Raw genomic sequence first — 121,896 nt, forward strand, 5'->3', positions numbered from 1 at the left:
GATACGTCACAATTAATCTTATAATCAACTTTCCATTTAGATAAGTTGTGTTTTTTTTATATAATTTACTATAATTACAATATTTAATCCAATTTAAAAATTCAAAAATACACATATTATCTCTACAAATTACATATCTAATATAATTTCATTATCGCTATCCAAATTGTTAAGAATTCAAGGATCGATCACGACTTTAACCTCTACACGATTATCCAATCACGAAGTAAAGAACATCAATAGACACAACACGAGAAATTACGTGGTTCGGTCAATCGACCTACATCCACGGGAGGAACCAGGGGCGTAGCTTCCTTAGGGGCTAGGGTGGGCTTTAGCCCAGCCTAGTCTCGGGATTAATGTATATATATAGTTATATATTTTAAAAATTTTAGTCACTGAGTAAAATTTTTATACATGGATTCTATAAGTTTTAAATAATATAGCATTTGAGCTTATTCTGTACGGGAAATCGGCCTTCAGTCTCCAACCGTCGATTTTTTTTGTGTTCAGTCCCTGGGTATTTTTTTAGTACCACATTTCCACATGAAGTGTACCACATTTTGTATGACATAGTACCACAATTTTGTGGATAGAGAGTGAACCCAAAGAAATGTTTTGATTGGAGATTTTTCACCAACTTTCCCTATTCTGTATCTATGTTGTTATCTTAATTTATATATTTACTCATTTTAATTCTACATTTTATATATATATATATATTTGTGTTATTCTGATTATAAATATATATTTACATAAATATATTTATGTTATTCTTTATCTATGAGACGAGTCAATCCCATCGATATTCACAATAAAAAGTAATACTCTTAGCATAAAAAGTAATATTTTTTCATAGATGACTCAAATAAGTGATCCTTCTCACAAATACGACCCGTGAGACCGTCTCACACAAATTTTTGTCTTAATTTTTTTACTTACTTTACATTGAATTTATTTTAAAAATTCATTATTATAAATGATATTTATCATGTATCTTGATATATTAAATTTTTAAGATGATTTTTAAAATTTATCTAGTTCATATTATACAAAATATAACAAAAAAAATTTAAAAATACATTAAATAATATTTATATTTTCAATGTCTAGCCCACTCTATTTTAAAATCTTGGCTACGCCCCTGGGAGGAACTAATCAATGCTTTTATTCACAACACTTGCATGTACAGAATACGAGAGCTCTTTCTTATGGAATGATAACCTTCTTCCTATCACTCAAGAACACACACTCTCCTCTCTATCCTTTACTACACTCGAGTATTGTATTTCTGGAGACTCAGCTTGATCCCTTCTGTGTGGAATTCCTTTCTTTCTTATATGCGTAGCTGCTGTCTTCCAGATAAGCTTTTGAGCTGGCCAACTGCTCCCTTAACTGTCTTCCAACTTCCAGTAGCTGTACATACTTTCCTTCAAACCACTTCTCACGTGTTTTGGTGACACACGCTTTCATCACAAATAATAATTAAAAGTATAACAAAATTTTATGAATCAATTCGATATACAAATGATCATGATTCATATACGTTACTGGTACATCGTTTCCTAGTAAATTAATAATTAAGTGCCTAATCGATGCAATTGTACGATGGTCTTCAGTTCCCGACATTTTTATTTTCAAAATTAATTTTAAACTTATTGGATGTTGACTAGGAAAGTTGATAGCATCAAAATTAAATTTAATATGGGCCAAGGTAGATTCAAATCTGATATATATAATCTATTGATTAGTCGCTAAACGGTGAGTTCCCGTACGTCAAGACTCAAGACAATAACACAAAAAAATTATTTATATTAACAATTCCTTGTCAAATAAATGAACCGTCGATTTGTTAAGAAAACAACATTAACTTTAATGGTTACTTTTTTATTAGCTGATAATATTGTAGAGTTAGCCCGTTACATATTATAGTTGCTAGAACATTATATATCCAATATATCCATCTATTTTAATCACTTCTGAAAATAAAGATTAGTTATTTTTAGTCAAATCTTACAAGTTGAACAATAATAAATCTGGGTATTTCTAATATATATATATATATATAGAAGAGAATTGGTTGATGCAATGTTTTCAAAACCGGACCGGACCGGCCGGTTGGACCGGTTCAACCGTGAACCGGCCTCCAGACCGGTCCGGACATAAATAAAAACCCGAAAAACAGGTTTAACCGAAAAACCGGAAACCGGCCGGTCTTCAGGAACCGGCCGGGTCTGTGAAATTATAAAAAAAATTGCCCAGAGATCGGCGACGGTTATTTCAAAAACCGTCGCTATATAGCGACGGTTAAAGAATAACCGTCGCTATTTAGCGACGGTTATTTTAAAACCGTCGCTAAATAGCGACGGTCTAGAAACTTTTTCATAAGACACTTGATGTTTGCTACTTTTTTTATAATTAATCTTGATGTTTACTTGGGCACTTAAACTTCGTCATCACTATTTGGTTACATGTCATGTGTAATTTGGATTTTGAATTTGAAAAATGATTTTTATTTTGATATTTGTTGTAATTTTCATCTTAAAAATTAAATAAAAACTATAAAAACATAAATAATCAATATTTTACTATTTTATTTATTATATAAAATAAATAAAATATTAATTTTATTAACCCGGTTCGACCGTCCGGTCGAACCGGTTGAACCGGTTGAACCATTTTTTAAGGCTTGACCGGTTCGATTAACGGTCCGGTTATAAAAACACTGGGTTGATGAGACATCATGTTAAACCTTAAACATATATAAATCTCAAAGTTAAATGAACATTTGACATATAGAGCAAATATCGAATGTAGCGTTTGATCAGTTGTTATACGGTTTAAAATATTATGATTGTATAATAACCACAAGGCACAAACTATAGTTTTTAGTAAAAAAAAACAAATGTTTGATACTAGAATTTATATCATGATTAAAGATAACGCATTTCAGTTATCATAGATTGCAATGAATATAATTACAAAATGAGGGGAGATTTTTGGGAAGCTATAAACATTTATTATCCATTTCGCCTTTGTAAAATATTATTCATTTCGTGTTTGCAGCATAGACAAAAGAAAAATATTTTAAAAAAAATAATTTAGAGAAATGTATAAACATTTATTATCAATTTCGCCATTGTAAATCAATTGGTCTCTCTTTCATACTAGTTGTCTTGTTTGCGAAAACAAGAAAATAATTTTTTTTCTGGGGAGCATGAATTATTTATTTAAACAAGTTGAGAATGAAGACACTCGTGTTAAGTAGAATGTCTCAATAAAGACAATCTCATTCGTATAATTATTATTTTATGCAAAGACAAAATAACCATTTAAAATAATAGAAAATTTTAGCATCCATTAATTGCGTCTCACTCTCTCGGAAAAGTTGCGTGTACTTGAAAACTAATCTCCCTTCGCATCTTTTTTCACTTTTATAAAAAAAAATGTAATAATTTTTTTAGTTGGATAAATAATACATGTTTGTAATCTTATAACTTAAAATAATTTCAAGGAGATATTCACAAGGAGATATATATATCCCGTCAAATATGAAAAAATAAAAAAATTACAATTTAGACATGAGTGAGTCTCATGTGAGACCGTCTCACGGATCATAATATGTGAGACGGGTCAATCCTACCCATATTCACAATAAAAAATAATACTTTAGCATAAAAAAGAAGAGTGAGTCTCATGTGAGACCGTCTCACGGATCAAAATCTGTGAGACGGGTCAACCCTACTCATATTCACAATAAAAAGTAATACTTTTAGCATAAAAAGTAATATTTTTTCATGTGTGACCCAAATAAGAGATCCGTCTCACAGATACGACCCGTGAGACCGTCTCACACAAGTTTTTGCCAAAAAAGAATACTTTTTCATGGGTGACCCAAATAAAAGATTCGTCTCACAAATACGACCCGTGAGACCGTCTCACACAAATTTTTTCCTTTAGACATATATATCTATCTCTTTGAAAATTTGGTCAGATCAAATTATAGTATAATTCCTCTATATTTATTTTTTTTTTTTTATATATGCAAGGTTGATCATTTAATTACCAATGTGGTGCTAACGTGACATTATCCTAGCTCTGATATCAACATTTTTTGATGAAAAAAGACTAAAATTATCAAAGTCGAGATATGCGAAATAAAGACTCGATTTTGATTAATTATCAAAATCATAAAGAGTTGAACATAACAATGACAAATGACTAAAAATTGAAAATGCTAAATTTACTAATAATGATTTATTATTAAAAAATAGAAACATGGTCGTGAGATATTCCCATTTCATTGACCACGCAAGAGCTTGAAACTATGATAATCGACACAATTTAATCGACATATTTCATGAAGGAATTAGACCCAAGATTTATGATCAAAATACCTAAAATATGCTCTTCGTTTTAAAACTAATTAAATTTATTCTTGAAAATTGCTAATTCGCCTTTTACATATGAATAACATCCAACACCAACCAAACGAAATTCAAATCAAGATATCATCATGCAATCACGCAATCTTAGTTTGTGTCCAATTTCCATGCAATGCCCCCATCATAATATATCAAGGGTCTACTTCCATGACCCACCCTCGCCTAAATATAATTTCAAATAATCACAAAATTACAAAGATTCATTAGCTACATGAAACCACCAAATTATTTAGATGTTTCCAAATTTATAGTCAATGAAATGTTTAGAGATTATATTAAAATAAATTTTTACAAACATTACTTTAGAGTGGCCATTACCCACGCAGGCCTGTCTCGTCAAAAATCTGCTCATCTTCAGCTAATCATTTTAACATTATGAATTCCTCACAGATACCTATGTAAATTAATTATCTTCTCAGTTATCCAGACGTAGAATTGTCATCATTCTTCATTCATTACAACCTTATTTTGTTTCCTAGGAACCTAAAATTAATCGCTGCCTTTAGTATATTAGGTCTTCTTCTTCTTGTTCTTTTTTCTAATGGATGAAGCAAGATATTGGATATGGGCTAAAACAACACCAGATCCGAATCCTCAAATTGTATCGGCGGCGATGAATTCTTACAGTGATTCGTGGGAAGAACAGGCTTTCGCGTTTGATGCAGCCGGAACACTTGGAGGGTGTGTTTGGCCACCAAGATCTTATTCTTGCAGCTTTTGCAGAAGAGAATTTAGGTCAGCTCAAGCTCTAGGAGGCCATATGAATGTCCACAGAAGAGAAAGGGCTAGATTAAAACAATCTCCAACTATTTCTTCAAGCACTGATAGAGTTGCTGCTAATTACACATCTCAAATATGTTCACTCTTGTACAAAAACCCTAACCTTGAAATTTCTGATACTTTGTTTTCAGACCCAAGAAATATCAGTATTAGGGTTCCATCACCTCCTGCTACAAAAGATACACCAGCCCACAGTTTCTTCTCCCCAGTATTCCAGCAAAATTTGAAGAATACCAAGGTTTCATCTACTCATCCCTCTTGGTCAAGTTTTGTTACAGATAAAAAAGATCGTGTTCTGGATTCGATCAAGAAGCAAGAAAAGAAACCGGCGTTCATAATTGAGACTAATTCTACAGAAGATTATTCTACTGTGGATTTATCAGTGAGTTTGGACTTGGAAGTTTGTCGAACAGATATGAATGGATCAAATGATGAAGAAGTTGGCGGTTGTAAGAGGAGGAGAATCGAATCCAAGCCCTTAAGTTTCTCCCAACAATCGAGTAAAAAGGGTAGATTTCGTGAAACAGATGTGTTTAAACTGCATTCGGGTTCTGTAGAGGAATTGGATCTCGAGTTAAGGCTTGGTGACGCTCCAAAGGTGAAGTAATTAGCTGCAAATTAATTTGTTTCGTTTTAACCAAAGAATTACATACCTTGTGTTAAATTGTATCGTTCATTTCAGAAGAAACTGAGATGAAAGATTTCCTCTAAACTTTTATAAAGCGCCAAACCGGGCTGCTTGCTGCCTCTATTTGGTTGTGCTGCTTTAGTTGGCACCTTCAGTCTGTTTAATATTTTCTGTTTCTCCCTGGATTCTTAGTTGCCGTACGTTTTGCAGTCATGAATCGATTGTGTTCAAAGTCTAATTCATTCGAATTTTATGTGTTATTTTTTCTGAAAAACAAAATATATATCCAAAATTTCTCCCTCGAACATATACTTGAAGTTACATTTAATTTAGTCGTGCAAATTCCTGGAAAACGCCGGTGGCTGCAAGATGAGAAAAATCATGAGCTTTAATTGATCCCTGTTATCAAATCCTCACGTCTATATATATATAATATTTCTTCCCAAGAGTCTCGGCAACAAGATAATTCTTGTACTATGATTTAATTAGGGTGAGAGTAATTTTTTTTTTATCAGCATTTAATTAAATTGCATGTTGACTCGTGTGGTCTAATTTAAGGCTGAATTTTGAATGGACATATTTGGATTTAAAGGGATATTTTTAAAATGGAAGTAATTGAAGATCATTAATGCATTTAAAATGGATTTTTGGGGTCAGAATTAACCCCAATGACCTAAAAAGTACTATTGATATATTAGATTGAGTGTGTCTCATGTGAGACCGTCTCACGGATCTTAATATGTGAGACGGGTCAATCCTATCTATATTCACAATAAAAAGTAACACTCTTAGAATAAAAAGTAATATTTTTTCATTGATGACCCAAATAAGAGATCCGTCTCACGAAAAACATAGCGAAAAAGCATGGGGTACTCTTGATATTAGTCAATTGGTCACTTGAATAATATATATATATATATATATATATATATATATATATATATATATATATATATATATATATATCTAAAATTAACTTCGATAATTTTGGATATCAAAATTAAATTTCTGTAATTTGCAATATTGGCTATCCAATTTTCGTGTATTTTTCCTTACTTTAATTTGATTAGCATGTGATTGATCATTCTTTCCTTATTCTTTTCTCTACCGTTGGAGTCATAGTTGTCAATTATGCATTTCCCTTTCTTCTTTCATAGCATTTCTTATATATGTATGTAAGAGACCTTGTATAACAGATGAGATGAATGAGAAAACATTCTTCCAGAATTTTTCGGTCTCCTTATTTCTTTATATGGTATCAGAGCTCGGGTTCCACCGTTATGTGTTGACCTGCCTATAATTAGGCCACACGTTCTGCCCATAATTGTGTCATTTGTAAACTCCACGCTCCAGATGTTCATTCCTGAGCGTGAGAGGGGTGTGTTTATTGTCCCGCTTGGACGGATTATTTCATCCTACCCCTGCAGGTAGTGCCTGCAGGGGTACATCCAAGGGCCAGAATTTTTTCTGGCCCAATTTTATTTTTTTTTAATTTTTTTTTTCCCCATGAAGTGGAATCTCAACCACTCATATGGGGTGTGGGCACTGCCCACACACCCATAATCGAACTAACCCGCTTGGACAATCCTCCCCCCTTGAGCTAGCTTTTGGGGTTGATTTAGGTCCAATTAATCCCTTTTACTTTTCCCATGAAGTTAACCCTCTGACATTCTAAAATCAACTCAATCATATATATATATATATGACATGCACAGACATATTGGTTTTTCATGTATATTGAAGTACAAATAATAAGTCAGATACAACACAACATGGATTCCCTTTATCTTTGTATTATTATCACCAAATCTGTTTGTAGCAAAGCATATAAATCCATGCAGTTGTCGTCCCATCTTTCACTTTTCTTCCTTCTTTAATTACTCAATGCTTCCAAAAAATTGCCACCAACTAAAAGGAATCAATCCATTTAAGTATTATAAACATACCCTTTTATATTCATAAACAGAATATTGTTGCATCATTGAGTCTTAAGGGTTAACTGGGTGTCTTTTTGTTTCTTTCTCTGTGAATTATTTCACTTTTATTTTATTTCTCGAGTACATAAATAATATACTAATTAAAGAATATTAATTATTGAGCAAGAATGAGGAATATTCAGTAATATTTCTTAACAAACCTTAGCCCTAGCTGTAGAATAAATAATTTGAATATTTACCAGTTAGTTTATATTAAATCAGAGGATTTCATGTCTTGAGATGGATAAAATTAATACCTTGCCTTTGATTATTTGTTAATCATGTTGGAACTTGCACATAGTTTTTGCATTCTTTCGCTCCTTCCGATTTTATATTATTTACTATATATACGAATTATTGATGCGTACTTGGGTTTAAGATACTTATGGAATACATCATAACAAGCCATATATGTATATATCACAAGCAATACTCGATCAATAATAATATTATTAATACAGAATAGCCAGCCACCAGGCATATGCCATGATTAAGAACATAGAAACAGACATTTCTCTTTGATATTATCGAAGATGAGTACAAATAAGTTAAGAAAATACTACTTGTGGTCTGTCCTCTTTAGGAAATTAATGAGAATTAACTAATTTCTGACGAATTGCAGAAACATTTTATTTAAGTGAAGTTGAAGCGAAGGATCAGAGCAGTGGACATGGGGGGATTCAGATATGTTTATCTGTAACAGAGGAATTTAGAGAAAGCAATGTGTATAAATAAGATTGCCTTTGTAGAGCTTTTGTTAGTTCCAAGAATCCCATTAAAATATGGAAACTTAGAGCTACGGATTATTTTGTAATTAATATTGATTCTAAAAATTAGCAGCTTGCGGCGAAGTAGTAGTTTAGTATAAAGTAATTCGAAAGCTATGCGTATATTTAATATCCATAGCGATACGAGATCTTGACTCCCGTGATCGTTAGGTAATATTTATTGGTTTGAATAGAGTAATCACACTATGATCATATGCATATATATATATATATATATATATATATATATATATATATATATATATATATATATATATACATATACATATAATAATTAAACAGATAATGACGAAAATAAAGTTTGTTAATCTTGATGAGTTTGGTCTGACACAAGTTAGCTAGATAAATATATATAGAGCATTATTGAAATCTTTTAGAAGGCAACAATTCCAAAAGTTTGAATATCTAACAAAGAATAGAATTTTAATTACAATGTTAAACATAGTCGTGAATGTTACAAGAATTTTTTTAACTATGAAATTATTAAAATTTAACAATAAAATTAGTGTCTTAGTTACATGATTTAATAAAAAAGTCAAAAATTGAGTATTAAAATATAGTTACACAATCATAATTGATTCAATAAAAGATACAGAACTAAAAATATCACACTTCAATACATACACGACTCAAATCGTCATTTTACCTAGAATTTAAATATCCTAGAATTTAAATATCCAACTGCGGTAAAAACAAAAAACAAAAAAAGGACTGCAACTTAATGCTTTACCCTAGACTAGAAGAATCTAAGGGCATGATCTCACGGACCTATTTACGACAGGAGATTCAGAAATTTATATGGGAAGGAATTTTTTAATAGAAGAAAATATGGAATTGCAACCTCTCTCTTTTCTTTTCTTTTTTTTTTTGGGAAATACTTCGAGTCTCCGATATTGAGAGAAAAATCTAGCCGTCACCTATTAACAATAAACGAGCCTGCACACTTTTAATTTGTAGACAAGTCATTCCAGAAAATGGACCTAAAAGAACAAAATGACCCAAGTCCAATAGCTATTTAGAGGGGAATAAAAGCCCATGAGTAATTATTTTTTTAAATAATCATTTTTAATTATAAATTTTTTTGCAAAGTATTTTTGGTAATTAGTGAGTTAAGTGTCATCATCAACTTAAATACATATTAATTTCTACAAAATTACGTGTAAACTTTCACAATAAACTAGTCTTGAGCACGAAATAGGTTGCTGTCATATTACACACACATGCATACTGACGTTATCTACATGGGCTGATATCCGGAAACTCATGAATTGAAGGGACAAAATATAAATATAATTTTTTTCTAAAAATTAAATATTTAATTATTTAAATAATGATCACCTAGCCTTACACTCTCTAAACAAGTACTATAATTAATAATGTGTGGCCTTAGATCTGAAAGAAGGCAACCAAATCCAGACGTAATAAAGCCAGCCAAACAGTATAATATATACTTATTTATAGAAGCTGGTCCTTATGATCATTAAATAATCCTAGCTACTTAATTATTAACATTAAATTAGGAAAACGACGTAATGTGCTGAACTGTTTTTATTGGATATCCACGAAAATATGTTAAACTTCACATTCCAGTTGGTTCGTTCCTAAACAGGATGATGTGTGTTAGATGTTCAGCATCGACTTAATTAAGATTTTGATAGTTGTATGTATAGAGTTAGTTTTTGGAGTAGAGTTAGACACAATTCTAGGTACTTTTAACTCCTGCCCCATGAGTATATAGAGCCGAACTAACTGTTGATTGAACCATTTGACACATCATTGAACCATTACAAAACCACCATGGTTTCAATTTTAATGATAGAGTGGGTCTCATGTGAGACCGTCTCATGAATCTTAATCTGTGAGACGAGTCAATCATATCTATATTCATAATAAAAAGTAATATTCTTAGCATAAAAAATATTATTTTTTCATTGATGACCCAAATAAGATATTAATCTCACAAATACGACCCGTGAGACCGTCTCATACAAATTTTTGCCTTAATTATGATAAATACAATAAAAGTTAAATTGGTTCCCAAATATAAATATACCACATTTCGGGTACAAAGAAGTGTCCGGCGAGACAATCGTCAGCTCTTCAATGAAAAATTGTATTCCAACTTTTGTTAATTTTTTAAATATAAATGTCTAAAAAATACATTAATTAATTAATATCACTTCATATCTTCCATTTTAATTTTTAATTTTTAATACAGATCTAAAATAAAGTTGTATTTATGATCCAAATGGACAGATTTGGGCAATAATTATTGTGGCCGGTCAAGCTAATTAAACGAATCGATTTAATTTGATTAACGTTCTTTCGTGAAAAAAAAAAATACATTTGGAGAATGGTCAATTGGGAAGTGCTATCGTAGTCCAGACAGGAAAACTTTTATCGACTCTTCTTTTCTTCGCTTGTCTCCCATACAGGTTACCAATTAGGGCCAACAGAAACTTAATTAACTACACAATTAATATTATTACATTGATATAAGAAGTCTCCGTGCCTGCATTCCAGAAGAACTTACCGAACGTTTCATATATATATGAATAGGTTTGATCATGGATTATTATATATTTTTGAAAATAACATTTTTAGTCCGCTAATTTATCTCGTGGTGAATTTTTTGATGTACTTTTGGAAAGAATTATGTAACATAATGAGTATGGATTTTTTTGTGCGTATAAACAAACACTGCCTACATTTAAAAAAAAATTAAAAAATAGGATGCATCAATCTCAAGCCCAATCAAACCTTGAATTCAATCTTACTGTGGGAACTTGTCTAATTTGTACCAACATTTGATTATATTTTATGTAAGAAAATTATTTGATTGAATGCTAATATTAATCTGAAAATGGGCAGGAAGTCTAGATAGAATTAATATTGCCGATCAAGTACATTTAGAGAAAGCGATTGGAAGGAAAATGTGGCCGCCTTGCGTACACTTGATCAATATAATACCGCATAAATTAATTAAATTTTTAGCACGCTTCGTACAGTTCTCTATATTAAGAACAGTACCTCAACCGACCATTTGACTCACTCTAAATATTATTCATTTTACCAATGTCACTTCTTTAATTCCTCCATTATTTTGCAATGGATCTTGATCCCTCAAACTTCAAGAACTCCGATCAAAGAATTACGCGAGGCGATGTCCGATATTTTGCGAAAGATTTAGGACACGAAAAAGCATATAAATGCACCTTCTGCAAACGAGGGTTTTCTAACGCTCAAGCATTAGGTGGGCACATGAATGTCCATAGAAAAGATCGAGCAAGACTCAAGGAATTTTCGTGCGAAAATTTGCTCTCTTTGGAGATCAACAGGACTACAGATGGTGGAGATAGTCCCCCTACGGAGTTTAATTCTTCAACTAGCCATAAATCAAGTTCTCCAAGTGAGACAGATACAAAAGAGTACTACTCGCGTCTTCCTGAAAAAGATGACGACTCTCGTGTCGTGGAAGAAGATCGTCCTATACGTGATTTGCCTTTATTTTCTGAGGAGCCATCTGTGAGTGAAGTTGGCGAGAAACCTGGAGCTAAAAATTTTGGGAAGGGTCATGTGGAGGAAGAGTTAGGGTCGAGTCGAGCTGTGTCACGTGTCGAAGTGGACCTGGAACTCCGACTAGGGCCTGAGCCTGATCATGATGCATCAATGAAGAGATAGTTCAAATTTTGATCTTGGATTTATTTCAAGATATATATCTTGTTCGAGGTATCAAATTTTAACGTTGAATGTAATGAATTCAAGTTTAGTTGAATGAAACCAAAGTAGCTTCAAGAATAAATGAGGATAGTTATCTTCATAATTCGTAAAATATTTTAATTCGAATTTCTAATTAAATTTTCTTATTCTTAGATGTATATACGAAATCATTTTAGATTTCAAAGCAAAAAAATTATTTCCAAATTAACACGTTATTGATTTTGTTATCTAGAATATATTACTGATTTTGATTTCTTGATCAATGAGTGACTTCAATTCCCAGATATATTAACATTCGATTATCTTTGTTTAACAATTAATTAAATAAATGCAAAAAGAGCATCGAAAGTAAAACAACTAATTGCATTTTCTGGAAACTCTAGAAATTCGGATCGGGATGTATGCTGTTTAAAAGAGAAATACTATTTCGTAATTTATGGAATTATCTTACCCTTTAATTTGCTCGGAAAATCTTATCTTAATTACTTTATATTTTATGTATCAAACCAATGTGATACAAGAAAGCAAATTTTTGCTTATCTACGTAGATCTTTTGTACACAAATATCATAAGATCTTGGATTGCATTTTGATGGATGAATTTGAAATCTATAGATTTCGATTGCATTTTAGTTGTTAATAATGAAACAATATATGAAATATTACACATTAGGCATATGTCTTTTGTGAGATGGTCTTACGAATCTTTATCTATGATACGGGTCAATCCTACCGATATTCACAATAAAAAGTAATACTTTTTCATTGATGACCCAAATAAAAAAATATGTCTCACAAAATACGATACGTGAGACTGTCTCACACAAGTTTTTACTTACATATTAGTTACATCAAATATAATAAAATTTGAATGCTTTGATTATTAAGAGACTTGAAATATATCTTAATTAATATGAATTAATATAAAACATATAGGCAAAAACTTGTGTGAGACGGTCTCACGGGTCATATTCGTGAGACGGATCTCTTATTTGGGTCACCCATTAAAAAGTATTACTTTTTATGCTAAGAGTATTACTTTTTATTGTGAATATGGGTAGGGTTGATCCGTCTCACGGATTATGATCCGTGAGACGGTCTCACATGAGACTCACTCAAACATATAAGAACTGAATTTGAAGTTTATGATATTGATTCTCTAATATATAAAAATACATTTGAATATATTTGAAATTAATGGATTTGAAATCTATCAATCCAAACACAATCTTAGTGTCACATAAATTTTTTTTATGACACGGGTGATGGGAGCTTCAAATATTAAATGAAGTTACCTATTTTATGGATTTTAATTAATCCACAAAATTAAATATGTGTTATAGATGTTAAGTACCTTAATGGGTTTTTTTTAATAGTATTACAGTCAAAGCACATTTGATAAATTAGTTAGTTAATGTAATAGTTCGATGAAATTAACAAATTCATTAATTTTTGTTTTTTTTTATTATAATTAACATGATTCCTTCTAGGAAACTCAGGAGTCGATCAGACTACACTTCTAATATTTTACCAAAATCAAATCAATTATGGAATCTAAAATCATGAAATTTGTAAAGAAAAATCGTAATGTGATTAAAAATATTTCTATAATTTGCAGATTGATATTCGGGGAAGTCCGTACGGCTCTCTCGGCTCATCCGCTGGCACCTTTGGTGACCCTTCACCATCTTAACTATGTACAGCCCTTGTTTCCGGGCATAGACCGAATCGACTCGGTCAAGAAACTCATGAATGGGTACATATCCGACCCTAGCCGGGCATTACAACATACTTTCGGCTATGACCCGATACGAAACTGGTCCGTTTCGATCGGACGGGGCTACAGCGTGCAGCTGTACCCATTTTTGTTGACAGGGAAGGACTTAAGCACACCCATTGCAGACATTTATGACTTGGAGAACTTGGAGTAAGGGGCCGTTTACGTTTAATACTCGATCGAGTCTTGAACTTGGGCCCTGCGAGAGACCCGTTATCTTTTATTTTGATGGGGTTAAAGAATTAGGAGATGGAACTGCATTGACTTGGTATAGGAGGCCGAATACTCATTCGAAGAGACGATGTAACTGGGAAAACTATGCGGCGGCTCATTTAGTGAAGGGTTTTAATGTGTCTGCGGCGCTTATGAATCCTCAAGAATGGACAAAGGTACGTTATAGTGCAAAATTTGTGCATTGATAAAAAGTGAAAATCCTGCTGAATTAATAATTGAAATTTATTATAGGATAAAATTGTATTTTTGTTCTCTATGTCCATCGATTTTTAACAATTTAAATATTTTTATGGAGGGTTGTGTAACATACTAACATTACGCACACAATCGTCAATTAAGTGGCGTATCACTACCAATTCAGTGTCACGTCAGAAAAAATTCAAAGTGTACACAAAAAAACAAATTTAGCGGACTCAAACCCATTAGGATATACCAAAATCTATATGTACCAAATACGAGACCAATATTGTGATTCTCAACATATAGTGAGTAAATTTATAAATTCTCATGTTTCTCACTTGATAATTCAAATAACTAATATTCAATGAGTTTAAAGGACTTTCTATAAAAACAAATTTCTTGTGAAGTTACAAATTAAAATAAAGCCAAAGTTATATCAATAAAATCTCAATTTTCTATTTTAAACATTTAACCTATGAAACACATTAGTTAATTACATATATGTGTGGGTGCACATATATATAATGTTTATGTGTGATATATCTGAAATAAATTTATATATATATATACACACACGAAATCCTATAAAATAGTAGGTGGAGAAATTCTATATTAGAACGGTTAGTGGAGAGGGTTTAGGTAGGGTTCATTAATATTGATGGGTCGATAAATTATCAATTCAACTCATTTATTTTATGTGGTAAGATGAATCCGTCAATTTTGATAGTTTGACATTTAAACCAGGTTGAGTGGGCGACATGAATGACTTAACCTCTTTCGACAACCCTAATTTTTCTCACTAATTATGACATAAAACTAAACAATTAATACAAATGAAAAGATTAACTTATAATATATATATATATATATATATATATATATATATAAGATAAAATAAATAATGAATACACAACGGCTCCACACATGCCTGCACCATCAACAGAAGAACTCTTCAAACACTTCCCTTGTATTCTCCATCATTTGATTGAGTTCGGACAATCCAATATAATAACGTTAAAATCCAATAATTCCTTTGATGTGATGGTCAACCTTGGATCCACACTTAGGGGTGGGCATAAAATCCGAAAAACCGAAAAAACCGACCGAACCGAATAATTCGGTTTAAATGGTTCGGTTTTATCGGTTTTTCGGTCGGTTATGGTTTTAAAATTTATGAAATTCGGTTTTTTCGGTTCGGTTTTCGGTTTTAATCCCCGAAAAAACCGAAAAACCGAACCGGCCATATTATTGTTAAGTATAAGGTTTTTATGTATAATGGGTCATATTATTGTTTAGTACAAGACTTTTTATGTATAATAGGCCTATTAAGATTTAAAAACTTAGTATCATTAACTATCAATTTTCAATCCGATCGTTTTTTCTTCTTTCTAACCACTCACCAGTCGATGTTTTCTTTTCTTTTCTGTATATATTTCTTTATTTTTTTATATAAAAAATTAAATCTCACAAATTAAATGTTTGAAAATACTATGATTTATATTTTAAAGGCATAAAGTGACGTATAATTTTATTTCGTAACAAATTTTAGCTAACCGTATATAACCGGCCGTATAAACCGAACCGTACTACAAAAAACTGAACCGAACCGTAATAAAATGGTTCGGTTTTGGACTAGAGATATTCAAAACCGAAAACCGAAAAAACCGAACCATTGTAGAGTAAAACCGGACCGAACCGACCGTTGCCCACCCCTATCCACACTCACTCCTCACTCTACCTCATTCCAATGCTCTCCATTTTCTTCTCTACAATCTACAATCATCGTAGCAAAATTAATCTCCCACCTCCATGAAACCTCAAAAGCAGCGTCCCCTTCATTTCTCCCATATCCCTTGCTCAAAACACCTCTATCTTCCTCGACAACCTGCTTTTTTCTAAGCCCTTTAATTATTGTTCAAGAAATACAGTGTGATACGTTTTCTGCTGGTGGGATTCAATAACATGGGTTGGTTACCGGATATTGGCTATGTAATGGGCGGCCGAGGGGATAGTTTCTGCACTGAGAGTAAGAAGAAATCATGTAATTTAGGAATTCTATCACTTGAAACGGCCAAAATCATGGCAAGATTAGTATCCCTTTACAGATCCCTCTCCGACGAAGAGATTTTCAAGTTGAGAGAAGAGATTTTAAATTCTGAAGGAGTGATGTTTCTGAATTCTAGAGATGAAAAGTTTCTGTTGAGCCTCGCCTGCAAGGAAATGCTTGAAGATCTTGATCGTGCCGCCGCCTCCGTTTCTCGGCTCGGAAAGAAATGCAATGATTTTGGGCTTCATCGGTTCGATCTGGCGTATATGAATTTGAAACTTGGGATCATTGATTCACGGAAATTGGAGTATGGATCCAGATTGAAATGAGAAAAGGCTGCGAAAAATGCAGAGATTGATCTCAGCCACCTCGCGTCTGCACGCGGCATTGGAGGGTTTGACAGAGTTGGAGCTTACTGAACAAAAGATGAGGCAAGTGAAGAACAAAAAGATGCATTTGATGAAGTCGAATTTCGATTCTTTTACTCAAAAACTCGTGAATCAGCGCAAAATTGTTCACTATTTCCAGGGAATATCGCTTTGGTGCAAGACGTTTGATAAAAGTGTTGGCCTAATGGCAAGAATTGTGTGCGTTGTATATGTAAGAATCTGTGCGGTATTCCGGCAGTATGTTCCAAATCTTACCACTTTTTCATCCCAAAACATCGGTTGTTTTAAGAATCAAACCGATACGCCCATGATTGAACCAGTCAGGGAACAGTTTACATCCCATTCGGGCCCTATTACAATGGCTTCAAAGGTTAGTCTTGTAAGGTTTCACAGCCAAAAGTCTGACCTTTTCTTCATTGAGCAAGATGATAGCGTTCTATCTATTGAAAACCTATTGAAAAAGAGCTTATTCCACTCTGCGGGACCTCTAACTCTAGGTGGTTCGGGACTAGCACTGCGTTATGCAAAAGTGATCCTATTAGCAGAAAAGTATCTGGATCCAACTGAATCCATCGATCATATTGATCGTGAATCATTATACCAAATGCTGCCTGAAAGTCTGGAAGTTCTTGTCAGGACAAAGCTTAGCAAGAACAAGAAACGTGCAGAAGACGACTTTTTGCTGGCCATTGGATGGAGGGAGGCTATGACCGAGATGTTGGGTTGGCTTGCACCTGTTGCTCACAACACGGTGAATTGGCAGATGGAGAGGAGTTTCGAGAAGATGAAATTCGATTCGAAACCTAGTGTTCTTTTGTTGCAGACATTGCATTTTTCGGATAAAGAGAAGACAGAAGCTGCCATCGCCGAGCTCTTAGTCGGGTTGAGTTGCGTATATAGGCATGAAAATCGACAGATATGTGTATGATTGTACTTGTGATTCGATTTTACGGAATGGGGTTGAGTTGTGGACTGTCACTGGATGGGAAACTTGATTGGTTTTTTAGAAGAATAAATACATTTAAGCGTAAGGTTGACCATAAGAAATCTACTCATTTTTTGCATCCATTCTGGTTCATGACACCTTAGTTTCTTTTTTAATAGGAATCAAACAGTGCATACATTCATCTGAATCTGTTTGGAACCTTAAAATACCTTATCTCAGAGCACACCTGCCACGTGATTCCAAGATTTATGATCGCTATTAAATATATCCTAACTGCTTATGATATATACTTCGGATTATTAAACTTTTATGCCTAAACTAAATACAACTGTGTGAGTCGCATCTTTCAGCTTATTTAACTATGCCAATGGCAAGACCTGGCCCAGACTCTTTCAAATTCGACACAGCTACTCTCCAGCATCACTCCAAATCCTTTCAACAATACATATTTCTGTCTTGCCTAGGCAGGTAAATGGGTTGAGCTTGGACTAATGCATTTTAGTTATTGGATCTATCTTAGCACCAAAGATTGACGGTGACACTCATCTTATCTTGTCCGTGCCAAGAAAAAATAGCATGATTCGTCGTAATTAAAGAATTATTAATAATGGGAGATGCCGTGACAATGTTCGCAATATGATAAATTTGCCGTAGCACTCAGGTAAAAGTAAAGAACTGCTCTTTAGAACCCATCGAATGAATTTGTATGACAGTATCCGGGTGATTCGATATAATATTTCAGAAATGGAAGGCTAGATTTTATTTATTCCAGCAATAATCAAAGAGCCGGTGAAAATGTGTTGATTAGGTTGGAAAACATACCACTCAAAATAGGAGGGATAATTTAATTTATGACAATGCACATTTACAATTAAAATTAAAGAGTGTGTACACTGAAAAAACTATTTATTTAAGGAAATTATTTAAAATTATAATAATATCTTAAATACTTATTTAACGGCGGTTATAAGTAGTTCAATCAACGTCAAATTTAATAATTAAAAATAATAATACATAACACTGACGCTACCAATACCTTATTCAAATCTCACCCATGCACTTACTTCAACCCTCAGCTAATTAAGAACACTTCCTGCCCAACTTTAGACTTTAAAATTTTGCAAGAAAATAAAAATCTGAGCTTTGAATGAGTCTTCAATCTGCGATGGCCGTTTTATTCATTGTCTTCTTCTCTTTCACTTTCTTCTCAATCCAATCTCAATCTCAGGTGGTTGATTTCACATACACAGGTTTCAGCGATTCAAAATCCAACATAAGCTTAAATGGGGTGGCACTGGTAGATGAAAATGGCATCCTTCAATTAACCAATGAGAGCTCCAGATTTAAAGGCCACGCCTTCTTCCCTACTCAGCTCCAGCTCAAAAACTCAACCACCGGCGCCGTCTTCTCTTTCTCCACTTGTTTTGCCTTTGCCATTCACCCTGAGTACCCCAAACTCGGCGGCCATGGCATGGCTTTCACGATTTCGCCTTCCAAAGAATTGAACTCGTCTCTCCCGAGCCGGCCAGTACCTTGGTCTGATGAATTCCAGCGATGTTGGCAACTCATCCAACCACATATTTGCGGTTGAGTTCGACACGGTTCAAGATTTTGAGTTCGGGGACATTAATGATAACCACGTTGGGATCGATATCAACAGCATGGTGTCCAATGCATCTGCTGCTGCTGCTTATTTCGGTGATGATTCGGTGAAAAATAGTCTTATTCTCAAGGGTGGGGATCCTATTCTTGCGTGGGTCGAATTTGATTCGATCACAAATTTTGTGAATGTAACTATTTCGCCATCTTCTATCAAACCTCAAATTCCTCTCTTGTCTATGCAAGTTGATCTTTCTCCAGTTCTTGAAGAAAATATGTATGTCGGATTCTCTGCTTCGACTGGCTTGCTTGCAAGTTCCCATTATATTTTGGGTTGGAGCTTTTCCATTAATGGAGAAGCTAAATCCTTGGATTTGGGTTATCTCCCTTCACTTCCGGCACCGAAGAAAAAACCCATTACCATGATTGTAAGCATTTCTGTGGTGGGATCTGTGATTTTAATATTGGCTTCAATCTTGATTGCTATTTTCTTGTTTAAGAAGATCAAGAATGTTGAGGTTATAGAATCATGGGAGCTTGAAATTGGCCCACACCGGTACAAGTACCAAGAACTCAAGAAGGCCACAAGAGGTTTCAAGGACAGTGAGCTACTCGGGTCTGGAGGATTCGGCAGGGTTTATAGAGGGACTTTGCATCATCCGAAAATCCAAGTTGCAGTAAAGCGTATCTCGCATGAATCGAAACAAGGTGTGCGTGAATTCGTGTCTGAAATTTCCAGCATCGGCAGGCTCCGCCATAGAAATTTGGTTCAGCTTCTCGGGTGGTGCAGATGCGGCGGTGATCTTCTTTTAGTCTATGAGTTTATGCCGAATGGAAGCTTGGATAAGTGGTTGTTTGATGAGCCAAAATATGTACTTAGTTGGAATCAAAGATTCAAGATTATCAAAGGTGTTGCATCTGGTTTACTGTACTTGCATGAAGGATAGGAACAGATTGTGTTACACAGGGATGTTAAGGCCAGTAATGTGTTAATTGACATTGAGATGAATGGGAAACTTGGAGATTTCGGACTGGCAAAATTATACGATCATGGGTCGAACCCGAGCACAACACGAGTGGTGGGTACACTGGGTTACCTTGCACCAGAACTTTCAAGAACCGGGAAAGCTACCACAAGTTCTGATGTATTTGCATTTGGGGCTTTATTACTCGAAGTCGTGTGTGGGCGTAGGCCAATCGAGTCGAAATCTGATCCAGAAGATTTAGTCTTGGTGGACTACGTTTGGAAGAAATGGAAAGAAGGGCGAGTTCTTGATGTGGTTGATAAACAAATGGAGGGCGATTTCAATGAGAATGAGGTATTGATGGTACTTAAGTTGGGACTGATGTGTTCAAGTAACGATCCTACGGGACGACCCACTACGAGACAGGTTCTGAGTTACATGGAACATGAGATTGAAATGCCAGAGATTGTGAAGGCACCGGGGGGTGGTAGCGACGTCGATGGCGGATTTGAAAATTATCTGTACTCGTATGCATCTTCTTCGTTCGACAAGACAACTAGTTCTTTTGGTGGAGATGTGGATCAGAGTTCTACATCCATGGTTACTTGTATTTCCACTCACCCTCTCCTACATGTCAATAGTTTAAGGGAAGCTAGATAGGCATATTAATTGTTGCCTCAATTTGATGCATTCCTTACAAAAATTTATTGTATTTTGGATGGTAACAGAAGCCAAGATACTATTCATCGTGTCATCCAAATAATTTATGAATTCTGATGTTCGAACTCGGTTATTCAAATGAACTAATATGTCTCCTATTGTTTACCTATAAGATTTTGCATGTGAAGTCGGAAGGAATTGTCTACCCATCAACTTAAAGTTGTTAGAATAAGATGTATAAAGCAACAGTGATTTTATATTCAAAAGGCGAGCTACATTAACCTACGAACTAAATATCGATTAAGCTTAAAATTTGATATATATATATATATATATATATATATATATATATATATATATATATATATATATTACAAAGCCTTAACATTAAAAAGTTCAAGGCAGAAAGCAGTAATGTTACGAAGTGCTTCAGTACATGTAAATTGCGACGAATTTAGCCAATCCTTGGTGTACTACACACTTTTCCAGTGGAATCCACGAAGATCCGGACCCGATCCGTTCGGTAATCCTTGGTGATACACGAATCGGGTGGAACCACATGGATACTGATCCCTTCACCCATCTCTTCCTTAATCGTCCTCTCTGCTTCATCTGCTGTTAATCCCACTACTTCATCCCAATGATGTTTTCCCACGTCTATGACTTCCTCGTACTGCTGATCATATTAACTTAAAAATAAAGATTAAAAAAATATATTGAAAAAAAAAGACGAAAAAGAAACCCAAATCATAAATTACGGATCTTGAACAGGGCAAACAAGAAAATTGGATACCTGGTGGAAATGGCGGGTCGATGGATGGTTTGTCGGAGACATCTTCGGGTTGGGTTTCTTTCTCAGCCATTAGTGGAGGTCAAGGTACGAGTGATTATTATGAATATTATGGCTATATATATTTTATATTGATTTAATGATTGCAGTATGGTGGGATCAAGAATGACTCGGGGATAAAACAAAAACGTTATCTTTATTTTATCCTTTACTTTGAACATGTCGATCCAGGCATTTGACGTGGATTCAGAAAAGAAATAAGAATCCTATTCTGGATCTATCGAGATACGGTTACTTGGCATTTGGCATGGGTTTTCATTTGTTTTTTTAAGAACGTGGGTTTTGTTTTGATTATGGTATTTTGGTAATTTTTAGTTTTTTTTTTTAAAAAAAATTGAGAAACCCGAATTAAGTTTGATATGAAAATAGACAGATGACCAAATTGATTGTGTGTGAATAATTTCAAATATACAGATGACTGAAATTGATTGGGCGTTACACGGGGAGTATCAAAGAATGAAGCTTCGTCTGAAATAATGTAGCCATTGAATGCATTCATTTTGCCACAATTGCAGAAGCAGTAGGTAATTAAGTAAGGTCGAATTTGGGTCCGCTTATGTTTTACTCCACTAGACTCGTGGTTTTGTCCATGTCAAATTGGTGCCCTCAAAAATTTTAAACTACAAAAATCACAAATGCTGCCCTTTTCGAGACCGCCGTTGAATGAAAACGATGTAATTTTTTGCTTTTTTTTCAATGATAAAATTCAAAAAAATCTTTTGAAGATTGTTACATTTAGCTCTGTTTCTGTTACCTCTGGCCTTAGCAGCTTCCGAGTTTTCTTTCACCTGTAACGGATTCAGATCAACAAATGTCACCAAACAGAAAACAGGCCACGTCTTTTATCCCAACCCCTTTAACTTCAACAACTCGATCGGACGATGGTTCGGTTCTTTCCTTTTCCACCAGCTTTGTGTTTGTTATAGTGCCTCCGCACCAGCCTGTGGGCGGTCACTGCATGGCTTTTGTGATTGCCTCGACACCGGGGTGTCTTCCCACTATTTTGATCACATTATTCATCTGTCCATCACACGCACATAAAAGTATTTTTGTTTTCACTTCCATTAAATATTATAAATTTTACAATTATAACATATTAAAATTAAACATATGAAACATAATTTTTATCCACATCTTAGTATCTGTATTATTTCTAAAATTGCATATATCTTATTTTAAATTTCCTAAAATACATCTAACCCCTAGTTAAAAATAAAAAATTTAATATCGAAAATAATGTCATTTTTAGTGTCGTACCTGTGATTGTCAATGCCTGAGTTGAATTTAAAAAGTTGGACATCAAGAAAATAAAATGTGTTTGTTTTTAAAATTAAAGAAATGGTTCAAAATTAGTGAGGTGTATTCAATCCAGAATTTTGATGACTTTAAATGACTTTTTCAAATGATAAAATTTTACGGATTTTATAGATTTTTATTGAATTTTACAGAATCTCACAGATTTATAAACAAATTTATGTGAATTCATAGTAGACTTTTTTGCAAGATTTTTATTGACTTTTACAGAATCTCACATATTTATAAACAAATTTATGTTGATTCATTTAGACTTTTTGGAAGATTTTTATAGACTTTTGTGCAATTTTTTTTATAAGTTATATAAATTTTGTACTTAATTATAACATATTATTTTTTATTAATTTCTTTGAACTAATAATTATTTGACATATATAACATATTCATTTAGAAATAATTTTTCAATATTTATATTAATAAATAAAATTACTTATTTAACGTAAAATCATTTAATACTTACATGTGTGTATATGTGAGTTTGTATGCATGTTTGTAAATTTTTAAAAATACATTAATTGATTAATATGTAACCTTGTTTTTGAATTGATAATATACATGTGAAAAGAATATTATTTATCATTGTGTGGATATAATTTTGTATAAAAAAATCATAGCTTACATATTAATTGAAAATGTTAAAAAGAATTTAAAAAATCATGATTATTGCGAAGTTATTCAATTATTAAGAATTAAACGGAATTTTTTTGGGTTATCTTTTATTATTATTGAATATTACATTAATTTGTATAAATTATAAATTAAAAATCACAAAATCAATTCTAGAATTCAACATTTTCTATGATATTAAATAAAAATTATTAAATGAACAATAAGCAAAAAATGAAAAATTAAAAGGAAATATGAAAATATATATAGAGACACATTTTGAAAATTTGAAAGAGTGATAGAGATAGATGAGATGAGAGAAGATAAGAAAATATGTGATGTGAAGCAACATAGTGAAAAATAAATAGCTTGTGTACGAGTTAGAAGTTTTAAAAATCCATCCAAATATTTGGGTTGAACCTAATACAATTTCTGACAATTTATAATTGTACTTTTGACTTTAATATTTGTATATTAATGAATTTCATGAAGTTATTAAAAGTCTATTGAAAATTTGAATACTTTTAGACTTTCATAGAGTTTTAAAAAGTCAATGTTGAATACCTCTAGACTTTCATAGAGTTTTAAAAAGTCAATGTTGAATATCACTTGACTTTTTAAAACTCTATGAAAGTCTATTTTAAATACCACTAGACTTCTATAGAACATGCAAAAATCTTAATTAAATACATCTAGTATTTTAAAATCTACAAAATAAATAAAAATCAATTATTCTCCTGCATTGAATACACATCCCTTAAACTTGTCTGAGCATGTTCTCCGGATATGAACATGAGCCGATAGGCTGATAGGCTCACTCGACTCATATCAGTTACTTGTCTGCGCATGTCCCGCGTAATAAATAAATACATAAAAACAGAAGAAGATTTAGAAATTACAGGTCATACAAAGTGAATCTCACCCTTTTATCCAAAACTCACGAGGATTCCTCAGCACTCGTTTATCCATCCTTATCCACTTATTTCTTGCAGCATAAACTTCTATAAACCACGATTATTAAATATTCTTCACTCACAAATGGCTTCCATCGCCCTCTTCTCCACTTGTTCGATCAACCAATCCGCGCCACGATCAGCATTCTCGGGTCCAAAGCTTTCTGCGCAATGTACTCCGCTAAGGAGTTCGAAGAGAAAGCCTCTCACGGTGGTCGCCGCCGCCGGTGATGTTGCATCCGACAGTACCGTCTATCTGTTCGCCGGAGCCGCCGCCGTGGCGTTGATCGGGACCGCTTTCCCTATTCTCTTCTCCCGCAAAGACCTGTAACGAATTCTCAACTCTAATTTCATTACATTAGTTATTTAATTAATAAGTAATAAATCGATTATATAATTTAAATGTATTATTTTATTTTATCTATTACCCGGCCGTTCTATATGTTAACGTGTAGGACAATTAAATTTTGAATGTCCTTAATATTTATGAAAATAAATAGCTTACTTTTTTATAATGTCAGGAATGTTGGTATGGTATACATTGTATTTTAAGATCATGTAATCTATCAAATTAGTTATCCAGTGTATCAACCGATGTGTTGTTCGATCATTCAATATTTTATTACACGTAAAATTTACTCGATGTAGCATAGAATAAACAATATGTGCGATAACAATCTAATTGTAATGATATAACGAATTGAAATTTGCATTTGATAAACAATGTGTATGTGTTGAACTAAATATGTGTTTGGGTTCAATCTGTAAAATTTATTTTATTTGTTAAATTATAGGTGCACGGTATGCGATGGAGCAGGGTTTGTGAGGAAATCCGGGTCGACCCTGAAAGCAAATGCAGCAAGAAAAGATGAACCACAAATTGTATGTCCGAACTGCAAGGGTCTAGGCAAGCTCAACCAGATCGACAAATAGATCGAAACCTACGACTAATTATGTTCAATTCGTATCGATCCCAAGTTTTCTGATTACCTAATAATTTTTCACTTTTGCATAAACGATTTTAAAGTTACCGTCTTTCATTTGTTGTATATCGTTCTGTTTTGATTGATTATGATACGGGCTTGCCAATTGTATCGATATATATATATATATATATATATATGTGCGTATTTTTTACCCGTTTGAGCTTGGGAGCCGTTGTAAAATAAAGAATTTGAGGGAGATGGATTTCTCATGGAGAAATTGAAGAATTTGGGGTTTTATTTTGCTAATACAATAAAACCCTCTCTCGGTATTTTGCAAAATAATAGATATCCCGTGAGACGATCTCAGATATTTTTATCTGTGAGGCTGATTTTTCGGATCAATAACTATAATGAAAAATAATATTTTAGAGATAAAGTTTTTTTATGAGTTAGGTCGATTCGGAGATCTGTCTCATAAAATGGTCTCAAAAGCGTTTTTGTTTTTGCAAAATATTGTTACATTATTTTTCTTTTATATTTTTAAATAATGATCTCAGATATTAAATAAAAAATAATATCAGAATGTTAAACATGATGTCCTAGTCATACAAGTCAAGATTGTTGACTATGATGTGAAGCGTGTGTTCGTAGACTTAGGGAGCTCGGTAAACGTTATCTTTCATAAAGCTCCTTGACCAAATGAACTTGAAGGGCTACAAGTCAGGAACCAGTGTGTGACATCAGTTTCACATGAGGAAGCCTACTCATTATTATATTGGACTTTATATTCCGAATTTCAAAACATTTATTGGAGAGCAATTGTGATTCATAATGTTTTCTTAAAGGTTCTTTTTTGGAAAGTCTAATCTCACTTCTTATGGGATCCACCGCATCCAACGGTTCAACTACATGGAGATTATTACTTAGGATAGAATTTTCCTTCGTTTTTCGATACAAGAGACATCTTCAGAACAATTATAAATTCAGATTTTAAACAAATTGAAAGCTTTTTTTTTTTTTTTTTTTTTGTAAAAAGAATGTTTGAATTCGGTTTTCTGAGGGGACAAATTTTAAGTTTACAGAACCTCAAAAGTTAGTTTAAAGATTAGAATTGTCCAAATCTATATATATAACTCCGAGGAACTATATCCAACCGACTGTGATTCTAAAATTATATTTAAACTAATAGTTTTACTAATTATAATCAAGAGTTACAATTTTAAGTTTTTGGGATACTAAAGTATATTACAATAGAACATGTATATATGTGTGTGTGTTGCAAAATATAAATTAAAATAAGATGATAATATTTAATTTTATTTTAGAAAAAAAAACATAATTTCAGAAAACAAAACAAGGCGGCTTGATTCGTTGCCTATCAAATACAAGAAATGTTTGGTTTTACTAGAAAACTTTAGATTTTAAAAAAAAAAAAAAAAAACAAACAAGGATATGTACGTATAAAACCTAGGACATCCTCATAACTACGACTTACAACTACAAAATCAGTAGGAGAAACAAAGAAATGAAGCTGCAGGCATGCAAACTGGGAAAACAATAAACCTAATCCCAAGCCTCTCTTCTCGGAGCCGCGGTTCCGAAGAACAGTTCGAGCTCCGGCGACTGGAAGTATCCATTCTTGGGCGGCTGAGGCTTGGTGGGCCGCTCATTCTTCTTCTTCCTCGGCGGCGGAGGACATACCAGCCGCGCCGGTATTCGACACTCCTGGTTCTTGGGGGTTGTGCAACCTTGCTCCACCTCCATTATTCCACAGTCGCTCGCTCGCAATAATAATATGTGATTCCTCCTTCAATTAATAACTTTACAAAAAAGAATGCAAAATTTAATGAAGAATAATAAATATAAGGGGAATATGGAACAGTTACTAGGTTCGTTTTATATAGAATTCTGTCATTTTAAGTGAGTATATATATTTAGGTAGGGTGTATGGGTAGTGAGTGGGGGAGGAGGAACAGTTAAGGTGACAGTTAAGAGTGGGGTGGCACCGACTTCTTTGGCGGAGGTGGTGAGGCTGGCCCACGACCTCGGTTCAAATAGGGCGGCGCCGGATTTTGGGAGGGAAGGAATTTCATTTGCATTTCTATTTTTTGGTAACTCAAATTATTTATTATTATCATACTAATTTGATTAATCATTGTATGAGGTAGATACCAGTTCTTCCTTTTATATGTTCTAAATTTAAATATTCAAAGTTGCAAATAGATTAAAATAAATTGAAACTATATTTTTTAATATAAAAAAATCTCATAAAATTACGGTAGTTTAAAGATTATTCTTTTAGGAAAACTACATTTTTTGTTCAGTATTTTGTACTTTTTCATTTAGGCTCTATTAACGGTGAATTCGGATTTTTAGTAATATAACTTACATATTGTTTTTATTTTTATTTTTAGTTTTTACGTTGAACTTTTGTTTTTAGTCTTGTAACTTACATATTGTTGTCATTTTTATCCTTTAACTTATGTTTGTTTCATTTTCGATCTTTTATTACTGACAAACATGATGGATTTCGATCAAAAAGATCAAAATGAAAAATAATTAAGTTATATGACTAAAAATTTAAATTTACCGTAACATGATCAAAAACGAAAAAAATACAAATTACATTACTAAAAATACAAAATATTGTTAATAAGACCAAACATGACAAATGTACAAATTATAGAACAAAAAATATAATTCTCCTTTTTTTTAATAGAAAATGTAAAAGTAACAAACACTTGTGTGTGTATGAGATGAACAGAAACAGGCTCCTAATCTGTCTCTTTGGCTCGGCTTTCCTTCTCTTTATTTTTTATTCTGTAAATCTATACTATCTATACTATATTATCTATTATGAGTGAATTAGAAAAACTGATTGAAGAGGACACCAAAATCTCTTCTCTTTTTATCCTCCTCTTCAACAACACATATAAATTATAATAATTCTAACCACGTCAATCATACATCTGAAATCTTCTCAATTTTAAAAAACCTTACGGTTAGTATTTTTAACGCAAAAAACCAGCTTTCTTTTTTCTAGCATAATATTATTATATTTTTTATTAAAATTAAGTTTAATAAAGAAATAGATTTTTTGTCATACACAACAATGTGTACAAACACACTAATTATAATATTCATATAAAATTACAAATGTCAAATATTCGTTATAAATTGATTAAACAATATTTCAAATATCAAATATTATGTTACATGCAATGCGTGTGTATCAGCCGCTAGCATATGATTAAGACAAGACATAATTAGGTAAGGTTAATTTTTTTTAGAAAAAAATATGGGGCATAATTGGAACGACATTCGTTCGTCGGTTGAAGGTTGAACCAAGTACATTTAGGGTTGACACAGTCAACACTAATTTTTCGTGGAGACCAAGATTTGGGTCAAAATTGGCAGCTTCAAACTTTCAAGTCTTCCTACGACGACTTAGGTAAGAGGTATTTTTGTTTCTTCGAAAATAATACCTTGATGCAACAACATCAACGACCAAACACTTCCCAGAATACAACGATCTCGTCTTGTTCCGGAGTTGCGCGATTCGGAGCTAAGACTTCATTGAATACCCAACTTACTTTGTCACAACAAAATCAAGGAGATATATGCCCATATAAATTTGAAAAGTTGTCTTGGACACACTCGATAGACTAAATTACGTATGTTTTTAGAAGGAGAGGACAAAATTTCCAATTAGGCATATTGATGATATTTCATATATCTTACCATAATCTTCGGTTCAAATGAATATAATATAAGACAATAACTTGTGTGAGATCGTCTCACGGGTCATATTCGTGAGACGGCTCTCTTATTTGGGTCATCCATGAAAAAGTATTACTTTTTATGCTAAGAGTATTACTTTTTATTTTGAATATGAGTAGGGTTGAACCGTCTCACAAATTAACATCCGTGAGACGGTCTCACATTAGACCCACTCATAATATAAGGTCATATCAATATATGGTAGCATTAGTGTAAATTAAAGGTAGAAACGGTCATAACGTATGTTTAGCAAATGAATAGCCATGAATTCTACATTAATATAATTAATCTAAAATAACTATCATTAATATTAGTAATGATTTCGTAAATTATATTTCTTTGAGATATAAAATTAATTTGTATTTTCCTAACATAAGATGTAGTGTTAAAATTTAGGGACAAGCCTATATGTTTAAAATAGGACACGACATATTGCAAGCAACTACCATATTATTATATCGCAATAACAAATGGAGGAGGACTGGATCAGATTTTTTTGCCAAAATGAATGTCTAGTCTAATAAAAACACGTTCTAAAACATGAGATCGAATGTAAGGCAAGTCTAATAAGAGAACGAATATGGATGACATTAATACTAGGAATGATAAATATATATGTTGTCTTCTAAAGATTGAGCTCAGAACAAGAACATCATTGATACAGTTTTTGTGTGATCGTGTGATCACTTTGTTGTAGAGAGGAGCTGCTGGAGTTTTTGGGAGTGCACGTGTAGGTCGGCTGAGGAGTTCTTGCATAGAATAAAATATACGAGAGCCGAGCCTATTTTGATGAGACGTTTTTGTGTGATCGGGTAATCACTTTACAGCGTATGAGAGCTGCTGGATTTTTCTGAACAAACACAGAGTTCATATATTGAAGATTTTCGTGTTGAAGATTTTGTGTTACCATGTTGCCAATTGGTGTTGACAGCACTCAAGAACAACACTGATGCAGAGTGTTAATCGAAGAGTGGTTTCGTTTGGTTATAAGCAATGCGTGCATGTTTTATGCATCTATTATTTGGTTTGAGTTTTTATGCATATTTTTAATTCCTTCGAGTGTCAAGGAATTTAGTTTTGTTATTTTCACTAGTATTGTTTTTTGTGTAAACGATTTACATATTTTTCTAGTGAAATTTTTGCCATGAGGCATCGCACAAGTATTCATACTTATGCATAATTTAAAACTGATGTTTATTTATTAAAATTATATTTGTGTGTTAATAATTATTTTCCGCTAACACTAACTACTGATATACACAAATATATTTATTTCATGTACAATAATTCCTTACAGATATGTTATCCATGTATCATATACACCAATGAGACGACACTCATATACATTTAAATATAGAGTGTCGCCTCATTGTAATCTCAGTAGATTAATAATCATGACTTTGTCATCGTCCAAAGCCACCGGCAATCACGTACGAATGCTATTACATGAACTCATTGACCCAGGTCGAGTCCAAATCAACTTCCGATCATGACAACAACTGATCAACTGAATTTTATTACAACGCCAATCATTCAACGTGTTATTTCTATCTCATTTTCACTTCTGATCAAAACCATAACCCAGTGAATTTGATAACCCAAGAAACATGGGAAAATCTGTCTTAACCGGAAATTTGACCTCGAATTCAAAACATAACTCCATTGTCCTAGCTGTTAGCTGGAGTTGGTACCAAATTCCCTTTTTTCTAACCGTTCGAGAAAGAAAGAAACCATTATTAGAGTACGTACGCTAATAAATACAATAGCTCCAAACAAAAGAATATGAGTCCGTTGTAGTTCGATCTTGAGATTGTTTGAACCCGTAAATACTTAAACAACCTTTTTAAAACTTCAAGCTAAACCTTTGTTAATTCAAGGAGCCAATCAACTTAGTTCAGTTATAATATCAGTAAAACAGCCTATCTTCTGTCTGAAAAATAGCAAACTATTCATACGATATGAATTGATTCTTTGTAATAATTATTCAAAATATTAAACTAATTACGTAAAATTTGATTGTAGTGTGATTATCATAATGTTGTAACAATATAATAGGCCGCCAACAGGCACAAAATGAATCGAATTATATATCAGTTTTTTACTCCATTTCCCCAAGCTCGACCGACAACTATTACCACACGTGTGAGATTCCTACGAGTCAGCATTGGTTTGACTGTTTTTCCTTCGTCTACTCTCGGACGGCCTAATTAATGATAAGTAGGCGACGGCTAACCGTTCATTATATTAAGTGCTTGATTTAATGGTCTTCGGACTTGTGCAATAAGTCAAGGGAACATGAAATCAAAACGATTATTTGTAATTCTGATTTTCAGAAAAATATGAATTGTATCAGTTGAATCACATTAAATTCTTAGTGTTGGGGAAGCTAATATTAATTGCGCTAATCAAATAGTTCGACGAAAGATGATATTTAAGATGTTGTACAGTTTAAATACAATTCACTATGCCCATGATAAAACATGATATTAAATGAGTACTTTAAAAATATGATGTGTTTTGGACAATGTATGTTATGCTTTATTTACTCGGACATCCAATATTAGTACATTATTTTTTAATAATGCCACATATACAACTAATATATCGCTACATTGATATTTAAGACATTATATCGTGAGATTTTCTAATTATATAGATTTTGTATTTAATGTTCGGTGATATTTTGACAAATTGAATTTTTATATTAAATTTTTGTGATGTACAAATTGATATACAAATATTGATGTACAAATAACATCACTCTTTTACCCCCAACGGTCCCTTAAGTTAGAGTCTTGACTACTAATAAGTAATAGAATTTTGCTGGAAAGAATCTTGACGTTTCAGTTCCTGATAAGAAAACAATAAAGCCATGCAGTTAGTAAGTGGGTGAGAATAGAGTTTTGAAATTAAATGCAAAAATTCCATCTTTAAACACGGATTATTCCATCCTACCCCTGCCAGCAGTGCCTGCAGGGGTACATCCAAGGGCTAAAATTTTTTCTGGCCTAATTTTTTTTTTCCCCATGAAGTGGAATCTCAACCATTGATATGGGGTGTGGGCACTGCCCCCACACCCAGGATCGAACTAACTAAACACGTACAAAAATAGGTAAGTTCCACTCTATTTCACATAATTTTCAAATTATAAAAAAAAATATTTGAATACACCCTACATCAAATTGTCCACTTGTAGGTTGATACAATAAGTTCTCAAATTTTAGTTCGATATATTAATTTTCCATTTTCATCATTTTGATACAATTATTAACGTGTCATCAGACACGTTAGCAATTTTCTCTAACACCAGCAATTTCGATATCATGTAAGTATTTTGAAGTGTCATATCAGCATTTTTCGGTTCCGTGTTAGCACTATGAAAGCTCAAATAAATCAAAGTCGACGAAGTTTCCCTTCCTACATTTATTCAATTCATGAAGCACTATCGCAGCCATATACATATATACCTAGTAATTAAAAAGCTTATGCTATATATAGTCGACTCCGAACTTGCAAATGCAAAAGGCATAGTTTGTATATTTACAGTACGTGGTAAAGCTCAAAATAATATCCTAAATGGATGAACTAGTAAAATTAACAGAAGGGTCTGAAGATGAGCTGGTGAATGAACTTCTGGACAATGAGTCTCCATTCGTTTTCCTGTCTAGTAATGATGATCATGGAATAGTAGTGGAAACTAGACCCTTCCCTTCGATGGATCCTCGTCTCGTGTCAACGTTGTATTCAGGCCCTACGATTGAAGATGTGGAGAGTTCTTTATCCGAAATTATCTATGGAATCCATAGCATTCAACGCGAAGATAGATCAGAAGCATGCAGGTTCGATATCGTGTTGGTTTTTTTTAATTTAATTTTGCTAATACGAGTGCATGAAGTTTGTTTGATTCGTCCGCAGAATTTCGGAACTCGGTGGTGTAATCAAGGGTGGTTATAATGGAAACAAGAAGTATAGTTTGAGAATCAAGAATCATGGAAGTGCAATCAGTGATGATGGGTATAAATGGAGGAAATATGGCCAGAAATCCATCAAGAATAGCCCCAATCCCAGGTGGTTGATATAGTATATTACTAGAATTAAAAGCAATATTGCACTTAATTTTTTTAAACATCTAAATCGCTTATTAAAATCAATTGGTCTTGAATTTATTTGATGAAAACTATTTAAAAATAATCAAAATTTTGATATTTGTACTTTGCACACACCGTTAGATATATGTGATTAATGATCTTTGCATCACTCAATGTTTGGCTCTGAGTTTTTTTTTTATACAAAAATTGGAGTTCAAAAAATAACTTGTTCATCGTCTCATCAACGAATCAAACTTATCGAACATAAGAAAATTACATGCAGAAGCTATTACCGGTGCGCGAAACCGAGATGCAATGCGAAAAAGAGAGTGGAGAGAGCCATGGATGACCCGGATACCCTAATGGTCACCTATGAAGGCCTTCACGTCCACCATGATTACCCATTTTCCTGCCCAACCAGAAAGAAGCTCCAAAGGCCCACACATGAAGCCCAAAATCAGGCCCATGATAAAAGGCCTAAAGTTATCAGTCCATGTACAACAATTGACCCAGTTAATAAGGAGTTTGAAGTTGAAGCAGCACTGATAGGCCCACAAGGCCTGCTTGAAGATATTGTGCCATTTTCTATTAGGAATCCCAATTCTTGATCTTGTGTTTCTTCGCCAAATTTCTTCGTAGAATGTTATTCTCAGTGTTTTTCATAACGTCGAAATAGTCAGAAATTTACATTTCTAAGCGATTGGAAATTAGAAAAATATATAAAGACATAATCACAACTAAGTATATTTTTATTTAGATTCATGGAAAATTTTAACACACTAAGCAACCGAATTATCAATGTTTGACCAGGTGTGATCTTGTGGGACACTGCTCTCATGAGAAGATCAAAGGGCAATTTTAACCACACATATGCGGGGTCCACTAATTTCTTTAAAATCAACGGTCCAGATCTTGTGGGGCACTGTCCTCACAGGTAGCTTCGACACTACCTGGTAAAGGATGCCAATCAAATATTTTTTTATTGAAAAGAATAGAAGAAAAGAAAGTTAGAATATGAGAAACATGTTTTTTCCCTCTAAATAAGATTGGATAAACAATTTTCAGAATGTGAATTGAGAAATTATAAATAACATTGGCCAAATATGAATTTTAAAAAAGGGCCTGCTTACTCACAAATTTAAGTTATTATATTATATATTTAAAAGTTAATAATCATAATTGGAAAAAGAAAGAGAAAAAACCCAAAAATTAAAACGCCGTCTGTGGGAATCGAACCCACGACCACGTGGTTAAAAGCCACGCGCTCTACCAGCTGAGCTAAGACGGCTTGCTGATGACTTGGCTCATAGAATATTATATAACAACGAATAATGAAATATCATAAAGTTCACATGGAATTACGAAATTTAAGACTAAAAAGGATCCATTTAGTCTCTTATCTCTTACTAGGTCCTGCGTTGATTGCGGTTAGTGGAAGATATATTAATTCATAACTAACCCCACTTCATTATGGGGGTGTCATTACTTTCTTGATTCCAATTATATTTGCTCTTACTCTTTCGAATTCATAAAGTCAAATTATGCTGACTTGTCTTCTTTCAGCTATTCAATAATGTTACAAAGAATGTCTAAAGGTGGTAACATATCACCCAATAAAAAAAGTGATTCCGTGCTACGTTTGGTGGCATTTATTATTTCAAATTGGCCCTTTTCATGATTTATATGTGTGTGTGTGTCTATGTATGTATATATAATATAATTAGGCATCCCTCATCTTATTTTTGTTGTAAGGTCATGACTTTGTGTTCCTAAACATCAAACATCCTTGATAAGATCCAACCAGTGATGTTTGTTTTGCTTTATGATTTAATATTTTTCAATATTAGTTGCACAATCGCCACAACAAAGTTCAGTGATCCTAGAACATTTCCCAGTCTGCATCAAAATTCTCAAACAGGAAAAGCTAGGTGCTCATAGATCTGATACCAGCACAAAAAGAAGCATGACCATGAAAACAAAAATGTACAAAGCTTCACATATATAGATACAGATCACGTACAAGTTCTTGCTAATACCACATTCAAGCTGAGGAAGAATTATGTGTAAAGGGACGGTCTTGGATAAGCCATTGGTGAACGTTTTGCTACAGTGTCGGTCTTACCAGACTTGCGTTCACCATTCGGTTGGCTTGGTTTATTACTCCGGTTATCCTTTTGCTCGTTTTTCGGAGAGTCCTGCAGTTGCTCTAACACGGTTATCACATTGTCCATATTTGGCCTAGATCTTGCATCCGTACTCAGGCACTGGAGTGCAAGATTAGCTGCCTTCATGGCTCGTCCCAAAGAATATTGCCCTTCAAGACGGGCGTCGATGACATGAAATATCCTACGCTTGTTGGTGAGGTAAGGTTTCGCCCACTCAACCAAATTGTGCTCCCCTGACGGACGATTCTTGTCTATAGCTTTCTTACCGGATAAAATTTCTAGAAGTACCACCCCGTAACTGTATACATCGCTCTTTGCAGTCAAATGACCTTAATAACAAAAAAATTTGCTATTTAAGAGAACAGGTATAAAAAAAGCTCGGAAAAAAAAATGTTCCTAGATTACCGAAACCAGGAGCCTCGAGTTGGCACGCCGCCATCTATACCTGTGGAAAGATACTCTGGAGCAGCATATCCATAAGTTCCCATCACTCGTGTAGATACATGACTCTTATCTCCAGTTGGGCCGTCTCTTGCCAACCCAAAATCAGAAAGTTTCGCATTGTAGTTCTACAAATTATGGAACGGAAAAACAAGCGGCACAACACACTAAGCAATATGTCGTCTCAAGAATATACGTAACATTTTCAAACATTGAACTGGTAATTCAAAACTATACAACATACACAAGAATTGAAAATGCATACCGAATCAAGCAGGATATTAGAGGTTTTGAAGTCCCTATATATCACTTTCGTCTCAGCGCCATGAAGAAAGGCGAGTCCTCTTGCAGCACCAAGTGCAATTTTCATTCTTAGGCTCCAGGAAAGTGGCTGGAAATAAGAACCTCCTACATTGAGATAATAGCAATCTATCAATAAATTTTCAATTTGACAATAATTTTAACAAATAAACATTATTTTCCGATCACAACAAACGAAATGCACAACGATTATATTAGTATAATCCTGTCAGAATATGTGAAACTCACTCCTGAATAAGTGATTCTCCATGCTACCCTTTGGCATGAACTCATATACCAAAAGCCTCTGTTCGTCCTCTAAACAATAACCGATTAATTTTACAAGATTAGGATGGCGAAGCTGCCCAAGATAGTTGATTTCTGCCTGTTAATCCAAAAAACAATATCCATAAAATGTAAAATATATGAATGTGCGACAAGAAGTCAATGGTCTAACTAGAAACATGTCAACTTGCATCCAAAATTAAAGCTCACTCATACAAAAAGAAATATCAATTATACAGCAATAATGGCATATCTTCCCAATCATAGGAGTTTGTTATACTATCCGTATTAATGATTACAAGAAACAGTTAATCCTTTATGTTAGAATCAACAAACATTTTCTGGTATCAAATTTAACGCTATTAAGATTACAATATATCTCTGCTATGATTTATTTATTAAGAAAGACTGGATATCATCTTTACCCTAATGAATTTTTACTTGCATAAAGAGTTGATTAGTAACAACTGTAACAAGAAATGAGAAAGGTGAAAAAGAGTTTTAGCACTCTAGGCATTAAGCCGTGAATGTATTTCTTTACAGACAATCACATGTAGTTCATGTGTCGCGTTTTTGCTCAATATGTTTATACTACTACAAGTTAGTTTTTGCAAAAAATTCGTTAAAAACCCAAAAATATGGTAAAACATTAACAGGCGACAATCATTACATACCAGCCATTCCTTGTGGCCCTGACACCCTTGTTGGTTCAACCTCTTAACAGCTATCACCATACCAGAGCCAGCCCTCGATGCAGCAAGGGACTGTTCATCAATCCATCCCTTGAAAACCAAACCAAAACCACCTTCCCCTACTACACTATGGGGCTGAAAATTTCTAGTGGCAGCCTTAAGATCATTGAATGTGAAGCTTTTCATATTTGAAGATTGCAATATCTCTCCCTCACTTCGAGGAGTCGGAGGTACTGATGCAGATGAAGCTTTGCTACTTGAATTACTCAACTCTATCCCATCTCCACTGGCCATTTTCGAAGAATTCACACCTTCATAAGAGTTTGAAATTAAGGATAACTAATGAAACTGCAATCGAACCAGTTATCAACAAGGGGGTAGAATCTTTTATTGCCAAATAAATACTCAAAAACAAGGGAGACTTGAAAGTGTCATAGTTAATTTCAAAATTAGCGTTAGACCAGTTTTCGACAAACAATTAGAAACTATGGATCAGTAAAACAGACTCATATTCTGGATGGCATAAACAAATCTGTGGAATGCATGATGATAAAGTTATAAAAATTAAGGCAACAAAATCTATTTAATTCACGAAATACTAACAAACAAATCTACAATATGTACCGAGGCGAGAATCCTCACACTCGTAAAAAAAATAAAGAAAACACCATCATTTTCAAGAAAATTAAGAAGAACTTCAAACTAAGGCCTTATTTTCTCAGGTGAAACAAACGATTATTTTCCTCCTATAAATCAAGAAACTAAAAACAGGTGAAGATTATCCAAAATATACCTGTACCAGTGTGAAAAGGGCTCTCGGCCTTTATCTGGTTGCTTGAGCAAATCCCCATCAAAATTCCAAGTCACTCTCCCAAAAGTCCAAAAAAAAAACAGAAACAAAAATAAATGCTCGTATTCTTGTGGCAGCTCAAAGACACAGGTCACAAAAAATGATGTCTCAAATCCGAAATCAAGTACAAGATTTCATATCTTTCATTACATGTTCAAATTAACTAAAGCAAACAAAACTAGTGGCCTGGGTCTAATCTGAATCCCTTTGGGTTTTCTTGATTCCTTTCTCTAAAAGTAAGGTGTTACCCGCCAGCTCACCAATCCTCTCTCGTCAAAGTTTAAACCAGATATTCTTGATTACAAAACAACAAAAAGATGAGATTTTTCGTGGAGAAACAGAAAAGGAAGATGAAGTATAGATGAGTAAATGGTTCTCCTTCATGGGATTTCTGAGTGCTTTCTAAAATTTAATTCAATCAAAGGTCTCCTTCCTCGTAAGGGGGCTCACGTGCAAATAATCCTTTTTAGATCTCTGCTGTATTCCAGATTGTCCCGCTTCTTGTCTTTTCCATGGAGTACAAATTTGAGGTGGGTCGGAATATTGGTCAAATTTTGTAATTAGTAATGGAATTTGTGTTATGTCAATTATTTATTTGGTATCTGCTATGTGATTCACATGGATGATTGACGACCTTTAAAAGAGAATACTTTGGAATTATGAACAGATTATTTTTAATGGCAATTTTTTTTATAAAAGTATGGAACTGAGTCTTTTCATCTATTTTCATTATTTAACGAGAAACTTTTTTATAATTGATATTATTATATCATATATATGTGTATCCAAAAATAGGGTAGGTCTCTTCTCACGAATCTTTATTTGTGAGACGAGTCAATCCAACCGATATTCATAATAAAAAGTAATATTCTTAGTATAAAAAATAATAATTTTTCATGCATGACTCAAATAAGAGATTTGTCTCACAAAATACGATCCGTGAGACCGCTTCACACACGTTTTGCACCAAAAATATAATAAATAAATTTAAATTGAGATTCTATAATTTTAGTTTAAAATTTTATAGAATAAATGAAGTTTTCTACAAGTAGTTCAGTGGCGAGTGTTGGAAGAATTCCATATTATCTCGATATCATTGGTTTTATTGGGTTCCACGCCACCTACCAAGAACAAAGAAAGATAAATTAATCATTGAAAAAACATAATTTGAATATTTACTCACATTTGCTAAAATCCACCAATGCACATCTGTTTGGTTGGGGGATGAGATTTTCAACAATTGCCATTAAAATAATTTATCCTATAATTATGCCAAATTTCAAACTAGGGAATGATCGAGTAGCGAGCTAACCGAAGTCGATTCTGGCAGACGGGAAAAGTTGATCGACGGGCAACGAGGGCTATATCTTGGTCATTGATCTAGCAAGAGAGCAGGGACGGATTTAGTGTAGGGCGAACGGGGGCCACGGCCCCCCCCAAAAAATTTTAAAAAATTTTTTAGTATATATTAATTTTTTTTAAACTAAATATATAAACAGATATATATATATATATACATGGCCCTCCCAAAATGAATGATATGTTCATGTATCTCAGTGGCTAAAGCCAATTATAACGTTTGCTCCAACCGATTTCGAAACCTGATCCCTCTTTTTTTTTTTTGGCTTAGCGACGGTTGTGACGGAAACTGTCGCAAAATCCGCGACGGTTTCTTATAACCGTCGCCATATAGCGACGGTTGTTGAGAAAACCATCGCGAAATAAACTAAGCGGCCTCCCAGTGTCGAAATCCTATATCCGCTCCTGCAAGAGAGTTAGCATTGATCCGACGATAGGGTTATTTTAGTGAGAGAGATGGTCTGAACAACTTAAGCCCAATGCCAATTAATTACATGGGCTTGGATGCAGTTTATTTAAGCAAAAGATTCCGAAAATACAATATATACATTTTTATATAAAATTATATTTAAATATTTATCTTGTTAGTATTTAATTACTCTGATTATGTATCGGTTAATTAGATCCTATTTATGTGGTACTACCCTCACTTCATTTCAATGGGTAAGATCTTGCCACAAATACAATTTCAAAAAAAAGTGGGTCATATATATACATGAGCAAATCTTGATCATCCATCCTATCATGGGAGAAATGCTCATATGAATAGAATGAAATAAACCTTTTTTCGTGGATTCCAGATACCAAAAGGTGGACATTGAAAGATCCAAATGCGAATTAGAGAGGACTGTCGGACTGGCCAGAAATTCAGGTCCAATTGGAGGATCCGATTCATTAACTAGACCTAAATCCGCCCAGGCAGATCCCTATAACATATTGGCGGTCTGAATCGACTTTATCTCTTATCCGTGGATTTACATTATATTATTAGATTTGTAACATTTATATTAACAAATTTTGATATTATGACATGAGTTTTTATTTAAAATCAAATTAGATTTTTATTTTTTTAGTATTATTATATCATAAACAATTTATAATATATATACACATGTCAAGAAACACTAATTTTAATATATATATATAATTTTGATATTATACGTCCATCGTATACATCTATATGAACATCGATGATGTGACATTCATTTGTAGATCGTGACATTCATTTATTAGATCTACAATTTTGATATGATGACATCAAATAGATAAATGTCATCTTATCGATATTCTAGTCTGTACATAAATAAATATATATATACATAAATAAATAAATAAATATATATATATATATATATATATATATATATATATATATATATATATATATATTATAGGTACACATCCTATCAAAATTTAATTGTTTTTAATTGAGAAAGTGGTCAGTATTTAAACACGATTTAAATGATATGTCCACGTCAACCACTTCTATTCCCAAACATGCCTACACAATACATGACAAACCTTCATTTATTATGACAAATAACAGTAATAAATGACTTTGACGAGGCATGCGTGTATATATTAACTATATATTAGCATTTTTTTTATTCGAGTATATATATTTTTTGATGTTTTTTATTTCATCATAAAAATAAAATATTTTTTGGGAAAAAATGTGTTATAGATATGATATATATAGATAGAGAAATATATAAATAAATAAACAATATATATTATGACGATGAACTCACTAGTGTTATTATTTGGTGTATACTGAGAAATTCTTGAACTAATACAGTAACTTACAAATCATATTAACCAAATAAATCTTACTGAACAAGTTTTTTGCTTCGCATTCACCGCAGATGGAGATAAATGAGAAACTTATATTTGGATTCTAATTATTGAGACATATTTGCGTTTTTGGTCCCCTGCCTCTTCTTACTAAACAAGATTTGAAACAGTTTTTGTCTGTGATTGATTACCAATCAAACTATGTAATGATCAAATTAAAAAATGACAAATTAGTGTTTATTTTTTCCAATGAAATTTTTACTACGAACTAGTCAAAGTTCCTAAAGATTTTTTCGTGGATTGCATTCACGAATTTGTCATTTCCCTCTTTTGCATGTTGTAATTTTTGCATTTGATCTATGAGATAAATGTTAAATACAATAAAAACACAGAGAGGGGATGTGAATTAAAAAAAAAACCAAATTTTTAGATAGAGCAGATCGTATGATTTCAAGCTATCAACTTATCAATCATGATCAAGAAAACATTATATCTATACCAGTACTTTTACCTCCGAAATGAAAATCTCCCCCTTGTGATACCATCAAGGTAAATGCATGTAGACGTTGCGGTCTTGCACTCTAAGGACTATTTCGGGATTGTCATAATGGGTAGAGACTTGAATGGTATAGTTCTATTTGTACAGTTCAATTTGCTGAAAGGAGATGTTTAACTGGATCCTTTCCTCCACATTGAAGAAAATTATGGCATTGTGCAGGGGAAGACAACATTTTTAAGACGCAACACTCATTTTCGTTAATTTTTACACTCATTTCGAACAGCTGACATCCGCTGCAGGGTAAACCACCGCCTCTCGTTGTTCAAACAACTATCCAAAGTTCCTGGAGCTCTCACTTATCATATTCTATTGTGGAAGACACCATTTTTAGGACATAACATTCATTTTCGTTAATTTTTAATTTAAAAACCCATAAAATTTTTTATATCAACATTTTTACATTTAAAATAAAAATCAATATATTTAATGAGAAAACAGATGTAACATATCACTGATAATACTGAGTAAGAGAGTTGTCTTTATCAAATTCGTCTCCTTGTACCGTGAAAGCCGGACTACAGCCTTCCCCACAGATTAACCCCATTTAATGCCATCACGTACCCCTTTTATTATTTATTATTTGTATATTATATCCCAAAAAAATATATTATTTTGGGATTTTATGGCACTTAGAAATGAAAATTTATATTTATATATAAGATTTTTGAGAAATTTTCTTGTATTGATTACTGTTTTATAAAGATAGTGAACTCATTCGAACCATGCAAAAGTTTTTTGATTTTCAAGTATTGAAATTATTACTCTTCAACAAAAATATCGAAATTATTATACTCTGTCACCTGAATGTTTCAGTTTTTGCAGTGTGTGAAATTACTAAAGCTGTCAATGGAATACAATCTTACTATATGCATGCAGTGATGTTTGCCATGGTGATAGATGCAAAGTTCTAAGGCTCAGTCAATGGAAGTCTAACATATTTTTTCTGGATAACTCAAATAAAAAATCTGTCTCACAAATACGACTCGTGAGACCGTCTCATACAAGTTTTTGCCTTAAAAATAAAATAAAACTAACAGAAAATTTCAAAATAAATAAATAATCCAATTAAACAGTTGTAGCTATCAATTCTGAGGTTGCTCACATGTTTCTATATCACCCTTCTTTCTTGAACCTTAAAGTTATGAAGGGGTAGCAATTTCAGATTGCAGGTAACGTATATATGTTAATAAATATGAGAAAATAGCTAGGAAATGGGATTTGGATAAAACTTGCTGGTTTTTTTAGCATGATTATAATTGTACGTTAGCTTTAATTTTTATTTTTATTTTTATTTTTGCCTGCTTTGATCTATTTTTCTAAGTTTTAATAACTATGTGCCTGTGTTCTTTTGGGTTCTTCTTTAAAGTTTGATTTATTTTTTTATTTAGATAAAAACATGAAAGATTCAAGAAATGTGTGAAAATCTTGAGTAGAGAGGATTGTGTTTGCTTTGCTAACACCTCTCCAGAATTTTTCACTTTTTCTTGTTTTTTTTTTTGCCTTGTGGTACCATGTTTTGTATACCCTTAAGTTGTTTGCAACCATGATGCAATGTTGCTTCACTTTAAGAGTCGATTCTTGTTCAATTTTTTTTTTTATGCAGAGACTTTATATATATTTTCTCGGTTCATGGAGGAGAAAACTGTCAATTTTAGGTTGAGTATTTGAACACTAATTCTAGTTTTATTCTAATTAGTTATGTAATATATCTTATATTTTTATGATCCCACGACTTCCTTAAAATTAAAGTAATCAAGGGAACTAATGGAGCATTTGGTCTAGAAATGGCTTTAACTATTGATTAAAAGACACCCTTTTGATGATACTTACTATGAAATTTGTCATGGTCTGGTTGACTACTTTTTTTTTTTTTTTAATGTTTTTGGGTTGCATTTTTACCTTGTTCCATTAGTTTGTTGGACCAATCAGAGCTTTCATATTACATGAATTCTAACCGAATTATTTCGTGGTCCAAGAACAACTCTTTTACAATCAATGTGGCTTGAAACTGCTTATAAATTTGTGATGCTTGTGCCTTTACTCATATTTTTTTGATTGTGTTATCAGATAACTGCATGTGAAGAGTTTGGTACTCCATATGAATCAGTTTCTAATTCGGGTGGAAAGTCGTATTTAGAAAGAACCGAGGATTAAGAAGGATTCATCTACCTGAGTGTAGCATAGTCTTGCATAAAATTGATTGTAGAAAACTTCATCTCGACACCCCAAGAATCTACAATGACCACTTCAAACGGCAGATTTCTCCATACTAATCACCCTTCCTCTCCAACATCACCAGTGCTTCCTCCATGGCTAGCTAGTTTGAGTTCGACACCGACTATGAGGCCACCATCTGTGAATTTAAGCCTTTCTCCTTGGTCTCAGCCTGATACAATACCAGATAATGGATCGCACGGCCCAATGAATACTTTCGTGTTTCATGGCTTTAATCCTCTAGTTGGAGATAATCCAAATCCAGTACTTTCTGAACTTATGGAATGCTGCAAAGAGTTGGAAGAAGGGCAGCAATCTTGGGTTGCTCAGAAAAAAAGAAGCCGAATGGAGACTGTAAAGGGTTGAACTTCAGTTGGAATCGGAAAAGGCTAGCCGAAGGAAGGAGTTAATGGAGGCTACAGAAGCAAAAGTGAGAGCTCTTAGGGAAGAGCAAAGGGCTTTTTTGGTTCGCATCAAAGCCGAATATAGAGAACAATTAGCAGGATTGAGAAGGGAAGCAGAGGCAAAAGAGCAGAAACTCGCCGAGCAGTGGGCTGCAAAACACTCGAGGCTAACTAAATTTCTCAAGCAGATGGGAACTTAACACTCGGTTCTTGGAACCGTAATTCGGTATCATTGAATAAATTTAACATGATACTGAAACCTGCATGTCTCTATCTTTAAGGAGTAAGTCATGTCAAAGATTGTATTTTGCATATTCAGATTCTGTCGATTCTTAACTTGCATCTACCGCAGTTATCTATTGCAAGAAATGTCATTTGTTTCATATTTGTTTTGTTGGAGAATAATGCATGGATAATTTATTATTAATAAGTTTATGCAAGTCTTGGTTCGTTGTCTCATGTTCTGTCAAAAATGGAGTGCTAATGCCGTGCAATGACTCTGCAGATGTCAATGCATTTGTTTTGCTGCTGTTCTTGTTCACAAAAATACAAGGCATAAAAAGATTTTTTAAATTTAGTGGGTTATAACATATTTTTATTTACAATTATATATTGATTGTGCCACTTCGTGTACTATTATTTCAATAGTGATGTAAATAATATCGATTGTGGGATATTGGAGGAATATATGTATGATCCAACCCAATTCATTTTCCATTGTCATCGTAAACTAACAAGTGACCTCGAACAATACCTTAAGTTTGTTTGATATTATTCATTAGTTTTAGAACACAAAAACTTAACTATATTCTCCCACAACAAACGGTCAGTGCTATAACTGTGCAGTTGATGTGCAAATTGGTTGATTCAACTATCAAAATGTATCACTAAACCTTGCGTTAATATTGTTTTTGGTTGGCTTGATATGAAATATTTGGTTGCAATTTTGTGTATTGATTATTCATACGTCCTACTCAAATTTTTTATTAATCACAATATTATTTATCTATACAAAATCTCATCAACCTAACTAAACCATCTTAATTTCATGTGATGATGAGAACGTATCTGGAGTGATGGATGGAACTACTCTTGAATGTTTGAGCTTGGTTCGTTTATAATCGAGCCGAGCTCGAGCTTTATTTAATGAATATATGCATGGCTCACGAGCTTATTCAAGCTTTTATCGAGCCTCAACAAGCTTAATAAATATAAATTATACATTTAAATTTTCATTAAATTAATTAAAAAATAAATTATATATTTAAAGAAAACTATATTATTCTTATTAAAATTTGTAAATTAATAAATAAATAAATTTAATAGATTTTCCTATTTCATAAATAATATGTAAAATCAATAAATCAAATATCTAAACTATCATTTTATCATTTAAAAGATTACCCATGAACTTACCAACAAACATGTTCACGAGCTAACAAGCCGAATACTGTAAAGCTTAAGTTTGGTTTGTTTATCTTAACGAACCTTATTAAACGAGCTCAAACGAGCTTTTATCGAATCGAGCTTCGAATAGCTCACGAACAGTTTGGTTCGTTTACATCCCTAGATGGAACTGAACCTCCTACAAACATATTCTTCAGGAAATATAACAAACATAGAATTTCCCGTGCCCGGCCTCTAAATCTTTCGTGCACAGGGATGTCGATTATACTCCTGTACTCTGCATACGCTATCAATAGGGCAGTAAGCTCAAATATCTTTCATCACGTAAAAACATAAGGTACTATTTTAACTGAAGGACGAGAACGAACCAAGAAACAAATTAAATAATTGTAATTCCAGAATTATTGTCAAAACAGGGAATATCATGATACGATATAATGTACAAAGTGAGAAGTAATGAGTAATAGAAAAATTATCACTAAATCAGTAGCTATGAAGAATGTAATACAGCAGCAGTGAGAACTAATAGAAAGTGCAGCTTTCAAGGATAAGAACAGGTGCCTCTCTCAAAGTCTATGCTACAGCCACGCATAAAAAAGCATCCAATTACATCACCCCCGTCTTTGACGTGTGTAGAACTTTGTTACAAGAGGGATTCGCCTGTTTGTCATGTCTACTGATTTTGTATCATTTTGATGACAGTCTTGCTCCATGTTAGAAGCAAAATTGAGCTGCTTCCCGACAGACGTGAGAACAGAAGTCCTCGTGAAATTTAACCGATATGGAGGAGATGCATTGAAGGACTTGCAAGTGATTAATTGGTTGTCATCTCCGCATGTATGATCAGCGCATAAACTAAGGTTTTGTGAGCCCACCTTCTCGGACGTATGCATATGAGTTTTCTCGCCATTTGGCAAATCTGTTCCCCCATGCCGTGTTCTGGTCCTTCTCCGCAGAATGGATGGAGTATTTGGAAAGCTCCTCGCAGCCATTTTGGCAGCAATTTCCAATATAGATTCAGGAGTTAATTCAGACCTGCTTCCACCTGCTACACTTGGCGGAGTAAGAAAAGCTTTAGAAGGCGTAGATGGAGTAATGTCTGTTTCAGACTGCATTACATGATTATTGGAAAATTTCAAATCTAAATGAGCGCAGCTGTCCGACTGTGGTGGCACATAATATAGTGTTCCATGTACAGGAACGCCCCAATGCGGTCCGGGGCCATATGTATGGTAGTTATAAGCATCATCACATATTCCTTGCTTCTCAATCTTAGATTCTTTGTTTGGTTGTATATCAGTTGCTTCTGATAGCATCGTGTCACTATTGGTGCTCTCAGATATGGTAGACTCAATTTGCAGATAAACAGTTGAGGAAGCAAAATCATGATTTTTTGTCATGATATCTGTTGCATCCTTTCCATCTTCAACTTTCTGTGTACCAGTGGTTCCAGAAGACTCTAAAATAGATATATGCATTCCCCTACTGGAAACAGAAGGCGGTTCTACACTGAGAGTGGTTCTATTGATGTCACTGGCACTATCTCGGTTAACACGTTTCGCAACTGTAGGAAGGTTCCCGGTAGCCTGATAGAAATCAAATTTCTTTCTCAGAGAGCTGTTCCAGTGATTCTTGATTGCATTATCAGTTCTGCACAGATTACATCCAGTTACAAGTTTCATGCAAAATATCTATTGCGTGCAGTAAACAGTACCATGCATGGTCGAGTTTTTAAATACAAAACAACACAACCTACCTTTTATCACAAAACATGGCCAACATAAAACAAACTTTAAAACACATTCATCTGAAACATGCCTTTTCCTAACTAGTCAAGGACAAACTATATGAATTTATTTTTCACGACCACAAATCTCAATTAAAAAAATTAAGAAAATTATAATTTACGACACTCAAAATTTTCTACTAGCTTTCCATTATAGTTCTAGAAGAGATCTTTATCTACTGATGTGCATCACAATGGATCTACACCAAGGGAAGAGCATTCCCTAGATACAAGTAAACCTATTATTCAAAGCCAAGAAACAGACAATGATGCTTTTCAAAGAGGCATATCATGGACATGGGACATGGCACAGCACTGTGTTGACAATTGTCCACTGAAGCAAGTAGATGCAAGAAATTAGTATATAAAGCTCCCAAATGCGAGGCACAAGTTTGGAATAACTAATAAACACAATCTCTACGTTGGCACAAACAAGGTGAGTATCAAAGAAGATCCTAATCAAAATTGCATTGCAATTATTTAATCGTTAAAGCTCTCCAGTAGCATCTCTATATTATTTTATAGACAAAAATAGGAGGATCCACTCTTCTTAAAACGCGGCAAATCTCTCCAAGAATCACCTCTATAAAACCACTTTTCCTCCCAACGCAAATAGATATAGCAGTGTAATATCAATACCTTCCAGGTAGAAGTTTGGCTAATTCAGCCCATTTATTCCCATGAACCCGATGGGCATTAAGCAAAGTAAGTTCCTCCTCCATAGTCCAGACATCCTTCTTAATGTTTGGATTCAAATGATTGTACCACCTGAAGTTTCCCAGGAAACGAGATTCAATTTATGCAATGGACACACTAGAAAATTTTAAATCCGGCACATACAATTAAATAAGAACTCCAGAAATTGCTTCACAAACTAATCAGTTATGCATGAACAAAAAAATGAATACAGCTTAAAAATATTAAATATCCCAACTTCTCAAAATTCTTAACTTGATGCCCATTAATATCACATTGAATTCTAAACAAGAGAGGTTCATAGCTTTGAGTCACTATACTCTTATCGTAGGTTCTTTAACCGGACAGACTGAAAAAAAACAGGACACTGCCGGCACATGCAAGTTGCTTTGGTAGTTATAAATATAAAATAACTTGAAAACAAAAATATTGGCTGCACATCGTGGGTTTCATTTATGATTATAAATTTAAAAGTATTCCATCTCAAGAGCTCAAACTTTCAGATGTAAGTAGTCACTGGTCGGCACAATGTGGTTTTTATTTATGACTGATAAACATAAAATGTCTTCCATCACAACAGCTTAAAACGTTCAGATGGGGGGATAGTTCAACCATGATGACTTAATATTAGGCAAACATATGCACAAGAAACCTGATAAATGTGCAATTTGTTGGCTTGCCTAACACATCAAATTTCATTTGCATCTGCGATCTATAGGGTGAGAGAACTCCACGTGATAATTTTGCATTCACTGATACTGAGTGTGTGTCTGATGACGAACAAGTTGTTGAAATTATGGAAAATAAGCACAGTAAATTTGTGATATTCTATTTTTGTGTAATTTTGAAGGCATTTTCAATTTGATATTATTGTGTTGTAGTTGTAGTATGTGATTTATTATATTGATAATGTGGAATCCACCTAGCGGCGCCTAGTCCCCGCCTAAGCACTGGTCTGGCGTTCAACTAGTTTTAGAACCTTAATGATGATAGAAACATCTAACATTTACAAGGAAACTATGCACACTAACATACACGTGCAGAACTTTGGATGAACAACACTCCATACCAAAATATATCAAGAATACGAGTCATTAAATTGTCACCTCTCACGGCACTGCTTTCCAATTCGACCAGGCAACGTTTTTGCTATAACCGACCATTTTGTAGGTCCATATTTAGCCACCAATTCCGAAATTTTATCATCCTCCTGAAAGTATCAGAGCCCAGTTACAGAACCACACACACTCATTGACCATAATAGATTATTTGAAAAAATGACAGACACCATTAGGAGAGGGAGGGCTTCAACTGCCAACCTCTTGAGTCCAGGGACCTTTAACAAGTTCGGGATTAAGAACTTTTTGCCACCGATGCAAGCACTGGACTTCCGATCTATGTGGAAAAAACTCAGCTACATACACATCAATGTCAGAGCAGGTCACACACTTTTACCAAGATCCCACCACGGTTTAAAAGTACGCCGTGCTAGTGTTACAAGTCAATGAACTAGAAATTTTATGAACTATAGTTTTGAACATAAATGTTAAGGGAAAACCACTCAAAGAAAGCCTGCTCCTGTTAAACTAGAGCAATAACATTTTTATCGTGAAGAATTCCAAAGGAATGTGCAAGAAATGAACAAAATTTTTAGCCTCACATTTTATAATTTCTTCCGTTATACTCCATAAAATATTCTATATTACATGATAAAACAACCATCACTGAACTACAGATTAATAAGTATTAGTCTTTGGTTCAAGATCCTCGAATGAGATATCAAGTCTACTGTTTACTTCTGACGAACAAATGTTTCTTGGCCTTCTTCAAGGTCATGTAATGGTTAACCAATATAATTCCAGTGAACCATAACACTAAAACATCACCACAACATCATTAAATAAAGAATATTCTAAATCAAAGCTACAAATATGAACACAAAATGCAAATAGCATCATGCATCAATGAAACAGAAAATGATACCTATCTTTTTCCACGATTTCCCTTTGTATGCTGTGACAGCTTTCTTTAGTGTATCATCCTAAAACAAAAATAATTGAGGCACTCCTAAAATTTTAAGCACGTGAATTTTGAATCAAGAGTCTCAAAATAATTGACCAGGCAGATACATCATTTTGTAAACTTCTGAAATCTGTATATTGTTTAACTTCATTTGATAAAAACTGTTACCTCCTCCGGAGTCCAACCTCCCTTTGCTCTTCTAATTGGCCCAGTAGTTCTTCTGTAAACCAAATCATGTCACTTAAATTTCAGATCATTAATCTGTGACTATGTCTTTTAATAAATTGAAACAACATATAACGCAAGCAATAACGCTTAAAATACATAAGAAGCAGGCTGTTGAACCTTAGATAAAGTTCATATCTTTAAGATCTTGATAAAAAATTTAAATTAAATTTCAAATTTTACTCTGACCCAAATGCTGGTAGGCCATTTATTAAGACAAAGTGAAAGAGTAACATAGCGATTATTTATCATCTTAGGCAATCATAGCATCTTATTGTTGCGATTTCATTTCATTTCATTTCACGAGAAAAGTTTATAAAACTTATACTATATACTGCACTTTGCATGGGTGAATCCATAAGAAAGGAAATGAAGAGTTTGTAAGGTATTTGATCAAATAGGACCGTCAAGTTCCAACAAAACCTATCACTAAAACCCCCCTATATCGGGATAAGGCTAAGTGGAACAACAAGGGTGAAAGAATTGAACAACTGATCGACCAAAGCTCTAGGGATAAAGCCACCATTTTGAATCTTCCACATAAAAAGTATAACTCTCTATTCATTTCAAATACTAAAGCAAATCATTATCCCAGGAGTAAAGCACATCCTAAAACTTTAGTTCGAAGAAGAAGAAGAAAACTTTTCTGCACAAATGTAATTTGTGCAGTCAGTAACAAGCCACAAAACAAATATGTCGCTAAGAAAAACATATTATGAGAAGACATTAAAAAAAATTACCGATGAGCTGGCGAAGCATTAATGGGACTTCTGATGCTGGGAGGCATAGAAGCAGCGCTGCTATTGTTCTCAGAAACAGAAGACGCTGAAGCAGCTGTAGATTGTTTGTTCTCAGAGAAAAAATCATGTGATTTCACCTCTGTCATTTGTCCTTCAAACTCGTAACCTTTCAAAATCGCCAAACTTCCTAGTTCAAGCTTCACCAATCTAATGAAACCTATATAAAAACAAAATGTCATTGTACATTGATGAATCAGATCTCCTTAAACAGATAAACACACAATCTTATAAAATAAAAAACTCAAAAGAAGTTGGTAGCATATTCATAGAAATTAAATTCAAGAATCTCACAGTAACACCCAAAACAAAGCTTATGAATCAAAAACCATTTCATCAAATATACCAGTTTGATAAATGATCAATTTCCATGCATTGATCACAACATATAATTCTGCAAACCATTAGTCTAAACAGTAACAAAAGAGTAAGCAAATAGAAAATGGAAATAAGAAAAAACCGTTACTAAGCTTAACAATCGAATATCAAACTTCCCTGATTCACCAATCTTATATTTGAATTACCAAGTTGATTAAACAATAAACAAACAAATAGAGTCTCCAAACTTTTATTAAAAGACAATTTCAGAAATAACAAAACAATAAGATAAGTTCGGATCCCAAAAACCACACAATAATCTCCCAAAAACCTAAAGCATAAAACAAAATCTAAAATCAATAAATCACAGAAAAACGTAACCTCGCTATGCAACGCTTGATCATAGCTAGTCAGGAAAAAAATTAAATAGCGTAATTAACCTAATTCATCAAGTCCAATGAAACTGGAAAATAATTCATACAAATTAAAACGTAAAAACCTTTTAAAAAAAACTAACCTTGCGAACCGAAATCTAATCTTTTTCAATTAGCGAGCCCAAACAAAACAGAAAAATCTCTTAATTAAGAGAGAGATTCCCGAGCTGCAAAAAATACCTGGCCGTTGAATGTGAGAAAGAGGACGAGTAAATATTTGTAGATCTTTTGTATGTAACGAATACTTATTAAGGGTCGATAACGGCGCCGTTAGGCTGCTGTCATTCCAATGCGAGAATATGTGGTAAGATTACTGTGACGGCGATTGACGGTTGTACGTGGCCGTTAGGTGCAAAAGTTTGAACATCAAACGGCACATTAGTACCTCAGCCATTATTTAAGTGGCGAACGTTTTGACGGAGAGTAAACTTTCCCGGGTTAATACTGACCGTTGGATTGAAAAAAGATGGCCGAGATTTTTGGAGTGAATCCAGCTAGCGGATACGTCGTAACCGATCACAAGGGTGTTTGCGTAATTTCACTTTCACAGCCGTGATTATATTTCGGTGGTCCGTCGGATTTGATTTAGATTTTGAAAGAAACTAAATTAAACAAAGGATAAGTGGAATTATTGCAAAAATATATTCACTTATATAGTGCCAAATATTAAGCTCGGAAATTGCTAACAATTAATTCATATTTGGAGTTCAAAGTAATAATTTTAGAATAAAAAATAATATTTTTTTTAAGGTCGGATCTAATAGAAAATTCGTCTCACGAAACTGATCTATACGAGTTTTGTGATATATATATATATATACACACACTATATTTCCACCTCATTTCTTGGTAAATACACTACCTTTCACATTTTTATTTTAATATTTGACAAAATTACCTCATCCATTATTATTTTTTTCATCCATACATCAAATAATTTTACTCAAAATGTAGGATCGAGCGCTTGCCATTTTATCAAAAGCTATAACTAGTAGTGGTGGTGCAACTTAAATCTTTTAAACAGCACGGCAGCTCAAGCACCACGGTTCGATCGCTCTACCAAACAAAGACAATTATTGCATCTAACTCAAAAGAACTTAAATATAAATTTTTATGTAACAAAAAAAAGTTCATATATAGAAATTTACTCGTTACTTATTTGTAATGTAAAAAAAAACAAAAACAAAAACAAAACTACACCTAAAAGTAGAGGCATAAAAAATTTTGTTTGAAATTTTTTAGTTAAATCATAAATAATTTGGGGTGTCAAAACTTTTTATTCAACCAACCGAATATAAAATGTGAAATAAATTAAAATTTGACATTAAAATTAAGATCTTATATTATTTTTAATAATGCATATAATACACCCTCTAATTATTAAACTCGTGTTTTCTTAATAAAATAAAGAAATTTTTTATATTAAATAATATTTTTACAAAAATATTGAAATGATAAAGTTGTTAAATAAAATTATGCAAATATTTTTAGTCTCTATATTTATTTTTATTCGATGTTATGATTAAGTGTAAGAATTTTTTTAAATAATTCCAGATAAATAGTATCTACTAATCACATGTTATGACTTATTTCAATTTAAATGCTGTGATTCTTTTTAAATAAAATTGAAATACTCTCATTCAAATTCATTTTTTTTTATTTTTAAAAAAAAACACCGATCCAATACAAAAAATTGAAGAGTGAGTCTCATGTGAGACCGTCTCACGAATTATAATCTGTGAGACGGGTCAACCATACCCATATTCACATTAAAAAGTAATACTCTTTGCATAAAAAGTGATACTTTTTCATGGGTGACCCAAATAAGAGATCCGTCTCACAAATAATACTCGTGAGACCGTCTCATACAAGTTTTTGCCAAAATTGAATTACCCAAATCCAGAATTGCAGATAAGAGTCGTGGTTTGTTGTAATCGATTTCTAGATAGACATCACTATTAACAAATCCGCAACCCACACTCATGATAGATCCATCCTCATATAATATTTGAGTGGATCTCATATGAGACCGTCTCACAGATCATAATATGTAATAACGTCTCACGGATCATAATATGTGAGACGGGTCAACCCTACTCATATTCACAATAAAAACTAATACTTTTAGAATAAAAAATAATATTTTTTCATGAATGACTCATATAAGATATCCGTCTCACAAATATGATCCGTAAAATCGTCTCACACAAGTTTTTACCATAATATTTTCTCACCTTCTCCTATGCCCCCCAATAATGCAAGGTCTGGCCCCAATAACAAAGCAAAAGGGTTTTTTATTATTATTATTATTTTGATAAAAACTTATGTGATACAAATTACAATCTCATTGATCGTATTTTGTGAGACATATATATTATTTTGGTTATCCATGAAAAAATATTATTTTTTATGCTAAGAGTATTAGTTTTTATTACGAATATCAATAGGGTTGACCCATCTCACAGATAAAAATTCGTGAGATCGTCTGACAAGATATATACTTGTTTTATGACGAACGAATCTATAGTTATATTTTGTTCTGTATTGAATACATTTTTATATTGCAGTAATCTATAAACCACATTAATCGTGTAAACAATAATGAGCAAACCATACGCGATATAATCACCAAAATGTTGGTAAAAGCAATCGAACTTCTGAAAAATTAATCGAACATTTATCTACTCTGCTAGCTTGATCACCCTTTTAATGGTAACAAATGGTCTAATTTATTAATATTACGGTGACGACAACGATATAGTGCGTAATACGTATTATCTACTAAAGTACATTAAGCCTGTGATTTAAAACAATGTAATAATTAACCAATTTATTTACGAAGGTTAGGTAAACAGTATCATTTTGGTTTTAACTTTCAGATTGTACTAATTACAATTTCCACTAACATTGTTTTTTGTGGCAATCCTTAAATATAGAGGAATCATAATCGGTGTGCTTAAAATTCTAAAAAATTCATCCGAAAAGAAGTTTCTGGTTTCATTTTAGCGTCTCAAAAAGAGTTTTGTGAAAAAATTAATAAAATCGTTTAATCGTAAAATTTATGAGTAATGTCCCATAGAGAATTCTTGAAGAAAGAAAGATGAAATCTAACAGAGAAGAAAGGGAGTTTCCATTCATTAATTCAACCCAACTTTCCTCTATAATAATACACAAGAACACACCAGATCCCTTATTAATAAAAGAGGGCACAAATCAAAACATAATCATCAGCGGATGATGATTCTGATTTGGCCGAAAACTTTAATTAGACTCGAAATTACCACATATAATTAATTCATCAGTACTAAGCTCCTTCCTCCTTTTCATCATCGCGTCCAATTCATTTGCAAGTGCATGGATCGCAGGTGCAGTTGGCGCCGCACTTACACCCGTTCTCTGCTGCAGCCTCCGATCCCTCAAAATAACTGAATCACAAAAATCAATTCCCTTATTTTCTCAGAAAACCAAAGATTAATTTGTTATAAAACGATGTAATTAATTAAATAGATCCGCACGTCTTCTGTGGGGCAACACCGAGGACAAGGGTTTCAGCCGTGTTGGCGGTGGCCTCCGAGTAGCTCAAGTCAGGGTACATCTTGCAACTGCATAAATTCCGCGTAGATCGTCAGAAAAAAACGCAAAAATCGTGAACAAAGACGGCATGCAACGGAGGTGCAAAGAAGAAAAACACCGGAAAGGAAAAAATATTTGAATTACTCACCCCCCGCAGCCATTGCCACACTTGCAGCCAGATCCGCATCCACAGTTTCCTCCGCAGCAAGACATAATTCTTCGGATTTATCTTGAAAAATTATAATAAAGATGAGAAACTCCCGTGATTTCACAGTTTCAGAACAATTTCTGTGTGTGGAGCGAGTTCAATGGGAGGACCAATGACATTCCTTTATAGTGTAGTTGGGTGGATATCATCCGTACACGTGGCACGCTCTCGTAGGGCTGTTCGCAGCTGTGCTGGTTTATTACACCAGGTGTACGGTCGTCTTACACTGCCCCGATCCCTGAATCATCCTACGGCATTTATTTAACGAAATGCAGAAACTGCACGTCATCCGTTCGATTCAAGTCCGAAGAAAATATCACGCATTATTTTTATTTTTATGTACTAGCGAGTAGCGACCGCACAGATGATAATGAGTCAGTCTGAGAAGATCTATTCTATTCTCGTTTATTATATTTTTCAATATAATCATTCTTATCTATATTATATATTCGATTTCATCTTCATCCTCGTACACGTCCGATATTGAATGTTTATTATATCCAACATATATATCTTATTGATACCCCCGTAAGAGCTTGAGTCATAGATGACCCGAAATATCAAATGGATCCCCAAATCCGAGTAAGTCTGCAGGTGGATTCTTTTGGAGCCGGGCAGGTGCAAGACCATGCTCTACTCTCCGGGCAGTCATAGGCCCGAGCTCTTGTATAAATCTCCAGGGAGGCATTCTATCCGACCACCTCGATATGAACACCGCACTCGAGTATACTAGCAGAATAGGATGTGGGCGACTGTCCCATCTCTGACACCGTGCCGATGAGTTGACATGTCAGAATATAGGGTGTGCTCAGCCGTCCTACTATAATTAGTAGGTAGCACGGAGAACGAGGTCATCATTAATTCTCATACTATAAATACCAGGTTCTCTCTTTACATTTACATTGGATTCATTCACACCAATATCACAGCCATCACTTGGCTACATTGGTTTTATTGCTTGAGTACCCTGCTGACTTAAGCATCGGAGTGGTCACGCCGGACACCCCTCCGGCGCCCATTCACGAGTTCCTTTCATTGTTTGCAGGTCACGATCGAAGCCATCTACCTTGTTCATTTTCCTAAACAACACTATAAATTCTTGATTTGATCCGGTGGAGCACCAGACCCTGCTCATCCATTTCACCCGGATCGCATCACTTATTATAATCTATAATTATATTTTTTCAAACAATCACAAAACTCCTTCACAGCACCTAGAAGGCTAGAAGAAAGTATATAATTAATGCAGTAAATTAAACTTATAACCAAATTTGTTGAGTTTATTGAGTTTTCAATTGCAAATTTATTCGCTCGTACGTATGAAACTTCAAAGCGATGCTTCAAAAGATCCGTCGAGTGATAAAGAAGGGATGAGATGATTTCTCAAGCTTATCTGGTGATTGGTTTGTTTTTACAGAACCTGTGATTAGGTAAAAAGTCTGAGACTGTTCACACGAAACTGTCGCATGGGCTGATAAAAAATCACTCTTGGTGGATATAATAGATTGAAGAGAACTGTGTGTGACACACTTTCAATTGATTTTATTACCCCTTTAAAAATATTTTTTTTTTTTTGTTTAAACAAATTATCCTAATATTTTATACGCAAATAATGGTGTTAAGTATCATAATTCTAACAATCAAAGGTATCATAATTCTAACAATCAAGATTTTGATGAGTCTAAGAGGTCGAAAATTCGCATTGAAATTACTGATTATGCATTCAAATTTAGTAGAACGGAATCTCTTGCACGAATGAGTTTTCCGAGCACAACGCTCTTGTACATGCTCTAAATTGAGTGATTCTTGATTATATGGAAAGATAAGAAAAGAAGATACAATTTTTATGTTCATCACTTGCCCAAAAATCAACAAATCAAGAGTGATGAGCAAGAAACGTGGCTACTGAAGTCACTAGTGTTGAATTTGTGAGTGCTAAAAAGCAGTAGATCTCGAAATATAGTGGAGCCCAAACTAGTAAAGGTGGCTATTGAAAACAAGTAGCCGTTGTAACCAGCTGCTGCTGCATCCAGTAGAGCCCAAAATCAACATACTGAATTCAGACCGCAAAAATCATCGACAGTCAATTCAGCAAATAGCCGGCAACACGAGTATGAATGTTTAAATATCAAAAACAATACAGAAACTTTCATAACAGTCATATTCTTGTTTCAAACATTCATATCATTATTGGAAGCTACAAATACAACTTGAAGATCAAATAATTGGAAGGGGATTCAAAGCATTGGCTGTCTGCATAAATAAATTAGCTAGAATGAAAGCAAACACAAGTGTAGAGATATATTTGAGATACACATATACTGTAAAATATTAAATACTCACACATAATGACTCACGCATATACATGAGAGTCGAGCTTCAAAATTTAGATGGATGAGTTTTCCAACAAATATGTAAATATTGTGTTTGTAGTCTTGACATAAAAGACGTTAAACATTATGCGAATTGTGATACTGTTGCCTACAATCGAGTGTACTATGAGTTTTAATTAGGTAAGAGATAGTCCTAAATTGAAATGAGTTTGTACAAGATTTGTATAAATCAAAGTCATCTAGTGATAACTTATTAGGTGGAAGAAGATGTGACATATGATTTGTTATTATCCGAACATCCATAAAAAAATTTGTGGATCTTTATTTTAATGCATTTAATTATTGATACAATTTTTAAGATACATTGTTAAATTATTTTATGTTTTATTCAAATACCAAAATATTGTATATCAATTGTCTCACGAAATGTTTCAAGCAAAACGTTTTACACATTCAACTTTTATATTTTTAAATGTTTTACCAAGATGTTTAATTGGTTTCTACGAAAGATTATTTTGAGTTTCTCCCACTTGATTTGAAATTAAACTCGATTTAATTTATCAGTGTTCAATAATATTTGAATAATTGAGGTATCATAACTCGATGTTGTCCTCTAATCAATACTATCAAATGGCTTACCAAAAGTCAACAACGAGGAATAATGACATGGATTTACAATTTATATTTTAAAAAACAGGAATATGAAGATGATGGATAATTATAGGCAGAAGAAAAAAACGGGCAATAGGAAACATTTTTTTGTTTTGTCAAAGATAAAGATAAAGAAACAAGAATAGATAAGCCAAAAGGGGACAGATTTGAAATGGTGATTTAAAAAGGAAGGAAAAAAAAGAAGCTGTTGAAAAATATATTTAAAATGTTTGTATTGAATATTTGAATGTTGGATATTTGATTGTTGAAAATAAGAGTTGTAAATATTGAAAATTAGTGTGTGATGATGTAGGTAATGATGTATTTTATTTTTGGATTATTTGTAAATATTTCCTATAAATAGATCTCTCATTTGTGAAGAAAATCACAATTGAGTAGAGAGAAAAATATTATAAAGTGTGTAGTTTGGTAAATTTTGAGAGTTTGAGATTTTTACTTTTTACCATAAATTTTTACTTTTTCACAACAGAAGCTACTGGTTTTGGACGAATAAGCAATAACGATAAGAAAAAAATCATGAATCATTTTGCAAAAAGATCAAATACAATCTATTTTACGCAAAGGTAAGAGACCCGTCCAGGGGATCAGATACAAAATTGGGAAAGATGAAATGTAATTATGAGAGGTAAAAATTAGGGTAAATGTGGTTGGTAAAAAAAATATAAATAATATTTTAAAAAATAATAAATTATAATTATAATATCAAATTAATTTGATATTATTTAAATAAGGATGAGTGTAACAATATTAAAAAGTTGATACTAAATAATTGATAAATTAAATTTTAATAAAAATAATAATTTAAAAAGAATCTCAACATTTTTTTCAAAGCCAAACCAAGTATTATTTGTTTATAATTGTCAGAGGATAAAAACATAAATTTTCAATTAATTATTATATCAGTCTCCATATTAATCATTCAAATTAATCAGACATAGCATTATTTATCTATAACTATTACATATCCTATTTAATTACTTAAATAATCTCAATATACATTGTCGACACATTATCGTCCAGTGCAATGTTCAGAATAAATAAATTTTCCATTAATATATAATATAATTATTAGTTATTACCATGTCGTAGACAAACATTATTTTATATTAACCGACTCTAATTTGATAAAATGATTTCCACATAAATTAACGAGAAAGATCAACGGCTTTATCCAAAGCATGCATAATATTTATAATTATCATAGATAATATCAACATAAACATTATTTAATTTAGTATATGCAAAAATTTGTCTGGGACGTTCTCATGAGTCGTATTACTTTTTAAGCTAAGAGTATTACTTTTTATTGTGAATATCGGTAGGATTGACCCGTCTCACAGATAAATATTCGTGAGATCGTCTTACAAGATACTTGCTCTTTAGTATATTCGAAGGAAAAATTAGTATCGGAAAGGAACTTTACTAAATAACAATTTCCTGATTGACAATTATTTGCGACTTTTAATATCCAAAATTAATTTATAGAACATAAACCGTGCTGAAAATGATGGGGTTTTTGTCATATTATTGACTTTAACATCAATAATTGTATCGATCCAAATATCTATATCAACATCAATGGATAAACATAGTACTTAATTTAATCATATGAAAGAACATGGAAATCTCTGTAAAACAATATTTTTTTTAAACTCTCTGTTTAAAAATTAGAGAAACATATTTTTTTCCAATTTATTTCATATTCAGAAATTTGTACTGAAAATATTATTAATGTTAAACATGGGGTTTCTTGTCTTTTTTTTTTTATAACTTTTTTTTCTAGGAATAGCGAATATGTTTTTGAGTAATGATAATGTATATTCAAATTTGTACAACAATTTTTATGACACAAAAAATTCAATGAAATAATTTCATTTATTAAAATATCATGATAAAAATATAATACAAAAGCTCACGATATGATATTAAAATCTTACTAGATAATAACAAAATCTTACGATACATCAACAGAAAACAATTTTAAATTTCGATATATTATATTAAAATGTAAACCTTTAAAAAAAATTAGCATAGACATACTCAACCAGTCAGATGCTCGTTGTTTAAGGAAGGAGCTTTGCAAGGTGTGATTGCCTGTCATGACGAGGATAGATATGGGATAACTTCGATCGACCCTCTCTTAATTATTTTATATAAATTATATAAAATAAATATAATATCAAAATACTTCAAAATCTAAAAATAATTTTAGGTTCTTATGATACGGTCTCTGAATCTTTATCTGTAAGACGACTCTACCGATATTCATAATAAAAAATAATACTCTTAACATAAAAAATAACATTTTTCATAGATGATCCAAATAAGAATATGTCTCACAAAATACGATATATAAAATCCTCTCACACAAATATTAACTTTTCGGTGCTGGCCTGTCAAGTTAAAGTATTTTATTCCTGTGTCAAGTATGCACATGGAGTGTTGGTTTCTTGGACCTACTTGTCTTAAAAAAAAAAAAAAAGTTTGTGCGAGGAATTTGGTTGGTTGTACGGAAATGTATGATTGTGGTTTTATTTTTTATTTGGTACATATTTGGCTTCACATTTGTGAGGATTAATATTTTAAAATATAATATAAATCTTTTTGGAAAAGTTAAATTTTAATTGGGGTATTAATTAACCTCCTCCATTCGACGTGAATAGGAATCTCTTTTATCCTATCCATCCATTATTTAAACTAGCAACTCTTTTATCCTATCCATCCATTATTTAAACTAGCAACAAACAAATAAATAAACAAAAACTATAAAAGAGAAAAAAAACAATATGTGAGCTTTAAGATAAAGTGGAGAGAAGTTAGAGAAAAAATAGAATGAAAGCACTTGATCTTTAACAATAATTATCATATCAACGTGATATTAATAAAATAATCTAATTTTTTAAAAATATATAACAATTCAATTACTATTTTTCAATCTCACTATCTATTACATTGATTATGATAATATCAATAATATGATCGAACGTATGTTGGTTTTACAAATTTATATTAAAATTATCGGTTTATACTAGATGCAAAATGATATCAGCTCAAAGTTGACGCATTTTTGGTTGCAACAAACTTTGAGACAAAACTGTAACATCAGGTAAAATCGAGGCTAGAGCTCCACACTATGTTTTTAAGATGATTTTTGCCTCACACACGGTGATGATATATATGACAAATGTATCTTAAGGTACAACGATTTTTGTTTTGTAATATGAGCACTCCAAACTAAGCCTGATTCATATGCTTCAGAGTGGCTTAAACTGAAACTCGATCATGCAAATAATATTTAGAATAGTAATTACATAATGTTCGTATTCGAGTAGTACATTTTAAAATGATGCTTGAGTTGCATCGAGTACGAATCAACTTTAATCGAGACATTCGTGAACTATTCGCGAGTGACTTGATGCTCTTGCCTCCCTAGTCAGTTGTACTCATTGATCAAGAGCATGGTTAATTGATTAATTGTCCCAAAATTTATTTGAAGGATTACTATTAACTGCTCGAGTTGCCATAGAAACTTTAAATAAAACCCACTTCATTTTAATCGCTGTCCAACTAATGGGTTAAAGACTCGACTCGGCCCACTGGAAGCATGGCCTTCGTAACCCAATCTGCTTAAGACTGCAAGGCCCGCAGACCCATTCGAACTTGAACTATTCGTACTAATTTATATGTAACTATTCATATACCCATCTTATATTCGTAGTCGAGTTAATATTATCAGTTTAGATAATATTTTTATGCTCATTTGGGATAAAACCATAATTTAATTGAGATACGACGGTTTTACGGATCTATTTATGTGATATGGGTCAACGCAATTCTTACTTTTAACATAATAATTAATAATTTTTTCAAAAATCAGGTTGGATAGAGATCCGTCTTATAAATTGATATGTGAGATTGTTCTGGAGACCTTTATAGAAATTTTTTTTCTTCTAAATATATTACTAAAAGGTTAATCTATCTTACTAGAGCAAAAATTTCAAAAACTATCCCTTAAATTAAGTTATTCTGGGTTTTGATCCCTAAATTAGTTAAATCGCAACTTCATTCCAGTAAATTTGAGATATTTTAGTGTGACAACCATTAACAATATCCGATGTCATGTCAACAATATCTAACATGATGTCTTGTTATCTTATGACTCTAAGGAGAAAAAAGACTAAGAGTAAGAAATTAACCTCGAACCTATAAAACTGTCGACTCGATTCACACCGTAGTATCAGATTATTCGTGTGCGGCTCGTGCACCAAGTCTGTGAATGAACGAGGCTTAATTTCTCCGATATGTTAATCGTGCCCTCTCTAAATCAAAATCAAAGGATTATGACATCTTGGAAACAAGCCAACAATGAAAAGTTAATAATGTTGCAAAAGAAAAAAAAAAACCTAGAAAGATATTGGCTTCTCACGACAAAGAATATTTTTCGGACTTAATGAGTAAGGAATCCATGATGTTTTTGCCATTATCAACAACTAAATTATTATTATTATTTTTTGAGGAACTGATTTATGATCATTATGATTTGTTGTATTGGGCCCTTATTTTTTTTAAAAAAATATTAATATATATTTTTCTCCTACAAAATAATAAAATAATATAATGAAACAACTTTTGTCCAATTGATAAACACCACACTCCACGAGGAATAGAAGAAGACGGTCCCCGTCACTTTAAACTTAAACATCGGTCAATTCGCTTAAAAAAAAAAACTCGGTCCCATTTATTTATTTAACCCAATCCCCTTGAACTATTTTATTTTATTTACATAATATTTTAAAAAATTGAGACCGAATTAATTTAAAATTCTTCTATTTAAAGTTATTAAAAATTTATCATCTATATTCCGATCATGATCTAATTAAATTTGATAGTAAATTTTGAAATCTAAAATTTGCTAGTATCACGCAATTACATTTATTTCATGATGATGGAAACTATATAACCATCGTCTTTCTGTGTGTAATAGATAAACTATCGAGTTAACACGGTAGCATTCAAATCATATTGTTGTACTAAACAAATCATGTGTGACATATTCATCCGAACAAATATTGAATTGATAAATCAAACTAATGAGATTATTGCTCTACCTTCTTATTTATTATTTTGACAAGGACAAATTTACGTTTTCTGCCAGTATAAAGTGAGAGCGGGGACAGATTGTGAAAGATAAATCTTTGTTATTGGGTGTCCCATTTTTGATACTCTGAATTGGAAGGTGCATTTTTCAGCCTAGCTATTTAGTTTGTGGAGCCTTGATAAAATAAAATACGATTCATTTAATTATAACATGGAAAATATTATTTATATTTCTTTTTCGTTCATAGTATATATATATATATATATATATATATATATATATATATATATATATATATATATATATATATATATATATATATATATATATATATATATATATATATATATATATATATATATATATCATACACCCCTTAATATATAAATTTTATATATTAAATGGAACGTGGTTAACAAAATGTTTTTTTACTAAATTGACAATTTATCAATAATTTATGTACAAAATAATTTTTATTCATATTTTTTTAATTGCTAGTAAAAATACTAAGATATGTAAGACAAACCCATGGATAAAAAAATTAATAAAAGTGGGTGGATGTTGACGTCATCGTTCTTGGCTTCATGCTAGTAATATGTGCTTATGAATATATATGTTTTGTGTGTGTATACCCTTTTTATAATTAATTTGGTTTTTATTCAAATATATTAACATTTTAATCTTAATTGTAAAAATGAATGAATGATCATAGTGCATTTTGGAATGATTACATATTTCAATTTGAATTGATTATATTTAAATGACGATTAAACTGTAATTTTGAAATGATAAATTGAAACAAAGAAGAAGCTAAAATAGACGATGACACCAAATAGTTTGTTTTATTATGCTCAAACTTAATAAATAGTAAGATCTTCTCATTTGAAATTTTGACGAGTTATAATTGATGGCATATATGTGATTATTAATACAAGAATTCACAAATAATATCTATATTATTGTTGTAGCCAAAAATAGATATGACCTGATTAGAGAAATTTAAGGTAATTTGTGAAAATCGGAGTGGTCGTGTAATTCTCGGACAAAGCCCAAAGAGTTAACTTTTGGGATGTTACTTACATTACAAAGCAAAATAAATGATGTCGGGATGCTCTATGGAAACACTCAAACACTCAAATCAATAGTTACTCGATAAAATGTTCAAAGAACTATAATATTTGTTTGGTAAAGAAACAAATTAATGTGAGAATATGATCTAATTATAAATTTTTTGGAGAGTTTACCGAGTTATGATATCTATGGATCTAAATGAAATTATGAGCATTGATTTTGTCGCTTATCAAAATTTGAAAACCGAATTAAATTTAGTGACGATATTTCAAAAAATGTTGCCATTTAATTATTTATATAAACGCATAGAAACCTTCATTTTTATCAACTCAGTTGGCGAGTTTCTCTCGTGGGTAATGTTTTTCGCTGTTTTTCATCTTCCAAACGTATTTTTTTGTAGATTAACATTTTTATTCATGTTTTATACGCATATCTACAAGTTTTGGAACAAAGTCTTCGTGGTTTGAAGTTTATTTGGTACCATTTCAATTTTTTTTTCATCAGTTTTGTTTCTTAACTGTTGATGTATATATATTGATACATTTACTTGTATATAGATAGATTATTTATCCTTAAAACGGTTTAGCAACGAAAAATCCGTCGCTAATGACCCTTTTTTTGTAGTATATAATTATAATTAGGCAGTACCAAACTTAGAGAAGTACACAAAAAAAGTCTGAATGAAACTAGCTTGGTCGATAATTAAATGTGTTTTGGGAATAAAAAGTATGAATATATTTTTTCAATTATATATCGACCTTTGGATAAATTTCGAAACATGAAAGCCCTAGCTAGCTAGAAGTTGGTCCCTCTCTCTTTCCACTAAAACTCGAGACCGTCTCGGTAGACCTACTCCTCTCTTTATGTGCAAAATCCTTTTTACCTCTATTATACATATACATATACATATATATATCTATATATATATATATATATATATATATATATATATATCCTGCATACCTACCGTGCACATCTTTGTGAGCATCGATGAGGTGTCACTCACCCATTAGATGCGCAATTTTTCTATATTTCATCACATCCAATAGGTGAGTGACACATCATCGATGCTCACATAGGTGTGCACGGTAGGTGTAGGATATCAAAACTGATATATATATATATATATATGTTGGACAATATCTATGAACAAATTTTTTATTAATAATAATGACATAAACTAGATGTAAAAACGAGAGTATCAGATTCTGCGGACACGTAACATGTTATATTGTGTGATTGAGGGCAACGCGAGGACGACAACGACCTACATGGAATCTAATGACCTTTCCACTTCACATACTCAGATCTATTTTTATTATTTGCTATTAATTATGCTACCTAGCTCTCTGTACGTAATTATATATCTTTTCCAGTGTATATACGTACGTACAGGATTAAATATATACACACACACAAAAGATGAATATTAATAAAACTAAGCATAATTAGCTGCTAAGAGAGAAAATAAGCATGCATGGTTTTTATTTTCTTTTGGGTGTTTTTCGAAATCTGTATCAATAGAAACTGATCAACCTTGAATTTCTGAGCCAAACATTCCAACGTTCTATTAGCACAGGAGTAGAATATAATATATATATATATATATATATATATATATATATATATATATATATATATATATATTTATATATATATATATATATATATATATATATATATGTATGTATGTATGTATGTATGTATGTATGTATGTATGTATGAGAAGGACTAGGAGGGGTGGGGTAGCATGCATGGGGGTGAGGTGGGGGTGTGTAGCTTTATCTGGAGAATAACAACTTTATTCGTTGTTGGTAAGCATAGCAATCGCAGCCTTGATTTTAACAAAAGTGAAATACTAAAGATTCCTGCTGGCCATGAAGATGAGGATTTCCACTGATCTATTGTACTGAGCCCAGTACGCATTTTCATGCTTCAACTTGCTGTTTTGCATTCGACTTTAATTTTCTATTTTAACTTCATTTCGGTTTATAAATCCGGTGATTGGTAGTACTCCTCAAGCTTTGGTTAAGGATTATTTTTTCGGGTTCGATGATCACGAGCATTTCGATTTATAATATATATACTACAAGAAAATACTTGACGGTATATACTCGTCAATAATTGAATGTTGGGTTTGAGTAAAATCTGGGTTTTACTTGGTCTATTCTTTCACACTCTCATGGTAAAAAACTTATGGTAAAAGTGTAGGGCAGGAAGCTGAAATTATATTATATATATGCAAATTCACATGCACACACTAAAGATTTGGAGATGCAAATCCTGATTCATTTTTAGATTTTCGTGTTCGTAATTCGTTACGTGATTCATGGGGAACAAAAATCGAAAATTCCCTCTTTCGCTCCAATTTCCAAACACTTTTTTGGGTTTCGGAATGGGGGAATTGTTGAATTTTGCATCAAATTATAAATTGAGTGGGACATCATGAAATTTTCGAGTCTTTTGAGGATCTTGTCAAATCCACACAGACTACTTTTGTTATAACGTCAAAAAATTGGAACAATATATCATTACAATCGAGAGACAACTCCCATTCTTGTTACACATTATTGACAAATCATTGTAAAAATTAGAGCACATATATTATTAGTGAAGTTTTCTTTGGAAAGTGGCCTGCGACTAAAGTACGTAAGTCTAGGTAGATTTTCTGAACATTTTCCAGAATTGTGCAAAAGTGAATAGTTTGGATTGTACTGCTGATTGCCATGCATGTATGTTACCTTCGTTAGGTAATAATTGGGAATCCAAAGCTAACATGGAGAATATATATTTAATTTCTTTTTGACCAATATACTTGATATTATAAGTTTGGCATAAAGTAATTTAAAACACATGTAAAATCAACTATATATATGTAAAAAAAAATTAAAACACATGTAAGATCAACTATATATGTAGGAGTAGGATTATATTTATATATATATATGAATTTTTTAAAATTAGTCTTATATAAATTTGTCTATATAGATTTTTTTTTTCCATTTAATCCGATTTTCGTAATGTCTATGTCTAGTGCCATATCATTAATTACTTACCCAATAAAATTATAATTTCAGTTTGGCATGAAAGGGAATTTGCATGACTTAAGAATGGTAATTAAATATAGAGGTTGTTGCAACATTTACACATCAAATATATGAAGTATTTATGTACAAATGAATCAAGCACCTGTATATTCATAGTGTTTAATCTTGAACTGATCTTTACCCATTATTACTACTAGTTACTCTGCACACTACAATCTTTTTTATCATTATCGATGGACTAAAGTGAAATTTGACAAATTATAGAGAGACTAAATTGATATTTGAATGGTTGAAATAAAAAAAATAAAAATAAAAGTGTGTGTTGAAATTTAAAAAAAAAACAAAAAATAAAAGTGCAATATTAGTATCATATAAGGGTAAAATGAGAAAAAAAAAGTTGGTGTCATCTCTAGGTAGTTATTATAATGTCTTCACACTTAATAATATAGTATAGATAGTGTAGATATAGTATAGATGAATAAAATGAAATCAAGATCCAAATATTTTTTTTAACTGCTTTATCATGAGCAATGAATCATCGTTGATTATGATGTATGACAGTAATTAGAATTCATTATCGATAACAACAATAGAATTTTGCTTCGTTTTTTTTTTCGCGACGTCGATTACGCGAAAACCATATTTCACATAGTTCCTTCAATTTTTTGATAGAAAAATTTAAGACCACTAACATCTACATTGTATGAAGATTATAGAACATCGAGTTATATCGATAACATACATTACATTAATATTGGTAATTAATTAGCATTAAATAATCTACCTCCTACAAAGGCTTAAAAGTGATGAAAAATTATTTTATCTTGTTAGCTAGCAAAAAATAAAATAAAACGTACTGTTGAATTCTATTGCCACGATAATCACCTAGCTTGTATCTTGATCGCATGCATGCAAAAAGAGTTGCACAAACTTAATTTTTTTTCAAGAGATAATCTTATTGATGACAGATGAAAATTATCCGATTCTGTAAATAATTAAGACTGATTATTCTGTAGATATCAAACTGGATTGAATATGATATTCGAATTAGCATCAAATTTCTGGGAAAAACATTAGATTTCAACGATGTCTAATTAAACATACAAGGCTACGAGAGATCACACACACAACACACAAATTAAGATAAAAATGAGAAGTAATCAACCTACCAAATCCAGGGTTTTCCGGTCCTCGATCTTTCGATAGAAAATTATATGAAATTTTCTTGAACCAACCTTCAATTTTCTTCCACCATGATCATCTCTTGAGCCAGATCAAAGCTTTAAACGAAACTAAATTCGCACACTAATCGGAACATACTTCAAATATTCACAAAGGAGTATTTGTGGAAGAAGAGCTAAAAGTTGAAAGATCAGTCCATGCAGCAGGAGGAGCAGCAGCAGCAGGACTGCTCCAATTACCATTATTTCCTTGTATAGTTTCTCCCAAGAATTGCCTTGATAAATTAAGCTCAGGGTTTCCTTCCATTTTCATAGATGTTGAAACTTGACTAATCATTGAACTAGAAATCTTAGGTCTCAAATGATCAATATGACTGGTTTCACCGCCAACTAATCCCGACTCCACGCCTTGAAACTGGAACATCCCTGCTGGAGATGGGTCTAAACCACCGCCCAAGAAAGGGAACTGCTGCACTTGATGCAGTCGCCATGGCTCGCCGCTACCGCTGGAGAAGAGAGAAGCCACCCCACCACCACCAAGATAGCTGCTAACCCCCGTAGGAAAGTTCATCTGATGATCACTTGCAGTACTAACCATTGGCGAAGATATTCCACTGTAATTTAACGCCATTTCGTTGCTAAAGTTATCGGTGAATTGACTTAGAGGAGACATGAATCGAAGCGGGGGAAGAATTTGAGGTGTGAGGCCTAGTATGTTACTTTGTCCCCCATTAATGTTGGAGATACTGCTCGTAGAACTTCCGATGGGTTGCCTATCACCGCTAGCCGGAGACTTCGAGCTGTTTGATTTGCTTCTTTTGTTCCTCCGGCAACCGCCACCAACTGGAACATTTCTCAGCGCGCCGCCTCTGGTCCAGTACCTTCTGCAAGTCTTGCAAAAGTGGCGTGGTTGAGAGAGACTGTAGTTGTTGAAATAACAAAACTTTGTGTTCGTAGATTCGCAACGAGGGCACTTGAGAGCTGTTTCAGGCATCGGCATGTTAGCGATCCGAGCCCGTTCCGACATGGACCCAGGGCGGATTGAACCAGCTCCCCCACCTCCATGTGGCTGAAGAGGCGGCTGAGGAGAAGTTACCGGCGGTTGTTGTAGTGGTGGGATCAGAGAAGGGTTTGAACCGCTGCTGTTTCCAATTAGCTGCTGATTACTTTGCTGCTGAAAACAAAAATCAAGAAAAAGAAGGTATATTCATCAAGAAATTAAAGAGACCACAGGTATAAGATGAAAAAAATACAGATTAACAAAAAGGGATCGGGATATTTATCTTTTAAATTCTTTACTTTTGCAAAATTAAAGCATATGATAAAGATAATAATACATATATCACACAGAAAAATAAAGATAAAAATTCTTTAAAAAAAACCCCTCAATTAATAACCTACCTGCTGCCAGTTGGAAGGATCAAGATAAGCAGGAATGGAAGAAAAAACCATTGTTCTTGAGCTTTAATTCTTTCTCTTTTGTAAAGGTTATTTGGTTTTTTGGAGAGGTAGTGGAGAATCACATCAACTAGAGGCCAGGCCAGAGAGAAAATAAAAAAGGAGAAAGAATATAAAAAGAAGAATGAGAATATAATAGGAGCCAAAATAAAGTAGAGGGCTTTATGCATATATATACACACAAACAGCAACCACTAAATTGTTTTCACTATGTCTAGCTAGTTTCGTTTTATTGCTTTTAGGGTTTCGAGAGTACTGTGATGTTTTTTTTAGCTTTATTACTTAGTCTTTAAGCTTCTGTTCTGGTCGCAGTATTGCATGGAAAAAGTAGTGGTTTTTGTAGCATTTTTTTTTGTTTATATATATAAATATAGCAACAAATCATGTATATCTCGATCTGTGTGTGTCATATATATATGTATATTTAGTGAGGAAAATAGCAAAATTCATTCTAGAAATTAACTTAAAAGGTTTTTGGTCGGCTGATGATCAAAATTTGATCTCGAAATCATGACCTAAACATCAAATATCACTTCTAGCTAATTTCTGATTCATAACCAGTTTGCACTACATGTAGTTCCCAATTTTCATCTTAAAATATAAACTACTTGATGCCAACCGAATGAAACTTTTTTGGGCTCTTGTTTCTGCATGTGGCAATACATTTTCAACATTTTTTCTAAACGAGTAACCTGCAGTTACTCGTATATGTGCGCATTGGATGAACTCTCGGGCTAAACGCAATAACTTGTAAACCACGTCAACCAGGTAAATCACACAAAACTTGTCAAGAAGATATTGGTAGGAAATAGAATTCGTGACCAATTAGTCACAAGTACACATACTCTACAAACTAGAACACCCCTCGAGGTACATTAATTTACAATTTTCGAGTGTTAATGTTGAATATTTAGTATTCAAACAATTGTTAGATATATCGATAAATATGAATCGAAAATTCAACAATTGTACTATACATTTAGGCATAGTTTGGTACATGGGATAAGAGAGGGATTGATAAATAATCCTCCTTATCCCATGTTTGGTACCTTTTTAAAAAGCTCATGATAATATCATGGGCACTTGATAAATAATTTTTTAGAATGATAAAATATCCCTAATATATAAAATGTGTGATAATTTTAATATAATGATAAAATACACTACAAATGACTTAATTACCTTCAATTTATAAATGATTTTTTATAAATCTATGCTAGTAGGTATAAATTAAAATCAAATAAATATTTTATTTATTTTTATATATTATATAATATGATAATTATATAAATGAATTCGAGATAATTATATAAATAATTTTTTATAAATCTCAATAAAATTATTATTATCACTCGATTAACCTTAAAAATTGATATTTGACTTGACTTAAAAAATCAAGGGCTCAATTATCATATTATATAATATATAAAATTAGTTAAAAATAAATAAATCATGCAAGTACTATCGGCACACGAACAGATAAAAAATATGAACTCAATCAACAACTTTGAAATTATAAAATTTATTATGATAAGGTCAATTTTGTCATTACAATCTAATATATAAATTTAATCACTCTTATTAAAATCATACCAAACATTAAATTTAATAGCCCACATCTTATTTATCCTTAACTTATCCTTATATTATATATCACATGTTTATCCTATCATGTGTACCAAACTATGCCTAAACCTATTATCCGTGCGCTCATGATTCTAATTCCAAGATTTCAAGTTGAATACATCCAAATCGCGATGGCTCATTCTTTGTCTTCCGATATCATGGGGGGAAAAATTCATTTTTACCAATAAATATCAATTTTTTCTATTCCAATTCCTTCCTCTCTTTTTAAATTATTTTTTTTAAGATTCTTTTCTTAATTTGTTTTTCAGAATTGGTGAACTAATAATCATAGGTCCTATATTAATGGCCCAAAAATGCATATATACTTCACTTCTGCAGGCTAGGAATTCACATTCGGGCCTCCTTTGGCCCAAATGCGAATTAGTTTTATCTCAACGCAGTCTTACCAAATTCAGAGGTTTTCGATGGAAATTTATCGATCGACTGAATAACTAATGCTACATGTGGATTGATGGATTTAGAAATAACGATTTTTTAATAAATTTTTATTTGTAGTGAATAATTTGAATTTGAGAAAACGATCTAGGGAAAGATTTCAAACGACTACATTTTGTGGGAATTTGAAATGTATTTCATTAGTTAATAAATTGGCAACTAAAAACGAAAAGAAATGGAATTTGAATCCAAAGATTTCAAGTGCACCCAAACAAGTGAGGAATTAATTTATTATTATGAATTTGAAATTCTTATCTCCAAATCCATCCAAATACAACTTTATGGTTGCAAAATTTCAATGAAAATTGTGTATTTAATTTTTAACAAGAGCTATACTACTCCTATGTACATTTTGGCTTAACAACTAGTAAAATGAAAAAACTTACAGCAATGGTAACAAAAATAAATAAATGTTTCACATCATTATATAAATCCACCAAACGTGAACAAGTTTTCGCCGATCAATCAAGAACCCTCAACCAAATAACATAAACAACGCCAGATGAATTAACTCGGTATATAGAAATTGCAAGCGTACGTGAATGTGTGATCACGGGACCAAATCGGCCCGACAGAGAGGGCAACTCGGGTGACTGTCGACCCACCTATCGATACAACTCGCATGAAACGCGTGAGAGCATTCGGGCAACACTCGTACCCCTTGGCCTTCCATGAATCCGCCCAAACACACCACGCACAAATCTTCCTTGCACTCTCTCGAAAACTCGGACGTGACAATCACTTGTAATGTTAGTTCGTCCATATTTTTAGCGGTCGACGTGTTTTCTCGACCGTTCTCGAGATTATCTTCCCTATGATTCGTGGGAATAGTCGTTGGTTGATTCAAACGTAGAGCTAGGGTCCCATTGCTTAGCACGAATAAGCAATGGCAAATTGCTACGACTACGGAACCCGCCATGATCCCGAAAAGCCCCAGGAACAATGGGTTCATTCTAAGATGGCTATGGTATGTAGTTTGTTTTTAGTTCATTCTTTTATGGAGGATATATTTATATTTATAATGCATGTGATATTATGGTGTGGCGTTACGGCACGTCCAAGGAAAATACTTTATGCGAACGTATATTTGGAGTCACTCACATGAAAAGGACACTGTGAACATAAATTTGGAATTAATCTACTCTTGTTTTGGATTTTGCATCAGACTATCTCAAAATTCAACTCGATATTAATTTAGTTATTCTTTCTTGTTAATTGTCTCACATCAGTTGGATAAATAAACCGAAAGTTGTATATATGGGCTTAGAGAATCCTCCGTCCTTTAGCTAGTTTTTGGGGTTGAGTTAGGTCCAAGTTCCAATTTTAACATGTTATTAGAGCTCGGGTTCCGTCATTATGTGTTGGACTGTCTATAATTAGGTCACTCATTCTGCCCATAATTGGGTCATTTATAAACTCCACGCTACAGATGTTCATTTCTGAGCGTGAAAGGGGTGTGTTAATTGTCTCACATCGGTTGGATAAATAAACTGAAAGTTGTATATATGGGCTTGGACAATCCTCCCCCCTTGAGCTAGCTTTTGGGGTTGAGTTAGGTCCAAGTTCCAATCTTAACATATCTTACATCTAGCATTGAGTTGTTGTCACTTCATTGGCATCGACGCATGTGTATGTATAGATATTATTATTTGATCAGCTTGCTAATATTAATCCAAGGTGACAACTATATATACGATATGTCTCTTCGCGATTTTGATTTAATATATTGTCAAATTTCTATTTCGATTAATTATCTTTCAATTTTTGAAGATTTTGATTTTTTTTGCCAGCAGAAACGAAAAATATATATAACCAAGCTAGAGGGAAAATGTCGGAAAAATAAAGGGCGTTTTGGTGTTCTCTCCATTAGTACATGTCTTTTTCTCATTTGTTTTGAGTAGGATCGAACGTTTGTCATTTTACCTAAAATTATAGTTAGTGATAATGATGCAATTCAAATCCTTTAAACTATATAGCAATACAAGCATCATATTTTGATTGTTCTACAAAGTAGGAACAATTATCGCACCCCAACAATCTCCCTCTCAATACTTGCAGTACTCCTTACAATCAATGAGAATTGTAGGATAAAAAATGTAGGAACGAATGCTTGCAACTTTACCAATAATTTTAGTTAGTAGTAACGATGCACTCATATCTTTTAAACCACGTAGCAAAACAAACATCACTTTTCAATTATTTTACTATATAGGTATAATCATTACACCCCAATATCTTTGAATTTTTTTTAGCCAATATAGTACGATTTTGAATTAGTATAATGTGAGTAATAGTCGTATCATTTAGTGTAGCTATCACAATTAACTATTTTGAGAAGTACTTATTATAATATTAAGATGTTTGGATTATTTTACTATTTAAAATTATTTGAAATACGTCTTTCATATTTTTTTGTATTATATATAATATGCAATAGACAGCAATGCGTGTAATTGTCAACATATAAATTAATTATTTTAACTTTATTCTTTTCCAGGATTTACAAATAGCTACAGGGTGTCAAAATTTATATATAAATGATGCTGCAAAATAAATTCTCCCTTTCCAAAATTTCTTGGATTTTTGTGATCGTCTAGCAACAAAAGTCTGAGTACAAACAAGAAATCACGTTAGAAGGTGTCGAAATTGTTCTCGATGAAACTCCTCCGATGCTCGCGACCGAAAGAGAATAATAATATTTGTCATATGTTGAAATATGCTTATAGGTCAAGATCCAAAGTTTCTAGCTTTTTTTCGTGCATAGAATATCTACAGTAGAAAAGGTTTTACATTTCTGCTCAGCACCATAACCGCACAAAACATACAAATATCTACCTACCTATCATGCAAACTCGGCGCACGACCGATCTGGCTCGGCGGCTCGGCCGTGTTATCTCTCTATATTTTATTCTCGGCTCATGAAGAGCTCGGGGCTCTTTACCTATCATAGCACCAACTGTCCAGAAATATCGAGAAGTCGGGCTTGGATTAGGCAATTATGTTAATTTCAACCCCAAACAAATAACTTGATGTTGATCACTACGTGCGTACGCACTCATTAATCACAAAATTATTAATATCAACTAATAAATTTTTTTATGGAATTATAAACTAGAAAATGAATTGGGTTGGACATGATTGATGAGATAACGTAATTTATTAACGAGAGTAAATTAAAAGATATTTCGAAGCGCGTGAGACATGATAAAAGCAATTATTCAAAGAAAATGGGACGTCAAAATTAACTTAATTAACGTTAATGAACAATATCAATTCGAAATTAATACACAAAGACATAATAACATATGGTTTGGCTGAATTTATGATATAAACGATGAAACACGTCTCATTATCTATTTGAGTCTATGTTATACTCGGAGTAACACTCTGGCCTCGAATATTTTAACACAATTAATCTATAGATCCACCAAATTGGACTAAACAATCTCATTGGTCGTATTTTGTGAGATATGTTTTTATTTGGGTCATCTATGAAAAGTATTACTTTTTTATGTTAATAGTATTACTTTTTATTGCGAATATCGGTAAGGTTGACCTGTATCACAGATAAAGATTCGTGAGACCGTCTCACAAGAGACCTGCTCGTTAGACTAATGTACTAAACTTTGTACGGAGATGTTTTAAAGTGGCCAAATAACCTCGTATTATTGGATTAATACCATGCATGAGTTATGCTAATTGGGTATGGAAGAACGGTTGGACTCACGCAAGAGATCTAATGGATTCCCAATTCAAAAAACACAAAGCTTTTGTCCTCAAACGATATAAAATAATTAATTGTTTGTTATAATGTGTTGTTGCACAAGCAAGAATTGGAAAAAGTTTATAAATTCCATTTATTAATTTAGTGTGGGAATTCGGACATTGACTAGATGAAGATCAAGTTGCTAAATCTTTTGAAATTTAGAATCGTAAAATACGCATAATGAAGTTCGTGATCCTATTACCTCAAAAACCGTTCGATCGTGTGTATCTCTCATATTTTACCAGTAACTTCTTCTTTATCAGGAGGATCCAATTATTATTATTTTATTATATGAGACGAAGGAATTCGAGAAATTTGATCACAAATTTTTTTTTGTGAGGCTATGAAAGATGACAAAAACTTGTGTGAGACGGTCTCACGAGTCGTATTTTGTGAGACATATCTCTTATTTGGATCATCCATGAAAAAATATTACATTTTATGATAATAGTATTACTTTTTAGAGTAGGTCTCATGTGAGACCGTCTCACGGATCTTAATCTAAGATTATTATTTTTTATTGTGAATATCGTAGGGTTGACCCGTCTTCACAATAAGATTCATGAGATCGTCTGACAAGATACCTACTCTTGAAGATAGAAGGATAGAAGGAAAAAAAAAACCCAAAACATCTTATGTTTCATTATTGTTGGAGAGATTTAAAAATCCCTTCTGTCAAAATGTACTTTAAACTTAAAAGGATCTTCATACCGTGTGACATTCTTCGATCTTTTTTTTTTTGCCTTTATTGATTTAAATATTATAATTAATTTTGTTTCAATCAATAATTTACTTTGTTATGCTTTCTTTTTTTTGTTGGTGGACCAAGCCCCATTAACTTGCAAGTACTACCATCAAACGATGCTCCTCATGTCATCAATCATCCGACTAGCTAGTTTAAAATTCACAATAAATAATCCACTTTGGATTTCGTCAAGGGCGTGTTTGGCATCAAGAAATCGTATATCCGAGATCGCGTTTAAATTCAAAAATTTGTAGACGATGTCTGGTATTCAAATTGATCGAGATAATATATAGATATTAGATTGTTTTGATTTATTGATAATATGAATTAGTTGTATGAATTTTGATTTTTGGTAGTTCAATTTAAGCTTCCAAGATTTATTGAGTAATATTTTTTTAATGAATGAGCCAAATAAAATATTATTTCACAAAATTGATATGTGAAATCGTCCCACAAGATTTTTCAGATCTTTCAAACACGAACGCCAACACATGTAAAGTAAGCGGCCTTTACTAAACTCCATCCCAACAATTCTCTTTCGAAGGACTGAATAAATTAATGCATTATTGAAAGTCTCCTTCCAAAATGTCCCTATTGTTTTTATATTATAGTGTAGTATATAGGAGAGACATTTTACATTTGAATTATCTAGTAAAAAATTTAATTAAGACAATATAAATTTTAAATTAAAGTTTGAACTATTTCACCATCAAACTACAAAAAAGTCATGCCAAAAAAATAATAATAAAAGAACAAAGTTCGATTTCATCAAATCAATAATTTGGAGCATAAATCTAGATTTAGATTCTCATATAATTCATGTTCTTATCCACTGGCTTTAAGGTTAAAAAAAATCCTTCTCCATGGTTTTAACGAGTTTGAAAATTTTTAATGGCAAAAACTTGTGTGAGACAGTCTCACGGATCGTATTTGTGAGACTGATCTCTTATTTAAGTTATCTATGAAAAAGTATTATTTTTTATGCTAAGAGTATTACTTTTTATTGTGAATATGGATATGGTTGACACAGTCTCACATATTAAGATCCGTGAGATGGTTTCACATTAGACCCACCCATTTTTAATATCATGTCTTTGAAATTTAATCCATCCATACAAATTATGGACAAAATTTAATTTCAGATTATGTTATGAGTTCGATAACTAATTTTGAAACTTTTTTTAATAAATTGCTACAAATTTTCGTGTATATAAATCCAGCTTTTAGAATTCTTTTTATTAACTTCTTAGTAAAAAAAATGGATGAATTATTACAGCATAAAAGGAGAATTCTGCTTCTTCTTTTTCCCCACTGAAGCGCCACCACACGTATAAATCAGAGACCCGTTCTTGAATCCCAGGTTGCCAAACATACAGCATTGATATCTGCCTCACTCTCTTTCCACGTCTCTGTCGACAAAAATTCTTCAAGGGGTTGCTAAAAATTTCGAGTCTTTTGGTGTGTTGAAGGGGTGATCTATATTATCATACAGTGAAATTAATCTGAAGATGAGGATCTTGAGCTCCGTTAATTCTTCAATGTGCCCGAGTGTGCGTGGGTTCTTGGTTGTGGAGGCTTATCCCAAAAGGTGTTCGTCCAAGATCCCATCTGATTTGGTGCTCTTCTTGGGGCTCGGCTTCATTGATTGGTAATTTTATTACAGACTGTGAGTACATAGGATCGGCATTAATTAAGTCAATTATGCATAAGTTTTTATAGAGCAGGAAGGAGGAGGAACATATTGTGTATCTTTCCTTTCTGGGATTTTCAGGTTTAGACTAATGGATATGATTTGTTTGATGAAATGTCTTCCACCTTTGTGTGGAGGGTTAGAAAAGGTTATTGGCTTAGGGTTGGATGTGGTCTTTATCTAGATTTTTCTTAGTTTATTTTGGATGCTAAGATCTTAATTTTGTTGGCTTTTGGTGGGTTTCTTGTTTTGTTCTTTCTCTTGTATTATCATTAGTGTTCTGTTTCTTTATTTTGGGAATGAATAAAATTAGGATCTTGATGTGGGGTGGAGTTTGCAGCTGGGATTGAAATGTTTAAGTTGTTTGTGAAGATTTGATTTCTGTCCAAATTGTCGTTATTGGGGTAACATAAAAAAATCCACCTAAATAAAGGATGCCCTCTGAGAAAAGACTGGTTTGTGAGATAGGAGACAATCTTTTGACAGGTTTGTCAATGGAGAATTATCACCCTTCAACCCTCTTGTCCATGGACTCAAGTGCCTCGTCCTCACACGAAGAGCTAGACCTCGAGATGAATCGCCAAGTTGCTTTAACCCTTCCGCCTGATATTAATTTACCCTTTTCCGCTGAGATAAGCCCTGAACATTGTGATATTCTTGATGTTGGACTCGGAACTCAAGTTTATGAGGCTGATAGTGTTCCCAAAGTTAATGGCAAGAAATACGCAAAAAGGGTCGATAGCATCTGGGGTGCTTGGTTCTTCTTTAGCTTTTACTTTAAGCCAGTATTGATCGAGAAATCAAAGGCGAAAATAAAAACTGATGGTAATGGAGTGTCTGGCTTCAATAAATCTGATATCCAGCTCGATGTATTCATGGTTCAACATGATATGGAGAATATGTACATGTGGGTTTTCAAGGAACGGCCTGAGAATGCTCTAGGGAAGATGCAGCTCCGGAGTTATATGAATGGGCACTCTCGCCAAGGAGAGCGTCTCTTTCCATTCAGCGTTGACAAAGGTTTTGTTCGGTCTCACAAAATGCAACGGAAGCATTACAGGGGACTTTCTAATCCTCAGTGTATTCATGGCATTGAGGTTGTTTCATCCCCAAATCTTTCGAGTCTTGGTGAAGATGATTGGAAAAGATGGACGGAACTGACTGGAAGGAACCTCAACTTAACACTCCCACCTGAAGCTAGTGGTTATAGCACGTGGAGAAATCTCCCAAATACAGAGCTTGATACGCATTCTCACTCGAAGAAGTTGCTTAATGGATCTTTGCTAAATTTGTCGACTCAGCCCTCCAACCACAACGGTGCGGAAGTTATGGATCTATCACCCGGTAGCAACAAAAGGAAGAAAGATTTCTTCTCTAACGGGAACAATGATGATTGCTATTTACCAGTGAATGCTCGTGGTCGAGTTCCTGATTTAGAGGTTCACCAAAATGAACCACAGTGGCTAAACGAAGTTAGTGGGGTTTTGAGAAGTGCATATGGACCTGTTACGGCTGCGAAAACAATTTACGAAGACAAAGAAGGTTATTTGATTGTAATAAGCTTGCCTTTTGTAGACCTTCAAAGGGTGAAAGTTTCTTGGAGGAACACTCACACTCATGGGATTATCAAGTTATCTTGTACAAGTACGTCTCTCACACCATTTATCAAGAGACAAAACCGGACTTTCAAGCTTACAGATATATCGCCAGACCATTGCCCTCAAGGAGAATTTGTTCGGGAAATTCCACTCTCAACTCGAATCCCTGAAGATGCTAATATAGAAGCATACTATGATGGACCAGGCACAGTTCTCGAAATATTGGTACCAAAACCACGAGAAGGACCAGAAGAACACGAAGTCCGTGTATGTGTCCGTCCCCACCACGGGGTTAATGGTCTTACGTTGAACTAAAGTTTTCTCACATTCGAAGTTCAATGTAGATAAGCGTTTCATTGTTCTCTAGTTTGTTTGTGTCTTGATATGTTGTAATGAATGAAACAAAGTATGCATTTTATGACATGTGTTTCGTTGTCAAATAATATATGTTGTGTTGGTAATATGCATCTATTGAGATATTGATGTAATTGCTTTTCCGAAGAACTTATAATTTATTTTGCAAATGATATTACTGGATCATGTAAATTCCACAAAGGGTCTCATGTTTCATCGTATTTTTGTTGTGTAAATTTCATAATTTAAATAATTGAGTAGGTCTCTTGTGAGACGGTTTCACGAATCTTTGTATGTGATACTGGTCAATCCTACTGATATTAACAATAAAAAATTAATTCTCTTAGCATAAAAAGTAATATTTTTTCATGAATGACTCAAATAAGATTATGTCTCACAAAATACGACTCATGAGACCATTACACCCAAATTTTTGCCATGAATTATTATCTATCTTTGTCAGTGATAGTAGTTACTCTTTCATTACAATATTGATTTGGCATGAGACGATACTTTGAATCTTGATCATAATTTATTTGTTTTTAATAAATGGCATGTGGAGGGCAATTGTTTACATGTTTCGAAGAAATTGCAATTAAAAATCTCATCTCTTGGATAAGTAGGTTGGAAGTCAACTAGGGAAAGTTATCACTTGCCCTTTGGCAGCCTACGTCCACCAAAAACCCATTTTTATAAACTTATTGATGATGGGAAAATTTTATATTCAAGTTTCCGAAATTTTATTATATTTTCTTCCAACCAATTTTTTATTCTCCAAAATAAATGAAATACATGATATCTTAGAATTTCCAATTGTCTCGTGACTCCTAATTATTATTTGCAGAAGCATCAACTCAGATATATACATAATAATATTTTACCAGATAAAACCTACATAAATTCGATGCATAAAATTTATTTCACACACGCTTGCTAATCTCAAATTCTTCTTCAGAATATTTTTACAATATTGATTGGGTGGAAATTTCTTCTCATTTGGTTATGAGTAAAGAAAAATACATTTCATACGAACCCCCCTAATGTTTGACATTTTCTGAGGTGTAATAAGATATCAAACATCAAATTTTGATGATATTGACATCAAGGGTTGAGAATTTGTGATAAAAAAAAATGAAATGCGTTCGTTCTTACTTTCTGAACGAACGTTTGTCATTTTACTAAAAAATTATAATTTATAATAACGATACAATTCAAATCTTTTAAATCATATAATATCTCAAAAATCATGTTTTCATTGTTTTATATTATATAGATAATTATTACACACACAATTAGTTGAAGAGATATTGGCCTTTGCTACTTTATTGGGATGGGGTCTACTTAAGACGACCAAATTTTTAGCGCCAGTGTTTCCACAACACTTGGTTAGCAATTGAAGTTAGTTGAAGCAACTGTAAGAATATAGAGGCTGGGAAGTGAAATTTGTAATAGCCTTCAAATCTGATTAAAAATAACTGTGGAAGGCTGACTCGAATTTTCTTGTTCTTTTGTGGGATTTTTCCGCCACTGTTGGTTGCAACTTTTGTGCTTGACTCAATGCTATGTGATTTGAGTGAGACATTATATACTTATGAGCACGACAATGAGCTAAAATAATGACGGATTACCAAATATTTGATCTTATTATCTATATCTTCTCGATGTGAAAGATTAGTATCGGAGATTATGGCCGGTAAAGAAAATTAGATAGCTTTTTGTAAGAGCAAATTCTTGAAATTAATGGATAAAAATCATGTATTAAGATTAATACGGTCAATAGCTTCATTGTCCACGGAAAAGCACATGCACCAACCAAAAAAAAGGGAGATTTTTTATGTCCACTCGTCCAAAGAAAATGCACAAAAATCAACTTCGTGCTTCACATTTTATCGAAACTTTTGAAGGAACTCTGCCTTTTGAAATATAACTTCAAAAGTATATTTTTTTACTTTTTTTTTATCAACTTAATTTAAAATGCCGGCACTGCCGCAACCTGCAAGTCCAGTTGAGCATTTTCTGACCACGGCACTTAAATAGCTTCCTTTGTCCAAAGAATTCTTCTATTTTCTATTCGTCAAATTCTAAAAATGATACCGATTGATGTTTTCAAATACTAAAACCTCTCTCCAAATTCAATTATACCAAAACTCAAAAAGAAAATTTCAAATTTGCATAGTGTGTTGTCTAACTGAAAATTTGAGATACTCCAGAAGATATGTTGACGACAATTTCAAAGGTGATACTACTAGGCGAGGGCGGATACTGATAGTTCAAATAGGCGTTCACAAGAAGAGCACAACATGGATAGATGCTCTCCCACAAAGCATAATGATTTTAGAAGGAAAAAAAACAATGTCTCCGCCAAAAATTAACCACAATAATGATGCAAAAAACCTCTCATAATGCAAAGTTGGCATATGAGCAAGAATGTTTAGTCAACCTCCTCAATCTTAGGACCTGGGCCGCTGCTGCCAGAAGGAGCAGGGCCATCATCATCATCCATAGGCGCCTCTCCACCTGCACCTTGATACATCTTGGCAATTATAGGGTTGCAGATGCCCTCCAGCTCCTTCATCTTGTCCTCAAACTCGTCTGCTTCAGCAAGTTGGTTGTTTTCCAGCCACTGAATTGCTGAATCAATTGCATCCTCGATTTTCTTCTTATCAGCAGCAGGGAGCTTAGAGGCGATTTTCTCATCCTTAATGGTGTTCCTCATGTTGTAAGAATAGTTCTCAAGTGCATTCTTTGCTTCTACCTTCTTTTTGTGTTCCTCGTCTTCAGACTTGTACTTCTCCGCTTCTTGAACCATCTTTTCAATTTCTTCCTTGGAAAGTCTACCCTTGTCGTTGGTGATGGTAATCTTATTCTTTTGACCTGTTGTTTTGTCCTCGGCTGATACATTCAAGATCCCATTGGCATCAATGTCGAAGCAGACAGTGATCTGTGGGACTCCTCTGGGTGCAGGGGGGATTCCTGAAAGCTCGAATTTACCAAGTAAATTATTGTCCCTCGTCCGTGTTCTCTCTCCTTCAAAAACTTGGATCAGAACTCCAGGTTGGTTGTCCGAGTAGGTGGAGAAGACCTGTTCCTTCTTGGTGGGGATGGTGGTATTTCTAGGGATCAACACAGTCATGACACCTCCAGCAGTTTCCAGGCCAAGGGAAAGAGGGGTGACATCAAGAAGCAGAAGATCCTGCACCTTTTCATTACCCTCACCACTCAAGATGGCAGCCTGAACAGCGGCACCATAGGCAACAGCCTCGTCGGGGTTGATACTCTTGCAAAGTTCTTTGCCGTTAAAGAAATCTTGCAGCAGCTGCTGGACCTTAGGAATCCTAGTCGACCCACCAACAAGGACAACATCATGAATAGAGCTCTTGTCCATCTTCGCATCTCTCAGACACTTTTCAACCGGTTCCATACATTTCCTGAACAAATCCATGTTGAGCTCCTCAAATCTGGCTCGCGTAATGGTGGAGTAGAAGTCAATACCCTCATAGAGAGAATCTATCTCAATTGTGGTTTGTGCAGTGGATGAGAGAGTTCGCTTTGCTCTCTCACAGGCAGTTCTCAATCTTCTCAATGCTCGTGGGTTACCACTGATGTCTTTCTTGTTCTTCCTCTTGAATTCCTGGACAAAGTGATTCACCATTCTGTTATCAAAATCTTCACCTCCAAGGTGAGTGTCACCAGCAGTAGCTTTCACCTCAAATATACCCTCCTCAATGGTAAGAAGAGAAACATCAAAAGTTCCACCGCCAAGATCAAAAATCAAGACATTCTTCTCTCCAACACTGGTAGCCTTTTTGTCAAGACCATATGCAATAGCTGCAGCTGTGGGCTCATTGATGATACGCAAAACATTGATACCAGCAATCACACCAGCATCTTTTGTTGCCTGACGCTGAGAGTCATTGAAGTATGCCGGAACAGTGACCACAGCGTTCTTAACAGTGGAACCGAGGTATGCCTCAGCAATTTCCCTCATCTTAATCAAAACCATGGAAGAGATCTCCTCAGCAGCAAATTGTTTATCTTCACCCTTATAATTGACAACAATCATGGGCTTGTCACCTGGTCCAGCGACAACCTTGAAGGGCCACAACTTGATGTCACTCTGCACTGGAGCATCAGAAAATCTCCTGCCAATCAACCTCTTTGCATCTGCAAAAAAGAAAAGCAAGAGCATTTATTGCATCAAAATGAAACTTCAATTGACATATCTTATACAATAGAAAATAGAATAGCAATTACACACAACCCGGTGAAAAAATACCAATTACAATATCATCTAAACAAGCATAAAGAAAGCATTATTTTAAAGCTGGCAGGTGCATAAAATCAACATTAAGATTGAAAGTACAAACCACAGTAAAATGGAATAAAACACAGAAGGCCAAAGAGTTTAGTGCAAATATCAACATAACCTGTCCTTAAGAAGGTGGGAAACAAAAAGCATCGGATGGAAATGGTTGATGAGGCTATTGTAATACAAACAACCACTTAGAACCTAAATTTAATATTCATATATTGTCACCATCTGCAAACAACTCATTCAACCACAATCCTCCGGCCAATGCTCCTAACATTAAGGTTCAAACTACAAGTGATCGTAACCAGAATAAAGTACTTTGTATCCATTTAATTTAAAAACATAATAATAGATTACTGGGGTGAGATCAACACGTCAATACATACACGAGCTAGAAAAAATCTACAACACAATGGATCTAGTTTCGGCAAAGAAAAACTAGGGCTTTACCAAGGTTGGTAATCGAATACCATAAACTACTGGAAGAACTTTACCCAAAATATAACCTACAACAAATCATGAAGTCTAATCGTATATATTTGAACTCAGCAATGGAAATTTAGCTCAAATAAAGCTATAATCAACGTAAAATAGATAAAGAGGCAGCCGACCACAAAAAATTAATTTTAAAACCAATCCGGGTCGCGCAGTAAGAGACTAAGCATATCCAACAAAGATACACTGACATCGAGAATCAACGTGAGAAATCAGATCTGCAAAAATATCCATTGAAACACAGAACATTTTCAAGAAAAGAAGATCATCAGTTTTAAAACAGATCTTACCGAAAACAGTATTAATCGGATTCATTGCCACCTGATTCTTGGCAGCATCACCGATGAGCCTCTCAGGTTTCGGTGAAACCAACATAAGAAGGCGTCGTCCGGTTACCCTGATCGTTCGCAATGATTTCAACGCGGTCGTGTTGCCAAACGCCGACGCATGAATACGTCGTTCCGAGATCAATTCCGATCGCCGGACCCTCTCCTTTCCCTGCCATTGCAGCCTCTCGCTATTCTAGATCTGGATAAATTCACCCCAAAAAAATCGCGAACTAACAAAAGACGAGCACAAAATCGCCGTCCGTAGAAATTAGGGTTACTTCTGTGAGTGCCTCAGCGGGATGTGAGAATATTTATACGAGATTCTAAGCATTTCCGCGTTCCAGAATGTTCGAAAAACCTATTGAATCATTCGTAGCCGTTAGATGGTTGCGGAAAATATTAAATGGTGCCAGATTCATTTCATATTTCCCTGTAGTGTGAATACATTGACCGACGTCAGTTTGAACACTACGAAACACTAATGTGTATGCTCTAATGTTACAACTTTTAGTTATTATTTTTATCACCACAATAAATATTGGTTTGCTTATTATATTATTGCTATTATTATAAAATAAATATAAAAAATAATGTTTGTTCATATTTTCTCCGATAATACTTTTACTTTAGTTTTATAAATAAACATTATTTGATCTGGCTAAATAAATATATATTAGATTTTATCATATACATAAAATTAAACAAATTTTGAGCATCAGATGAAGAATCACGAGTCAATTGAAAAACACATCACAACATCATAAGTAAACTCAAATCGTTATACATATGACACATACTCCTATTTCATAAAACCAACAATAATAATCACATGTGTATTATTATCATCGTCAATCACAATTCGATAACAATTATCATAGATATATGCTACATCCATGTCAACCACACATACGGGTAAAATAGGGTCTTTTGACCATAATTATATGAGCATCATATCGTATTGGACACATCATCCAATGCTCGACGAAAACAAGTCAATCGGATCGGATCCACTTTATGACCAAAAATCGATCACACGGTATCAATATGATATCAATTTAGATTCATCATGGAGTGACTAATGAATTTCATCATCCAAAAAAACTAAAGTTTGGAGCTCTTTTAAAGCATATCTATTAATTATGAATTACAAAAATAATTTTTTTAAGTGTATTTATCAAACACAAAAATAAATTTAACAATCAGTCACTCAGGCATCACAAGCTTTTGTGTATTTAAATAATTGAGAAGTCTACAATTTCTTATTATTTTTGCGTAAACCAATGAATAATTTTTTAAAAAAAATATCTTGAATCAAACAATTTTTTATTTGATTAACTAAAAACAAATATAAATCATCGTTAACCAAAAACAAATTCAAACCAACAGTTTGATTTGGTTTGCTAGCAAGTGCATTTGATTTAACAAAATTAAAATAAAAATCGTCTCCCGGCAAAACCACTATCCGGGACAAAAACAAATAGGTCCATTGATCTCGTACCTTATCGACGGTCCATGTAGCATATAATAAAAACACGCGGATCACAACTTCAACCGTCGATTGAAGGCGTATCCAACGCACGTCGCACCTTTTAGGAATTTGGACCCTCCACCTCTATATAAGCTCGTTATCACCTTCGAATGCACAAGTTCACAGAATTTCTCAGATAACCGTTGAATAGTAATTTTGCAAAAATGTCAGGTCGTGGCAAGGGGGGCAAGGGTCTGGGAAAGGGCGGAGCAAAACGGCATCGTAAGGTGCTGAGAGATAACATACAGGGCATCACCAAGCCGGCAATTCGCCGACTGGCCCGTAGAGGCGGCGTTAAGCGCATCAGTGGGCTTATCTACGAGGAGACGCGTGGAGTCCTCAAGATCTTCTTGGAGAATGTCATTCGCGATGCTGTGACCTACACCGAGCACGCTCGCAGGAAGACCGTCACCGCCATGGATGTTGTTTATGCTTTGAAGAGGCAGGGCCGTACCTTGTATGGTTTCGGTGGATAAGGACCTTGGGTTAGGAAATTTGTGTTAAGGCTATTTTTCGATAGGGTTGGGATTTTATCAACATGTGCAGAATTAAAATGGTTACCTATTGGAATAGTGTTTCGTTAGTGGTGAATCTGTTTGTATCGGAAAATCTTCGTTTTGTGCAATTAAATGAAATTTCGAATCTCTCTGTTATATATTGAATGCGTTCAGATTGACCTACACATACTTATTTTACATATAATCAGCTTTTCTAGATATATCGACGATCAGGTTCTTTATTTGTGTGTTTCGAAGTCCTAGGATGAAAGATATGGAATTACAGTACTTGATCTACAGATGAGCTTCGGGGCGTCCTTAAATCAACCGAGGTTAGTTAAACTATGGCCCATTTTCCATTCCCAACTCTATGAATTGTCTTGAATTCATACGATTCACTTTCATTTTTTATATCAATAACCATATGGTTTCTACCGTAGTTGATATATTTATCTTGTTTTACTAGAATGAGAGCTGCAGTAGTAATCTGATGCAATTGGGTGATCAGTGTATTAGTTAGTCATCTGGGTTTTGTGTTCTGGATGTGTTTCGGCTTTGTGGCCGAACCAATTAAATCTGTGTGCACATTTTCTTTAGTCTTATATCTTCAAATTGAACAAAAATCTTGCAGAATGAATTTACTACCGAGTTCTAATTGATTGTGTGTATGCTTTCGTATTTAGTTGATTACTTGATGAATTGGGGAGTTAGTCTATTGGGCTCAAGAACATGTTATGTTTTTCTGATGAATATGTTTGGTTTTCCTACAGATGTTGGTCGCTTTGAAGATAATTACTTGTTTATTAGAGGGTTGTTACTCAGTTTAATGAAGGTACAAATTGCGCAATTCCAGATACTCAAATTGACCTGGGTCTGGGTTCTTTGGGCCCTGTACAAGCCCATACTGGTATCAGTTCAGATCACTATTTACAGTGATGCCAAACTATGGTGTCATTAGGGTATTTAAACAAACTAAGCTGTTCGTGAAACAATATATTATTGTAATTCATGGTTTTAATAAAAAAAAATGGTGAAATCATATAATTATAATGAAGTAACTAGTGGGATCATTAGCATTGATAATTTCGGAGAGTTTGAAAAATCTCCAAACTCAGCCTATTTCACATCTTTCCGTGAAATCCATGGAAAAATTTACTGATTGTAATATTGCTTAATAATGCTTATATCGTTAAGTACCCATAAAATGTATCAATATTGTTTATGGATAATAATTTGTCAAAACACTTGTTCATGTGTCTTGAGTGGAGTAACGAAAAGTGAAATGAAAGGAGATGAAAGTAATTATAAATATTAGGCTGAAGAGCGGAACAATAAGCCCTTTTTACGGTGCATTATTGACACATCGTTTTATGCATCTTTTATTTGTTTTGTATGTTATTTCGTAACATTCCAAGCGTTGTAGTCGTTACTTCAAAGCTAATGTTTTTGGATAACATGCAATTATATAAATGTTTTCGGGATTACACATCACAATGTTATGGTATAAATTTTTTAATTAGTTTTATATATACAACTAAGTAACGTGTTATATAAGCTCAAAATGTATCAATATTGTTTATCGATAAATTTTGTATTTTTATAAAGAGAAAAAATTTGAATTTAAGTTGATATTTCATTCCCACACTACTAAAGACCTTAACCTCCACGCCCTCGCGTGCATATTATTAATGTTACGTACACCAAATACGTTCCAGCGTGGGATAATGGCACCGGCGGAGGCGGGCACACACAGTTGGCCCCAATATGCATTATAAAATTACTACAGCCATTTTTAACTTATTGCAGAATTCATGCATTATTAAAACTATAACATCCAAATGGGGGTTGGGTTTAAGATGGAGTTAACTTGCTAGTGAAAAAGATGATTCAATTTATTTTTTGGTCTGAATACCCATTTTGTTATAATTAGATCTCGAATATAAGACTTGTCCTAAATTTAAGACTGAGAAATATCATTCTAAGGTAAATAAAATCAATTTATATTTTGAATATCGAATTTTTTAAAACTAAAAAAATATCATATTGTGCCAGTTTAATCTCCAACTCTAACCCGAAAAGGGTGTCACAACTCGGTGGCTCCTACAATATGTCATTTCAACTTAAGTTGGCCCCATTACTCCATTCTATGTTTAAAAAAGAATCGTCACTTTCCTTTAAAAATAGAAAAAAACTATTATTTTTTTAATACAATTGTACGCATATTTAGCACCACGGCCGAAATAAGAACAGAAGGCTGTCTTTAATTTCATGGTCACAGTCTCGTAACATGATAGTGTCGGGAAAAAAAGGGTCTAAATCTTATCAATATAATATCATGAAATGTCTTATTAATATTTATGGGTGAAATTGATATATATGAAATAATAATATAATCGAACTAAAAAAAGGTCCGAATCATATATATGTCGCTACAACAAATTCGTTTTCGAAGTTTTTAAAAAATATTAAGTTAATTTTTAAATCAAGCAAAATTATATAATCGTTATAAAATATTATCAATAATTATAATAATCACACTTATAATTATGTATGCTTATGCATTGTCCCCTCCACTCCAAACAAGAGGCACATGAATTTAATATTATAATAAGTCTTTTATTTTATGGTTTCACGGATTGAGCCGATCCATTTTTTGTATTAAATTATAATATTTCTGACTATAAAAAATAATAATTATACATTATCTTTTTCCTAGATTTACTTAATGGATGACCCATTTAGCTCACTAACTATGTTAAATATATTATTTTTATTCTATTATAGAAAATTTATTTGAAATATACTTTTTAAATAGCAGAGAAAACTATGTTTTATAAGCGCATGCGACGAAAATATATAGTTTCGAAATCCTTAGTAATTTATTTTATTTATTGTTATTGTTAAAAATGGAATAATCAAATACATACAAAAAAAAATGTAACTTATAAATGGGCATACATAGTGCCAAAAAAGAAGAAGAAATAAAAGTTACTTGAGTAAAATTTAAATCACCACTACAAAAACTATAATGAAAGAGTAGCTTGAAATAGATAAAGACCATTAATAAAGTGTATAAATGAAGAGGTAAATGATTAAGTAAAAATTAAATAACCCTTATTTTAGAAATAATTATTAATATGGGAAATACATGAGAATATAAAAAATTGTTTTTACTATCCATGTGAAAGCTATGTTGCTATATAAACATTTATAATCCAAAAAATTATATACAAAAAAGCATATAAATTATTTCGTGGTTGCTTGTACACTTACAAAATCGACCAATTCGTCCATGTTTTTCTACGATGCTCCTGTCTTTATGAATCTTTGTTTTTTTAAAAAAAATTGTAATAACTCTTCTTTGAACTAATGAAGTTTGATTGGTTTTGCTAAAAAAAATAGCTCTTATATAAAATGACTTGTGTAATAAAAAATAAAATTTATAGAAATAATTTTTTATCTATGTTGATATATACAATAAAAAATATTACGTTTTGGTATAAAAAAATATTTTTTTCATGAGCGACTCAAATAGAATATATGTCTCGTAAAATTGACTCGTGAGACCTTCTTATATCACATATTGTTGTTGGACCATAAAATTAGATGCAAAATGTTTAAAGTATATCATTAAAAGAGAAAAGGAAAAAGGAAAAAAAAAAGGTAAAGGTGATCATATATGGTGTATGGATTTTATGATTTATAGTTTGAATGGTCAAGGTATGAATTATTTGTAAGCATAGGATGCTTAATCTTGATGACCATTTATTTGCTTTATCAATGGAGGAGTGAAATGAGTATTTCTTCTCTCTCTTTTTCTTCCCCTAAAAATTATATTATACAAACATTTTTATATTAAATTTTAATATCAAAGTTTAACTATGCATATAATAATTTTTTATATGATATGTGATTATATCAGGGTTAATTTTTTTTCTGTGTGGTTTATTTTTTAATTTAAAATATTAAAAAGCATAAGTTTTAGTTATCATAGAAAATAAAAAAGGGAGAACACTAGTGGATGATACAACCACCGGCTGGTCCACCAAACTACACCAAGCACGGCACACGAAGCCAACCAGCGCATGATTGTTCACACGTTTGCCCCAATAGCACATTTATTGAATTCGAAGTAATAATTCATTTCATTTCGGAGTTTTGTATATATATAAGTGTAGTATATTTATGTATCCAAGCTCGCGGATACTGTGTCTTCTTCATTCGTTCGCTCCAACTTGTTCCCACTCAGAAAGATCTGTGCTTGAAGTTGTCGAGGTTCTCGATCTTGGTGTTTTTTTTTATCTGGGTTCATTTGTTTTGGTATTTTGAAGGCTAGAAGCATTTCTGGGTGCTGAGATTTCGGTAATTCTGGTACTATATTAGAATCTTTAGTCTTTCTTTTCATTTGTTTCAGCTGGAGAGTTTTGTCTTAACTGTGAAATGTTTTCTTGACGTTTCTTGCTAAAAATTAGCGAGTAGGATGAAATAATATGATGTTCAGTTGCTCTTTTTATCGTTGTTCGGGACTAGGAATCCTTGCTTTATACAATATTTTTTTTATAGATTGTGCTTTTGTGGGGATTTGAGATGGGCAAAGCAGAATCCATGGGAAATTTTGAATTTTTAGAAAAATTACTTATAAATTCAATGATCAGTTTAAGTTTTCTTATTAATATGATTGGTTGATTGATGAATCTTCCTTGTGATTAACTTAAAGAGAGATGGCGTTTACTTGCTTGTGGTTTTTGGTGCACTATAAATGGAGAGAAGCAAATTATATATTACACTATGTTGCGTGATACGGGTATAGTATTGAAAGACGATAAATTTTGAAAATATAAAATATGATACGTATTGTATCTAATATATACGATGTGCATCTATCGTTTGAGCAAAAATATTCAGAGGAGTGAATTAAGAAGAAGCAGCGGCAACAAATTGGCCAGGAAACGCAGGACGGCGGCTAAGGGAAGTGAGCGGCGACGGTGTTAGAAATTTTGTTGGTTTCAATTTAACCCTAAAACTTTTTACTATTTACAATTTCGCCCAAGCGTATTCAGAAAACGTATTCTGTCCGTGTCAAAGACGTATCGGCCTGTCGTAGCAGTGTTCTTGTCTGATACTTAGGAAAAAAGGAGTATACGATACACAGATCTTACATCTAATACACAAAGCTTTGTGTACCTCTTCTAGCTTTTATTCCTTTCGAGTCTGGAATGGTATCCATATTATACTTAATATTTGAATGTGACATATAACATGGTTCTGAACGTAATGTATCTATAAACTTTGGCAGGGGATCTCTTGTTCAATGAGATTGGCCTCAATCACGGCAAACATAGTATGCGGTGGTATAGTCTTTTAATCGATGTGTTCGGTAGAGTATCTCCTTGAACTTGTACTGCTGAGTTATTCTGTAAAATCAAATCAATCAAGTTGACGGTATTCTTTACTCACTGATCCGCTATTTATCTTGGAAATATCTATCTACTCCCATGGGGCGGTCTCGTTTTATCGTCATTCCTTGTTATGTATTCCTTATAAGCTGAATGTTTCTGCTATACCTCTAAAGTAATTACCCTTTCGATAAATTCTGGTTTTGTATTTACTTCTATATTGAGTGAACGGGCTGGGAATAAGTAGTTATGGTGTGCCAAGCTGCTAGTCAGACAAGATTTCGGGCATTGAAACACGAGAATGGAATTTCTGGATGTGCCACCATCATAGTTAGAATTCTAGCATGCTTTCAACCCCTCCAAGATTGTCAGGTTTGATGATACATAAATTCCTACACTCTGAAATTCAATTTATTTTGTAATATGTTTCAAGAATCAATAACAGTGAGTTTCTTTGTCATATTGCAGGCTGAGTATTTCCGCCAACTGCTAAAACCTGTTACGTAGACTGATTTCTTTCATGTGCATTCAAATTTCTTTTTATATTGTGTCTCTTCTTTTGCTCTAAGACACGACGAGCTATCAGTTTCACATTGGCGTCATTAAACTGGTACGTCTGTGTGTCTGTATCTTCAGGGACTCTTACATTTATTCATTTGATTGATGCTTCTTATAACTGTAGTTTCATTACCAGGCTTCTATGGATAAGGACTCTGGATCTTGGTCTCTTTATAATTCGTTGGGTTCTTCATATGATATCGGCGTGCCAAATACCGAACCTGCTTGCAGGAAACTTTATTCTGTTGAGCATCCTACGTTGAGAACCGGCCCCTCATTTCCATCTTCTGAAATGCAACAGTTGAAAGCAATCGAACTAAATGGCTCTCATGCACCTAACTCATTTCACCTCTGGCATCAATTACATCCAAGCTTTACTCCCCTATTATATTCTGCATCCAGAGAGAAGTTTCTTTCAGGCACCATTCATTTCGGACCAAAAGGAAGCCCAAAAAATTTTGCTCCACCTCCTCAGAAGAGATTTCTTGTATTTGATCGATCTGCTGATAAAACTACCTTGGTATATAGTTCAACTATGGAGAATCCCATTCAATATGGTGCTTGTTTGGTTCCCAAGCCTCCTCCCTCTACATATAACAATCAAATTGAGGAAGAACCCATGAAAATTTTCAATCCTGTGAATCCCATTATGAATGATGAACGAATAGAAAATCACCCACAAGATGATATGGAGCAAGAAATTCGTGAAGACACAGAGGAATTGATTGCTTTGCTGTGTTCAGATAGCAACAGCGATTATTTGAAGGATGATGAAGAAATGAGCACAGGTCGTTCACCTAGTACAATGACCGACAACCGAATGGTTGAAGAATCAGGTGAAGAGGCTGACAGTTTTACTGGGCCAACGAAAAGGCAGAAGCTTTTGGATGGAAGATACGATTTACCAATTCTAAAGCACACTTGCGGCTATCTAAAAACCTATGAATGCACTACTTTGGATGATGAAACAGAATCCAGTTGTAGAGATAACCTTAATCCAGAAGAATTTGGTTCCTTGTCTAGCAACAAAAGGAAAGTGAGAATACAGGAGACACTGAGCATGCTGCAGAGCACATTCCCAAATTTAGAAGATAACAATCCAGTTGCCTTTATTGATAAAACAATTCAATGCCTGAGATCGTTGAAGGTTGAAGCCAAGGCCTTAGGACTCGATTCTGGTTGAAATTCTTTATCCCATGCCTCCCTAAGAACGTTACTAATAAGCATATGAGTGTTTGACTTACCTGTAAAAAGGTTGAATCTTTTAAATAATGTGGATTATAATCTTTAAGCCTCTCCTGCAAGCATCGAAATGGAGCATACAGACTTTGTTTTCTAGTTTTCTATGAACGTCTCTGTCAAACATGCTTATTACAGAGTAAAATTACATATTCCTTTTGGAAGAATGAGAAGACTTCTTCATTTGGTAGGACCTCTCGATATGGAGCATGCATGCGCATTGCGTGCGTCGTACATCCTAAAGCTTGTTTGGCTTCTTGCAACTCCACTTTCCGTGGCTTGAATTGGCTCGCCTGTCAAAGCTTCAATCTCATTGCATGGAGGATATGTTAATGGTTGTCTATTCTTGTTCTTTTTATTATAGCTGGCATGGTTTTCTGATATATGTATATGTATGCAATCAGATGATTGAACATAATGCTGTATCGATTAGTCTTTCTGAGTTGCTAGAATGTTGACTTATCTTGCATGCGTTATATTTAGTGTGTGACAGTCAGATGCTCATTCTCCGTTTCAACTTCATTGCTTGTTATGCTGCTCCTGTTATGTCCAAATCGTGTGGGGCGAGGGATATATTGATACAAACTAGTCGGTTTAAGAGCTTTGAGTCGATACAAACATGATACGTTTTGTTTTTTAATTATCGGACTCAAACTGAATTCGAAGATGTACAAATGTTTTTTGTGCCAAATTTGAGTTTGGATCATTGCGTATCTTAACTAATATTTGATAAATGTAAAACTTACAAAGCTCACATGCAGTCATGGACCAATCTGAATTCAAGTCTTTGTTTAAAATAACTAATAAACACGTAACAGACTAATAGCTTAACAAAATATTTAAGACCCAAATGTTGATTTGAAAATAAACATGTTGGAGATTGTTGTCAAATATGAATTGAAAAACGTTCCAGCCTGCTTCGATCTATCTGAACAAATACCAAACAATTTTATGTCTTCATTAACAGTTAGCAGAAGCCAAAGGGAGCAGGATTTCCAAAGCATGCAAGATTAGAACATAGCAATAACTACAATAAACAGGACAGTAAACCTAGAATGAATACATGTACATGAGAAATCGAATTTATAGAACCAAAAATTGATTAACTATTTAGACCCAAGAGGACTGGTCCCACCTTCTAAAGTTTAAGAGAAATCATCTAAATCTTCATTAAAAATCGGGTGATGAATGATTAGATCTAACTTGTTTCCTTTGCAGCTGCATGGTACATGTCCAAATCGGCATCAAGATCTTGTGCAGATATTCTCGTACCACCTTCTCTACCGCGAGCACTGCCCGGAATTTGTCCTCTCACACCACCTCTTCCTCGAACTCGATCATTCCTATCCCACAAAGTTCACAGGAAAAAGAATCCTCAGAGTAGAGGGATGCTGCTTTCAGAAAGGAGCATAAAATCTAGAGTTCTTGTTAAACGGAGATGAGAGAAGCTTGTTCCATTCTGTATGCTGTATGCATCTATCCAATGGAAAGAACCGTGTATAACAGAACATCAAGTATAGGGACCTGAAAAACAATTCCTTTGAAAGAAAAATGATCACAACACTAGTTGAGATCTGAATAAAGTGACATTGTAAACTTTACTTGAGCAGTTTTCCATGTTGTCATTTTTATTGATTAATCAATTTAATCACTCATTTTGTTTCTTTACTAATTATTATCTTTTAATGTTTCTGATCTTCCAAATCTGTCATAGCGAACTGCACGACGTTTCAGGTCGCCTGCCTCCAAGAACAGCACCTGCATATTATGGCATATAGGGTGAGTCAAAATCTACATCTTTCACAATAAAAAAAGGTCGACGGGAATCTAAAAAAAGTAAACACAACTATTTTATCTCACCTTTTTTTAACAAAATATTGATGTAAAACAAGTTCAACTGTTGTCAAGTGTCAATTATCATGGAAAATGAAGAGTTTCCTCCTTTGATTGTGTAGACATATACAATTGTAGTTCTTCTCGTTACTTGGAAACTAAGCACAGAGACTTTTCTTTAGGCTGTTTTTGATGGAATGATTTCGTGTTAGATTTCAAATCCTTGGTTTAAATCTACTCATACTGATGGGTAATCTCCAAATCCATGGAGATTAAATCCCTCAACTTTAACCCAAATAAGACATATACAATCTTCAATCATAAGACTAATATCGAATCTACTGGTTCACATCCATTCCACGAAAGAAATGCATCAATACAAACATAACATTAAGGGTGTATTCAACTTGGGAAATTTATTGACTTTTAATGACTTTTGTAGATTTTAAAAATCTAGAGGTATTCAATCAAGACTTTTGCATACTCTATAGAAGTCTAGTGGTATTCAAAATAGACTTTCATGGAGTTTTAAAATGTCAAGTGGTATTCAACATTGACTTTTATAAACTCTATAAAAGTCTATAGGTATTCAATTTTTCCATTGACTTTTAATAACTCCATGGAATTCATTGACATACAAACATTAAAGCCTAAGGTACAAATACAAATTGTAAAAAATTGTATTTGGTTCACCCCAAAGATTTGAATGGATTTTTAAAACTTCTAACTCATACACAAGCTATTTATTTTTCTCTGTCGCTTCACATCACATCTCTTCCTATCTTCTCTCCTCCCATCTATTTCTATCATTCTCTCAAATTTTCGAAGTTTATCTCTATATATATTTTCATCTTTCCTTTTCAAAATTTTCATTTTTTGGCTGATTGTTCACGGGAAATTTTGAATTATAGAATTGATTTTGTGATTTTTAATTTATGATTTATACAAATTAATGTAATATTCAATAATAATAAAAGATGATCAAAAAATGTTGCTTAATTCTTAATACAACCATGATTTTTTAAATTCATTTTAGTATTTTCAATTAATATGTAAACTATAATATTTTTATACAAAATTATATTCACACAATAATAAATAATATTATTTTCACATGTATTTTATCAATTTAAAGGTTACATGTTAATCAATTGATGTATTTTAAAAAATTTACAAACATGCATATAAACTCACATATATACACATGTAAGGATTAAACGATTTAACTTTTAAATAAGTAAATTTATTTATTAATATAAATATTGAAAATAATTTCAAACTGAATATGTTATATATGTCAATTAATTATTGGTTCAAAGAAATCAATAAAAAAATCACATGTTATAGTTAAGTACAAAATTTATAACATTTTATATAAAAAAAAAAAAATCCACAAAAGTCTATAAAAATCTTGCAAAAAAGTCTACATAAATCTGTTTATAAATCTGTGAGATTCTATAAAAGTCAATAAAAATTTATCAAATCCATAAAAGTCTATCATTTAAAAAAGTCATTTAAAGTCATCAAAACTCTGAATTGAATACACCCCACTAAAGCTTCATAGAATATTACCTTTCTGTTTGGACTTTTTTTAAGAGCAAACAACCTTGCATCAGTGCCCTGGTTTAAATTGATGTAGCAGCACGGACAATCAATTTCATTAATGTGGTTCATCCAGATAAAGGTGCATGGCATCAGTGTGATCGAGTCAGGGCATCACCAATTTTTTTTAATACACTAATTTATTTTTCTTTTTATTTATTTTAATACATATATATTGTTACTTATAATTTGAAAGGGCTGTTTTGTGGAAAAAAAAAAAGAAGTTATATAAATTATGTCATGACTCAATTTTATAAAACAAATCTCCAACACAATCTGTTGAATGAAAAAATATTAAATTTTATATTAAAAACATTATTTTTCATTGGATAGACCATTCTTACGGATAAAACCTTGAAACTGTCTTGCCTCTTCTACATTTAGGGATGAGTTTGTTTTGTGCAAGCACAACAATTTTTCAGATTTCGGACTCCTCTCTGCTAAAGTTTTAAGCGATTGAATGATCTTTCGTGATAAAAATCGATGCATTATGGAAAAAGTTTATCATCCATGTACATTCCACTCATTGAAGATTCGATTTGATTCAATCTTATACAAAAGAGAAACAAACGAGGCAAGAGGGCCGAGAACAAAAATAAAACAGGCACAAAACTTGTAACATATCATCTGTAAAGATTCATTTATTTTTTGTTTGACAGGGAGGACAACCCCAGCCGCCGATTCAGCCCATATCCAAGACATAAATACATAATCGTATACTGAATTCGAGAAATGAAAGATAAAAAGAACCTTAAACCAAGACTCGAGTCCCAGCTCAGGAATCAAGATGTATCTAAACAATTAAATGCTACTTTCCCGGGCGAATCAAGAAATCTTCAGGAGGAAGTGAAATGGACAGGATGAAATTCGAAAATTAGAAATTTTCAATGAAATACCCATTTCTTTTCACTAGAAGATTCAGGTTGCTGCCCTCTCACCTGGTCCAGCAGTCTTGTTGCTTTATTGTCTTACAGAAATCCGCACACCGCCATCTACTTGAAGATGTGATGTAACAACAACGAGGACGGCTATATGAATTTTGCCGCAGTTTGTATGTAATCAAAACTAAAGTACAGATACCGAAAAACCAGTAACAAATCCAATTGCAGTCTGAAATGCACAATTACAATAGTGAAAAAGGTCTTCAAGACAAACAAGTAACCTATATAGTTTCTTGGGCATTTTCCAGGCCCACTATAGGAAATTTTACATTCATATACGACTTCCATCACACAACCACATCGCAGATAACTTCCCTAAAGTGGACAGAAGGGTAAATTTTTTAGAAACAATTGGGATTGAAATGTGCTAACCTCAAAGAAACCCTCCCTCTGTCCATTTGGTCTCCGATTTTCCATTATAACCCACTGTTTTCTTATCAGACCCATTTTGATGGAAACTATCGAATCCATCATCCTTACCATCATCCCAGCCTGCCCAGCTATCCCCATTCTGCGATTTTGTCCCCTTTGACGGTTCTTCATTCTTGCTGTCTGCTGCATCCCAATCATCCCAAGAAGAAGAACTAACAGAGTTAAACTGCCCAGCAGAAGAGGTTTTTGTTCCGGTAGTAGAATTCCAACCTTTGGAATCTTGTCCAAACTCCTGATAAGAGCCATTAGCGTTCCCTTCATTACGTTGCCAGCCATCATTTTTCAAGCCAGATCCTTCTTTAGTGTACTCCTCGACTTTCTGAGAAGCCAAGGCCATTACCCCTTTCATAAGCCCCCATGTCTTTTGTCCAATTTCTGATGTCTTCGCTGTCACAACATTAACAGTTTCATTCATCTTCTGATCATATCCCCCCTCTTTTACCTGTAAAAGTGGGTGATGAGAAATTTGCTTTTTCATCATATATTCATGTTAGGGGAAAAAAGATACTGAACATCATCACCCAACATCGTAGATCTAATTTTTTGTGCTACAATACCCCTGGGTGATTCTTTGAAATTACACAGCATATCTGCAGCAGGATACTGATAGTTAAATTTTAAATGCGGACAAATTACAAAGCTTTTGAAGTCGAGAATGCATTCAGAATGTTTGGTTTGGTGCCTAAAAATGCATGTTATATGCAAAGATGCATAACCTCTATTTTTCATCTCCTTTATCAGTTGCACAAATTTGGGAAAACAAGACCAAAAATTGAATCCAATGATTCCGAAGCACGTAATGGGCGCTCCAATGATGTTTTAACTTTTAAGCCAAAAGGATGCAAATGGTGAGGTCCCATTAACAATGTATAGCTACACATAGCATGCTCCTCATTATAAACCCAGAAAGTAATGGCATTTGTACAAGGGTGATTATGCACAAGGCACTTGTTTATAAGCTTAAAACACCCACAGGCACAAAAACAGTGATAAAAATGACGCTAGTTGAGAATCTGTCCCAAATCGGAGCTTTGCCCACAGATTTGAGATGCGAAATGCATTTATCCCCTTGATTAGCATCATAAAACTTACAAGGGGGGGGAACAAATTCTCTAGTTTAGAAAGCACGTGAAATACACCAAAATTTTTCTAGGCAGAAATTCTGAAAAAAATTACATGGTCGGGCTAGAAGGACCTTTCATATCTCTCACAACCTCAATCAAGGGATGTTAGATATGACTAAATGCATCCATGAAATAACGTTGATGGTATGCAACAGAACTAGTAGATAGTTCGATTTTAAAATATGAAAAGAAAACCTTGAAGGCTTACGAATAAAATAAAAAGGTTCCCTTTTAGACTAATGTGCAAAACATAGCGCATCACCTGAAGTAAAATCGAACACTCTCAAAATAATACAAGTACACTAACAAGACCAACAATCATGTCACAGGTAGGAAAACAATACCTTTGAAGTGAACTCCCTAGTCCCAGCTTGAACAACTGTTGCTGCAGACTGGGCGGCGGATGCAGCTACCACAGATAACCTGCCAAATCCCTGCATACAAAACCCACCAAGCATAAGCAATCACAAATAAACACATCAATTGATAGGTACATATTACAAGAAACATGACAAGAAAACGAACCTGGGTAACAGCCGAGAGAACATCCCCCTCTACATAATTATTCTTAGGCGCTGGAGCAGGACTTGATCCAAATCCAACATACTTCCCACCTTGCGATGGTTTGATCCCCTCAGGCCTCGACTCGTTTTCCGCCATCTTCATCGCAAAAAAACTCTCCTTATTTGCAGCAGACGTCTCCAACTGAGCCCGTGAATAAATATCTTGAGTGGATTTAGAACGGGAAGGCGGGCTACCTCCATTCCCGGAACTCCTAAAATCGCCTACAGTATTGTTTCTCCTAATACTATTGGGAGAATTATTCCCCCCATCATCAAAATTATCCCAGTTATCCCACCCCGAATTACTTCCAGAATTACCGCCTCCACCCCCATTAGCCCTCAGCGGAGGCTTACCAGCGAAACTAGTCCCATTCTTATCATTCGATTTCAATGTTTCTTTGACGACCGGAGGATCGCGCCAAGGTTTGCCCTCGGCAAGCGCCTGTATACGATCCCGATAAACGGCAGCCGCTTTGGTATTATACTTGGTCACGATGTCCGTTTCTTTAGGTATCCCATACTGAGAAACAAAATTGTTGAATTTCTCATTGCCCCCAAGCTCCATTTTCTTGATCTGGATCTCGGACCACGAGTCCATGGTCACGGATCGGACGAAGGAGATATGAACGCCAAGCCCGCGGTGTTTACCCGAACACTCGAGGCACATAAACACGCCGTATGACACGGATGCCCATTGGGGGTTCTTCTGGGAGCAATCGACGCAGATCTTGTTTCCCACTTGCGATTGGAGCTCCCTAAGCCTACGCGATGCAGCCATACGTCGTCGGATCAGTGGGATTTAGGGATCCAGGAATCGGATCTGAGAGGATCGAGACGGGGGAGATTGAATCTTTAGATTTGATGCTCCCTGATGATTTTCATTTCTTTTTATATTATTTTATTTTTTCTGGTTCAGTTATTGGAGAAAAAGAGAAGGTGGTGGCCGACACCGGGAAAAATGTTAGGATACCGCAATTGTCCGCACCCCGAGAATTATATATATACTCCTCCTTATGAGGGTAAATTGGTCATTTAATAAACTCTCCTGATCGATCCTTACATAGACATATATATCTATACTTCTACTATTATATAAGTGTGAGGACCTTAGAATAACTACCTATTGAAGACACCAACCTTTTTTTCCAATTTTACCCTTACTTTTATTTTTGTTTTTTTAAATTACAACACAAACTTTTATTTTATTTTATTTTAAACATTCAAATATCAATTTAATCTCTCCATAATTGTCAAATTTCATTTAGTCCATAATAATGATAAAAATTTATACACACGCATGACGTGTGCAAAGTAACTAGTATATATGAAAATATTAGCCGAGCATAGCTTATCCTAAGTTGGAATCCAAATTATTATTATGATAATTAATTTATTAAATATCAAGTAATAGAGAATTTACTGAGTATTCCATACTCGGGCAGTCTATCCGTATAATTTCCGTTGAAGCTTCAACAGTTTTGTTATACACAACAATAGACATGGACATGTAACATGTTTGATAATCAAGATATACGATGGAGGACAGAGAACGAGGATGACCACCGCCTTCGTGGAGCTCACGAAACGCTGTGCGAAAACGCTTTCTCCACCTTTATGGTGAGGAAAAGAAATGCTGCTACAGAAATAAACAGAGCAACGAGCATGATCACAACCATTATTTGCAATGAAATGGACGTGCTGATGAAGAAGACTACTGAAATCGACACACTTTGCCAGAGCTTAAGCTGCGCAAATGCTCCTTCCTGTAACCATAACCAGCAATGACAAGGCATCAACACACAGCGTTGTAGCGAATGGCAATATCCAGGAGAAGGAATTCAATTAAGGTTATGCTTTTGTAGCAACAATTGCCACCAATCGAATCGTCCTTTATAGCTGCTTATGTGCTACAATGATCGAAACTTGGTTGTACTGTTACTAACAACAATAGTTTTAGCTTACTCTACCTTATAATAGTATTCGAACAAAGGTCATAAATTCGGTTTTCATTAGTCGCAATTCAATGCAATCGTTGGTTGCGTTTGCTCTGTATGGCTTTACACATGGCATAATCAATTAAGTGCTTGAGTTTGTATACTTTAAAATATTTGAATTACATTCTTACGTATAATTATTGTTTTGGTCAACATTTGATGTTCTAGAAATGTTTATAGCACTGAAGGATGGATGAAAGCATTGAAGATTAGTACCAGATCATGCTTAAATAGAATTCCGAGCAATGCACTAAGCTGTGTATTGAGTACTCCATCGCCAATACCCCACAAAGCCCCTATGAGAAGTGGGAGCAAAGTCGCAAGCGTTCCACTAGTCACGCTATAAAAATAAGAAACAAGAAGGGAACTCAATCATCTTCAAATTAAATTTATATCTTGAAACTAAGATAACAGAAGGGAAAATCTACCTGTAGTTCAGCAGTAGCCATAGTAGAACAATAAGTTGAATTAATGCTCCACCCAAGACTATCATTGTGATGGATGTGAGGCCAGAATGTCATTCTGCCGGCTACGAGTGAACACTGAGGAAAGATTTAAAGACCAATAGGTGAGAATACAATCTTCACCCGAATATTAAAACAACCAGAAATTTTCCCAGAAATCACAGGAGCAAAATAACATCTATATATTATAAGGCACAGGAAAACCAAATTGCATGGACAAAATGAATTTGCTAATATCACAAACAGTATTTGCGGGAAGCAAGGCGGACACCCATAATTGAACAAGAAAATAGATGAATAGGATTGTGTCGCTTCATACTATTGCATCAAAAACTCCATAAACAGCCATTGCACCACCAACACCTTGTTCACCAAGCACAGGCTTGACAATTTCTTTAGTGTATTCAGCCCTGTATGAAGGAGAAAATAAAAAGATAGTGTAGCTGCAGGGTATGAATATAAAATTGGAGCAAGTCGATTGGTCATTCGTTGTTCAAGAAACATTGTTTGGGTAAGTATCTTGAATATTAAATCAACATGTTTCAGGGTAATTACCACACAAATGCTTGTTGAAAGCCTGAATATGCAATTAGAGGAATGACCAAGAGAATTCTTTTGTCAAGCAGTATATTTAAAAAAGACTTTGATGCAGACACCACAGCAGATGAAAAGGTCGTGGAAGAATCTTGCAGCGCTTCGTCTTTACCATTTCTTCTATTCAAGAAGCACATGAGAATCGTACCTAAGGTCATGCTACATAGAAACAGAATGAAAAGTAAAGTTGTGCCGCTGGTACTCCCTCCCTGCAATTTGTATTGCCATTTAATTAACTATAGCCAGAAAAACAAATATGACACGTACAAAAGGTGGAAAACTTTAATTGTTGACTTCATATTTAAGTAGCCAGATGTTTAGTCATACGAGGACAGCTAGAGAACTTCTGAATTTCATGGTGATAATATAATCATGTCAACATCAAAGGCTTGATCATAACAAGATATTAGTGATGCAGCCAGTGTTCTCCTCTGCATGAAATGATAATATAGAGAGCACTAAGTTCAATGAGATTCCAAGCTCCTGAATTATAAGGCGAGCGCTGATTTTCACCTCCATATATATTTTCTTACATTCTTTGCATTAGTTTCCTCTCCTTTCACAAATTATGTCAATTTAAACAAATATGCTTATCAGAGTGAATCAGTGATAAGTGACACAGGTATTAACAACTGTATATTTTCAACTATTCCAGTCAGAATGAAACAGTATTAGGATTTTCGGCGTGCTTGGAATTGTGATAGTGCATAAATCAAATAATGGTGGTTAGTGACTAAACCATTAAAATTATTCGTTGCTGTCAATTATTGGAGCAGACTCAAAAGACTCCAACTGAGTCTGCGTACCGTTTCATCTCTCAGTACGGCGAGATTGACCAGGTTGCCAACAAGCTGCAGGTCAAAAGTAAATCAATATGTTATTGTTAGAAATTTGAAATATGCAAACATTAGAAACTAAAAACTAAGTCTTAAATTTAATAAGACTACAGAGGTTTTTGTTAAACATTTAACCGAGAGTTAGAAAGTCAAAGCTAATAGAACAAGTTTTCTATGAGACAGTAAGTACTGCACCTGGTGACTGGCAAACATCCCCCAGAATACTCCGTTAAATTGTCCAATAACTGTTCTTTCAGGTAAATTGTTATCATTTGCATGATTGCTAGCAGCAGAAGTGAGATATGTCCCCTGACGGAAGAACAAATGTGTAAAGGGAAGCATGCTAGGTTATATCATAAAGATTTGATTCTGCGGGAGGAGTCCAACCTGCCCAACCCATATTATTGAAGCAGCAAATCCAAGATACAAAGAAGATGGCACCATTGTGTACCTAAACCATTGTTAGATATATTGTAATAAACAATTCCGAGTTATATTCCCTCTAAGGGTAAATTATCAACCAATTAAAATCTCCAAAAGGCAATTTATAATAATCATCTACAAACGGCCATTCTTTGGTTTCTCAAACTTATATTGCTTGAAGATACACCAGAAAAATCACAAATTGTGCAGAAGAACGAATCTGGTTAAGTACTGCCAAATCAAAATCTCCCCAGTGTAAAGCAAAACAGAATTATAGAAAAAATAATTGGTAAAGCTATGTTTATTTGAAATACCATGTCCATCGCACATCGAATTATGGTATGAGTCATGAGTGCAGAAAAATTGATAGATACAAGTAACGGATTTCCGTAGGCCGTAGCAACTATAACTAGTTATTTTTGCAACGTGAGCATGGATATAAAATGGCTGTTAGCATGCAATCCCGGTACATGGACTGTGACAGAATGGTACTAGAGAAGGTCATCCATTGGAGTGAAGATGAGCTAAATGCTATGCTGGGCCACGTATAAAATTCAACCAAATTATCACGTAGCACTAAGCTAAAGGTATACCAAGAGGGAAACAAATTTGCTGCTGTGAATAGCCAATATCCAGATGTACCAAGAATTAAAGCATTCTTTGATCCCAGTTTCCGCACCACCAATGAAGCAATTATAGAAAAAAATGTAAATGACAAATACAATATCCCGAGCGATGTAGTACCCAAATCTCCTTCCTAAAAAGAAAAACAAACAAAGGTGAAACCATTATCAGACACAGTCAAAATTCCTAATGAATATTAAAACCCATGAAACACAATTCTCGAAAAATTAATCTTGCAAAAGGAAATTTACAGTATTGATGGTGCTCTCCAAGTTCTGAATAGCACCATATGCCAAGAAAATCAGTAAGAAAGCTGACGACAAAATATAAACATCTCTTTTATGGTTCAGAGGCTGAAGTTGCGGGGAGTTTTCGTCGAAAAGTGGCGTTTCTTCATCAATCGCCATTGGAGAAATAATACAACTTTCTGTATAGCCCAGTCACGCAACAAGGACGTATAAATACACAATTTTCTTGCAAATCCAACAGTTTAATATGGATTTGCCGGCGAGAGGGAAGAGAAGAGAACGTGGGATAGAGTTTAATTGAGGTTATACAAGATTCTGACTCTCAAGAAAAATACACGATCAGGCGGCCATTTTCAATAGTTTGAGTAAGACATTGAGAGCGATGCTGGTTTGATTTTTATTATCTAATTTATTATATAGATAAAATAAATTAATTTTTTGGATAAACAAAAATCGTCTACTTTTACTTAATCAGTTGGTTTTGTTGTGAGCCTTTGTTTGCTGTGCAGACAATGAGATAATCCGAGAAACTAACGTCCTAAAAGTTGATAATTTGGAGTTTAGCAAGTGTTTTGGAATGAGACGTAAAGCAACTGTTCTTAAAAGGATGATTAATTGCTGGCAAATGTTGTAATAGGGATTTTTTTAACTTTTTCATGTACACGTCGACTCCATCTCAAATCGAATAAAACTTGTAGGAAAATTCCACAAGAAGTTAGCTAAGTATAATGATGATTAATTATTGTTAAGAAATCAGCTTAAAAAACAATTTTCATGAAGAGAATGAGTTTTTTTTATGTTATTATAATTGCTGTAAATGTTCGGTCCACTGTAATGACTGACACAAGAATAACTTGTTTTAGAATATAAAAACTTTTTACAAGTATATTAAAGCTAAGAAGTTCTATATATCGAGAGTTGAAAATTTAAATTTTATATTAGCTAAGCCGAATCTATATACACACACTACATCGGGTTCGAATTCATTTATTTAACAAGCATATATACCTTAAAAATGAGAAACTACAAAACAAAATAGTCCCAAATGCCTTTCAATTAATGTATTCCAGAATTTAAAAATGATCAAATACAAAACGAAATAAATATCAAAGTACATCCATATTCCAAATTCAGAAAACATTAAGTAACTTTTAAAAATGAAAATAAGCACATAATCCTGCTCAGGGCACACCTCCAGACACAGCGAAAGTGCAGTGACACCTCAAATTGTTTTTCAAGAATCTGCGGCGTGATTGCGTAACTACAATAACATATTAACTCAACGTTCACGAGTCCTTGAACTTGACCAGGTGGGCCTTGATGCACCGCCACCAAGTGCTGGTTTACGTTCATCCCGCCACCGATCACCATATTGAGGTGCTCGGTCATCCATTCTGCGGCCACTAGACCACTTATCTGTTTCAGGAGGTGGAGCCTGGCCCCCAGACCCACCCTCAGCGGATGCCCTTCTGAACCTGGGGACATAAACACCAGCTGCAGGTGCAGGTGCAGCTGCAGCTGCAGCAGGTGCTGCCTCGACTGGATGCGATATGAGGGAGGGCTCCGTTCTTGAGGGAGTGGGAGCTGATCCCCTGAGGAGCTCTTCTCTCCGCAGCCTTTCTTTCTCCTCCAACTCCAACTCCCGCTGTCTCTGCTTTTCGGCAATTTCATCCAGCTTGGCCTTTCGCTCTGCATCCTCTTTCTTCCGCCTCTCCATCTCTGCAAACGCAAAGTGGTACAAAAAGCAAGAGTTATTGATACCAAAAGCTATAAATGGTAAGACACGCACAATAAAAATCACGATTTGACATCTGTATTATACAATTATTTTATTTTTCTTGCTAAACACAGCAAACTTTCCGGTCTACGCACGTAACAAACAAAGCTTCAAGAGATGAAGAACATAGCCTACACATAGCGTTAAGGCTGAGGGGTAAAACACCAATGTTCAGGTTGGCACAACTTGATTACTTCCCTCAAGCCCATCTCAAACATGTTTAAATAATAAAGAAGACATGATAAGTAAATAAAAAATTATGTTCAGCCATTATGGGTGTTCCGCTATTGTGACTGCCAGAGCATGCCACAGAATACAAGTTAACCATTCCTGAGTGTAAAATCGTGTATTTTCTCTCGAAAAATAAATAACAGCAGTAGTGCAGTACTAAAATAATATCTGAAATGGGGGAAGTACCTTCAAGCTTCCGTGCTTCCTCCTCAGCACGCAGTCTTTTCTGTTTCTCTTCCTCGGATATTAGAAAATAGATCATTTTCCTCTTAGTATCCCTTTCCTGCTTCCGCAACTGGATAATTTGGAGAATTTTCTCATCCCTCTCCGCCTTAAGCTTGTTGTACTCAGCTCTCCTATGGCTAAGCACTTTTTTTTGGAATATTTGCTGAACAAAAATAAACAAAGAATATGAGAAAGTGAATACAGTTATACAATCTCATCAGCAAATGCAACCGAGGATTAGCAAATCGTCGAAAGAGAACAAATAAACTCCCTTAAGATAGATGAGCTTAGAAACAAGTGGTAGGTTCGGTTCAGAATGAGTAAAAGTTAAAGAACTTGATGATACATATATTAAAGGGAGACATCGTAATCTCAAATTAGCACATATAAACTACGAGGTTACTGGGGAGCTAATTCAAATTTGGGGTCACAGATTCTTCTCTCCTTTCCTGACGCAAGCCAACACTTATGATAAATAACATGAACACGAAGTATGGATGAAAATGATAGGGCCGGCCGGATATTGGAAGTTCTGTGAAACCAAATCATTTTCCCCGCCTTGCATAAGAAAAATTGATTTTTTATTCTCGGGACAAAAGAGAATGATCAGTTCATGTTGAGAATATATAAATATACTTTTGAAGACAACTGTGCATGTCAAGAACTAAGAATATAAGCTAAACAAAGTTACTCCCAAGATTGAAGATACAATGATGTTTCATCTCATAACCCAACCCATGAGCAGTTTGGGAACTAGAAAAATAATAATTATATGACAAAGAGGAGTTAATGACCTTGTTCGCCAGCATCCGCGCTAGCCTCGTTTTTTCCTCCAAGTCTCCAGTATGTCTGTGTCTGCTTAAATCAATCTCTCGCTGCATCAAGATAACACACAGATTGGTTGTATAAATAAATGGACTGTTGTAACGAGCGAAAAAAAATGTTGTCAATTCTACACACTTCCAAGAACAGAACAGAATAGGACAGAACATAATTTCACACAAGTAAATGACGCAATAATAGAGAAATTTCAGGCACAAAACACAACGAATTCGGACCTGCTGCTCGAGTTTGTGTAAGGCCTCTTCTTCCACCAGCCGCTGCTGGAATGCAGCATCAATAAGTGGTGCAGCCTCTTCCCTTTTTGCCCTCTCCAAGTGATCCATTGTCTTGGCAAGCTTCTGCAATTTTTTCTCCATTTCTTGCTTCTCCCTGAGTTGCTCACTAAGAGCCAGCTCCATCAAAGTCTGCTTAGTTATTTTTTCCTACATCCAATCACACGGTTGGTCAATAAAATGTTACACATAAGAATGAAATAAAGTTCTAACTGGGGGAAAGGTTTCACTCACTCCCTCTAGAACTTGTTTCTTCCCTTTCTTCTTACTGCGTTTTTCAGCTTCCATTAGCAAAGCCTGGGCTTCCTCAAGCTCGCGTTCCTCTATTTCCCTGAGAATTCTCTGATTTTTCATTTGCTCAAACTCAGTAGCAAGCCTTCTCTGTTCTGCCTCTTCAGTTATCTTTTGTAATTTTTGCTTCTTTGCCTCCTCTTCTCGTTCCTAAAGAACACACAAGTTGATGACAATGATTAGATATCTCCTAAATCCTAATCATCTTTTAGATTTACAATTCAAAGGTGAATTATAAGACATCATTGTTGAAAAAAATGGTATACCATCTCCAAAAGATGGCGCTCATGTTCTTCTTTGCGTTTTTCAATAATTGACTTGCGTGCAAGAAGTCTTTTGTGCTCTTTTTCGATCACTTCCACTAGATCAGAAAGTCTATCCTCCAATTTTGAAGTTTTCTTCGCAGGAGGAAAGATCATGACCCTTGCTTTGCTGAGGGATTCAGAAAATGTGGACAGGTGGTCTCGTAGGCCTTCTGATTCGAGATTCTGAATTGAAAATTATGGATGTTTAGTATAAATTGGTGGATTATGGGATAAGTCAATCAAAAGGTTCCTCAATTATTAAAGATATAAAAATAAGAAAAAAAATTAAAAGATCATAAAAATTTCAAGGTCGGAACACAATTATGAACATTGTGACAGCCTGAGGTAAATATCTAAATGAAAACGTCAGCAAATTTTATATATTATCATATCAAAAAATATGTCAAAGAACAAAACGGTGGATTTACCTTATTACCAAAGAAAATGGCACTCTTCTGATAATCAACTTTCATTTCTAAAAAATTATTCTTAACCGCATCCACGGAAATCTTCTCAACAACAGAAAAATCAAAGAAAGGAATGACCGTCGACAGGTTATCGATATTCATTATCTGATAAACCTTTGAGACCTGGATACATAAATGTAGAAAAAGCTAAAAACGCAGTCATATTACAAAAACTGCAAGACAGAAGTATGGGCAACACAACTGACAGACAAGCGAACCTGCTGCAGAAGCCTCAGAGCTGCAAGCTTCTCTATAGAAGGAACATACTGAGACAGTTGTACTTCTGGAACAGAAGAAGCAGAAGCAGTCCTGCCCCCAAGCTTTGAGAGTTTTGTTAGCAAGGGTTGCACTTTCAATGCCAGATCTAAAGGAAGAAACTCATGTTCTAAAATATGGTAAAGATCCTTCACTTCTTGAGTTACACAGTTCATTACACCTTTCGTCACCTAACAAAGGCAATAAGGAAGAATAAATAATGTCAGAAATATAAAATTGGAAAACAGTGTAGGTTTAAGCAATTCAAGAAGACACGACCGTCGTCGATATAGCTAATTCATGAAATAAAAGGAAAAGGTAAGAGGTGAATGGGGATTGAACATCTAATCAAAACTCGACACAATCATAGAAAGATCAAAACCAAATTATTTAAATGAGTCCAAGATAATTACCAAATCCAAAAGAAGTGATGACCTAGAAAGCTGAAAGCAAAAATAAAACAATAAGTCAACAAACTTAAGGAATTATTGTAATAAGATGAAACAGAGATCCAGCTAAGACTCCATTACTACCACTTCTTTGCTCTCAGGCTTGGTTTCAACATCAAATGCAATAAGATTTGCCACTCTCAAACTCCGTTCTTTCTCATTCTCAAGCTCCAAATGAGATGCACCATATGAGCGGTCATAAGGGGGCACACATAGTGCAGCTAGAACAACTGATGAGGCTATCAGCTGCAAATCCTTCTGGTTTAGGTTCTTATTAAAACTCTTTTGAAGCAAGAAAAGCTTGAGCCAAGCATAAGCATGATAAAGATGGTTGGATGACTTCCAAAATATTTCGGAAAGCTTAGAATAATATATAACCATCAACGATGGTTTAGGTGTCTTTTTAACCATGGACATCAAGCCATGTATATCCTCGATGGAACGAAAAGCTTCCTGCAAGTAATTAAAAAGAAAATGTACAAAATCATAAAAAAATTCACCAATTCTTGTACACAAGGTACTAACGAGTAGTAACTTGAAACATGCTCGCAATTCAAGCATAAACAGAGAAGTGCACAAACCTGCCAAAGTTCAAGTTCAGTAGCAACTTTCAGCTGTTCAAATCTGGTATCAAGATATAACTGCAAGCTTTCTGGTGCAGTAAGATCAGGCCTATCTCTCTGGTCCCTATACTTGTTAAGGTTTGCTAGATGATTCCTAATGATTTCACATAGTCGCCGAAATTCTGTAGTCCGCTTGTATTGCTTACAGAATTGGAAGGCACGGTGTGCGGTCATCTGTACAGTAAGATTCAGGAAAATGAGAAATCACCATTGATGACTTCATAGCAAGAACATATGTTTTCTTCATACTCACAAAACTAGCTCATCAGTCCGCTTTTTAACTTTTTAACTGGCAAATATCAAATTTGGGACAGAGGAAGTATCTTGTTACCAGAAATCATTAAAATAAGCATACGATAGTGGGAGGGGAGCTATGGCACTATAGCACCACAAATTCCAAAAGAGAACTACAGTGGTTCCCAAGAGATTCATCATGACCTCAAAGAAGATCCAGTTACAGAAGATTATCAGCTTGCGACATCCATTGATGTTAACTTGCAGATACAAATGCGCATATTTCAAAGATCACCAAGACTATCTTCAAATATATTTTATCCAATGCGATGACAGCAAGCACCGGGCACAGGCTACAGATAAAATTAAAACCAAGAGAACAAAGCAGGAGGAGGATGACTATTAAGGAAGATTGAGTGTGTTTATTTAATCATTGTTTCTGGAATAATTTGAAACTTTAAACCCTGCTACCAATAAAAAAGACCATACACATAGGTAGCATACTGAGATCAAATCCCCAAAAAAAATTCAACCAATAAATAACAAGTAATGATCTTGCAAAGACAGTTCAAAATAAAAGAACATTGACATTCGAGTAAGTCCACGGTCCTTTAAAGGAATTGAACCCATGGTACACCATTTTGGGAAATCCGCAAAATCATTAGGGTGGTGAAAGAGGATGCAAAGACTACTTCAGGCTTCACAACACAAATCAAACTAATTAAAAATAAAATCAATATCTCCAAAACAAACTACTAACAAAAAAAACAGTAGGATTTCTGAATTAGGATGAGTATCAATATATGGAAAAACTCACTGAATACAAGGTCTCCAATCTTGAGTTGTTTCGTAAAATTTCCAATACTGATCTGTATGTCTCCCACAGGAACTTAAACCATGGTGTGACAAGTTCGCGATCAGATCTGTCTTTTCCTTTCTCCCCACTGACATAGCTTAAAAGAAGATCTTCAGGTCGTTTATCAGCTTCTAAGTCGTCAACATCCAGGGCCTCTTCCAAGGCTTGTGCCTGATTACGCGCAAGCTCAGCTTTCTCTGTAGCCATCTGCATGAAATGTTTTATAACCTCCTCCAGTGATGTAATATTAACTTGCTGGCAGATACCACGATACTGAATAAGACCATCCTTAGCATGTCTTCCCCTCCTCATGTCAACACATAACTCCACATATTTCAACATTATCTTCTCGTGTGTCCTCGTCCATGCTCTGTACCTCCTGGAGGTAATGAAACTGTGAAGAGCTTCAAGTGCTTCTTGCTTTTGTCCAACATTTATCAACTCTGCATTAACAGATTTTAAGTTTATCAGTAATAAGTACCAGAAAATGCGGGGAACAAAACAATTTTTAACCGATAGCATATAGCATGATGAATGGGATGAAAAATTGATATTGACTATCAGAAAATACAGCATGTCCTGCGGAATTCAAAGGAACGCTATCTGTTTTTTACACCAGTACCCACAAACAGAGCTACTTCCTCACTCACTATCGAACCAACACACATGAGAAGAAAACTCAAAAATTAAGGAGGGCTCTCTCAGTTACTCACTTCCTCAGAAGACAGATTTTGAAGGAATATGGTAATTCTAAATTGCTGACTTAATCATCCTCACTTCTAGATATGTGGAAACACAACAGCAGTAGGAATCAAATAGGCCGTTTTAAATAGTAATATTAAAAGAGCATTTCAATGCTGGCATATTTTGCGGTCATCTATCCCATAATATCAAATATGCTGTCAGAATGACTGAATAGTAACCTACCTTCAGCTCGCTTCAAAGCATTCTCTGGTCTGGCAAAAGTGGCCATCTCTCAATTCTAACCGTGATTCAGCTGTAGAAGAACAAACATACACAAGTCAATCTGTAATCTAACCGTGAGATAGGGCTAGTAACAATTAAATTACTCAGCAATCCAAAATGTAGCAAATAAACATAACCCCATTCCACAAATATTCATAAATTCGATCAATGAAATAAATCTTGTGAAAAAGTATTTTATCACGTTTTTTTTTTGTCACGCTCTGACCTCTGTTTGGTAACAGATAACCACGATTTTCACAGGATTTGAGGATATTTAAACTTTAAAATTCCATTACAACTGTTTAATAGGACGAAATTTAAAACCAAATTAGTATTTAAACAGATTTGATTATATTTTTTTAACTACTATAATCCCATCAAAAGTGAACGCATCATGGGATTTTAATTATCAAGTCCAGAAACATAAAAATACTTTTTTTTTACTTTAATTCCCTTCGTTTTGCTAGGGGCGGGAGTGCGGTGCAAAAGAATCTTGGATAGAGCGCGAGCCCGAAAAGCTTAAATTTTTAGGCCATCTTATAGGACTCGAATTTCGTAACAAGACAGAGCAAAATAGCTACAGAATCATGCGAAAGCCCAACAAACAAAATCAAGCCTAAAGGAGATCAAATTCAAAACCACAAGGGGAAAAAATATGAAACAGATCAAATAAAAAAATTCCACACAAAGATCCGAATTTTAATATGCCCACCAATTTCGTAAGTGTGAAAACTTACTGGGTAGAAGAGTGAAAACAACTGGATGAGGCCCGATGGACGATGCTGCGTCGGAGAAACAGTCTGCAGCGTATCTGTGGAAAGAAGCATAAAAATGCCAAGAAAAACAAAGGTAAGACACGGGTGGCGCGCGAGGAACAGAAGCGGCGGGTGACGGGGGTTGAAGTGAGCGATGGCCGAGGGTTTTTGAGGACGATGTGAAGGGTTGGATTGAGATTTGGGAAATATAAAACAGAATAAAATAAGTTGATATTAGGGTCATATATGTTAATATTAGGCAGAGGGAGGTTCCCATTGATATTCTCATAAATTTTAATCAATATTTTTCTTTAAATTTGGATAATTTTTTAAATTATAATATTTTTTATATAAATATAAGAAATTCAAATGAAACATTTTACTTTAAATTTGGATAAATTTTTTAATTATAATATTTTTTATAAATATAAGAAATTCAAACGATAATATAAAAAAGAAACGTTTTACTTTAAATTTGGATAATTTTTTAAAGTATAATATTTTTTATATAAATATAAGAAATTCAAACGATAATATAAAAAAATATAATAAACTAAATCAAAGCTCACTCTCATTTAATCGTACCATCACAAACCCGACTCGTATACAGGGGTGATCAAATTTTTTATTAACCGCCCGAACCGAATTGCACCACACCGTTTTTCATAATATTCTATAAAAACCGCGATTAAAAATATTAATCATAAACCGCACCGCATATATGGTTCGGTTATTTCTTTTTGCCAAGAACCGCACCGCCTAAACCACTTGTCATAATATTTGGCCTAGAATTATAATAATTTGTAAACAACATATTCAAATAAAGTAGTCATCATTTATTATATCCTAACTCTCTTTAAAACTATTATTTTTACAAATAAAACTTATATTTTTCTTAATTATTCTTCATATTAGTCTTTTTTAAAATATTTATTTTTTTTGCTACAATATTTTGTTTGTAGTCTGAAAGTAAAAAAAAATGATAAATAGTGTAAATGTCATTTTTATTGTGAATATGTTGTGTTGTTAAATTATTAACTTAGTTTTGAATCTTGATTATTGTTTAATCTATTTTGATCTTTATATGCTTTGAATTATATTTTATATTTGAAAATAATATATTATTGTTGTTTTCAAATAAATTATAATATATATTCTAATATTTTTTATTAAAAAAACCGTAAAACCGACCACAACCGCTTGAAACCGCTCAAAACCGCAAGACTGATTTTTTACGTAAAACCGTAATTAATTTTTCAAAATACTAACCGACCGCATATGGCAATTCGGTTTAATTTTTAAAAAAAAAAACCGCAAAACCGCACAGTGATCACCCCTACTCGTATATAAGCTATTTTATAATATTTTAAAATTATTAATTGAATTAAAATGGATAGCTTTTAACTTTTAATAATATTTGTTTGTTATTAAATATTACTAACGTAAATTTCGAAAATAATTTTAATGATTAATAAATTTTTATGTTTATTATTTTATATTTGAAGAAATAATATAAAAAATAAATTTGACAAGTACACGCGTTTAATCCCAATTGGATAAGTCGGGTTCGCGAGGTCCAAAAATAGACGGGTCGGGTTGCGGATTTGGTCGAATCTGTCTCAATATCATCTCTAACAGTATCATCTTTCATTAGTCTTTACAACTATAACATTGTTTTTATTTGAATATAAATTAAATTAATTTAAAAAAATACATTTAATATTAGGAAGGGAAAGTCCTATTGATATTCCAATAAATTTTGATCGAAGTTCCTATATTATCCAACTGCCACCATTTGTTCTCTAACTCGCAATGCTCCTTCTACATTACCCTCCTCAGTATAACCCTGCATTATCATTGTATAACTCTTCTCATCTGGTGCTAAAACATTGCTGGGCATCTCCTCCATCATCAACATTTCCGGACTAATTTGATGTACCTTACACAATGCCTTTATCAATGTAATAAAAGTTGAAACATCCGGCTTCACGCCGTAATTCAGCATCCTAAAATGCATTCTCTCTTCCGGTACAAATTCGTTCCCTCGACAAGAACATTTAACAAGAAGTTATAGCTATGAGCTCCAGGCCTCACCCCAAACTCATTTTCCATCAAATCAAGAACTCCAACTGCTTCATCATACAAAGAAAATTTCGCATAACTATCAACTAAAACAAAGAAAAATCCTTCGACCACCTCAACTTTAGAGTCCTTCATATCATCAAAGACTTGTCCCATCGAATCAAAAGACCCTGCCTCGCCGAGCTTCCGGATTACTTCCTCATATATCGTAGAAAGACTAATGGTTTTTAATGAATCATACGACTTTCTACTAAACCCAAAACCCCATTTTTCAACTTCAATTTCAAGTTTCTCCAGCTTGGATTCCAAAATCGGAACTTTGCAACAAAATCTAAATTCAAATAGCGTTCACTGTTTTCTGGGTGAATATTCGGCGCCTCGCTCGCACCTGGCTTCGGTTCGACCCAATTCTACCCTTGTTACTCTCAGTAGTCCTAAGCTCTTCATTAGCGGTATACATGTAGCTAAATGTTTGGTTATTCGTATAATGAAATCGTTTTGTAAATTTTGTGCACTCTCTGTTTTATGGCACCTTGGTGTTTTTGTACAATTTTGGTAATCGTCATAGAGTGGATGATGGTTGATGGGTCCCAAAAATCTCGTTGTATCGGTTCGAACACAAGAGAATGATAATCAAAAAACACATTTCTCTAGTTAAGTTTTTTATTCAACTGTATTTCAATTAACACGGTAAATTCTTCTCAACATTTTAACTTCATATCGTCTAAGCCTCCGAAAATGATTAGAGATGCAAGCTCTGACAATGATGAGCGATGCAACAGGCAAAGTTCACTTATTTCTGACAGCAAAATGCAAAGCAAACTCCATCTATATTAACGGAATTTGCAAGAACTCTGGCGAAATTCTGTGGGCACTATTCGATCCAAGGATAAAAGAGAATTAATTACACACACCAAATCCAAATCCAAATCCAAAAATTCTAAAAGAGGAGTGTGAACCCCAAGTACATCATACTAAAATCTTTAAAACGTGGTACTACAACCACGAACACTTTTCCTTTGCACTTGCAAGTTAAACTGACCAAAAGAGACTCACCTCTAGTTAATTATTTATTTACATGAGTGAGATGAAAGAAAACGCTATAATTAAGAACATAAATCCCCTCATAAAGTAGCTACTACTGTTGGAAAGGGCAACCTTTGACAGACTTCTTCAGAAAACTACTTCCACGGCTGGGGTATGGACTCCAGACATTAAAATTTCAATATCCGTCACAGGCTTGCTAAAACCGACCAATCTGTTATCGCGTATAGGCTTAACCTTGTTACCCCCATTGTTTTTATGAACTTGTTTCTTGTCTTTGACACTTCTGTCTCGTGAAGATTTACCTCCTCCCTTCAGCTTGTTCTTCCCATAACTCTTGCCATGATTGCGATAGCGTTGATTCTTGTTTGATGGAACACGTGATGCTGCTGTTGGAACTGGATCATAGACATCAGGGGCCCAGGTCACAGAGAGCTTCTTAGTTTCAATACCCTGCATTTCACGGCTACCTTTCATGGCAGATACAATCTTTGACGATTTCTGAGGTAATAGCATAAGGAAAAAAACATAAAATAATAGAGATGTTAAAAAGTGGATTCTCGAGACCTTTCAAAATAGAGAACTTCTACAACCAATCAGAAAACACTATAATAAACAGACCAAAATATCAGATGGAAAGACTTACAGGTAGCAATATGGATTGTGAATAGCTAACAAATTTACCACAGCCATTTGGTTCAGAGCCTTCAACAGTTATAATGTCCTCCTGCTTTCCTATTCCAACCAACAATCCATCTACAGAGGATTTAGGTTCACCAGGAAGCGGAAATGTATCAGATTTGCTTAAGCATTTCTCAGATGCTGAACCATAGGAATTTTTTTTATCAAAACCATCTTGCTTGTCTTCCCTTACCACATTGCAAGTACCATTCTTTTCAGCAAATTGGTGGAAGCTACTAGTTGATGGTTTATTGTCCTCAATGTTAAGAAATTCACTCAAACACGTCTCGAGGTCATTCACTGAAACATCCCTTAAGTTGCAGTAATCCCGGAGCCATGGATCTGCAGCAGAACCCCCATCATCGCTTTTATCTTGAGCAGATGGTGTATATGGAACACAAACTTCCATCTACTGCAGTAAAACTGATGAGAAGATCCATAAATACAACCTCAATTTGATAATGATCTGTATTACATGGTATAATAAACCCAAAGCATATTTTTCTCATTCAATTCAAAACACTCATAATCTCCTGAGAAATCCTTTGGCATCATAGGTCAGATTCCATGAATAAGGAATTAGCTTATCCTTGTATACCAGATTTTCTTCTTAGCTAGCCAACCGGCTAAATTGATTAGCTTATACATTTCCTTATAACTATCTTATAGCCTGATATATACAGGATTCTGTAACTGGTGCAGGGGAGGGGTAACTACTCACTCAATAATAAAAGAACCCCGAAACTAATATGTTGTTTTCCACTCTTAGAACGTTAAACTAACGAAATCACTGAAGACTTTGAAACATGGGATAAATATTTTTTACATCTTAATAGTGTTTCCTTGTTAATTCCACCCAGTATGATCCGACCTTGAATTCTAAATTAATGGAACAAAAATTATCACGGCCACATATGAAGTGTATTCAAAATATTTCAACACATACAAAAAAAAAATAGCGTACGGAATGGAGAATATGACCAGTACTAAGGTATATATTTCGTGCTAGCAACGGCGGCAAATATATTACATAAATATTATATATAATATATTCCATTAAACAAAGCGCAGCAATAACCATAAACAAATCATCATACATTTCACCATGTATGTGCCGTACCTTATATTGATTCCAAGCTCCCTTAACACGAATTCTCCCCAATATATAATGAAGCGATACCAGCCAACAGAAACCCAAAAAGATCCGCAAATATCGATAGGTAATTTCAGATCAGAATCGTCCCCACGAGAGAATTTATCAGAAATCTTCAAATAATTTAACAATAGTAGCTGGAAATCAACAGATAGCGACCAGGCACCGTCGAAAACAGGAAACACCACCAAACCAGTCAAAGATCAAGACAAATATTAACTACTAAGATTACCACGCCGATCGCTTTTCTGAAGATGTTTCAGACGATGAGAAAACGAGCCGCCACAATAGGACATCCTGTGTGGGAGCAAAAGCAGATCGTTTGAAGGCACCGAATGCATAGTTCGATGCTCCCTGGTTCACAATTCGCCAATTCTTTTGGGGTGGAAATCTCCAATAGAAATCGAACTGCAGACAGCGATATTGGGAAACGTAAAGTATTTTGAATTTCAAATTTCAAATAAATGGAGATTGTATCAATATTTGAATCCAAGAATCACGGAATCATCGGCATCGAAAATGGAAACCCTAGACCTTCACTTAAAGAGGATGTATGATATTGACCGATAGGAAGATATGTATAATTAAGGCAACTACGTTGGGGCATTTGCAGAATATTCCGGGAGAGAACATTTCTCCCTTGCGTGTTTTTTTTCCTAAATGGCTGCACGCAGCCACTCATCATGCGCGTTCTCTACACGCGCGCGTGGTGGTGGCTGCCAGCTGCAGCCCACCACGCTCCATGCAATCTCATTTGTCATACTTTTGTATCGTCATTCGTCATGTTATATTATTTTTTAATAAAATTTTAATAATAAATTATTTGTATTAATTAATTGTAAATAAATACCAAATTCAATATTAAGTTAAAATTTTAATGAAAAAATTATAAATTATATTAATTAACTTAGGAATAAAAATAAAACGTATACATCAATTTATTTAAATGTAAAAGTTATAATTAAACTCATAAATATTTGATTAGTAAGATATTTAATAATAAAATGTGAAGTCACAAAATTATGTGAGACGGTCTCACGGATCGTATTTTTGGATCATCTATAAAAAATTATTAATTTTA

General features: G+C 33.7%; 17 protein-coding genes, 2 long non-coding RNA genes, 1 other non-coding gene and 2 pseudogenes across 25 annotated transcripts; 11 read left to right on the plus strand and 11 right to left on the minus strand.

Annotated features, from left to right (window-relative positions):
- Positions 1-4,772: 4,772 nt before the first annotated feature.
- LOC140803790 (zinc finger protein 10-like) lies at positions 4,773-6,017 on the plus strand. The gene has a single exon (XM_073159665.1). The coding sequence runs from the start codon at positions 4,987-4,989 to the stop codon at positions 5,830-5,832; it is 846 nt and encodes a 281-aa protein (XP_073015766.1). The 5' UTR covers positions 4,773-4,986; the 3' UTR covers positions 5,833-6,017.
- Positions 6,018-11,700: 5,683 nt separating this feature from the next.
- On the plus strand, positions 11,701-12,397 carry LOC140803883 (uncharacterized). Its single transcript, XM_073159731.1, has one exon. It carries the CDS (start codon positions 11,726-11,728, stop codon positions 12,296-12,298), a length of 573 nt encoding a protein of 190 aa, XP_073015832.1. The 5' UTR covers positions 11,701-11,725; the 3' UTR covers positions 12,299-12,397.
- Positions 12,398-16,919: 4,522 nt separating this feature from the next.
- On the plus strand, positions 16,920-17,891 carry LOC140803686 (uncharacterized). The gene has a single exon (XM_073159582.1). It carries the CDS (start codon positions 16,920-16,922, stop codon positions 17,889-17,891), a length of 972 nt encoding a protein of 323 aa, XP_073015683.1.
- Positions 17,892-18,857: 966 nt separating this feature from the next.
- LOC140842509 (L-type lectin-domain containing receptor kinase S.4-like) lies at positions 18,858-21,338 on the plus strand (annotated as a pseudogene).
- Positions 21,339-21,371: 33 nt separating this feature from the next.
- LOC140842510 (uncharacterized) lies at positions 21,372-22,575 on the minus strand. The gene is made up of 2 exons (XR_012120430.1): positions 21,927-22,575; positions 21,372-21,806 (listed from the first exon to the last, which is right to left on the minus strand). It is a non-coding gene; the product is annotated as an uncharacterized lncRNA (long non-coding RNA).
- A 2,302-nt stretch (positions 22,576-24,877) lies between these two features.
- On the plus strand, positions 24,878-25,956 carry LOC140842511 (uncharacterized). The gene is made up of 2 exons (XM_073210472.1): positions 24,878-25,183; positions 25,651-25,956. The coding sequence occupies exons 1-2, from the start codon at positions 24,942-24,944 to the stop codon at positions 25,787-25,789; spliced, it is 381 nt and encodes a 126-aa protein (XP_073066573.1). The 5' UTR covers positions 24,878-24,941; the 3' UTR covers positions 25,790-25,956.
- A 1,005-nt stretch (positions 25,957-26,961) lies between these two features.
- Positions 26,962-27,227, plus strand: LOC140842516 (uncharacterized). Its single transcript, XR_012120431.1, has 2 exons — positions 26,962-27,041; positions 27,172-27,227. It is a non-coding gene; the product is annotated as an uncharacterized lncRNA (long non-coding RNA).
- A 5,833-nt stretch (positions 27,228-33,060) lies between these two features.
- LOC140842514 (probable WRKY transcription factor 49) lies at positions 33,061-34,324 on the plus strand. Its single transcript, XM_073210476.1, has 3 exons — positions 33,061-33,401; positions 33,478-33,630; positions 33,934-34,324. The coding sequence occupies exons 1-3, from the start codon at positions 33,139-33,141 to the stop codon at positions 34,256-34,258; spliced, it is 741 nt and encodes a 246-aa protein (XP_073066577.1). The 5' UTR covers positions 33,061-33,138; the 3' UTR covers positions 34,259-34,324.
- A 541-nt stretch (positions 34,325-34,865) lies between these two features.
- On the minus strand, positions 34,866-34,938 carry TRNAK-UUU (transfer RNA lysine (anticodon UUU)). The gene has a single exon. It is a non-coding gene; the product is annotated as a tRNA-Lys (tRNA).
- Positions 34,939-35,497: 559 nt separating this feature from the next.
- Positions 35,498-38,926, minus strand: LOC140842513 (receptor-like cytoplasmic kinase 176). Of its 2 annotated transcripts, none has more exons than XM_073210475.1 (6): positions 38,333-38,926; positions 37,516-37,844; positions 36,806-36,941; positions 36,522-36,664; positions 36,261-36,384; positions 35,498-36,144 (listed from the first exon to the last, which is right to left on the minus strand). In XM_073210475.1, the coding sequence occupies exons 1-6, from the start codon at positions 38,382-38,384 to the stop codon at positions 35,708-35,710; spliced, it is 1,221 nt and encodes a 406-aa protein (XP_073066576.1). In that variant the 5' UTR covers positions 38,385-38,926; the 3' UTR covers positions 35,498-35,707. The 2 variants fall into 2 exon arrangements, with proteins under 2 accessions (XP_073066576.1, XP_073066575.1); XM_073210474.1 differs by having other exon boundaries at positions 38,327-38,924.
- Positions 38,927-43,160: 4,234 nt separating this feature from the next.
- On the plus strand, positions 43,161-45,141 carry LOC140842515 (transcription factor AS1-like). The gene is given in 3 exon segments (XM_073210478.1): positions 43,161-43,264; positions 44,163-44,636; positions 44,638-45,141. Coding segments are annotated over 2 exon segments (579 nt in total). The 5' UTR covers positions 43,161-43,264; positions 44,163-44,333; the 3' UTR covers positions 44,914-45,141.
- A 1,350-nt stretch (positions 45,142-46,491) lies between these two features.
- On the minus strand, positions 46,492-52,726 carry LOC140842512 (transcription factor MYB3R-3-like). Its single transcript, XM_073210473.1, has 8 exons — positions 52,482-52,726; positions 51,590-51,806; positions 50,793-50,844; positions 50,586-50,643; positions 49,922-50,016; positions 49,709-49,812; positions 48,546-48,674; positions 46,492-47,770 (listed from the first exon to the last, which is right to left on the minus strand). Exons 2-8 carry the CDS (start codon positions 51,733-51,735, stop codon positions 46,732-46,734), a joined length of 1,623 nt encoding a protein of 540 aa, XP_073066574.1. The 5' UTR covers positions 51,736-51,806; positions 52,482-52,726; the 3' UTR covers positions 46,492-46,731.
- Positions 52,727-55,506: 2,780 nt separating this feature from the next.
- On the minus strand, positions 55,507-56,372 carry LOC140842517 (metallothionein-like protein type 2). Its single transcript, XM_073210479.1, has 3 exons — positions 56,120-56,372; positions 55,914-56,000; positions 55,507-55,823 (listed from the first exon to the last, which is right to left on the minus strand). Exons 1-3 carry the CDS (start codon positions 56,182-56,184, stop codon positions 55,739-55,741), a joined length of 237 nt encoding a protein of 78 aa, XP_073066580.1. The 5' UTR covers positions 56,185-56,372; the 3' UTR covers positions 55,507-55,738.
- A 13,050-nt stretch (positions 56,373-69,422) lies between these two features.
- LOC140842518 (dof zinc finger protein DOF2.4-like) lies at positions 69,423-71,168 on the minus strand. Of its 2 annotated transcripts, none has more exons than XM_073210481.1 (2): positions 70,983-71,168; positions 69,423-70,752 (listed from the first exon to the last, which is right to left on the minus strand). In XM_073210481.1, exons 1-2 carry the CDS (start codon positions 71,031-71,033, stop codon positions 69,730-69,732), a joined length of 1,074 nt encoding a protein of 357 aa, XP_073066582.1. In that variant the 5' UTR covers positions 71,034-71,168; the 3' UTR covers positions 69,423-69,729. The 2 variants fall into 2 exon arrangements, with proteins under 2 accessions (XP_073066582.1, XP_073066581.1); XM_073210480.1 differs by having other exon boundaries at positions 69,424-70,755; positions 70,983-71,167.
- Positions 71,169-78,899: 7,731 nt separating this feature from the next.
- Positions 78,900-81,442, plus strand: LOC140842519 (uncharacterized). The gene has a single exon (XM_073210482.1). The coding sequence runs from the start codon at positions 79,757-79,759 to the stop codon at positions 81,233-81,235; it is 1,479 nt and encodes a 492-aa protein (XP_073066583.1). The 5' UTR covers positions 78,900-79,756; the 3' UTR covers positions 81,236-81,442.
- Positions 81,443-83,492: 2,050 nt separating this feature from the next.
- Positions 83,493-86,706, minus strand: LOC140842520 (heat shock cognate 70 kDa protein 2-like; annotated as a pseudogene).
- Positions 86,707-88,045: 1,339 nt separating this feature from the next.
- On the plus strand, positions 88,046-88,582 carry LOC140842522 (histone H4). Its single transcript, XM_073210485.1, has one exon. The coding sequence runs from the start codon at positions 88,103-88,105 to the stop codon at positions 88,412-88,414; it is 312 nt and encodes a 103-aa protein (XP_073066586.1). The 5' UTR covers positions 88,046-88,102; the 3' UTR covers positions 88,415-88,582.
- Positions 88,583-94,531: 5,949 nt separating this feature from the next.
- On the plus strand, positions 94,532-96,104 carry LOC140842521 (transcription factor bHLH143-like). Its single transcript, XM_073210484.1, has one exon. It carries the CDS (start codon positions 94,532-94,534, stop codon positions 95,570-95,572), a length of 1,041 nt encoding a protein of 346 aa, XP_073066585.1. The 3' UTR covers positions 95,573-96,104.
- Positions 96,105-100,138: 4,034 nt separating this feature from the next.
- On the minus strand, positions 100,139-103,094 carry LOC140842523 (probable ADP-ribosylation factor GTPase-activating protein AGD6). Its single transcript, XM_073210486.1, has 3 exons — positions 102,086-103,094; positions 101,905-101,994; positions 100,139-100,878 (listed from the first exon to the last, which is right to left on the minus strand). Exons 1-3 carry the CDS (start codon positions 102,899-102,901, stop codon positions 100,378-100,380), a joined length of 1,407 nt encoding a protein of 468 aa, XP_073066587.1. The 5' UTR covers positions 102,902-103,094; the 3' UTR covers positions 100,139-100,377.
- A 434-nt stretch (positions 103,095-103,528) lies between these two features.
- Positions 103,529-107,697, minus strand: LOC140842524 (UNC93-like protein 3). The gene is given in 11 exon segments (XM_073210487.1): positions 103,529-103,886; positions 104,334-104,457; positions 104,546-104,631; positions 104,633-104,659; positions 104,901-104,991; positions 105,137-105,384; positions 105,982-106,026; positions 106,207-106,320; positions 106,399-106,462; positions 107,028-107,191; positions 107,310-107,697. Coding segments are annotated over 11 exon segments (1,305 nt in total). The 5' UTR covers positions 107,466-107,697; the 3' UTR covers positions 103,529-103,700.
- Positions 107,698-108,342: 645 nt separating this feature from the next.
- On the minus strand, positions 108,343-116,069 carry LOC140842525 (eukaryotic translation initiation factor 3 subunit A-like). Of its 2 annotated transcripts, none has more exons than XM_073210489.1 (14): positions 115,838-116,069; positions 115,062-115,131; positions 114,096-114,577; positions 113,003-113,218; positions 112,506-112,874; positions 112,386-112,415; positions 111,936-112,163; positions 111,679-111,840; positions 111,212-111,433; positions 110,889-111,095; positions 110,598-110,804; positions 110,334-110,414; positions 109,501-109,702; positions 108,343-109,025 (listed from the first exon to the last, which is right to left on the minus strand). In XM_073210489.1, exons 2-14 carry the CDS (start codon positions 115,105-115,107, stop codon positions 108,586-108,588), a joined length of 2,892 nt encoding a protein of 963 aa, XP_073066590.1. In that variant the 5' UTR covers positions 115,108-115,131; positions 115,838-116,069; the 3' UTR covers positions 108,343-108,585. The 2 variants fall into 2 exon arrangements, with proteins under 2 accessions (XP_073066590.1, XP_073066589.1); XM_073210488.1 differs by having other exon boundaries at positions 115,813-116,069.
- A 2,752-nt stretch (positions 116,070-118,821) lies between these two features.
- LOC140842526 (uncharacterized) lies at positions 118,822-121,423 on the minus strand. 3 transcript variants are annotated; one of them, XM_073210493.1, is made up of 3 exons: positions 120,783-121,423; positions 119,628-120,071; positions 118,822-119,482 (listed from the first exon to the last, which is right to left on the minus strand). In XM_073210493.1, the coding sequence occupies exons 2-3, from the start codon at positions 120,069-120,071 to the stop codon at positions 119,111-119,113; spliced, it is 816 nt and encodes a 271-aa protein (XP_073066594.1). In that variant the 5' UTR covers positions 120,783-121,423; the 3' UTR covers positions 118,822-119,110. The 3 variants fall into 3 exon arrangements, with proteins under 3 accessions (XP_073066594.1, XP_073066593.1, XP_073066591.1); XM_073210492.1 differs by having other exon boundaries at positions 119,628-120,074; XM_073210490.1 differs by having other exon boundaries at positions 119,628-120,085.
- Positions 121,424-121,896: the final 473 nt, after the last annotated feature.

This window comes from Primulina eburnea, chromosome 10 (genome assembly GCF_022965805.1).
Source record: "Primulina eburnea isolate SZY01 chromosome 10, ASM2296580v1, whole genome shotgun sequence".
In the NCBI taxonomy this organism is placed as follows: Eukaryota; Viridiplantae; Streptophyta; class Magnoliopsida; order Lamiales; family Gesneriaceae; genus Primulina; species Primulina eburnea.

Excerpts from the sequence above, each read along its gene's own strand:
- LOC140803790 (XM_073159665.1), top strand. The coding sequence starts at position 4,987 with ATGGATGAAGCAAGATATTGGATATGGGCTAAAACAACACCAGATCCG.
- LOC140803883 (XM_073159731.1), top strand. The coding sequence starts at position 11,726 with ATGGATCTTGATCCCTCAAACTTCAAGAACTCCGATCAAAGAATTACG.
- LOC140803686 (XM_073159582.1), top strand. The coding sequence starts at position 16,920 with ATGCAGAGATTGATCTCAGCCACCTCGCGTCTGCACGCGGCATTGGAG.
- LOC140842511 (XM_073210472.1), top strand. The coding sequence starts at position 24,942 with ATGGCTTCCATCGCCCTCTTCTCCACTTGTTCGATCAACCAATCCGCG. Across the intron at positions 25,184-25,650 it reads CTCTTCTCCCGCAAAGACCT|GTGCACGGTATGCGATGGAG; the intron begins GTAACGAATTCT and ends GTTAAATTATAG.
- LOC140842514 (XM_073210476.1), top strand. The coding sequence starts at position 33,139 with ATGGATGAACTAGTAAAATTAACAGAAGGGTCTGAAGATGAGCTGGTG. Across the intron at positions 33,402-33,477 it reads GATAGATCAGAAGCATGCAG|AATTTCGGAACTCGGTGGTG; the intron begins GTTCGATATCGT and ends ATTCGTCCGCAG. Across the intron at positions 33,631-33,933 it reads AAGAATAGCCCCAATCCCAG|AAGCTATTACCGGTGCGCGA; the intron begins GTGGTTGATATA and ends AATTACATGCAG.
- LOC140842513 (XM_073210474.1), bottom strand. The coding sequence starts at position 38,384 with ATGGGGATTTGCTCAAGCAACCAGATAAAGGCCGAGAGCCCTTTTCAC. Across the intron at positions 36,942-37,515 it reads AGGGCCACAAGGAATGGCTG|GCAGAAATCAACTATCTTGG; the intron begins GTATGTAATGAT and ends TTGGATTAACAG. Across the intron at positions 36,665-36,805 it reads GGAGAATCACTTATTCAGGA|GAGGTTCTTATTTCCAGCCA; the intron begins GTGAGTTTCACA and ends ATCTCAATGTAG.
- LOC140842512 (XM_073210473.1), bottom strand. The coding sequence starts at position 51,735 with ATGACAGAGGTGAAATCACATGATTTTTTCTCTGAGAACAAACAATCT. Across the intron at positions 49,813-49,921 it reads AAGGTCCCTGGACTCAAGAG|GAGGATGATAAAATTTCGGA; the intron begins GTTGGCAGTTGA and ends TGATACTTTCAG. Across the intron at positions 48,675-49,708 it reads GGAAAGCAGTGCCGTGAGAG|GTGGTACAATCATTTGAATC; the intron begins GTGACAATTTAA and ends GGGAAACTTCAG.
- LOC140842517 (XM_073210479.1), bottom strand. The coding sequence starts at position 56,184 with ATGTCTTGCTGCGGAGGAAACTGTGGATGCGGATCTGGCTGCAAGTGT. Across the intron at positions 56,001-56,119 it reads TGTGGCAATGGCTGCGGGGG|TTGCAAGATGTACCCTGACT; the intron begins GTGAGTAATTCA and ends GAATTTATGCAG. Across the intron at positions 55,824-55,913 it reads GGTGTTGCCCCACAGAAGAC|TTATTTTGAGGGATCGGAGG; the intron begins GTGCGGATCTAT and ends TTTGTGATTCAG.
- LOC140842518 (XM_073210480.1), bottom strand. The coding sequence starts at position 71,033 with ATGGTTTTTTCTTCCATTCCTGCTTATCTTGATCCTTCCAACTGGCAG. Across the intron at positions 70,756-70,982 it reads ATCCTTCCAACTGGCAGCAG|CAGCAAAGTAATCAGCAGCT; the intron begins GTAGGTTATTAA and ends TTTTGTTTTCAG.
- LOC140842519 (XM_073210482.1), top strand. The coding sequence starts at position 79,757 with ATGCCCTCTGAGAAAAGACTGGTTTGTGAGATAGGAGACAATCTTTTG.
- LOC140842522 (XM_073210485.1), top strand. The coding sequence starts at position 88,103 with ATGTCAGGTCGTGGCAAGGGGGGCAAGGGTCTGGGAAAGGGCGGAGCA.
- LOC140842521 (XM_073210484.1), top strand. The coding sequence starts at position 94,532 with ATGGATAAGGACTCTGGATCTTGGTCTCTTTATAATTCGTTGGGTTCT.
- LOC140842523 (XM_073210486.1), bottom strand. The coding sequence starts at position 102,901 with ATGGCTGCATCGCGTAGGCTTAGGGAGCTCCAATCGCAAGTGGGAAAC. Across the intron at positions 101,995-102,085 it reads TTCTCTCGGCTGTTACCCAG|GGATTTGGCAGGTTATCTGT; the intron begins GTTCGTTTTCTT and ends TTTTGTATGCAG. Across the intron at positions 100,879-101,904 it reads CTAGGGAGTTCACTTCAAAG|GTAAAAGAGGGGGGATATGA; the intron begins GTATTGTTTTCC and ends CCACTTTTACAG.
- LOC140842525 (XM_073210489.1), bottom strand. The coding sequence starts at position 115,107 with ATGGCCACTTTTGCCAGACCAGAGAATGCTTTGAAGCGAGCTGAAG. Across the intron at positions 112,875-113,002 it reads CTGAACTTGAACTTTGGCAG|GAAGCTTTTCGTTCCATCGA; the intron begins GTTTGTGCACTT and ends AATTACTTGCAG. Across the intron at positions 109,026-109,500 it reads GGAAGCACGGAAGCTTGAAG|AGATGGAGAGGCGGAAGAAA; the intron begins GTACTTCCCCCA and ends TTGCGTTTGCAG.
- LOC140842526 (XM_073210493.1), bottom strand. The coding sequence starts at position 120,071 with ATGGAAGTTTGTGTTCCATATACACCATCTGCTCAAGATAAAAGCGAT. Across the intron at positions 119,483-119,627 it reads CACAATCCATATTGCTACCT|AAATCGTCAAAGATTGTATC; the intron begins GTAAGTCTTTCC and ends CTATTACCTCAG.